Source organism: Gossypium arboreum, chromosome 4 (genome assembly GCF_025698485.1).
Source record: "Gossypium arboreum isolate Shixiya-1 chromosome 4, ASM2569848v2, whole genome shotgun sequence".
Classification (NCBI taxonomy): domain Eukaryota; kingdom Viridiplantae; phylum Streptophyta; class Magnoliopsida; order Malvales; family Malvaceae; genus Gossypium; species Gossypium arboreum.
The window spans coordinates 119512907-119655938 of NC_069073.1; the positions used below are offsets into that span (position 1 = coordinate 119512907).

The window sequence follows — 143032 nt, forward strand, 5'->3', positions numbered from 1 at the left end:
CCTCAATCTATAAATAGAAGGGTAATACGTTTCAATGCACTCAAATTCACTTTCTGTATTAGCAATAATATTCATGCCAATCGAATTAAGAATTTAACAGATGATTTTAATTTTTAATAGAGGAGAACTCTCATGCAATATCTAAAAATTTTCAAAATAAAATGTAATTGTTTCTTAAAAAATAGAAAAGAAATTAACATATAAGAAATAGAATGAAGTTAATTGCATTGGACATTTTCAAAGCTATAGTACAAAACTCAAATTTTAAAAGTTCTAGTCTTAGGAGTTATGAAAAATACAATATCATTAAAATTTAAGAGGGTAATAATGATACATTCATATTTTTTATAAGGGTGAGAGTGAAATTGTTCATGAATTAATTCTGGAATTGATGTCAACTGAAGATTTAAACACAAGTCATTTATCATTCCACCAACATTTGAATAAATTACAATATTGATACTTTGACTTTGAGGACTCAATTTAAAGTTTTTGGATCAATTTAGTATTTGAACAGTAGTTTGAGAACTATGGTGGAGTTATCCTTGGACATTTCTAAGTAGGGTTGTTTAATTGAGAAATTCGATCTTAATCAATATTGTTGGAATTGAATTGGTCTGGCCGATTAAATTGGTTTGATTGGGAATCAGTTGGCATATCGGTGTGAACAAAGAGATAGAACTGATCTTTGAGTGGGTTGCTTGAAACTGTGAACTAAGAAAAAAAATCTATAGTTCAATAAGTTGGATCGATATATAAATTTTTAATTTTCAATTAATTTTTTAATTATTATTGGACCGATGATTGAATTAATTGAATAAAAAAATCAATAGTTTGGTTGGTTTAAATTGTCAATCCAATTTTTAAAACATTGGTTTTAATTAATGATATTTGAATCGGTTCGCATCGGTTCGAAAAATGATATTGAATCAATTGGATAAGGAATCGATGCAGACCGATTAAATCGGCTAAAAAATCGGTTGAACCATTTTTTATTGTTTTGAAATTTTAATCAAATTGATTAAACTAATCGAATCGATCAAACTGATAAACCAATAGTCTTGCCAGTTCGATCACCGGTCCAATTCTGAAAATATTTTTTTTAACCAAAGTTTAACCACCCTAGTTGTAGGCTAGAGGGTGCAAATATTATGCGCCAAGAAAGCCCAATAATCCATAGATTAAAATCCACGCCCATAGTACGGGGTATCGGATTCGGCCTCACAGTTTCAAGTTCCCAAGTGTTAATTAATTACTCTTTGATTTTTGTTGAAACTTTGAAACTACCTTTCCGTAGTTTATCAATGGCGATGATACGGTAAACCGCTTTATTTTTTTTATTTTTGTTTTTGTTTTTTCTCCTTTGGTTTTAACAACTTAGAAACAAAAAACCTTAACTTTCTCAATTCGCTACTCAGTACTCATTCAGTTCTTCAAGAAAGGTAATTTTTTTTCTTACGTAATTACTAGTTTGCCTCCTTTTTCTCGAGAACCAAACAGAAAATATCTCTAGGCAGATGTCTGTTGTCTTAGTAAAGAAGCTTGATTTTTCGTAATTGCATGACGAAAATATATTGTAAAATTCTGTTGTTTTTCGCGGTTTCCTCTGTTTCGCTTCATTTTTTTTTTAGTTTGGCCATTTGAAGTTAAAAAGAAAAAGAACGAGAAATTCCTTTAAATTTTGTTTAATTCTTGATAATTTTATATGTTTGTGTTATTTCATCAAATTTGATTGTTTTTGTAACTTACTCTTATGTTGCTTAGCTGAAATTTTGTTTTGAAATAATTATCTAATTTTTTCAATGTAATTTTCAGGTTGGATAGGCTCTAAAACTGATAATTCTGGGCAATGGCACTGACAAGTTTGAAAGTTCCTACAATTTCTAGTGGATTGACAAATAGAAAGAGGGAATGGAACAAGATAAATAGGTCAACGGGTTCTAATTCTTTATTAAACCAATCTGAAATATGTAAATTTAGGAAGGAATTAGGCTACATAGATGGTGTGCGAAGCTGCCACCTATCTGCAGCACATAGGAATTCATTGTTGTCACCATTAGTGGCACATAGGAATCCCCGTTTTCCGGTGTTTCAAAATCAGTTAAGCTCTGATTTCGGTGTGGAAGATGTCAAGGAGACACTCACGTTGAATGAAAAAGATGATGCTGCCCTGTTAAGCTCAAGTTCAACTGAAAATGTTAATGTCCGGTAAGATTTTTATGACCTATTGTTTACTTATTTCATAGTTATTTGTTATTAAAGTTGTATGATATCTATCTATATACATACAGACTTATATGTATACCTGTTCTTCCTTTAGATGGTTTGTAGTTTTGATGTGGGTTGGTTTGTGTAATAACTATGAAAATTGGAGTGATTGATTTCTGTAATACAATGTTTTCTTCCCTCTATAGCAGAATGGTAAAATAGAACTTTAAGCAATAGTTGAAAAGACGTAGTTGACTTTGTAAGATAATGTATCATTCATTATGTCATATTATTAAATTAAAAAAGTTTGAATACCACGATGCTCAGTAACTGCTTCATTCTCTGCCTCGTTATTTACAATTGGGCTTCCATTTTACCAATTGTTATGTGCTAATATGAACTTTAAAATTTCCATATGCAGTGAGGTGAAAGTGAAGTCTGTGGATGTCAAGAGGGAACTTATTATGCTTTCTCTGCCTGCGATTGCTGGACAAGCTATTGATCCCTTTGCACAACTGATGGAGACGGCATACATTGGAAGATTGAGTATGAGCTAATTTTAATTTTAGTTTGTTCCATTGCTTTACTTGCTAAAATAATTATATTTTCCTTTGTTTGATTATTTGATGCTAACAATGTTCGTTCTTTGGTAATAGACTAAAAATTTAGTTGGAGTTTCTTTTGTTGTGATTTCTTTGTTAATCTTTTAATACAGTTACAGTTCTCTGAAGGATAAGGTTCTCTATAACCACGGGTGTATTACTCTTATCTGTGCTGCAAATTGCACACACTGCTCCGTCAAAAATTAATTTTGTTACCAAATTCCAATTTCCAAATAAATAAATTTGTATGCTTATGCTGATTTAATGTGGTTTCAAGTAATTGGAATTTTGAAAATTGATAGAACCTGCTTCTAAAGTACAAAATTTCAGGCTTCAAAATTTTGAAATCAACGGTTTATATATTTATTGCGATATTTGTTCTGTTGTTGGCGCAGGTTCTGTGGCATTGGCTTCTGCAGGTGTTTCCGTATCAATATTTAATGTAGTATCGAAGTTGTTCAATATTCCTCTCTTTAGCGTTGCAACTTCCTTTGTTGCTGAAGACATCTCAAGGAATGCAATTGAAAATTTGTCAGCAGGTGAATTTTTGGTGATAGGTGTCGCATGCTGGTTTTGGTTAATCTTGTCTCTAGTTTATGGTACCAGACTTATGTAGATGATTGAAAATTTTGACTTGATCTTTGACTATTTGAATTCTCATTTTCTAGGGAGTACTAATGGTAAGATTCCCGATAGGGTAGCTGAAAGAAAGCAATTATCCTCAGTGTCTACTGCTTTACTTCTAGCAATTTTGATTGGAATCTTTGAGGCATTGGCATTGTCTCTTGGCTCTGGATTATTTCTTAAGTTGATGGGAGTACCCTCAGTAAGTTTAGGTTTATTTTAAATTTATTTTGCTTTATCTTTTAGTCATCCTTCTCCTGATCCTTCTTTGTTGAAATACTGCTAGTTATTGATGTGGAAGCTTCTTTTCTGGTTTTCCTCCTCTTAACAGACATCAGATATGCATGTTCCGGCAAAACATTTTCTTTCACTTAGAGCTCTTGGGGCTCCTGCTGTGGTAGTCTCTTTGGCTCTTCAAGGAATTTTCCGTGGGTTCAAAGATACACAGACTCCTGTTTTTTGCTTAGGTAAGTATTTTGTTTGACATTGAAGGGCGGTGCATGGAATGAGCTATGTTTGTGTCCACATTTTGTTGAATGGATACCATAGAATGCATGGATTGTAATTTATGTGTACAAACTTTGTTTACCATTTAGCTGCAGAATGAAATTTTGATAGCAAGCTGCTGCATAGACCTTCAATAGTCAGTAACATTTAAGTGTGTAAAATTCATTTACATTTTAAGTGATGATCTACAAACCTGACGCGAGGATGCAAAACTATAGGTGTAATAGTTTTTGAAATTAGCCCTTTTCTTCTTTTTTTGGTTCTTTTTTCATTCTCTGAGTGTTGTTGGAAGGAGTAGATCAGAACCTAACATGCATTCATTTGCAACTACACTTTTATCCCTCGGAATAAAGCCACTTCTGGTCTATATCATTTTAAACTGGTTACGGTCTATGTCTCTTGTGTATTTAACTATTCTGGTTGGCCCAATCTTGAACGTGCATCTTGGAATTGCTTGCTCCCCCCCCCCCAACCCCCGCGGCAATAAAAAAGGTATCAGCTTACTGTGGAGATTGAAGCACTATTAGTGGTATAAAAGAAGGGCGGAGTTTGATATCTATAAAGCACATAGAAGTTCTTTGTTACTTCTGTTTTCCAGTAATTAATGGTTAATGTGTTAGGTTCACTTTTTCAATATCTCTCTTCTTTAATTGACTAATTAATGTGGTTGTTTCAAATGCAGGTGTTGGTAATTTATCATCCATATTGTTTTTCCCCTTATTTATGTATGGCCTTCGAATGGGTGTGACGGGGGCAGCTCTCTCCACTGTTTTATCTCAGTAAGCATGTCTGCTTCAGGAATTAATTTCCTTCCCTTAAATGATTTGTTTCCATGGAAATTACACTACAACATTTTCTTGTACCAGGTACATTGTTGCCTTTCTGATGATCAGGTATTTAAACAACAAAGTTGTATTACTGCCCCCAAAGATGGGGGCATTGCAATTTGGTAGCTACATAAAATCTGGTAATTTTTTTCACTAGCTTCGAGAAAAAAGGTTGTGTTATGTGGAGAACAATTTCGTTATTATGGATTTAGCCTTCCATTTTATAATCCTTTCTCTTGTTCTGATGTCTAGACATTTATGTTCTTGGATGGATATAGATTTTTATGACATTTTTTCTTACAAAAAATGGTTTTTACAGGTGGCTTTCTTATTGGACGAACTCTTTCAGTGCTAATAACAATGACACTGGGGACTTCTATGGCTGCTCGTCAAGGTTCACTGCCTATGGCTGCGCATCAGATATGCATGCAAGTATGGCTGGCTGTATCTCTTCTAACAGATGCACTTGCAACATCTGCTCAGGTACATAATTCTCCTTGGAGTCTCTTTTTAAGTTATTATAATTTAACCAAAACAATCATTGAGATCAGAGAGAGAGAGCATAAATAGATGGCAAACAAGATCCCCTAAAATTCAGCTCCTTGGTAATAGTTACAAACACGTGCTCATAAAGACTGTAAATCGTTATTTTGCATGTGAAGACATTCTAAGCTGGCCTAGAATCATGAGGAATAAGGCTGCCCTTCTTTCTAACATTCTTTGTTTTTAGGCAATGATTGCAAGTTACCTATCTGAAGGCGAACTAAAGACTGTGAAGGAAATTGCAAACTTTGTGTTGAAGGCAAGCATTACTGGATGTTCCTAAAATTGTCATCACCTATCATTATATTGATATCTGGCTATTGATATAGCGGTGACTAACTTGATGCTCATGGCTTTACAGATAGGGTTTGTCACAGGTGTTTTGTTGGCTGCAATCCTAGGTGTATCCTTTGGTTATTTAGTCCCCTTGTTTACCCAAGATGCTGAGGTTCTGGGAATTGTTAAAACTGGAGTGCTGGTAAGTATTCAAACCAACATCCAGTAAGCTCCTTCCTTTCTTTTGCTTTTACGTTTATGGTGTCCTTGGATAATTATAACGGTTTCTTCTAAAAATTATCATAGTTCGTTAGTGCTAGTCAACCTATAAATGCTTTAGCATTTATATTTGATGGTCTTCATTATGGTGTCTCGGACTTCCCTTATGCAGCTTGTTCTATGGTAAGATGCCTATTGGAAATTTTTGTGTCCTTAATTTTAGATATAAAACTGAACATGTTGCCTCTTGTAACATATACTTTATGTAATCTCCAGATGTTATTGAGTGCTGTCTCTTCTGCATTTTTGCTCTTTGCTCCAAAAGTTCTCGGTCTTCAAGGGGTTTGGTTGGGCCTAACTCTCTTTATGGCTCTGCGAATGACAGCAGGATTTGTCAGGTAAAATTTTGAAACACAAATTTGTATGTCATGAGTTATGTTCATTTCTCCAAGCTCAAATCCAAAGACTTAAGGAGCATTGCCAAATTCAAATTTTTGTACCAGTGTATTCTTTAATATTTATGCATCTTTGTTTATTTGTTTGTTTTCACAGAATACTATCAAAAACTGGGCCTTGGTGGTTCCTTCACAGTGACTTGGAGAGAGGTGAGTTTAGTGTATGTTCATAGAAACCAATGTTCTAAGGTTGTCATTGTTTGAACTGCTTTTGTTCTGCTTTTGCTGATGCATAAATGGAAAAAAGCTAGTCTTTTAAACTGGATAATTTTGGATACGATATGAAAATACAAAATATGAACATTTTGCCGACTTTATCTGTCCAACTAAGTATTTCCAAGCTAAAATGTACAAGATATTATGCAAAATAAATTGTATTGATATTTCTTTTTCTTATTATTACACACAATAAGAGACCCCATCATTCTTACATTGTGCTTCCTTCATACATGGTTTGAGCATCTTGTAGCTAAACCGAAACCCATTTATTGAAAATAAGGGACAAACCACACAATAAAGATGATGAATTTGGATTGTGTACAATGCAAGGTAAGAACCAGTTTAATTAGAGACATAATCCATGGGGCCATAAGGTTCAAAAAGTTCTGCAAAAAACCCTTTCTTTCTCCTTGGTTTCCATGCCATATCTTTGCACAGTTGATCGTTGTACCATATATGCAAAGCACCAATGCACTTTCTACGATAGTATCCACCCGAGTATTGTTTCAAGTATTCATCCCATTCTTTTATATTTTTTTCCATGTCCTTAATGCTTGGCAGCTTGAACGTGCCGTCAAGAAGCTCTGCTACCCATCTGCATCTCATCTCCGAGGTAAATATATTTGAAATACTCTCTGAGTATCCGATTACTGCTAGTTTTGGTATCCTTGGTTGAATGCATTCCCTGCTCAAACAACACCACTCCATTTATATCTAGAAAATCTGTGTATCTCGTGTTGTGTTTGTGTTATTTGACCGTGTTTGTGTTTTTGTTATTTGACCGTGTTTAAAGGGTTTCGTATTTTATATTGTGTAGTCCCATCAATTCTGACCCAAACCTGAAAGTCTAACCTGATCAACTCGAACCCAACCAAACCTGATTTGACTATAAAAAATCAACAACCTGAACTTATCCAGTTTGGTTGACCCAAACCCAAACTGACTCAAACTGAAACAACATGAAACCAAAATGTCCCGAACTAGAAGTGACTTGAACCTATAATGATCCAAGTCAAAAAACCTCAGCCTCAAAACCCATATGATCTGAACCCTAAATTGACCCAAACCCAGAACTGAAATGACTCGAAATTTTTGAAACCTGAATTGATTCAATCTTAGACTGAAAACCAACCTGACTCACCAACCTGTCAAGTAATATCGTGTTTATTGTAGATAAACTGACCTGTAGAGTGGAAGGGCTGCATCAGGGGATCCAGTAATGTAGTCTTGGAAGGTTTGAGACATAAAAATGTGTTTGAGCATTTTTTCACCCTTGAATCCAGTGGCCAAGATGACGAGGTCCGCTTCTATCGGTGAAGTCTCGCCTTCGACCAAAACGCCATTGTTGCAGAAACTAAAGCTTGGGGCCATTTTCAATTTGATTTCTCCGTTTTCAACCTTGTCATAGAATTTTTCAGGGACAGTTGAGATCAAACATGAGCTGATTTCTTTGAGGAAGCTATGTGTTGGGACCATCCCATGTTTTTCCAAACGAAGCTTCTTTTTAATATCACTTTCAACAAATTTTGAATATGCATATCTCTGTCAAATAAGAATTAAAAGAAATCAGAAAAAAGAAATATGAAACTAAAATGAAATGGTATTGTTATTTGGTTAAAAACTGTGAGTGACGGATATGGATATGTAGGTACCAGCGGTGCGAGAATTGTGGCTAAGAGAGAAAGGAGAAGCCCTTCACCAGGCTTATGAACCATAAGCTCTGAGAAACGGCTAAGGTACATGTGTGCAAGTGAAAATCCCCATGGAAGATAGTCAGGGACATTCCAGTGAGCTCTATGTATAAAACTGTGCATGGATTTTCCTTTCCTGCAAATCCATTGGAATTGAAAAGAAATTTATTTGCATTGAATATGGTCAGAAATTTTATTTGCATATGATTTTTTTTTCTATATTCTTCATGTCCGTTTTACGGTCTATATTTGAGGTTCGTAGCTGTTATTTTCAATATCATTTTTAAAGTTTGAACTTAAATCCTTTTGGGATTGCAATATGTTTTCTAAAGTACATGCAATATGAATCTTAAATATGACACGAATATAGTGTCATGAGAATTTAAAAAAAATTCAAACTCAAATTTGAATCTGAATAAATAACCAAATATAGCCTAATTTAAAAACCCAAATGATCGATAGATCAAACCTAAAATATTCAAAAATTTTAAAATTTAATTTAGCTCATTTTTCTATTTATCCGATTTAAAAACAACTGATATACTCTATTGATTAGATAAATACTTACACTCAGGTCTATTCCTGTTAACATAACTTATCAATTGGTCAAAAGCAAAACATTTCCATGGTTTAATGCCAGAAAGAAGCATGAATTTCCAACAGTTAATTAAAATTATGTTTACCATTAGCAGCAGAACACTCCATTACAATGTCGAGTGCGGATTTTTGAAACCCAACAACAATGACTCGTTTGCCTTTGACGAACTCAGCAGCCTGTTTATGATCCATGGCAGCATATTCCATTGAATGTATTACCTTACCGTCAAATGCTTCCGGGCCTTTTTTCGGGGGAAATTCTGGGATGTTTGGCAAACCACTGAATCTCCCCACACAAACGATTACAAAGTCCACATTGTAAATCTGCAATAAAATTTCATTCTGCTCTTTATTCAAACAGATGGGATACCATTTTCTAAAGCCGTTACTGTTGATCATAAGAACAAAGGTAAAATTATGGTTTTGGTCTCTCAAATTTTGAGTTTAATCCGTGTATTTGATACAGTTTGATTTGTTTAATCTTATAATATCACTAGTTAGTTTAAATAGTTAATACTGTTAATTACTCGTACTAAAATGATGCTAATATGAAAGTTTTTCGACTGGCATGAAATTTTTTTTGGTATGAGAAAGATTGTTTTAAAGTTTAAATTTTTTTTGGAAGACGTAATTAAAATTTTTAAAAATTATGGAGGATCTAATTAAAATCTTCTAAAATTTTGGAAAGCTTAATGAGAATTTCCAAAAATTTTGGAGGTCTAATTCAAATTTTCAAAAAATTTAGGAGCTAATTAAAATTTTAAAAAAATTAACAAAAAATTTCCAAAATTTTAGAGGGGCAAGACTCTCTTTGGCTTTTATGATGTTCCTTCATTGAGTCTTAAGTTCAAATCTTATAAAAATGGAGAGCTTATTTTTCATTTAGACATTCAACCCGACTCAACTCTGAATTTAATTGGACCCAACGTGATTATCGAATATAAAAATTATTACAAAAATAAAAAATAAAAATCAAATTACGTCAAATTAAACTACCAAAAGCAAAATTTCACACATACCTCAGTTGAAAGAGTTACCAAATCTTCAACAACAACCTTCCATTTCCCTTTAGACCCAAAAGGCTCACCATTACCACCCCATAAACTCCAAGCTTGGATCTCTTCATCATTAGGACCTTCAAATTCAATACCAACAACTTTGGTATTGAATTTGATATGCTTAACCAAATCAAAATGCTTTGCATACTCATTAACATAATCAAATACCTTCTGTCCGTCCGGAAAATCTTCCGAGACCGACTCCGGCCATGGGAAATCGGAGAATTGATAAACTGGTTTAGGTGTTTGGAGCTTTGTGGTCTCCACGGTTTTGGTCCAAACACCTCCCACAGTGCTTTGGGACTCAAAAACTATTGGATAAAAACCCTTTGACAATGTGTATTTGCAAGCAAGAAGGCCACTTATGCCAGCTCCAATAATGGCCACCTTTCTGTCCATTGCTATCTTTATTTGATATATGTTCATGTGTGTTTTGCCTCTATATATAGATGTCTCTTCTATGAGAGTAGTTTATAAATCATTCTTATTATAACATTTCTGATTGAGTTGGTGCAACAACTTAATCGAGTAGCGATGGAGTCAGAAATTTTTTTTGGGCAGAATTAAATTGTATATTTTTACGATAATAAAAATACAATTTCACCATTTAAATAGTTTATATCTTTATAATTTTTAAAGGATTAAATCATATTTTTATCATTTTTGGAGGGTCAAAATACAATATTATCATAACTAATTTAAAATTTTATAAATTATAAAGGGCCTAAATGAAAAAAAAAATCATTTTAGCGGGATCGGACCCTTGCCGGCTCCCTAGCTTCGCCGCCACTATAATTGAGTACTAACTTAGTTGAAAAAAAATTATATATATACTTTTTCTAAACGATAATTAATATTATTGTGATGGTACTTTTATCATTTTACACTTTTATATAATTTTAAATAAGACAATTAAAAATCACGTATTCTAACATTAAACATGTACTTAATAAGATTTATATACAAATTATTCACCACTCCACTTATACTTATTATTGAATAAATCTTAAAAGATTTTTTTACATAAAGTTTTCTCTTTCATCCGCATCGTGGATGTGACATAATATAGTTTATTTATTTAAGAGTTTAATTGAGTTAGTATCACCCATTAATCTGATTTTAACTCAATTGTAAAATTATTAAAACCTATTATTTTTATAAAACAACAAATATTATTAAAGATATTTGTGTCTTTTATATTTTATACAAAATGTAGAAAAATACATAGGCGCGATTTGATTTAAACCCACAACATCATAGTTTTCACTATCTCGTAATTATTATTTCAACTAGACTTGTTCATGGGTCGGGTTACTTCTCTTGGTTCAAAGGTCCACTCAAAATTTAGGAGGGTTTGGGTAAAAAAATTAAGCCCGTTTAAAATATAGGTTGGACTCGGGTTTGAACATTCAAAGCTCGAGCCCGATCGTCTGTTTTAAGTTTGTAATACTTTATATTATGTTATTTTTATATATAATGTAATTTATAACACATAAACGTATACTAAATATAATACTACCCTAATATAAACATTAAGATAATGTTAAGATGATTAAATAAAATTTTCAATAAATAAAAAGTATATAAAAGTATTTTAAATTAAAATAATATAAATATTCTTAAAAATTTTAAAAATAATATGGGCGAGCCTAAAATGAGCTTGAGTGTGTCTTTTGCAAATATGAATGGGCTTTGATAAAATTTTAAGCTCATATTTCAAGTGGGACTAATTTTAACAAATGGAAAACAGAGAAAAACAACGTTAAAGGAAATGGAGAAGAGAGAAAAATAGAGGGAAAAGTAGAAGAGAATGAAAAATAAAGAAAAAAAAAGGACAGTTAAAAGAATATAAAATAAAAATAAATAAATTGCTCAAAACGAAAAAAATATAGGGACCAATTGTAGAATTTAATCTAAAATTTCAGTTTGAAATGATGATTTAACGTGTCATGTCAAGTTATCGTTACACCATTAATGAAAATTAACGGCTGAGTGACCAAAATGTTACAACGTAATAATGTAAGTGACTAAAACGTAACCTGAGATAAACAAAAGTGATTATTTTAATAGTTTACCTTTTTTTTAATCAAGCTTATAAGTTTCTTAACAAAATAAGCTATAAAAAGACAAATAATAATCTAACTGACCTCATAATTTTTTTAATCAATCTTTAATTATATTTTATATATATATAATACTTAGAGCTATACATGACTCGTCCCGATTGATGTGACTAAGTTTAATTTATGGTATACACAATTTTTTAGAATAATATAAACAGTTGCTTTGACTTGGTTTAAATTTATAATAAAATAAATGTATTAGCTGTCAAGGATTTGTAATAATTTAAATAGATTTAATAAATAATGGTTAATTTTTTTATATAAAATACTATAAAATTGATATGAAAATTATTTTAAAAGGATTATTGTTGACGTATTTCGCCTGTCAATATTCAATAAGTGTCCATTTTAAATTTTATAATGAAAAATATTTCAAAAATAATTTGACTCATGGCTGGCCATAATCAAATATATTATCTTCTTAATTTTTTAAAAGAATAAAATCTCCTTGAAAATGGGATCTCAATTATCATGCTATAACAAAGCTGGAACTTCCGGCGTTTTCTCTTCTTTTGTAATTGTTAGGAAAAGTTGAAAAGATCTGAAGTAAAATATTATATTGAAAAAAAAGTTGGTAAATGAAAAATTTGAGTCAAACTTTGAATTGCACGATCAAAATATTTATAGAATAAAATATAAAGTTAATGAGTTATAAAATAAAATATTATTTAGAAATTTATGGGTTGTAATGTTTATTTTACGATTTATATTTAAGATTTGTGATTGTCTTTTTTAATAATATTGTCCTTAAAATTTTAACTTGTGTTTCCCTTGAAAATATGGGTCGGGCTCGAGCTTGAACATTCAAGGCTCAAGCTCAGCCTTACCCGACTCATTTTATAATACTTTATAGGGTAAACAAAAAAATAGTCACTTTTGTTTTGTCTCATATTACATTTAATTCTATCGATAAGTTCTATTACCTCCTAATAACGGTCTTACGTGACAGTCCAAATAGATTTTAAATGTCAACTTAGATGTCTTACGTGGTAGTAATATTAACAAATATATTAAGTTATATAAATTTGAAAATTCAATAAATGAAAATTATATAAAATTAAATACAACTATTAGGAAAAATAATACAAGGAAGCTTAAGTTAAATATTTACAAATATTATCGGATTTAAGTAAAACTTAATGGATTTAAGTAAAACTTAAGATTCATATTTCAAGTCATGTTAAACTAAACTAAATTTGTATGATTTTAATGTCTATATAAATCTAATTCAAACTCAACCCAATCTAACTCATAAGCACTTCTTACTGATATAGAAATTGGTGGAGATTACAAATGATTCACACTGTAATGGTATTGAGAACCACTAGTGAGATTTTTACGAGTTTGGAGAGCTCTATGAAAGATTGGGTAGAGTTTTAGTATATGTCTTGAAGTCCTTTAGTCCCATAATGGAGATAGAGCTTAACATGGATCCCTTCTAATGATGCCTATTGCAAAGGGTGATGATAGGTAAAATATAAAGAAAGTCCTTGTACTAATGTCATGGGAAACAGTTCAAAGCCTGTGACCATCGCACCAAATACATCCGATGGAGGTCTATTGTATAGTTTAGGATCATTTGGCCCACAAGAACTGGCCCGATTCAGGAAGTTATTTAAGAAGCTTGTCAGATTGGAGCTTGGTTGGCACAATAATGAAGATATGGCAACTTAGGCTAATTTGGTAACTAATCTTAGAAGATTAAGGGAATAATATATTGTAAAGATTAGATTAAATTTGATATGACATATCTTGTAAATCCCTAAAATCAAGGGATATGGTTAATCTTGTCCGTCGATGTAAATGTATCTTGACCGTCTGTTTTGGAGGAGCTCAACTATAAATAGAGAGACTCCCCCTCATTTATACTCGCTCCATTCATTGTTTCATTATTCTTTGTGAATAAGAGAATATTGAGAGCATTTACTCAAACACTTTGTGTGCGCTCTTTCTATTGTTCATTTATAGCTTCTTTTGGCTGGCTAACTTAGGCGAGTTTGGACGAACGGATCGCCTAAGGCCGCATAGATTGCGAGACGAAAGATATAGCCTCGTGACATTAGGAGTTAGATTATATTTTGCCCATTTATTCAAAAATGGACAAATTAGTCGCTGTAAGTTAAATCAAAGATCAAATAGGTCTTTTTTATTAAAAATTTCATCCATTTGTACTATTAAAACCATCGTAATTGACGAAATAACCAAATACGATGCCATATGTATCTTATGCTGATATACAAGTACTAATTTCAAATAATAGAAATAGATGAAAATTTTAACAGAATGATCAATTTACTCTTTGATCTAACATACGGGGATTAATTTGTCCATTTTTTAAGTAAAGGAGGCAAAATGCAATCCGACTCCTATTACAAGGACTTCAACCTTGGATAAATTAAAAAAAAATCCAATTCAACTTAATATTTAAATTTAATTATAGAATATATATTAATATAAAATTATTTTAAATGTTGTTTTTAATCTAATTATGGATTTATAAAATACTATGACTAATAACAAGACTTGTTTTTATTAAAACATAATAAAGTTATTTATTTATTTTATTCTTCCTAATTTGCTGATAATTAAGCTTGATATAGATAAAAGACATTGACTAATTTTACCCATGCATGCATGCATTTCATCCTTCAAACAAGGGCCATAGTCGAAAACTGCCGGATGGCTAAACAGCACCGCCTCGACATCCACCGTACTTATCTTCTTCCCCCCAGAAACAATCAAATCAAGTTTCCGATCCTTTAACTTCAATGTTCCCATCGGGATGTCTCACAGCAATATCGCCGGTATGAAACCAACCACCCATGAACGCCGCTTCGGTCTTCTCTGGGTCCTTATAATACCCTTTCGTCACGGTGTTGCCTCTAAACATCACTTCACCTAAAGTGAGCCATCAAAGGAAACACTTTCCATTGTCACCGGATCTTTAACATCAACAGCTTCCATTAACATATGGTTCAAACCATGAAGAGCTTTGGTTTTGGCTTGTTGTTGAAGGGACAAAGAGCCATATTCAGGCCGCCATGGATACACAGTTCCAGGTCCTAACATTTCCGACATCCCATACGAGTGAGTAAGAATTAACCCAAGCTCTTCGATCTTTAAAACCACCTGTGGCAGTGGTGGAGCACCGCCGGTCATTATATTAACCTTGAATGGAAGTGGGTTCTGGTTCGCATTAGCGATTAAGCTAAGAACGGGCGTTGCACCACCGAGGTTGGTGACGTTGTATTCAACAATGGCGTCGAATATGAACTTGGCGTCGTATGTTCTAAGGCAAATGTTAGTGCCACCGAGTGAGGCGGTTGACCAAGTGAAACACCACCCATTACAGTGGTACATCGGGACTGTCCATAAATAAATCGGCATGGCTTTCATTTCGGTTGCTAAGTAAGCTCCTCTATGACTATGAACCACTGCTTTTGGTTCCCCCGTCGTGCCTGAAGTAAACACAATGGAAATCGGATCAAATTCACCCTGTGGCCTTAAAATCTCAAACCCAGAATTGTTTTCCACGTTGAGAAGCGAATCATAAGTTTTGTAACCCAAAAACTGATTATCATCGGCGGCTGTTTTAGCATATGGATCAGTCTCTAACATTAAAACGACAAGAGGAAACTCGAAATCGGTGCATGTTTTGACGAGGATCTCGAAGGCTTCAATGACGAGATTGAGGAACTGATTATCGATGAATATGACTTTAGCTTCAATTAGTTTGTATTGTGCAGCTAATGCAGTTGAATCCTGGTGTATGTTCAATGGCGAAAAGACAGCGCCCGCCATTGGAACAGCAAAGTGAAGCTCGTATATCTCTGGGATGTTCGGGAAAAAGGATTGTATGAAATAGTGACGTCACGTCATCTGTACCCCTTTCTAATAGTTTATGTCACATCAGTATTTTATACTGAATTTTAGGATTTTATCCTAAAAAAAATCAAATCCAAATTAAAATACTAAAATTCAGAATAAAATCTTGAAATTTAGGATAAGAATACTGATCTGGCATAAAACTATTGAAAAAGAATACAGATGATGTGGCGTCCGTTCATCAATCCTTTCTCGATGTTCGGACCCAATGCTGCAACCTGTTTAAAAAAGTAAAATTTTGTGATAGGTCCTTGTACTATGTATTTTTTGGATTTAGTCCTCATGGAAAGACTAATACAAGAATTTTATATATAAATTAACAAAAAATGTTGGAAAAAGTAAAAGAAAAACTTGAAACTAGAGCTTACAATATCGCCATTGGAGACATTCATTTGATTAAGGGCAGAGGCAAGTTTGTAGCATGTTTGAAAAGTTTGTTTCCATGTGTATTTCAATGAACCATAAATGATGGAGACTCTTATCACCATACACCATGGAAGCTCTTTCCAGAAAGCTTATGGGAGTGAGCGGTGTATAATTGGCTGAGCATTGAACCAAGTGTTCCATATTTCCCAATCTCTCTTCTTAATCTTTAACTGATACACTTATCGATGTTAATGAAGAATTTGTTGGATAAATATATAGATATATATATATGTGTGTGTTTTGGGGGATGGATTTAATAGTATTAATTATGGTTGATATCAACTTAGAAAGGTGTGGATTTTATATTCCTAAAATAAACATTTTTGTGTGAGATTTTATGCTTTTTCATTAATTGTTTATGATGTTAAAGTTGCCAAATATGGATTCTAATTGGAGGAACATTGTACTTGTTTTTTTCTTCCTTAAATGACAAATGAATCTTGATGGAGTTATTATGTATTAAATTTTGGATTTTTTTTATAGAGTATTAGCTCGATTGAAATTAGTATTGTTGTCAATGTAGAAGTACGTGAGTTTGAGTGCATTAAAGTGTATTATCCTCCTATTTAAGAGGTGAGGAGGGGTTATGGATCAAGGACGGAGCCAAAGGGGAAATGGGGGCCCGACCCCCTAAAATGAAAATTTTCACCTTTAGTCCTTTTATAATTTTAAAATTTTAAATTAGTATATAGTAAAATTACACTTTGCCCCTCAAGAATGAGAAAAATTGATTTATTCATTTAAAATTATAAAAATACATGTTATTAAAATAGTGAAATCTCGTTTTACTATCATAAAATATACAACTTTATTCCACCACCTCAAAATTTTTCTAGCTCATACTGTTATGGATAGTTCTAGGCATTATATAAAAAAGAATGATAATTAAATTAATGTTAAAAACTTTTTATTATAGAAAATTGTTGTATAGAAATTAATATTTTAGCAACTTAATTTTTATGCACCTTTGATAACACACAATAAAATTATTAGAAATAATTATTTTTCTACGAAAAATATGTAGAAAAATATAAAAATGATAAGTAGATAGGAATCTACTTATCACTTAAAAGAGAATAAATTTAATTATTTTATTTTATTCCATGTCATTTAGTATTATATTATATTATATCAAACAATCTAATTGTATTTCATATTTAATTTTAAATAATTTTCCAAATAAATTTTATAACTTAAATTCAACAATTATTTTTTTACTTATTTTTTCAACATTTAATTTTTCAATTTTTCAAATATAATTTTACTATGATTTTTTTAAGCTAAGAACGGGCGTTGCACCACCGAGGTTGGTGACGTTGTATTCAACAATGGCGTCGAATATGAACTTGGCGTCGTATGTTCTAAGGCAAATGTTAGTGCCACCGAGTGAGGCGGTTGACCAAGTGAAACACCACCCATTACAGTGGTACATCGGGACTGTCCATAAATAAATCGGCATGGCTTTCATTTCGGTTGCTAAGTAAGCTCCTCTATGACTATGAACCACTGCTTTTGGTTCCCCCGTCGTGCCTGAAGTAAACACAATGGAAATCGGATCAAATTCACCCTGTGGCCTTAAAATCTCAAACCCAGAATTGTTTTCCACGTTGAGAAGCGAATCATAAGTTTTGTAACCCAAAAACTGATTATCATCGGCGGCTGTTTTAGCATATGGATCAGTCTCTAACATTAAAACGACAAGAGGAAACTCGAAATCGGTGCATGTTTTGACGAGGATCTCGAAGGCTTCAATGACGAGATTGAGGAACTGATTATCGATGAATATGACTTTAGCTTCAATTAGTTTGTATTGTGCAGCTAATGCAGTTGAATCCTGGTGTATGTTCAATGGCGAAAAGACAGCGCCCGCCATTGGAACAGCAAAGTGAAGCTCGTATATCTCTGGGATGTTCGGGAAAAAGGATTGTATGAAATAGTGACGTCACGTCATCTGTACCCCTTTCTAATAGTTTATGTCACATCAGTATTTTATACTGAATTTTAGGATTTTATCCTAAAAAAAATCAAATCCAAATTAAAATACTAAAATTCAGAATAAAATCTTGAAATTTAGGATAAGAATACTGATCTGGCATAAAACTATTGAAAAAGAATACAGATGATGTGGCGTCACTGTTTCATACAATCCTTTCTCGATGTTCGGACCCAATGCTGCAACCTGTTTAAAAAAAGTAAAATTTTGTGATAGGTCCTTGTACTATGTATTTTTTTGGATTTAGTCCCTCATGGAAAGACTAATACAAGAATTTTATATATAAATTAACAAAAAAATGTTGGAAAAAGTAAAAGAAAAACTTGAAACTAGAGCTTACAATATCGCCATTGGAGACATTCATTTGATTAAGGGCAGAGGCAAGTTTGTAGCATGTTTGAAAAGTTTGTTTCCATGTGTATTTCAATGAACCATAAATGATGGAGACTCTTATCACCATACACCATGGAAGCTCTTTCCAGAAAGCTTATGGGAGTGAGCGGTGTATAATTGGCTGAGCATTGAACCAAGTGTTCCATATTTCCCAATCTCTTCTTAATCTTTAACTGATACACTTATCGATGTTAATGAAGAATTTGTTGGATAAATATATAGATATATATATGTGTGTGTTTTGGGGATGGATTTAATAGTATTAATTATGGTTGATATCAACTTAGAAAGGTGTGGATTTTATATTCCTAAAATAAACATTTTGTGTGAGATTTTATGCTTTTCATTAATTGTTTATGATGTTAAAGTTGCCAAATATGGATTCTAATTGGAGGAACATTGTACTTGTTTTTTTCTTCCTTAAATGACAAATGAATCTTGATGGAGTTATTATGTATTAAATTTTGGATTTTTTTATAGAGTATTAGCTCGATTGAAATTAGTATTGTTGTCAATGTAGAAGTACGTGAGTTTGAGTGCATTAAAGTGTATTATCCTCCTATTTAAGAGGTGAGGAGGGGTTATGGATCAAGGACGGAGCCAAAGGGGGGCTGGCAGGGGCCCGACCCCCCTAAAATGAAAATTTTCACCTTTAGTCCTTTTATAATTTTAAAAATTTTAAATTAGTATATAGTAAAATTACACTTTGCCCCTCAAGAATGAGAAAAATTGATTTATTCATTTAAAAATTATAAAAATACATGTTATTAAAATAGTGAAATCTCTTTTTACTATCATAAAAATATACAACTTTATTCCAGCCACCTCAAAAATTTTCTAGCTCATACTGTTATGGATAGTTCTAGGCATTATATAAAAAGAACAGATAATTAAATTAATGTTAAAAACTTTTTATTATAGAAAATTGTTGTATAGAAATTAATATTTTAGCAACTTAATTTTTATGCACCTTTGATAACACACAATAAAAATTATTAGAAATAATTATTTTTCTCTGAAAAATATGTAGAAAATATAAAAATGATAAGTAGATAGGAATCTACTTATCACTTAAAAAGAATAAATTTAATTATTTTATTTTATTCCATGTCATTTAGTATTATATTATATTATATCAAACAATCTAATTGTATTTCATATTTAATTTTAAATAATTTTCCAAATAAATTTTATAACTTAAATTCAACAATTATTTTTTTACTTATTTTTCAACATTTAATTTTTCAATTTTTCAAATATAATTTTACTATGATTTTTTCAGTTTTAATATTTAAAATGAATTTATTACCATTGGTTTTAATTTTTAAGTGCAAATTTTGCGATATCTTGAAAATCTTGCAGAATTTAATGTAGGTTATTGACCTCGTGCCAATTGATTCTGAGTAGCTTTATCGAAATCAAAATCAAATTGTGGAAAGGCTTCTAATCTGGCGAATTGGGCCAATTCCAATTTTGATTTATCAGTGACTTGTTTCATAGCTTTAATTTGAGCCGCTAATCCTACTCTGGAGACGGAAATCTCCACATTAATAGCAGGTCTGATTTCACCATTGAATAGATCGGCGGATAAGAATATTTGTCCATTTGTAATGGAAATCACATTAATAGGAATATACGTCGAAACGTCTCCCGACTGTGTAACACCCCCACGCCTGAAACCGTCACCGGAGTCAAGCTTGAGGTGTTACTAAACTTATCTTACCTTTTAAACAACTCTAAACCACTTATTTTAATTTTCGGAATAAACTGTTTTTCTGCATCATGGTTGCTTAAAAATTCATTTCTCAAGTTTCAAAACTCGAAATTAAGATCTGTAAATTTTTCCTGAAACTAGACTCATATATCTATCTATTAATTTTTTTTCTAGAATTTTTGACTTGGCCAATTAGTACAGTTTATTAGTTAAAGTTTCCCCTTGTTTCAAAACTCGACTGTACTGACCTCTTCTTACTATGAACCATGTTTCTTCCTATACAAAATTCATATGACTAAGCCATTTGTTTCTCTTAAAATTAAACTCAACAAGGATTCTAACTATATAAAGTACACCTTCTAATTAGTTTTGTACAATTTATGGTGAATTTCCAAAGTTGAAATAAGGGATTCAGAAATTGCTCTGACCCTGTTTCACTAAAACTCAGATATCTCATAAAATATAATACCTTTACCTGTTTTGCTTATCCCATAAGAAAATAGACATAATAAGATTTAATTTCATATATTATTCATCTTCAAATTATGTTTCTACAATTTTTAGTGATTTTTCAAAGTTACGTCATTTCTATTACTTGAATCTATTTTTAGGTTACTTTCACATTTTCATAATTTTCATGTGATAATCACCTTTCAATCATACATATTAATAAACATGTAATCATCGGCCATTTTATTAGCTAATCACTAGCAAGTATTTACACATCATTCATTGTTCATATTATACCAAAAGTAGCTAAGTTTCTATACATGCCATACCTAAAACAAAGCGTCTAATTATACCAGTTATTTCTTTGATAGTGTGATCGGCCTCCGGCGTTTCCTTGATCCCAGTGGCTAGATAAGTACTATAAGAAGAAGAAAATAAAGAGATTAAGCACTAGGCTTAGTAAGCACAAGCAAATAAATCACAACATTCAACATAATGGATAATTATGCATAATATCATCTAACATCATAAATTTCTTTACTTCTCAATTTCTATATTCTTCTTTATTCCTTACCTTCTTTCTTACGACCTTTCCTTTTCATAAATATAATCTACTTTTCCTTTGCTGTTAATTCACTGTAATTTAACTTGCCACTGACCCGTTGAACCACTCGGAATACTTAGGATACTAGAATTCGTTCCTGTCTTTCAATATCACGCCAATGCCATGTCTTTGACATGGACTTACATGAATTATTCTGTCTCCAATGCCATATATAATATGGACTTACATGGCTCAATCTTGTCTCCAAAGCCATATTTCTAATATGGACTTACATGGCTCATTTACATTACATCTCAACCAACCAATATCCTAATATTCCTAGGGTTCAACCGGCTTTCTAACACTTTTCTCTGTCACTTCACCTTAAATTCGACTTTAAATGTTTTCATAACATAAATATATAAATGCTAGAAATTGACAATAATAATGTAAAATAAAAGAATATTGCATTTATTTATTGTAACTTACCTTGATACAAAATGTGACTAAACTTTACAATTTAGTCATTTACTTTTCTTTTCCCGATCTACTCCCAATTTCGTTCTTCTTGATCTATAATAGCAAATTTAACTTATTTAATATTCACATTTATTAAACAGTCCGTGACCCAAACTTTGGCAAAATTATATTTTACCCTAAACTTTCACATATTTGCACTTTTGCCCCAAGGCTAAATAAATTAAACTTCATCCTATTTTCTTATGTTTTATGACATGCTGATCATTTTCCCTTCTATGGCAATATCAAAATCACACTCTAACATATACTTATGACTATTGGTATTTTTTAGATTTAAGCCCTTTTACTCGTTTTCACTTAAAACCGAGTAGCATAAATTGTTTAACATAATTTAAAACCTCATATTCTATCATAAAACACCAAAATACACAAATTTCAGCTATGGTATTTTTCCAAATATGAACCTAGGTTGAATTATTGCTAGAATAAGCTTAATCAAATTCTGGGACTCAAGCGTAAAGATCATTAAAAGCAGGGCTTAGAATCACTTACTATGAGGCTTGAAAGTTGAAGAAACCCCAGCTATGGAGAGAAAAAATCGGCAGAAACTAATTGAGAAGATGACCATTTTATGTTATTTTTCCTTTTAATTCATTTAATATCCAAATGACCAATTTGCCCTCCTTACTAAACTTTCAAAATTCCTTCCATGTCCTAATTTTTGTCCATGAACTTAAAATTGGAATTGTTATTTAAACCCTCTAATTAATATTCCAAAGCAATTTCATACTAAAAATTCTAGAATATGAGGTTTTGCAAATTATTGATTTAGTCCCAACCTCAACTTAAGCACATTATGCATAGAATTTCATCACGAAATTTTCACACAATCATGCAATCATACCATGAACCTCAAAATAATAATAAAATAAATTTTTCTACCTCGGTTTATGGTTTCACAACCACTGTTCGTTTAGGCCTATTTTGGGATGTTACATTTCTCCCCCTTTAGGGATTTTTGTCAGAAAATCTTACTGTGAAGAGATTTGAGTCTTGTTTTTTACATAGCCTCTTTGGGTTCCCATGTAGCCTCATCTACCCGTGTTTATTCCATAGTACTTTCACAAGTGCAATACTTTTGTTCTTAATTGCTTTACCTCTCGAGCTAGAATCTTTCTGGGTTCTTCTTTGTAAGACATATATTTGAATCTCAACCTCTATCGAAATCACATGTAGCGGATCTGAGCGATACGACGTAGCATAGAAACATGAAATACATTATGAATCTTCTCTAACTCAATCGGCAAAGCTAACCGATATGCTAATGGTCCGACTCTCTCAATTACTTCAAACGGTCCAATAAAACGTGGACTTAGTTAGCCTTTCTTACCAAATCTGAGAACTTTCTTCCACGGGGATACTTTCAAAAAAACTTTGTCACCAACTTGATACTAAATCTCTTTTCTCTTCAAATCTGCATACGACTTTGTCTGTCTGAAGCTGCTTTTTAGCAATTTCTGATGATTTTTACTTTCTCTTCACAGGTAAAAAAGTTCTCAAATTTTGTAAGAAAGGCAAACTAAGTCCACGTTTTATTGGACCGTTTGAAGTAATTGAGAGAGTCGGACCATTAGCATATCGGTTAGCTTTGCCGATTGAGTTAGAGAAGATTCATAATGTATTTCATGTGTCTATGCTACGTCGTTATCATTCAGATTCGTCACATGTGATTTCTCAGACAGAGGTTGAGATTCAGCTAGACATGACTTACAGTGAAGAACCGGTAAAGATTCTAGCTCGAGAGGTAAAGATATTAAGGAACAAAAGTATTGCACTTGTGAACGCATTTATGGAATAGACACGGGTAAATGAGGCTACATGGGAACCCAAGAGGCTATGCTAAAAACAAGACTCAAATCTCTTCACAGTAAGATTTTCGGACTTAAAATCCCTAAAGGGGGGAGAAATGTAACATCCCAAAATAGGGCCTAAATGTAACAAAGGGTTTAAACCACAACTCGAGGTAGAAAATTTATTTTATTATTATTTTGAGGTTCATGGTATGATTGCATGATTGTGTGAAAATTTCGTGATGAAATTCTATGCATAAAGTGCTTAAGTTGAGGTTAGGGACTAAATCAAATAATTTGCAAAACTTGCATTCTAGAAGTTTTTAGTATGAAATTGCTTTGGAATATTAATTAGGAGGGTTTAAATAACAATTTGACCAATTTTAAGTTCATGGACAAAAATTAGGACATGGAAGGAATTTTTGAAAGTTTAGTAAGGAGGGGCAATTTGGTCATTTGGATATTAAATGAATTAAAAAGGGGAAAATAACACAAAAATGGTCATCTTCTCAATTAGTTTCTGCCGATTTTTGCTGTCCTCCATAGTTTCTTCAACTTTCAAGCCTCATAGTAAGTGATTCTAAGCCCCATTTTTAATGATCTTTACGTTTTTGGAGTCCCGGTAACTTGATTAAGCTTATTCTAGCAATAATTCAACCTAGGGTTCATATTTGGAAAAATACTCATAGATGAAATTTGTATATTTTGGTGTTTTATGATAGAATATGAGGTTTTAAATTATGTTAAACAACTTATGCTACTCGGTTTTAAGTGAAAACGAGTAAAAGGGCTTAAATCGAAAAAAAATACCAATAGTCATAAGTATATGTTAGAGTGTGATTTTAATATTGCCATAAAAGGGAAAAATGATCGTGTCATAAAACATAAGAAAATAGGATGAAGTTTAATTTACGAGCCTTGGGGGAAAAGTGCAAATATGTGAAAGTTTAGGGGTTAAAATATAATTTTGCCAAAGTTTGGGTCACGCACTGTTTTAATAAATGTGAATATTAAATAAGTTAAATTTGCTATTATAGATCAAGAAGAACGAAATTGGAGTAGATCAGGGAAAAGAAAAGTAAAGGACTAAATTGTAAAGTTTAGTCACATTTTGTATCAAGGTAAGTTACAAAGAAATAAATGCAATATTATTTTATTTTACATTATTATTGTCAATTTCAGCATTTATATATTTATGTTATGAAAATATTTAAATTCAATTTAAGGTGAAGTGACAGAGGAAAAGTGTTAGAAAGCCCTGCTGAACCCTAGGAATGTTAGGATATTAGGGTTGACAGATGTAACAAAATGAGCCATGTAAGTCCATATTAGAAATATGGCTTCGAGACAGATTGAGCCATGTAAGTCCATATTATATATGGCATTGGAGACAGAATAGTTCATGTAAGTCAATGTCAAAGACATGGCATTGGCAGGATATTGAAAGACAGAACAACCCTAGTATCCTTAGTATTCCGAGTGGTTCAACGGGTCGATACGAAAGTTAAATTATAGTGAATTAACAGCAAAGGAAAAGTAGATTACATTTATGAAAATGGAAAGGTCAGGTAAGAAAGAAGGTAAGGGAATAAAGAAGAAGATAAAAATTGAGAAGTAAAGAAATTTATGATGTTAGATGATATTATGCATAATTATCCATTATGTTGAATGTTGTGATTTATTTGCTTGTAAGCTTACTAAGCCTAGTGCTTAATCTCTTTATTTTCTTCTTCTTATAGTACTTATCTAGCCACTCAGGGATCGAAGGAAACATTGGAGGCCGATCACACTATCAAAGAAATAACTCGGTATAATTAGACGTTTTGTTTTGGGTATGGCATGTATAGAAACTTAGCTACTATTGGTATAATATGAACAATGAATGATGTGTAAATACTTGCTAGTGATTAGCTAATAAAATGGCCGATGATATACATGTTTATTATTATGTATGATTGAATGGTGATTATCACATGAAAATTATGAAAATGTGAAAGTAACCTAAAAAATGATTCAAGTAATGTAAATGACATAACTTTGAAAATCACTAAAAATTGTAGAAACATAATTTTAAGATGAATAATATATGAAATTAAATATTATTATGTCTATTTTCTTATGGAATAAGAAAAACAGGTAAAGGTATTATATTTTATGAGATATCTGAGTTTTAGTGAAATAGGGTCAGAGCAATTTTTGGATCCTCTATTTCAACTTTGGAAATTCACCATAAATTGTACAAAACTAATTAGAAAGTTTACTTTATATGGATATAATCCTTGTTGAGTATAGTTTTAATAGAAAGAAACGTCTTAGTCATATGAATTTTTTACAGGAAGAAACATGGTTCATAGTAAGAAGAGGTCAGTGCAGTCGAGTTTTGAAATACGGGAAACTTTAACTAATAAACTGTACTAATTGGCCAAGTCAAAAATTCTAGAAAAAAAAATTAATAGATAGATATATGAGTCTAGTTTCAAGAAAAATTTACGGATCTTAATTTTGAGTTTTGAAACTCAAGAAATGAATTTTTAAGCAACCATGACGCAGAAAAACACTTTATTCCGAAAATTAAAATAAGTGGTTTAGAGTTGTTTAAAAGGTAAGATAAGTTTAGTAACACCTCAAGCTTGACTCCGGTGACGGTTTCGGAACAGTTAGTATGAGGAAAAGGTCTAGTTATACATGTCATACTTGTATTTTGATAGTATGACGACTCCTGACGATTTTTAAATATTTTATTTTATAGTAATGGATCCCGGGCGAGCTGGTGATGATGATGTAGAAAGTAATGCGCTCGCTTCTCAGAAGGGCGCCATCCGAGAATAGGCCAAGAATAGTTGATCGGGAGGAGTGACTCGAGAAGCTCTTCCGAGCTTTGAATGATTTGTTTGCCGAGTTCGCTCAGAAGAATCCAAGCAGTTAGACCTCCACCCCCTCATGATTCTCAGGCTACCCATGTAGCTCAAGCTTCCCCAGTCACAGGTACAGTGGTAAGAGAAAAGCCACCAGTTGATAGAATCAGGAAACAAGGGGTAGAAGAGTTCCGAGCAACAAAAGATGATGATGCAGAAAGAGCAGAATTTTGGTTAGAAAATACTATCAGAGTCTTTGATGAATTATCTTGTACACCCGAGGAATGTATGAAATGTGTAGTATCACTTCTTAGAGACTCAGCCTACTACTGGTGGAAGACACTTGTCTCAGTTGTACCGAAAGAGAGGGTCACTTGGGATTTCTTTCATGAAGAATTTCGCAAAAAGTACATCAGTCAGAGGTTTATTGACCAGAAGAGAAAGGAATTCCTAGAATTGAAACAAGGCAATATGACGGTGACCGATTATGAGCGTGAACTTGTCAGGCTTACTAAATATGCTCAAGAATGTGTGTCCACAGAGGCTATCATGTGTAAAAGGTTTGAGGATGGGTTAAATGATGATATCCGACTGTCAGTGGGTGTCCTAGAAATAAAAGAGTTCGTTATTTTAGTTGAGAGAGCCTGTAAGGCAGAGGAGCTATTAAAAAGAAAAGGCAAAGTTGAGAGAGAGACACAAGATACAAAGAAAAGACAGATGAGTAGATCATTTCAGGCTACATCCAAGAGGCCCAAAGAGTTTTCTACCAGATCTAGCTTTTCGGCAGGACAATCTAGTCAGAATAGAGATAGCAGATTTAAGGATCCGAAGGCTCAGACCACCTCGACTACGAGTGTAGGTAATGTCAGACAGGGTAGATCAGGGTGTCCACGGTGTGGTAGACTTCATTATGGTCCTTGTCGAGCAGGCGAAAATGTTTGCTATAAATGTGGTGCTCCAGATCATTTTGTACGAGAATGTCCAGAAGTGGCTAGCCGAGAGGTAACACAGAGTGCTAGGTCCGGAAATGCTCCTACTAGAGGCAAATCACCGAGGCAACCGGAGTAGAGCAAGCAATGAGGTACCTCTAGAGATTCTACTGTGAGACCAGATGTTAGAGCCCTTGCAAGGACTTATGCTATTCGTACACGCGAAGAGGCATCCTCCCCCGATGTGATTACGGGTACATTTTCTCTACATGATATTAATGTAATTGCTCTGATTGATCCGGGTTCGACTCATTCTTATGTTTGTATGAAATTGATGCCTAGTATAAGTATGCCTATAGAATCTACAGAATTTGTGATTAAAGTATCGAATCCATTAGGCAAGCATGTATTAGTAGATAAAGTATGTAGAAATTGTCCTTTAATGATTAGAGGCTAATATTTTTCGGCCGATCTCATGCTATTGCCATTTGATGTGTAACGGCCTAATTTTCAGTGGTGTCGGAAATGGTGATTTGAGATCACTAAATTCGAAAAATAAGATTGAACAAGATAGTAATTTAATATTTATGAGTCAAGTAAGAATTTAGAAGAATTTGTGAAATGGTGAAATTAGTGAATTAAAAGAATTTATTAGGTCAAACGGGTCAAAAATGAGGTATCGAGACCTCAAAGTTGAAAATTGAGCTATAAATATTTTTATAAATATTTATGGAGTGTCATTGAGTTAGTATTAAAGTTTTGTTAGAAAATTTTAACGTTTGGATGGCTAATTAATTAAAAAGGACTAAATTGAAAATAGCGCAAAATTTGTTAAATTGTGAGTAAATAGCTTAAGTATTTAAAAATATGGATTTAAATAGTAATTAGACCCAAAGTTTAATTGCTGGACGGTTTGGGTATGAAATAAGCAAGAAAACAATGTGAACAAGGGGTAAAATTGGAAATAGCATAAAAGTTAATAGTTAAATAATGATGTAATTGAAAAATCTAGACATTTCTTCATATTTTCTCAGCCAAAACGCCATAGAAGGTCTGGAGAAAGCTGGTTTTTTATATTTTTACATCATGTGAGTTTAATTCTTACTTTTCTTAATAATTTTTATGTTTTTATGACTTTTACAATTAGGTCCACTTGTAGAATTCATTAGTTTTTGATTTTATGGGTGAAATTGGAAGTTACCCTGGATGGATAAGGGAATTTTATGATGAATTATTATGAAATTTAAGTTCTAATTTCATATTAAGGTGGTTTTATTAAGTGATTTTGATAGGAAATGATATTTAGGACCTAATTGTGAAAAAGTTGTGAATTGAAGGTTTCTGTTGAAATTAAGAATATAAAAGGTTTTGAAATAGTTTATAATGATAAAATAAAGTGTTAATTGAGAAAAATTAGTTCAATTGATGGGTGAATTGAGCAGGGACTAAATTGTGAAAATCGTAAATTTTGGGGTAAAAGTGCAATTTCGAAATTTGAACAGCATAAATTGTGAAGTGAAATAGAATTGAAATGGATGCTAATGAAGGAATGATTTTATAATTATAGATCAAGAAAACGAATTGAATCGTGGAAAGGAGAAAATTCAAGAATAGTCCCTGAATTTCTACGACTTTTGCAAATTAGTCCAGGTAAGTTCATATGGCAAAGTTCAATGTTTTGATATGAAAATCTTATGATTGTTAAAGTATTTTATTGTTGATGAATACTATCAATTTGCATTAACTAATGAATAATGTGTAACTAAAAGTACAAATTAGTAGGAACAATGGATTTGAGTGCTTCTATTCTGTGACCCTGATGAATTGACGAAAAATATGTGATAAGTGTGCCCATTTAAGACCATAGCTGGGCTTTGGAATCGGTGCAATGTGATAATGTGACTTCGTATAAGACCATAGCTGGGCTATGGCATCGGTATAATGTGATAATGTGATTCCGTATAAAACCATGTCAGGATATGGCTTGGTATGATATGTGAACCGTAAGACCATGGCAAGGCTATGGCTTCGTGTGTGATGCGTAACAATGTGAAAGTCCATAGTTTACTATGGCAATGTGATAATGAAGCACTCAATTCCCTTATTGTTCCTTAAATTGACAATGAAGTAAATGAGAAATGGGCCTAAGGGAGTTAAATTGTGAGTAGCCATATGGAAATTATTCCAATGAGTTATTAATGAAATTGTGATTTGGAGGATGAAATAGTTAAACTAATAGATATAAGATTGTGTACGATATTTGATATGATTTGTGTTTATATGCCTATGAGCTTACTAAGCTTCAATAAGCTTACTTGTGTGTGTTTAATATTTTTATGTAGATTGACTTGAAGTGAAGTGGGTAGATCGGATCAACACAACAGGGCACACTATTCAGATCAATTCTGGTAGTTTTTGTTTTATGTTTAAAGATTTATATGGCATGTATAGAGTTTGAATGAATTGAAGTAAAGATGTTATGAACTAGTTAACAATATTTGTACTAAAACAGTTTTTGGTAAGTAGCAGTAGTTTGACTTTGAAAATTCACCATAAATTGTGGAAATTGAGTTAAGGGCTGGGAAAAAAATGAGATTAAATCCTAATGAGTCTAGTTTCATATAGAGGAAACGGTGCATGCAATTGGATTTTATGTTATGAGATATTTAAATTGTGGTGAGACAGAGTCTGAATGACTTCGAGTTCCCCTGTTCTGATTTTAGAAAATCATTAAAAATTGCACAAAAATAATTATGAGTCATACTGTATATTTATGGATTCCTCATTGGGTCTATTTTTAAGAGAAATAAACGTCATGGTTATTTGAATTTTGTATAGATAGAAATTTGGTTCGTAGTGCACAGGGGTCAAAGTAGCCAAACCCTGAAACAGGGGAGGATTGAACTAATAAACTGTACTAATTGGACCAACCAAAAATTATAAAAAAAAATTGGTAAGTAGATATATGAGTATAAATTCAGGGAAAATTTATGGATTTGGGTTTCGAGTTTTATAACTCAAGATATGAATTATTTAGCAACTATGACGCAGTTGGATAGCTTGTCTGAAAAGTATGATATAAATTATCTAAATTTGGTTAAGTGCTCAAATAAGTTTAGTAGTGCCTTGTGCTCGACTCCGGCAACGGTCTCGAGTAAGGGGCGTTACATGATGAGTTTGATGTGATTCTTGGTATGGATTGGTTGACTACACATGATGTGATAGTGAATTGTGGAAAGAAATTCATTGAGTTGAAGTGTGAAAATGGTGAAATTCTTCGGGTTAATTCAGAAGAGTCAGATAGTTTATTTCCCATAATTTCTGTTATGTCTGCTCAGAAATGTTTGAGAAAAGGGTATGAAGCTTATCTTGCTTTTGTGTTGAACACGAAAGATCCAGAATTGAAAATTGAATCAGTACCTGTGGTATGTGAGTTTCCCGATATGTTTCCGGAAAACTACCAGGTTTGCCTCCTGTTAGAGAAGTTGAGTTTGGTATTGAGTTGATTCCAGGTACCACGCCCATTTCTATTGCTCCTTATAGAATGGCTCCGTTGGAATTGAAAGAATTGAAAGCTCAGTTGCAAGAATTAACAGATAAAGGCTTTGTAAGACCCAGTAGTTCACCATGGGGTGCACCAATGCTATTTGTGAAAAAGAAAGACGGATCGATGAGATTGTGCATAGATTACCGGCAACTTAACAAGGTAACAGTAAAGAACAAGTATCCATTGCCTAGAATTGATGATCTGTTTGATCAATTGAAGGGAGCTACTGTGTTTTCCAAGATAGATTTGAGATCTGGATACTATCAGTTGCGAGTTAAAGAGTCAGATGTCTTGAAGACTGCTTTCCGAACTAGGTATGGTCATTATGAGTTCCTTATGATGCCATTTGGCTTGACTAATGCTCCTGCCATTTTCATGGACTTAATGAACCGAATTTTCAGACCGTACCAATAAATGTAACACCCCCATGGTGAACTACTAGGTCTTACAAAGCCTTTATCTGTTAATTCTTGCAACTGAGCTTTCAATTCTTTCAATTCCAACAGAGCCATTCTATAAGGAGCAATAGAAATAGGCGTGGTACCTGGAATCAACTCAATACCAAACTCAACTTCTCTAACAGGAGGCAAACCTGGTAGTTCTTCCGAAAACATATCGGGAAACTCACATACCACAGGTACTGATTCAATTTTCAATTCTGGATCTTTAGTGTTCAACACAAAAGCAAGATAAGTTTCATACCCTTTTCTCAAACATTTCTGAGTAGACATAACAGAAATTATGGGAAATAAACTATCTGACTCTTCTGAATTAACCCGAAGAATTTCACCATTTTCACACTTCAACTCAATGAATTTCTTTCCACAATTCACTATCACATCATGTATGGTCAACCAATCCATACCAAGAATCACATCAAACTCATCAAATGGCAATAGCATGAGATCGGCCCAAAAACAGTAGCCTCTAATCATTAAAGGACAATTTCTACATACTTTATCTACTAATACATGCTTGCCTAATAGATTCGATACTTTAATCACAAATTCTGTAGATTCTATAGGCATACTTATACTAGGCATCAATTTCATACAAACATAAGAATGAGTCGAACCCGGATCAATCAGAGCAATGACATTAATATCATATAGAGAAAATGTACCTGTAATCACATCGGGGGAGGATGCCTCTTCACGTGCACGAATAGCATAAGTCCTTGCAAGGGCTCTAACATCTGGTCTCACAGCCGAATCTCTAGAGGTACCTCTGTTACTTACTCCTACTCCCGGTTGCCTCGGTGATCTGCCTCTAGTAGGAGCATTTTCGGATCTAGCACTCTGTGTTACCTCTCGGCTAGCCACTTCTGGACATTCTCGTACAAAATGATCTGGAGCACCACATTTATAGCAAACATTTTCACCTGTTCGACAAGGACCATAATGAAGTCTACCACACCATGGACACCCTGATTTACCCTGTCTGACATTACCTACACTCGTAGTCGAGGTGGTCTGAGCTTTCGGATCCTTAAATCTGCTACCTCTATTCTGACTAGATTGCCCTGCCGAAAAGCTAGATCTGGTAGAAAACTATTTGGGCCTCTTGGATGTAGCCTGAAATGATCTACTCATCTGTCTTTTCTTTGTATCTTGTGTCTCTCTCTCAACTTTGCCTTTTCTTTTTAACAGCTCCTCTACCTTACAGGCTCTCTCAACTAAAATAACGAACTCTTTTATTTCTAGGACACCCACTGACAGTCGGATATCATCATTTAACCCATCCTCAAACCTTTTACACATGATAGCCTCTGTGGACACACATTCTTAAGCATATTTACTAAGCCTGACAAATTCACGCTCATAATCGGTCACCGTCATATTGCCTTGTTTCAATTCCAGGAATTCCTTTCTCTTCTGGTCAATAAACCTCTGACTGATGTACTTTTTGCGAAATTCTTCATGAAAGAAATCCCAAGTGACCCTCTCTTTCGGTTCAACTGATACAAGTGTCTTCCACTAGTAGTAGGCTGAGTCTCTAAGAAATGATACTACACATTTCATACATTCCTCGGGTGTACAAGATAATTCATCAAAGACTCTGATAGTATTTTCTAACCAAAATTCTGCTATTTCTGCATCATCATCTTTTGTTGCTCGGAACTCTTCTACCCCTTGTTTCCTGATTCTATCAACTGGTGGCATTTCTCTTACCACTGTACCTGTGACTGGGGAAGCTTGAGCTACATGGGTAGCCTGAGAATCATGAGGGAGTGGAGGTCTAACTGTTGGATTCATACGAACGAACTCGGCAAACAAATCATTCAAAGCTCGGAAGAGAGCTTCTCGAGTCACTCCTCCCTGATCAACTATTACTGGCCTATTCTCAGATGACGCTGCCCCTTCTGCGGGAGCAGACGCATTACTTTCTACATCATCATCACCAGCTCGCCCGGGATCCATTACTATAAAACAAAATATTTAAAAATCGTCAGGAGTCGTCTCACTATCAAAATACAAGTATGGCATGTATAGCTAGACTTTTTCTCACACTAACTATTCCGAGAACTGACTAAACTTGCTCTGATACCAATAAATATAACACCCCCACGCCCGAAACCGTCACCGGAGTCAAGCTTGAGGTGTTACTAAACTTATCTTACCTTTTAAACAACTCTAAACCACTTATTTTAATTTTCGGAATAAACTGTTTTTCTGCATCATGGTTGCTTAAAAATTCATTTCTCTAGTTTCAAAACTCGAAATTAAGATTCGTAAATTTTTCCTGAAACTAGACTTATATATCTATCTACTAATTATTTTTCTAGAATTTTTGACTTGGCCAATTAGTACAGTTTATTAGTTAAAGTTTCCCCTGTTTCAAAACTCAATTGTACTGACCTCTTCTTACTACGAACCATGTTTCTTCCTGTACAAAATTCATATGACTAAGAAGTTTGTTTCTATTAAACCTAGACTCAACAAGGATTATAACCATATAAAGTACACCTTCTAATTAGTTTTTTACAATTTATGGTGAATTTCCAAAGTTGAAATAGGGGATCCAGAAATCACTCTAACCCTGTTTCACTAAAACTCAGATATCTCATAAAATATAATACCTTTACCTGTTTTGCTTATCCCATAAGAAAATAGACATAATAAGATTTAATTTCACATATTCATCTTCAAACTATGTTTCTACAATTTTAGTGATTTTTCAAAGTTACGTTATTTCATTACTTGAATCATTTTTAGGTTACTTTCACATTTTCATAATTTTCATGTGATAATCACCATTCAATCATACATATTAATAAACATGTATATCATCGGCCATTTTATTAGCTAATCACTAGCAAGTATTTACACATCATTCATTGTTCATATTATACCAATAGTAGCTAAGTTTCTATACATGCCATACCCAAAACAAAACGCCTAATTATACCGAGTTATTTCTTTGATAGTGTGATCGGCCTCCGACGCTTCCTTCGATCCCGAGTGGCTAGATAAGTACTATAAGAAGAAGAAAATAAAGCGATTAAGCACTAGGCTTAGTAAGCTTACAAGCAAATAAATCACAACATTCAACATAATGGATAATTATGCATAATATCATCTAACATCATAAATTTCTTTACTTCTCAATTTCTATATTCTTCTTTATTCCCTTACCTTCTTTCTTACCCGACCTTTCCTTTTCATAAATATAATCTACTTTTCCTTTGCTGTTAATTCACTGTAATTTAACTCGCATCGACCCATTGAACCACTCGGAATACTAAGGATACTAGGGTCGCTCTCGTCTTTCAATATCCTGCTAATGCCTTGTCTTTGACATGGACTTACATGAATTATTCCTGTCTCCAATGCCATATATAATATGGACTTACATGGCTCAATCCTGTCTCCAAAGCCATATTTCTAATATGGACTTACATGGCTCATTTCTGTTCTGTCCTGTCAACCCTAATATCCTAATATTCCTAGGGTTCAACCGGGGCTTTCTAACACTTTTCCTCTGTCACTTCACCTTAAATTCGACTTTAAATGTTTTCATAACATAAATATATAAATGCTAGAAATTGACAATAATAATGTAAAATAAAAGAATATTGCATTTATTTATTGTAACTTACCTTGATACAAAATGTGACTAAACTTTACAATTTAGTCATTTACTTTTTCTTTTCCCCGATCTACTCCCGAATTTCGTTCTTCTTGATCTATAATAGCAAATTTAACTTATTTAATATTCACATTTATTAAACAGTCCGTGACTCAAACTTTGGCAAAATTATATTTTTACCCCTAAACTTTCACATATTTGCACTTTTGCCCCAAGGCTCGTAAATTAAACTTCATCCTATTTTCTTATGTTTTATGACATGCTGATCATTTTCCCCTTCTATGGCAATATCAAAATCACACTCTAACATATACTTATGACTATTGGTATTTTTTTCCGATTTAAGCCCTTTTACTCGTTTTCACTTAAAACCGAGTAGCATAAATTGTTTAACATAATTTAAAACCTCATATTCTATCATAAAACACCAAAATACACAAATTTCAGCTATGGGTATTTTTCCAAATATGAACCCTAGGTTGAATTATTGCTAGAATAAGCTTAATCAAGTTACCGGGACTCCAAAAACGTAAAGATCATTAAAAACGGGGCTTAGAATCACTTACTATGAGGCTTGAAAGTTGAAGAAACCCCAGCTATGGAGGAGAGCAAAAATCGGCAGAAACTAATTGAGAAGATGACCATTTTGTGTTATTTTTCCTTTTAATTCATTTAATATCCAAATGACCAATTTGCCCTCCTTACTAAACTTTCAAAATTCCTTCCATGTCCTAATTTTTGTCCATGAACTTAAAATTGGTCAAATTTTATTTAAACCCTCCTAATTAATATTCCAAAGCAATTTCATACAAAAACTTCTAGAATGCAAGTTTTGCAAATTATTCGATTTAGTCCCTAACCTCAACTTAAGCACTTTATGCGTAGAATTTCATCACGAAATTTTCACAAAATCATGCAATCATACCATGAACCTCAAAATAATAATAAAATAAATTTTTCTACCTCGAATTTGTGGTTTCAGAACTACTATTCCGTTTAGGCCCTATTTTGGGATGTTACTGATGGGTCTCAACTATTGATAAAGCGACCATACTTCCTTCACCTTATTAAGAACTTGATTTAGCGGCTATTTCTAAAAGGCGCGAACAAGCTTCAGGACTCGGCGGTCTTCATATCTCATAAAATATAATACCTTTACTGTTTTGCTTATCCCATAAGAAAATAGACATAATAAGATTTAATTTCACATATTCATCTTCAAACTATGTTTCTACAATTTTAGTGATTTTTCAAAGTTACGTTATTTACATTACTTGAATCTTTTTAGGTTACTTTCACATTTTCATAATTTTCATGTGATAATCACCATTCAATCATACATATTAATAAACATGTATATCATCGGCCATTTTATTAGCTAATCACTAGCAAGTATTTACACATCATTCATTGTTCATATTATACCAATAGTAGCTAAGTTTCTATACATGCCATACCCAAAACAAAACGTCTAATTATACCGAGTTATTTCTTTGATAGTGTGATCGGCCTCCGACGTTTCCTTGATCCCGAGTGGCTAGATAAGTACTATAAGAAGAAGAAAATAAAGCGATTAAGCACTAGGCTTAGTAAGCTTACAAGCAAATAAATCACAACATTCAACATAATGGATAATTATGCATAATATCATCTAACATCATAAATTTCTTTACTTCTCAATTTCTATATTCTTCTTTATTCCCTTACCTTCTTTCTTACCTGACCTTTCCTTTTTCATAAATATAATCTACTTTTCCTTTGCTGTTAATTCACTGTAATTTAACTCGTACCCTGACCCATTGAACCACTCGGAATACTAAGGATACTAGGGTCGTTCCTGTCTTTCAATATCCTGCTAATGCCTTGTCTTTGACATGGACTTACATGAATTATTCCTGTCTCCAATGCCATATATAATATGGACTTACATGGCTCAATCCTGTCTCCAAAGCCATATTTCTAATATGGACTTACATGGCTCATTTACATTACGTCTGTCAACCCTAATATCCTAATATTCCTAGGGTTCAACCGGCTTTCTAACACTTTTCCTCTGTCACTTCACCTTAAATTCGACTTTAAATGTTTTCATAACATAAATATATAAATGCTAGAAATTGACAATAATAATGTAAAATAAAAGAATATTGCATTTATTTATTGTAACTTACCTTGATACAAAATGTGACTAAACTTTACAATTTAGTCATTTACTTTTCTTTTCCCGATCTACTCCCGAATTTCGTTCTTCTTGATCTATAATAGCAAATTTAACTTATTTAATATTCACATTTATTAAACAGTCCGTGACTCAAACTTTGGCAAAATTATATTTTTACCCCTAAACTTTCACATATTTGCACTTTTGCCCCAAGGCTCGTAAATTAAACTTCATCCTATTTTCTTATGTTTTATGACATGCTGATCATTTTCCCCTTCTATGGCAATATCAAAATCACACTCTAACATATACTTATGACTATTGGTATTTTTTTCCGATTTAAGCCCTTTTACTCGTTTTCACTTAAAACCGAGTAGCATAAATTGTTTAACATAATTTAAAACCTCATATTCTATCATAAAACACCAAAATACACAAATTTCAGCTATGGGTATTTTTCCAAATATGAACCCTAGGTTGAATTATTGCTAGAATAAGCTTAATCAAGTTTAGGGACTCCAAAAGCGTAAAGATCATTAAAAGCGGGCTTAGAATCACTTACTATGAGGCTTGAAAGTTGAAGAAACCCCAGCTATGGAGGAGAGCAAAAATCGGCAGAAACTAATTGAGAAGATGACCATTTTTGTGTTATTTTTCCCTTTTTAATTCATTTAATATCCAAATGACCAATTTGCCCCTCCTTACTAAACTTTCAAAAATTCCTTCCATGTCCTAATTTTTGTCCATGAACTTAAAATTGGTCAAATTTTATTTAAACCCTCCTAATTAATATTCCAAAGCAATTTCATACAAAAAACTTCTAGAATGCAAGTTTTGCAAATTATTCGATTTAGTCCCTAACCTCAACTTAAGCACTTTATGCGTAGAATTTCATCACGAAATTTTCACAAAATCATGCAATCATACCATGAACCTCAAAATAATAATAAAATAAATTTTTCTACCTCGAATTTGTGGTTTCGTAACTACTATTCCGTTTAGGCCCTATTTTGGGATGTTACAGACTGGGTCTCAACTATTGATAAAGCAGCCATACTTCCTTCACCTTATTAAGAACTTGATTTAGCGGCTATTTCTAAAAGGCGCGAACAAGCTTCAGGACTCGGCGGTCTTCATAATAGAAAAGACATTTGGCAATAAGCCTATGCTTGCTTGGAAAGATCATCATAAATTATTAAGGTGTGTCGTTCACGATACATTAATTATTCAGCTAAAGCAGCACCTTATTTATCTATTTATTTTTTTGAACAATTTTATTATATGTTCTGATCATATTTGCTCTTTTTAATATAAAATCTAGAGCTACTCATAAGATAATAATAATATAATACATTTTAGCGCACTCAAATCCACGTCCTTTTGTATTGACAATAATGTCCATACCAATCGAGATAATACTCAATCCAACATTTATCTATTTATTTTTAAATTAATGCATATTAAGTTTAAAACTAATTGTGGGTAAAACTTTTATGTATGTAGTTTTTAAATAATATAATTTTTTTTAATTTTGTTTGTTTAATTAGCTATTGAAAGACTCAATTAACCAATAAAATGGTGTTAATTAGATAAGAATTATTTATCACTTAGGTAGAGTTTGGTATGATGGAAAGTGGAACGTTTAGTTTGTCGAATTTTATTTACTTTCCTTAGAACCTAACACTCCCTTAGGAGTTATTTTTCCATAAACATGACAATGTGATTCTCATGATAAAAAGTGAGAAAGTTACTTTCCCATGTAAATTAAAAAATTAAAAAGAAATATTAAGATAAAATTAATCGTATTTTATATTGGGCTCTTCCAAGCTACAAATTTATATGAAATAGCACCTTAATTAGTTAATAAATTATTGATAACATCAATTACAAACTATTAATGCATTTATTAAAATATCATATATTCTCTGTTAAAATACATGCACTAACGCTACTAGCAAGTGGTTGAAAGAAGCGGTCATGGATTTCTTTGTCGGGCAGTTGGAATGAATTCAAATCTTGAAGTATTCGTTGTTAGAAGTGTTTTACTTAAATATTACTTTTCTCAAACATTGATTTCGGACAAAAAGTTATTATTGTTGGAAGATTTTTACCTAAATGCCACTTAGATACTACTGATGATACATTTATTTATTTAAGAAAAACATTGATATTTTACCAAGCTTCTTAAAAATTGAACACGAATGATACCAAATTAGAAGTGTTTATAAGTTGAGTTGAATCGAATCGAAGTTCAGTTCAAAATAAAATTACCTCGAGCTCGAGTTAAGCCTGCCCAAACTTGTTTTATCATTCAAAAATAATAAAATATTTTTTATTTGAATTTAATTATAAAAATTAGATTATGGCATAATCATGATGTAGGTGAAAGCGTTTATGTAATAGATTTATTAGAAATTGACATAAAAATTAAATGTAGATTTGGTTAAAATAGTAAAGTTGAGAGAGCGAACATTAAGGTGACTTAAGTTCAAATCTTACCATATCTATACTATTTATCAAGTGTTTTATTGAGTTTGTGTCACCCACAATCGGATCACCAATTCAATTAGGAAAATTACGAAAATATCATTCCATAATTAAAATGAGTTAGGATTTGAACCCAAGTGAATTGGATTAGTAAAATTTTTAATTTACCACTTAATTGAAGCTTTATTTTAATTTTTTTATATACATTTCAGTTTTTATTATGCACACTTATTACCTCCATCAATTATATATATTAATATATTTAATTAATTCTAAACAGTGAAATGAATTGAGTTAAACTGGGACGAGCTATCTCTCAAACCCGTAAATACTACCTTAAATCTTAAACCAGTGTTAATATATCATTTCCCTATCAATAACGCAGTAATTTCACGACAAGTAATCTCTCTTCCTTGCTCTAAAAGGAAAGTCAATCTACAACGTAATGAAAGATTGATATGTAAATCCAGGCCAAGAGGCCAAAGACAAGATTTTATTCCCACCGATCATAGAACTCTTAATGGGTTGAATTATCCTCTAACCATAAAGGTTTGACTCGAATTTTGAGAGGTTTTGAAAATAAATATTAGATTCAAAAAATAGATTTAAATAAAATATTAGATTTATTTAAAATACGGGTTAGACTCGAGTTTATAAATTTAAGGTTCTAGTTTGGCTCGGCCCATTTTCTATTTTTTTAATTTATTGAAAGAGAATTTTTAATATATTATAAGATGTTATTTTTATATATTATGTAATTTATAAAACAAAAATTAAACCTATAGTAATATATAATATTATAAATATTAAAAAATGTTTAAGATGTCTATATATAATATTTTAATAAATAAAAATGTATGTGAATATTAAATTAAAAATAATATAAATAATTTTAAAAATTTTAAATGTGCAGGCTTAATATGGACTTGGGTTAGCCATTTACAAATATGCGTTGATTTGGATAAAATTTTAAACCTATATTTCAGGCTTAGCCGGGTTAAGACAAGCATAAAATTTATTAAGATCATCCTTAAACTCAATCTGGCTCACGAACATCTCTACTGTCCTAAACTCTCTCGTATGTAGTGTGAACTTTCAATGTTGAGACAAAATAGAATGGATTCTAATAGCTTCATCTCTCAATGCTATGTCTCTGCAACTTGATTCCAATTTGTTTTTCGACTGCATCGAGTATGGTTTTGCAGGATTTGCAAGGGATCACCATGGCTGAAAACCAGGATCAAATATCTGTTTCAGGAGCGAAGTTAGAAATCTTTTTAGAGCGAACGAGATTAAATTATATATTTTTAAGAGAGTTAAAATGTAATTTCACCCTTAATTGGCTTATATCTTTGCGATTTTAAAAAAGGACTAAATCAAATTTCTAACACTTTTATAAGAGGTAAACTATAATTTTACCATATATTAACTTATAATTTTATGGATTCTAAGAGATCCAAAGCAGAAATATCTCATTTTAGGAGGGTGATGGCCACTTTCCACTATCCACCCCCTCTCCCTTCGCTCCTGATTTGCTTCGAGAAAGAAATGATATTAACCTCAGATTAGGCTCGACATCGACATGATATCTATGATTATGTGAATATTGTTTACCTTTTTTATTTACCCTACACAAAACCTCATATGTGACAATTCCACCTTAGTTTGAGTAACATATCATTAGAATAACACTTTCACCACCTTGTGGCCTTTTGAATGGATCTGTTTTTCTTACATTTCCCACATTTCTTGATTCCGTCTATAAATTTGCTTCCTTTTTGGGCCCTTTTCCAGTTGCAACTGTAGGCATCCTATTCCTCTCCTTTTGCACTTTGCCTTTGATGCTAGATCCTATTATTTTGTAATATTTGGATAGTTATCGAGTAGAGTCGATTCAAGTAGTAATAAATTTGATGTTTTTTGAGTAAAATTTTGAGTTCAAACATTATAGACGAAAAGGTAATATTAAAAAGGTATTATCTTTCGTTTAGATGTTTAATCTAACTTGATTAAATTAAATTTAGTGAATTTTATGTTTGTCCAGATTCGATTTACACTCATTTATATTATTTTTAATATATATTTTTAATTTAATATTCTTAAATGATTTTTTAAAATTTTACATTTAGTCAACTTAATATATTCTTCCATGTTTACGTAGTATTGTATTATTATATATTTAATTTAATTTAATATAAATTACAAAATATATAAAAATAAAATAAAAATAAATTACAAGAGTATAAATCGAGCTAGGTCAAATTTGGGCCAGGCTAGGCTCAGGTTTAAATATTGAAGTCTAAGCTTAATTCATATTTTAAACGGGTCTAATTATTTGCACAAACTAATTTTTCAGGCATCGTACTTTTGTCCAAATTATATCATATTTTGGACGGACCTTCAGTTAGATAATCATATGATAAATGGGTCTAGCATGTTCTTGTTAATGATGTGTGTGGTAGTGATTTGCTCTTGCTAGTGATGATGTGTAATGATTTTTAAACCAAACAGATGGTCGAACTGATTAGGTCATCGATTTATCGATCCGATCGGTTTAATTAAAAATCATTAAAGATCTCAATAAAATAAAATAAAATAATCCAGTTTAACCACTGATTCAACCGATTTGTACCGCTTCTCAATCTAATCAATTCAAAATCATTCTCTAAACCAATATCCGATGAATCTAATCCGGTTAAAACATTATGAAATTATAAATAAAAAAAACACACACATCTCATAAAAAAAATGATAGGTGATCAAATCAGTAGTATACTTTATTAGGAAAAAGAACAATTGCATATTATATGCACAATGTATGTCTAGGCAGTGGCGTATCTAGCACTGGCCTACCCCTCTAAAATGTTTTTTTTTATTTAAATTAATAAATATAAAATTGTACTTTACTCCTCTAAATTGATAAAAAATTAATTTATTATTTTAAAAATTATAAAAATATATGCTATTAAAATTATAAAATTATATTTTGTTATCATAAAAATATAATTTAATTTCAACCACTAAAATAATTTTTTTGACTTCTTCCTATGTTTAGGTTCAGTTGCATAATATATATAAACGAGTTATTAAATTAATTAAAAATTTGTAGAATATAAATGCAATGATAAACCTTTTTATTTTCGTGTTCTTAGCATAAAAGAAAAACAAATGAAGCGCCGACATTTTCTGTAGTAGATTTTATTGTTTGTAAAAAATTGGTGTAAAAACATAGAATCTTTAAAATAGAAGGGTCAGTTTGCAAAATTACCATTTCTCTTCCGTTACTTTCTCATCTTGTCGTCAATGGCATTTTCTGGCTGCCATTTTTTTTTTCTTTCTTTTCTCCAACATTAAAATCCTATTTGACTGTCAATAATAACTAAATATTTAAATAAAATCTATATCGGATTGGGTCGGGTCGGATCCAAATTTATGTATGATGTGAGAATATTTTATAATTATTCATATTTGATTTAGTCCGAAATATGAGTTTAAAATTTTGTTCAAGTCCACACATATTTGTAATAATTAACCTAAATTCATTTTATGTTCGTCCATATAAATATACATATTATTTTTAAGGAAGAGGTCTACTCATACCGGTATAAAACTTAAGTGATTTTACATTATTTCGTAATTTTTTTATATGATTAATATTTTAACAATCTAATCATAATATTTCAACTCCATTCATACAGATTATGCACGTCAAGTTTGACATAAATTAAATTTTTCTAACTATTCGTTTTATATAAAAAAACTTTCAATCGTTAAATATATATTAATATAGACAATGTTTTATATTGATATGATAAAATATCAAATCGACTAAAATTTTACATAATATTTTAATAAATTCAACGATTGAATTGTTAAAATATTAATTGCATAAAATGATATCAAAAAGTGTATAACTACTTAAAGTTTATGCCGGTCAATTCGATTTGATAATAAAAAATCAATAAATGAAATCAATCCAACTCGAACTATAAACTAAACTAGAAATAAGTTGAACCTCAAACGAACCAAATTCAAAATGACTAAAATAGATATATCGAAGTAACTTAAAACCAAAATTGTTTAATCTAAAAACCTAAAAGAAAAAACCGAATGAGTTGACCCTAAAATGGCTCCAACTCGAAATAACTTAAAAAAATTTAATACATAATTAATTATATCCAAATTAATCAAGTCCAAAACCAACCCCAGCCATTTGAGAAGCAATTGTACATTAGTATTTTGTTTTGGTCATAATTAGACAGCCCACAAAATAAGGGATTTAAAAAAGATAAAATCTTCAAAATAGAAGGGCTACTTTGCAAAATTATAACTTTTGCTCCCTTTACCTTTTCCCCTGCTTGTCGTCAATGGCATTCTCTGCAACGTCTTTTTCTTTCCTTTTCCTCTCTAAAACCCTAATTTGATCTCCAAATACCTTCGAGATCTCCAAGCTTCGTCACCCCAAAATGGCCACGACACGCAGATCCCTTCCTCTTCTGAGAACCCTCATAGCCGGAAAAACCCAAACCCGAAACGTGACGTACATGCCCCGACCCGGAGATGGAGCCCCAAGACCCGTAACGTTAATCCCCGGAGACGGGATCGGACCTTTGGTGACGAACGCGGTGGAACAAGTGATGGAAGCGATGCACGCTCCGGTTTACTTCGAGAAGTACGATGTTCACGGTGACATGAAACGGGTACCACAAGAAGTGTTGGATTCGATAAAGAAGAACAAGGTTTGTTTGAAAGGAGGGTTAAGAACACCCATGGGAGGTGGAGTCAGTTCATTGAATATGCAATTGAGGAAAGAACTGGATCTATACGCTTCATTGGTCAACTGTTGTAACTTACCCGGATTGCCGACCCGCCATGAAAACGTGGATATCGTCGTAATTAGAGAGAACACTGAAGGGGAATACTCGGGTCTTGAACATGAGGTGGTGCCTGGTGTTGTTGAAAGCCTTAAGGTAAGTAAAAACCCAATGTAATTCAATTGTTTTTGTTATGAAAAGTTTATGATTTTGGTATTGGGTAATTTATATTCTTTTTGGGTTGATTTTTGTTAGGTTATAACGAAGTTTTGTTCTGAGCGGATTGCGAAATATGCTTTCGAGTATGCTTATTTGAACAACCGAAAGAAGGTTACTGCTGTTCATAAGGCCAACATTATGAAACTTGCTGATGGATTGTTCTTAGAGTCTTGCCGTGAAGTTGCAACTAAGTATCCAAGTATCAAGTATAATGAAATCATTGTGGACAATTGTTGTATGCAACTCGTTTCGAAGCCCGAGCAATTCGATGTCATGGTATTGAAATTTTATATCCGAACTGGACTAGCTAGCTTTGTATATTAAGGGTGCTGCTTTGCTTGAATGATCTTTCTAGACTAGCTAGCTTACTCTCCTGCGTACTAAACTTGCTTCATAATTGAACTTGCAGCAGAGTCAGGACATCAGGGTGGGATATAATTAGATTGACTGTTGAAGCTCTCAATAACTTTTAGCTTTTAGCAGTTGATCAACTTAGGGTTTATCATGCTATTAACTTTAAAGATCGGTAATCTTCGAGTTAGCAGTTGACCGACTTAGGTTTTATAATGCTACTAACTTCTAAAAATGGGTTGGCTATGTATTCTTGTTGTGGTGATATATATATAATATCTTGAACTAGTTCAATATGAAGATATAAATAGTCATATATTTTGAACTGTTATCAATGTCAACCATAGTTTGTATGATTCAGAAAATGAGATAATATGGTTAACCATATGCTAGGAGAGATTGTTAATTCAGAAATTTCTTTTAATTTTTTTATGTTGCATTTTGATCTATGTTTTTTACCACTGAAGTCTGGTTTTTCTTTAGGTTACCCCTAATCTTTATGGTAATCTGGTTGCAAATACAGCGGCCGGTATTGCTGGAGGCACCGGTGTCATGCCTGGAGGTACCAATCAGTAATCTATGCATTCTTACTGATATTCAGTTCTTAATTATTTTTTTACAGAATTAATAAAATCTGGAAAATCCAGAAACTGTTGCGATTATGCTAGCTTTAATTAAACAATTTTTCTCTCTTACTCGTAGGCAATGTGGGAGCTGAATATGCCGTGTTCGAGCAAGGTGCTTCAGCGGGAAATGTTGGAAAAGAAAAGATAGTAGAGCAAAAGACGGCAAATCCCGTGGCATTGCTTCTCTCCTCTGCCATGATGTTGAGACATCTCCAGTTTCCTTCATTTGCCGATCGACTCGAAAGTGCAGTGAAACGTGTAATCTTAGAGGGCCAGTATCGAACTAAAGATCTCGGTGGGCAAAGCACTACCCAGGAAGTTGTTGATGCTGTTATTGCTAAACTAGATTGATTGCTAGTCTTCTTCTTCACTATGGGTTCTCCACAGTAAGATTTTCTTAAGTTGGTATATCTCATTCTTACATTTTCAGAATAATATTTTTTTTCGAAATACTCGAAAATCGAACTTATAACAAACAACAAACAACTGTTGAGTTGTGAACCTTTTTACATTTTTTGTTTTTGTTATGATTTTGAGGTGAATATAATATTGTTACCTGCCTCTGATATTTTTTCTACAATTTAGTTTCTTATTTTAATTTGTTCATTTATTTTTAATTACATGTGTCCCTAAATATATTTTAATATTTTTTTTATATATTTTCATGTCTATTTTACAGTTCATGTTCGGGATTCGTAGTTGTTCCACTCAATAGTATCGTCTCTAAGATTTGAATCTGGGTCCTCTCTTTGGGAGTGCAATGTATCTAACCATTAAAAAAAACTTGAATCAAAGATAATAACGAGGTAGAATGGATGTTTTTTTTTTTTATCACTTGATCTCGATTAAGTATACTCGATTTTGAAAGAAAAGATTATAACCAATGATGGTAACGAGGTAGATTGGACTATTAATTATTTTCTAGCTATAATATAACCATGTTTGCTTGTATAGATAGCCTCATTAAAAAAACACTTAGATATTCTTTTTAAATGACAACACATTTATTCACAAAATCAACTAATTTAAAATAAAATCAAAAAAATTTTTTTTTGTTAGATTTACGTCTAGGACTGGGCAAATTTTTTTTTTGTCTTATTGCTTGAAACATTTAAAAGAATAAGAATTTATTTGTTTTTGAAGGTTTATTATGAAAATCTGATGAGATTGTTAAAGTTTTTATTACTTGAACGAGATAATTTTGATCACACATAAGGGTGAGATAATTTGATGAGATTGTTTTTGTATCGATGATGTACTTCTATTCTGGGGGATCCTTTACTCAATAAATAGGTTCATTTACATATTGATCGGGCAATTAGTTTGAATATAAGATTTAAATTTGCTGGGGGAGTGATGCGAAATTATCTAGGGGAATAGATTACGGGTTTTAATCACCTTTTAGGGGTGTGCTTAGTTTTTGAACGATATTTTTTTTAACGTATAAAAGTGTTAATTTTTTTAGGATACATATTTTCTTGTCGAACAAATCAATTTAATTATATTTTAAAAAGTATAAACAATTTAACAGTTAACAAAATTAAAAGCAAAAAAAAAATCACACTATATAAAATTAATTATTTCTTTCTAATATGCCAAAAATAAAAACTAATACTATACTAAAATTTCATAAATTCCATTATAATTCCAAAAATAAAAAAAACTTGGCATCAAACACCTTTCTTTTGCCTAAGGAGTCAAGAGGAAAATAATTTTTATTTTTTTTACTCTGTTCTTTTAGTCTCGGCATCAAAATCTTTTCTTTTTCTCGACAGTGTCGACACCTTAGTAGAGGAAGATAATTCCTTAACAAACATACAAATCAAATACAAGAAACTCACTAACCTAATATGTATGGGTATGGGTCAGATCAATTAATTATGTAATGTAGCTTTAAAATTTATATTGAGCCTCTAAGTTTAGTCTTTTAAGGCCCATCATTTATTAATATTTGATTATTATTATTAAAGTTATATAATTAAAATTGAACAATACTTTGTTAATAAAAAGTATAATCTTATGATTTAAGGAGGGTGAATTATATGAAATACAATTTGACCAAGAAAGTGAATATTATAGAAGGTGTACACCAAAATTAAAGAACATAACAATATATATTTCAAAAGTCTAAAAATTTCAAATGGGTGATCGCCCTTGTGCCCTTGGATCTATCCCTAGTCCAAGTCATACCCTTGAGCTAGAAGAGCTAAGAAGTCAGTGGCTCCCCATTCTAATAAGAGAGGAACATATCATTAAAATAAATATTAATGTCAGTTTCTGCAACACAAGACATGAATTATCGACAAGCATTGAAGTCAAAAACTAAAATAGATTGGTGATGGATGTATAAACTTAACTAGAATCAAAACCCAGCACTGTTAAGTCCCTAGCGGGTCTTCAAACTCTTCATTTTGCTAATGACATGAATCATAGTGTATTTGGTCGGGCTAAAACTCAATCCTATTTTTTTTTTTTTTTTTTGCCATCCCTAATTATGGTTATAATTTTGATTTTAAAAATTACCGGATGCAAAAATCTTATCACATTTTAGTATATACACTTATTCGAGACAAAATTGAGCAAACAGGGCCGAATCAGAACAAAGTCGGAGCCCATTTTCGAGACTTAAGTCTACATTTTTTGTGAAACGTGGCAAAATATTATTGGTTTACATGACAAACCTGTTGTTTTGAAAATGTTAAAATATGATGTTAGTCCCTGTAGTTCTCCAAAATTAAAATTTAATTTATATACTTTAATAGTTAAAATTTAATTTTCTTATTTTTTAATTTAAAATTTTAATTCAATCATTATTATTAGTATTTTTCATCAAAATTTATCAACTTAACATGTTTATTTTGGAAAATTTACTCAACGTACTAAGTTGACAGGTTTTGATAGGTAATACTACAAGTCGTCTACTACTACTACTAATAATAATATTGAAATTTTCAGAGACAAAAATAAGAGGACTTAATTTTCAATATTTTAAATACAGGGATTAAATTTATAATTATAAAAAGTATAGGGACTAAAAACATATTTTGACATGTTGAAAAAAAAAAGGAGAAAGGAAATAAACAATATCGCCTCTCACACAAACCCGAACAAAGCTCTGGTCTGTTAGAATCCCCAATTTTCTCCTCTGAAGAAATCCCCTTTTAATTTTTTTACAATTCTTTTTTACAAATTTCTCCGATTCTTTAATTTTTCGATTTTTTTTAAAAATAATTTCGAATCCAAATAAAAATTACAAATTTTAAGGAAAAAAGGGAAAAAAAGTGTTTTTTTTTTTGTTATTTGTTTAATTTTCTAGGGTTTTTTTGATCGATCTGAGAGAGGAAGGAATATGGGTGCGGGAGGCGATTCAAGTGAGTCACGACTCGGTGGAAATGGAGGCGGTGAAGAAGGAGTGACGGTTAATATACGCTGCTCCAACGGTACGAAATTTACGGCGAGGACCAATCTCGAATCCACCGTTGGATCTTTCAAAGCTCTTTTGGCTCAAAATTGCGATATCCCAGCTGATCAGCAACGGTTGATTTATAAAGGGCGAATCCTGAAAGACGACCAAACCCTTCAAAGTTATGGTAAGGTTTAATTGCAAAAAAAAAAAAAAAAAAACCCTCTTTTTGTTTATAAAATTTTTGGGTATTTCTTATTTTGATGGAATTATAAGAAAAATGTTGGAGAACGGTGAAATTTTCTAAAAGACAAAAATGGTTCTGATAATAAGTTTAGAAAGTAAGAGGAAAATGCCTGATTTAGATGGTTGGGTATTTATTTTGTTGAGCTGATTTAAATGGCATGGGTATGATTGTGACACGATTTCTGAAATTTTCACTGTGTTTTAACCCTTTTTTGAAGGTTTGCAAGCTGATCATACCATTCACATGGTTCGTGGTTTCGCCCCATCTTCATCTACACCTCCTCCTTCAGCTACCACAAATGTTGCAACTGATAATACTACGCCAGGGGTTACTCGGGGTATTGGTTCGAATGATGGTGCTGGTCTTGGGGCATCTTTATTCCCTGGACTTAATCCACTTGGTGGTGGTGGCGGCAGCGGTGGTTTTGGTTTGTTTGGATCCGGACTTCCTGAATTTGAACAAGTACAGCAACAACTAACTCAAAATCCCAACATGATGAGGGAAATAATGAATACACCAGCTATTCAAAGTTTGATGAATAACCCGGAGTTGATGCGTAGTTTGATTATGAGCAATCCTCAAATGCGTGAGATTATTGATAGGAATCCGGAGCTTGGACATATACTTAATGATCCTAGCATTCTTCGACAGACATTAGAAGCTGCAAGAAACCCTGAACTCATGCGTGAAATGATGCGAAACACTGATAGGGCTATGAGTAATATTGAAGCCTCTCCTGAGGGATTTAACATGCTTAGGCGCATGTATGAAAATGTTCAAGAGCCGTTTTTGAATGCTACGACTATGGGTGGGAATAATGGAAATAGTCCGGCTACAAACCCATTTGCTGCTTTATTGGGCAATCAAGGTGGTTCTGAAGCTAGAAGTTCACCTATTAACACTTCTACGACTGGTTCTGAAACCGCTCAAGGCCAAACTTCCCCGAATACGAATCCTCTGCCTAATCCTTGGAGCAACACTGCTGGTGGTGGTAAGTATTATGTACTTCATTAAAGCATCTTTTTTTGTCTAGCCATACTCTTTGATCCAATATGTATATTTTTTAACCTAAACCATGATTTCAAACCAAAAAAATGGTACACGAGCAGTTTTTTTAAACCAAACCTTGATTTTAAACTGGATTTTAATCCAAGCTGAACAACTAAAATTTTTAGCTTTTGGCTTTTGGAAAGTGTTTTTCAATGAAATTACTTTTTTATCCCCTATTACTACTTTACAACATCATCTCTAAAATGGACAGTTTATTTTCTTAAAAGCACTTTTTGACAGCAATGGTTAACACTATCAAATTTTCAAAAGTTCTTTTTCACAGCACTTTCCAACCTTAATGATAAATTGGCCGCAAGTAATTTTGATTATGTAGACTTAATAATTGTTCAAAATAAAACATTTTCCCAAGTTTATTCAGTTGTTTTTTTTTTTTGGGGGGGGGGGGTGGTGATTTGATTGAGATTCATGTAATTATAGTTTTGTTTAGAAAAAAACATTAAGCTAAATTGATGTGGTCTGCAATATTTTGCCACTGTATGAAACTAATATTGGCTTAACTAGGATATTGTAAATGTTTAAAATTGGATATTATACCGAGTTTATTCAGTTGTGGGATGAATGATTTGTTCGAGACTCCTCTAATCATTGCGTGTTGTCCATGTTGAATGCTGCATGATTATGAATTAATTTTAGCCTTATGTTCTGTTTTCCTATATAAATGAGTGATTCTTTCATATTAGGAAAAGAAAGATTCAATGGTAAATTAAATCAACGTGTCCTACACTGTTTTGCGACAGTTCAGCGTAAAAGGGGATATAGGTAAAAGTACTATGGAGGCCCCTGTAATAGGAGTCAAATTGTATTTTACCCCTTCTACTAAAAAATGGGCAAATTAATCCCTATACGTTAGATCAATGAGCAAATTGAGCCTTCTATTAAAAATTTCATCCATTTTTACTGTTGAAAACTGGCGCAGATGACAAAATAACTAGACATATAGGTTCCAGTTTTTAATAGTAAAAATGGATGGAATTTTTAATAGAAGGCTCAATTTGCTCATTGATCTAACGTATAGGGATTAATTTGCCCATTTTTTAGTAGAAGGGGCAAAATGTAATCCGATTTCTAGTACAAGGCCTTCCATGGTACTTATACCAGGGAATATAAAGTAAACTAGAGCATCCCAGTTTTTTGTTCACTTTAAATGGAATTTACTGCTCTTGTATCTGTGTTTTGTTGAGCTTTCATGATGAATTACCGTGTGCCGCAAATTGTCAGGGGGTACCCAGACCAATGCTACTGCAAGTCCAAATCCTGCTGGGGATGCCAGGACACCAGGTGTTGGCGGTATGGGAGGCCTCGGACTTCCGGATCTGCCACCCATGTTGAATGGAATGCCAGATGCATCTCAGTTGACCCAGTTATTGCAAAACCCGGCAATTTCTCAGATGATGCAGAGCATAATGTCTAATCCCCAATATATGAATCAGGTATTTTGAGGAAGCACTTCAGTCCAGTGATATTCATTTTCTATTTCCGTTTTGCTAAGAATATGTTTTCACTTTTTTAGATCATGAATCTCAACCCTCAACTACGTGGTATGTTTGATATGAATCCTCAATTGAGAGAAATGATGCAAAACCCTGAAGTACTACGTCAGATGTTTTCCCCCGAGACAATGCAGGTATATTCTACGCCATATGTGTGGATGAATTCTCTCCTGATAAACGCTTACATGACTTATGGTTTTGCATCAATGTATCTTTCTTTATAGGTAAAAGGACCGCTCTGGTCCCTCTCAAAAAAATTGGAGAAATTTAGTCCTTGTCTATTTTGAAAGTTAGCAACTAACAACAAGCAATCACTAAGTTAATGCTTTTCCTCAACTGTATATATTTATTAATATTATAATAACGAATTTAGTCATCAAAGTTTACACATTTTGTCAATTTGGTCTTGATTTAACAAATTTAGCTCTCAACATTTACATATTCTGTCAACTTTTACACAGAATATATAAATATCGAGAGTTAAATTTGTTATTATACCAATCAAATTATGTATAATTGATGGAAAACAATAACACTGTGATTATTTGTTCTTAGTTGCTCACTTTAGAAATTGACAAAGATTAAACTGCAGCTGGTGTGGTCTTATAGGCATGTTAGGGCTACCTCACTGGATAATATCAAAGATTATTTGCTGCTTTTCGAGTACTATTTTGACAGTAAAGTCACCTATGTTCACTTTTCCTTTTATCCTTTTATTACTTGCAGCAAATGCTAGCTTTACAGCAGTCGCTTCTGTCTCTCAATCGGCAGCAGTCAACCCTGTAAGTGATGGAACCTCCGTCTATTAAATTGGTAACAAAAAATCAGAATTGTTTCTAAAGTGACTTGATAGTTGTACCTTCTTAACTTTATTAGATAATTATTGGTACAGATTGGGACTATTTGAGGGATTTTAAAAGAAAAAAAAAAAGAATCAAATTCTCTGATCATCTATGGTAATTTGACCGGAACATGATTACAAAACGAAATCAAACCTGCCTTTAGGACTCATGCTTGGATGATTATCGTTGCATTTTTTAACCACATTTGGCTTTCTTACAGGGACTCAGCACAGACTGGCGGTACTACAGGTATCGAAAAAAAATTCTGGATTTTCTTTATAAAGGGCATGAAGATTACTTCCTCAATCTCTCTACTTTGCTTTGCTACCCTTCCTTTACCAGCTATTCTTTCATATATCTTTTTATTTTTACCCTTCATTGTGTTCAATTTCATTTTCAGCGGCACCGGGAACTGCCAATCTAGACTTGTTGATGAATATGTTTGGCGGTCTGGGCGCTGGTGGCCTTGGTGTCCCCAACCAACCCGATGGTTAGCATTCTTATATCTTTCTCGATACTTTCACTAGATTTGTTACACATTTGGGTCACTAGTAATGTCATGTTCATCGATTCCCAGTTCCCCCGGAAGAACTTTACGCTACACAATTATCACAACTCCAAGAAATGGGTTTCTACGATACACAAGAGAATATCAGAGCATTACGAGCTACTGCCGGAAACGTCCATGCTGCGGTCGAGAGACTTCTGGGAAATTCCGGGCAGTAGTAACTCCTTGAAATTTCATGTTCTTTTTTTTTCTTTTTTAAATTTGACCAAGAAAAACTGTCTCATGTAAGATTAGTTGATTTGGGTTGGTGCCTTAGCAAACCACAGATTTATGTTGCATATACATTGTTGATTCCTTGTTTTTGCCGTGTTTAATAAGCAAGTAAACACGATAAATATATATACCCGAGAACTTGTTGATATTAGGCTTTTTATGCATGCCTACATCGGATTTTTCCATATTTGGCACTTCCTTATGTACATACATTTTGAGTTACTGTTCTCTCTCTTTTGTTTTAAGAACTTTTAGTTACTGAATCTGTTTTTCTTTTAAGAACTTTTAGTTACCGAATCTGATTCAATTCGATTCGAGTTGATATAAAAAAGTCCAAAAAAATTTGAGCTCAAAAGCCTCTTTAAACAAAGCATACACCAGAAAGACAAAGCAAGCCATTTTCAAAAGCACAGAATTTCTATCAAAATTTCACATTATGAAGAAATGAGAAGGTATATTGGTTGTTAAAATATAGATAACAACCACAAAATAAAATATATATTTTCACATGATTTTAAAGAAGAAATCTATCAACGAAACGTTACTAAGCTTCTAGTTTGGATGTAGTTGTTAAGAACGTAAAAACTGCCCAACTCTTTCTATATAGAAAGTAAGAAAAAACAAGAAAAAGCCTTTCAAAAGCCACTTTGAGTTGTTCCTATATACATATACACACCATGTTAGCTTTTTTGGCGCATGCAATGGAGCAAGGTGTTGATAAGCATGTTGATCTACAGGGTTCATCTGCAAAGAGGTTGGTCCCAATGGCTACTTCAATTCATATCTTATATATGTAAACCCAAAATGTTTTTTTTTTTGGATGATTGGCAAAGTCACAGTTGTAACCGGTGGTGCAAGAGGGATTGGAGCTGCCACAGCTAAATTTTTTTGTTGAAAATGGGGTTACGTTGTTATTGCTGATATATTGGACGAACCAGGGACCCTGCTTGCCGACTCCATAGGAGCTTGCTACATTCATTGTGATGTAGCCAAGGAAAGTGAGGTCGAATTAGCTATCCAACTTGCCATCACATGGAAAGGCAAACTAGACATACTGTTTAGCAATGCTGGCATTGGAGGTATTGCAAGCAGCATAACCAGCCTTGACATGGAGCAAGTGAAACATCTGATCTCAATCAATCTACTCGGTAAAGTACATGCAATCAAGCACGCTGAACGAGCCATGTTGATATGCACCACAAAAGGTTCCATCATATTTACGTCGAGTTCCACAGGTATCATTGGAGGGTTAGCGTCTCGCTCTTACTCTTTCTCGAAAGCTGGTATCATCAGACTAATGTGAACAGGGGCATGCAAGTTAGGCGTGCATGGGATTCATGTGAACTGCATTTCTCCTCATGGTGTACCTACAGATATGCTCGTTAGTGGTTATAGAATTTTCAGGGGAATGAAACAACGCCCGAACAATTGAAGACACTAGTCGGTGAAGAAGGGATTTTATTACGTGGGAAAGCTGCAACTGTTGAAGATGTGGCCCAAACCGCAGTGTTCCTCGCCTCAGATGACACAGGATTCATAACAGCGCATAATCTCGTTATTGACGGCGGATAAACTTCTGCTATTAGTTCAGAGTTTCATCTGCAAGTAGTAAAGAATTAGGACAAGAAACAAAATAAACCAAAGACAAACTTACCTGATATGGATTTTGGAGCTTTTATTGCTGAAAACACCTTCAAATCAAACCAAGATAGTTGTACTAAATCGTAAATACTATCAAATATTGAGAATCAATACAGAAAGCAAAGATTATTACTTTAAAGGAAGTCTTTTCATCCAACAAGATACAAACAGCTTAGTCCAACATGGAAGGATGGCATATAATTGAAAACCATGTTGTATGTACAATGTGTGAGCATCAGCTAAAAACAATAAAAGTACCGTAGAAGCTTTTGCACTAAGAGTTAAGTTACATTTTACTCTCTTGTACGTTAAATTAAAACGCAAATTGATGATTCTGTTAAAAAATTCATCAATTTCTACAATTAAGAACTAATCTCTTTATATTAACACATGACAGCCACGTGTAATTATTGTGTTATTTTACAAGGCATACTAATTTTTAATAGTAGAAATAGATGAAATTTTTAACAAAAAAGACCTATTTGCTTTTTGATCTAACGTACAGAGATTAATTTTTCTGTTTTTCGAGAGCAAAATGCAATCTAACTCCTAATACAATGGCCTCCATAATACTTTTACTACTAGAAACTGAATTTAATCCAATAAGATACAAGACAATCGTTTTTCAAAGTGGAAGGATGTCCTAGTATTGAAATGCATGTATTTTTTTTATCTTTAATAACATCTTAGCTTAAGAAGGAACTTCAAGAAGCCTTCTTTTGCTTGTACTTGGCAGCACATAGGGTATATATCAACATGTTTAAGAAGCTGAGACCGGCCAAGAGCCAGAAGAAATAGTCGAGATGACCCTCGTTAAGGTTGTCCGGTATCCAACCAATCTGGCCACCCTTTGTTGTGAAGTAAATTACAAGGGTCAAAATAAAAGAACTCAAGTAGTTGCCCAAAGATGTAGTTAGAAGTGAAAGCGCACTACATAAACTCCGCATGGCATCAGGGGATTGATCATAGAAGAACTCAAGCTGTCCGATAAATGTGCAAACCTCTGCAGCACCCAACAAGAAATATTGAGGTATTTGCCAAAGAATATTAATGGGTACGGCGACTTGTTTATCAACCAAATCTAGCTCTTTTGCGAGCTGCAATCTCTTGATCTCCACCAAAGCTGCGGCTGACATGCATAGGACTGAAATAAAGAGACCAATTCCCATACGTTGCAACTCTGAGAAGCCACGCTCTTTACGTGTGAACTTCCTTGCAATTGGAACAATGATCTTATCATAGATGGGAACCCAAAAAATGACACTGATAACATCAAAAGACGAGAGAGAAGCAGGAGGAATAGTGAAAGAACCGATTTTTGTGTCCATCATCATCCCTTGTTCCACAAACATAGTTGACATTTGGGCATATACAGCAGAGAACACAATTCCAGTAGCCCATATGGGAAACATGCGGATCAAGATTTTCAATTCCTCCACTTGTGTTACAGTGCAAAGCCTCCAAGGGTTTGAGAAGTCCCCACTTTTGGTTTCGGCATCAGTGACTATGGCAGCTTTATCTAGGCACCTACAACAAGATGCTCTCAATTTAACCATCTTTCTATACATAAATATGCATGGGTAAACACTAGTGTGTCTAATGAAATAACTACATAGTTACACGTGATGTGCCACGTGTACATCATGTTGAAGTACAAGGATCAATTTTACTAAAACGGATGGAAAAGAAGGACCTGGCTCCTAGTACAAGGACCTCTATGGTACTTTTACCCAATTCCTTGTACTACATTAATTTTGTCTGAAGTGATAAAGAATTCTCAATTTCATAGGCTTTCACACAAATGAGACAGAGAGATCGATCATTCAAAACTTACAGAATTAATTAAGAAAACTTACTTCAACTCTTCACTGTGCTCCAGTTTCCGACTTCCTTCTATGGCAGAGTGGTTGTCACCAGTTTCATATAGGAGACTACTATCTTCAGGAACCTTGAGGTTCCGGTTATGAAATGCTGCAACCAAAACCTGGCACATTCTTGTAATAGGGCTTCCTCCAGGTCTTTGAAATCTATAAAGAGATGTACCTGAGAAAAAACTTCCAATTGCAAGGCCCATAAATAATGCTGGAATGCCAAATCCGAGACCCCATCCAGCATTGTCTTGAATCCACACTATAAGACTGCTTGAGATCAAAGCGCCAATGTTGATGGAAAAATAGAACCAATTGAAAAAGGACCCTTTCTTCACCCTTTCTTTGGGATCAGTATCATCAAACTGATCGGCCCCAAAAGATGAAACACATGGTTTGATTCCACCCGTCCCTAATGCAATCAGATAAAGCCCAAAGAAAAATACAACATACTGAGCTGGAGTAGCTGAGGGACAAATAGAACCCACACATTCAGCAGGTTTCAGTGCAGGAATTGATGCCGAGAGTGTTAATGTACACATTCCCTATGTCAAATACTAAATGTGTTACTCAATGCATCAAAAAGCGAAATCAAACCGTATAATTAACTTGCTCACTTTGCCTTAATATAAGTACTAGAATTCATTAGTTAATAATATGATTAAAATGATGACAAATTGACGTCCTCACGCCTCACATAGCCAAATATGTTATTACTCTATGAAACCTTCTTTAAATCTTCGAAAAGGAGTCAAAGTGTTTACTCTATGATTTAAACACAAAAGATACTCACTAAAATTACTCGCAACAAAAGAGGAGAACCATGCATGGATTTATATCGCATGTGAAGGACCATGTAAAGAAAATCAGGGGTTAAAAGTACCATGAAAACCCTTGTGCTAGGAGTTGAATTACATTTTGTCCTCTCTACTTAATAAAGGGACAAATAGTTCCTAAACCCTATATGTTAACATGAGGTACACGTGGCATGTCATATTTCACTATTTGGTTATTCTGTCAGTCATGCTAGTTTTTAACAATAGGAATAAATGAAATTTTTAACAGAAATAACTACTTTGATTTTTTTTCTAATGTACAAGGACTAAATTACCTATTTTTTAGTAGAGGGGGAAAAATGCAATTTGACACCTAGTATAGGGGCCTCAATATTATTTTTATCAAAATCAGGGTTAATAGTATAATGAAAACAAACAACAGCCAAAGACTCTACTGGAGTTGAATGCAAGATCAACTTCATGATAAGTACTTAAAAAAACTAATTAAAGCATAAAACAATAACATCTAAAGCAAAAAAAAAAAAAAGTAGTTAGAGTAAATTATATTACAATGAAGTAGATAGTGGAGAAAGCAGCAATTGTCCAATATCTTCCCCAATATGCATCTGCTAAAACAGCTCCAATGAGAGGTGTAACGTAACAAGTTCCCTGCCAAGTAGTCACATTCCTTGCAGCTGATGCATTTCCTTCATGTAGTTTCTTGGTCAAGTAACTTACGAGATTAGTTGCTATCCCATAATAAGCCAATCTCTCACAACATTCATTACCTATAATTCCATATAAGAAAATTGCAGAAATAAGAAAAGCTTTACTCGAATAAAAGCAAAACTCATTTAAATGAAGAGAAAATAGATAAATTTATAATAATTCACCCAAAATGAATGGGCATGCTTTCCAATTTCCAGTATTTTGCTTCAAAACAGGATTCCCATTAAAGTCAACAGAGCCATCCCCAGTGTAAAGCCCACTGTTTTCAGCCTAGAAATACAAAATATTTAAACATTAAATAACATAACCTCCAAGATAAAGATTTTTAACAAGAAAAAACAACAAACCCAGAATTTTTTCAGTGTTAAAAGGTGTCCTTGAACAAATGATCAAAATCTTATGACCACCAAAAATAAAAGATCAAAGGGGGAAAATTACCCGATCAAGTTCAGCTTCCAACAGCGATCTCTCTTCATCGACAGATCCCATGATTGTATTGCAATTGAACCAATCAAAGACTACAGATTCAAAATCCCCATATTATAAGGCAAAGAAATATTATAATTGGTGATGAAAACGCTGGGTATTATTTATTTATTAGGCTTATAAAATCATATACGACTTTACCTTGTTTGATACTTAATGTCAAGCGTCCTTTGGAAATTGGAATTTTATTTTATTTTTTGGTAAAAAGAAAAAGACATAAAACAACCATTATCTTTATCTTCTTGTAATAAATCTATTAGGAAATTGGAATCTTTGAACAAAAGAAAAAACATAGAAAAAGAAAGAACTTTTGGAATCTTTTAGCTTAGTTGATTAGAGCACTGGAATGTTAGGGGGAATCCTGGCACGTTTCCCTATCTATTATAAGGCAGCAAATAGACCTCATCCTAAGTCCGACGTTTAAATTTGAAAGCCCATTTAAGCAGAAATATAAATGATTTGGATAAAAAAAAAAGTAAAAATTATTTTTTAAATAGACCGAATTTGTCTAGATTTTTTTCACTATTATTTTATTGTCATTTTCTATTATACTATTACTATTTTACTGTTATTATTTAGATATTGCCTAATTTTTATTTTATTATTAATTTTGTTATTATTTTAAAAATTTTGCTTATTAAGTTATAATTATTTTAGAGTTATTTAAGTATAATTTTTTAATGTATTTTCAATTTCTTGAAATATTTATTTTAATATTTTTAGTATATTTGATGTATTATATTTTTTAAAAATATTTTTATATAAAATATAATATTAAAAATGTTAATATGGGGTGGGCTAGGCTCAAGTTAGCTTTTTTTTTATATGAGTCAAGCTCGAGTAGAATTATAGGCCCATTTTTCGAGTCAAGCCAAACCGACCCTAAAAAATTGGTCCAAAATTTTGTATCGGCCCAACCCATTATTAGGTCTAGTGGTAAAGATTTTTAATTCACATATAGGTGTTTAAAGGTCGGGTCGAGTTTAATGGACTTAACCATAATATTAATATATTTTATATTTATCTCAATTCATTTAACAAAAATTTGGACCTAAAATTTTATTTAAACCCATTGTAAATGATTAATCCAAACCTATTTTAGGCCTGCACATATTTAAAATTTTTAAAATATTTATTTATATTATTTCAATTTAATATTTAATAATAATATTTTTATATTTTAAAATTTTATATATAATCATCTTAATTTTTTAATGTTTACATTATAGTATTATTATATATTACAATAGATTTAATTTTTATGTGTTAAAATTATATAATATATACAAATAATGTAATACATCAATCTTCAATACATGAAATACGTATGATATTAAAATAAAAATTAAATTAAATTTTAAGTTAATCGAAATTTAAACACATAAATATGTCGATTAAAAATATTAGATTAATACATTAATCCTAAATTATTGCCAAGTTAATTTGTGATATGAAATCATTCAACACCATTGTTAATATATACATCTAATGGAAGTAATAAAGTTTGTATAATAAAATTAAAATGTATGAAAATATCAAAATAAAAAGAGTAAATTAGTTCTTTTCTATTCAAAGTTCTATCTATTTATATTGTTAAAAACTAATGTAGTGACGGAATAAACAAACAGTTAAATTTAGTATGCCATGTGTAGCTCGTGTTAATATATAGAAACTAATTTTAAAAAATAAAAAATAGATAAAATTTTAACAAAAAGATTAATTTACTTTTTAATCTAATATATATATATATATATATATAAAATTAATTTACTTATTTTTAAATAAAAATACAAAATATAATTTACCTATAATATTAAAACTTCCACGATACTTTTACAATCACGAAAACAAGTAAGTCAAAGCATTTTAAATACTTTTCTTGCTCTCTTTTCATTTGATCTTTCAGAATATTTCTTAGAACTGGTTAAATTAGTTGTACAAATCTTTGCTTTTAGAGAATGAACAAATTAAACCCACATAAAATCAATTCAAGTGTATATATATGTGTGAACAAATCAAAGCATCCAACCACAAGAATTTCCTTTCACATAAACCCTAATTAGTTAATTAAAGAAAGTTTGGAACAGTACCTTGATCTTTTGAACTTGCTTGAGATCCCGCTTAAGCTCCTTCTATTGCTTAGATTTTTGAAGCTCAAAGCTGTAAAGCATAAACAGAGAAATTCGAAACTGATTTTAATTTATTTTGAAACTGAGAAAGCATAAACAGAAATTTAGAGCTGAGAATATACAATAAAAAAAAAAAGAAGCTTAAATCTTTCGTAAATAGCAAAAAGAAAGTAATAATTGAAAATAATTAAATAGAGATGGGCGTTGAAGTCACCTCCGGCTGAGCGAAGGAGATGAGATTGGATGTTTGAATTGTGAATATAGTTGCTCGTAGAACTGATTATGGGCGGTCAGGTAGGATTTGGGTCGAATTAATGTAAAATTTTAGATTTATTTTTAAATTTATGTTTGACTTAATTTAATTTGAAATTGAATTTAAAATTTTGTTTAAATTCAAATTTGATTAAAATGTTAAATTCAAACTCTAATTGTCTATTAATTTTTTTAATTATTTTGTTCTATAATTTTTTAAAACACAATGCACCAAATACATTTAAAACATTAAAATAAAATGTTTTTCAATAAATTAAAACTACATTAAAAAATAATTATACCTAAATAATTCTAATATAGTTGCAACTTAGTAAGTAAATGCCTTTAAAATAATTTTGTATCCAAATAATAAGAACAACAACAAAATGGCAATAAAACAATTGATTCGGGTCGGGTCAAGCTGACTCGAGCTAAAAAATTCCTACTTGAGACCCATTCCATTTAACAAATTAACCTTATTTTTGTCTAAACTCATTTTTCGAACCTATATTTTTACCTAAATCCTCCCATTTTTCGCGCAGGCCAGGCTGGTGACCTGATGCATGATTAGGTCTAGTTGCCTGTGTTAGAGATCAAATTAATTTTTGGGTAAATTACACAAGAAGTCACTTAATTATGGTGATTTTTTTTTGGTCACTCAACTATTAAAAATTTTAAAATTAATCTCTCAACTAATTAGATTTGTCTATTTTAGTTCTTTTCCGTTTAGTTCTGTTAAATGTTTGATTGAATAATGAGGTAGCAATTGAAATTGTATACTAACAAATATAATACATTGTCTCAATCTAGTTATAATTTTAAAAATATACTCTCAATAATTACACTTATATCAATTATTTTTATTTTAAAACCTTGAAAATTTTAAAAATATAAAATTAAAACTTTTAAAATTAAAACAAATATTTTAAAAATATGAAAATTTTAAAATTTAATGTTATCTAAACTAGACCAAATCAATTAAAGTAAAAATGAATTAAAGCAATTTAATAAAAAGTAAATAATTAATTAATTCGCGAACCAATATGAACTAATTCAACTTAAAACTAGCAAATAGATGAGCTCAAATGAACTCACGTCGAGCTTACTTTAAACTTGAATTTTTTCAGAATTGAACTATTAGTGTATTCTAATATTTAGATTCTTTAAGACAACTTTTAAAAATAATTTAAAAGCTTTGGCATACATATTTCAGTTTACAAGATAACATTTTGCTTTCCAAGACACTTTTTTTTAAATATTCTTTCGAAACCTTTTAACTTTACAAAAATTCATTTTAATTTTCTATATAAATTTTATTTTTTAATCCTTAAACTTATATTACTTATCAAATCATCTCAAAATGAATGAAAAATTTAATATTTACTAAATTTAAATTTTGAAGTGACATAACATCTACATGAATATTACGTCAACAAATTTAACATATATTAATTTTTCATTTATTTTGAGATGATTCGACATATAAGACGATTATAAGGGCTAAAAGAGACGAAAAATTGAATGAAAGATTAAAATGGTATTTTTTAATTGAAGAGCCAAATAAATCATAACACCTATTTTAAAAAAATATTTTCAACTTTAAATTCACAATTTCCATGAAAATAAAATCTATAAAAAGACAGTGGACTTTTGCTAATAATCATAATTTTTAGTAATAAAAGAATTAATTCATCACTTTTATAACACTGGTAATTGTTTTCATTTTTGTTGAATGATTGTCTCTGCTTAAAATGACTATCTGGTATATCTATTTACCAATAGAAAAATAGAAGCAAAATGGTATGTACATACATTCTTTATTATCAGTTCATCTTGATAAAAGTACTATGTTAGGTCTTTGTACTAAGAATTAGAATGCATTTTATTCCATCTATTCAAAAAATAGATAAATTAGTTCATATAGGTTAGATCAAAAAGCAAATTGATCCTTTGTTTTAAAATTTTTATCTATTTGTACTGTAAAAAACTAGCGTGACTGACGGAATAACTAGACAATAATGGTGACGTGTATCTCATGTTGTCGTACAAAGACAAGTTTTTAATGATAGACGGACAAAATTTTTACAGAAAGACCGGTTTACTCTTTGATCTAACGTTTTGTAAACTAATTTACCCAATTTTTTGAATAGTAACTCAAAAGTACAATGTACAAATCCCTACATCAGAGACTAACACGGAGTTTGAATCTCCATCCATTGTAGTAATACATTCCTAATAAATTAGCAGTTTAGGATTAAGAACAAGGGTGAGGAGGTTACCAGACCCTGAAATTAACACAATTCCTTGTACGCTGGCTGCAAAAGAAAAAAGAAAGTGTTTTCATATTTTCTCTTTTTCTGTTTAATCTGTCGTTGCAGTCATGGTAAGATGGCATAATGAATATGAAATATTCAAGAGCTTTACCGATAAACTCGAGCATCAATGAGAGAACATCAGGACATCAGCATGTAAGAACCCTGCATCACTGATATAGAGCTTTACCAATAAACTCGAGCATTCAGCTTGGTAAATTGCTATCCATCTGCAGAAATATGAAAACAAGGTGCAATTTGGTATTCATTTCACAAGCACAGACAATTTACGGATATTAACCAGCACATCATGACCTACTGCGCATCATTTGCCCGCATTCCTGACTTCTGAAGGTGGTGAAATTAAAATGAATATTTTGCATGAGTGCGCTGCCTAGCAAATCCTTCGTGAATGACAAATTAATCCTTGTTTAATCATTAGTAACCTATAAACTCATCTCCAGACAAATGGGAATTTAACGACCGACTTCACCAGTAATCAAGAAACTCAGTTTTCTCGGTCTGCAAACTTGGTATGCTTCCTTGACCCCAGCCTTTCTGTACCCGCTTAAGGGTTTTCAAAGCAATTCCACTGCCATCATCTCTGTAAAAGAACATAAAATAGAAGCTATGTCAAGTACACCAAACAGTATACAGAGAACCATATACTACTACACCAATAGAAAAGAACGTGATGGGTAACTAGGCAAAGACAATATTAAAAATATATCACATATAGGGGTCCAGGATACCAAAGGCTTTACTGGCAGTGTCATGACATAACATATGTGATTTTATTAGATAATGGTTCTTTAATACTTTTTTGAGGGAAGACTACAGTTCACTACTGTCTATATTTGGCAATTATCATTTAGCATCAAACAGAATTACTACTTTAGCCATACCTGTGTACTATTGTTTGCCAGTCATCTCCACCATACTTCGTTTCTTTTCTATGGATCAATTCCTTTGGTTTTCGAGATATCTTATTCTCCACTCTACCATCTGAAGCCATCTCCAACATCTTCTCTGCAAGTTCATCAGCCTCATGCTTGTTTCCTCTTTTACCCAAGTCATCAACCACAGGCATGAATGATGCAGGGTCAAATTTGTATCCTTTGATAATCAACTTGTGCAAAATACCACTAGCTTCCTCTAACTTCCCATCTTTACAAAGTTTTTCAATGAGATCCTTATAAAGGAAGTTTCCCAGATGAAAAGATCTATCTAATGCAGCTTCAAAGATCACTTTAGCTTCTGAAAGTTGCCCACCAGAAAGCAACTCATTGAACATTAAACTATAAAAAGCTTCCTTGTGACCACATATACTAAGACCAATCTCGAATAACTCCTTCGCTACTCCAAAATCACTTGCCTTGCAGAAAGCTTCTATTAACATCCTGAAGGTAGAAATATTAGGATTTATACCCATTTGCAGCATGTCATCCAAGATAGAAGTAGTGTCCTGGATTTTCCCATTTTTGCAAAGAGACTGAATAATATTATTGTATATGCAAACATTAGGAGTAATCCCTCTTTCTCTCATCTCATCGACAAGTCCATAAATTTCAAATATTTGATTTTTACTTCCTAAGACAAGTATCAGTGAATTATAAGTCTGTATGCTCTTATTACATCCTTTTTTCTCCATGTCCTTGAGAACTCGAAATGCAGATGAAATCTTTCCTTCTTTACAGAAAATATGGATGAAAGTATCAAAAATAACCGCATCAGGTTGCAAGTTTTTACCCATCATCTCTCTGAATTTCTTTTTAGCTTCATCTATCTTTCCGGCTTTGCATAGAGCACTAATTATGATCGAATATGTAACTAAGTCAGGAATACATCTCATGCTACGGCTAACATCATCAACTAGGCCAATAAATGAGTTCCCAAGGTTACCTAGAGCAGCACTTCCATGTGTCCACATCTCATGTGCAATTTCCATAGCTTTGTCCAATTTCCCACTTTTACACAAACCATCAATTACAATATTGCAGGTCACAGTATCCACACCATAGCCTTTTTCATTCATCTTTTGCAATAACTCTTCTGCCTCCAATATTTTACCCTCTTTCCATAGGCTATGCAGCAAAATATTACAAGTATAAGTATTAGGGACACAACCATTTCTCATCATCTCATTTAGAATAGCATTTGCTTCAGATAACTTCCCTTTACGACAGTAGCCGTGCAGTAATGTGCTATAAGTTACTGTATCAGGGGAAAGACCACTCCTTACAATAAAACCCATCACCATTCTCGCATCAGAAAGCATCCCATTCTTGCATAGACCATCCATCACAATGTTATAAGAGTAAATATTAGGTTCTACACCTTTATCTACCATATCTTTAAGTACCAACTGAGCCTCTACTAACTTTGCATTTCTTAGCAAACCCAACAACCAAATATTATAACTATCTAAATTCATCAAATCGCCATTTTTCTCCATGGACTCAACTAAGGCCTTTGCTTCCACCAACATCCCTTGCTTACAAAACCCTTCAAGCATTAGATTATAGGTTATAACATTAGGCCGAGGTAGCCCCAATGCTTCATCTATTTGCATATCCCTAAAAATCCTTGATGCTTCAAGAACTTTACCGGCACTACAAAGAGCTGATATTCTAGCATTGAATGTCACAACATCAGGAAATAAACCATCCTCTCTCATTCTTTCCACCAATTTTTCAGCATCACCAGTTTTACCTTCCTTACAAAAACTTGAAATCAATGTATTATACACAACTCTGTTAGGCAAAATCCCAGAACTTCCCATCTCATCCAAAAGCTCCAACCCTTTATTAGCGAGGCCAAACCTACAATACCCACGAACCAAAATCCCAAAACTAAACTCATTCGGCAAGCAACCTTTCTCAGGCATTTTATCAAACAACTCTCGGGCATCCTCCAAATGACCCAAATCACATAACCCACAAATCAAAAGATTAAAAGTATAAGTCTCCGGAGAAACACCAGCGAAGACCATATCTTTATACAACCAAAGCACACAATCTGAACGTCTTTCTTTAATACAACATCCAAAGAGAACATTGTACAAACAGATGGAAGGCGGGTTTTGTGGAAACATTTTTCTTATAGATTGAAACTGGGAAAATGCTTTATCAAAGAAACCCGATTTGGCCAAGAGATTAACAAGTGAAATGAGGGAAGGAAGGGACTTTTCTTGAGGCTGTGAGGATACGAGAAGGAGGTGAAGATGATCGATTTCTGGGAGCATTTTGGAACGAATAAGGATACGAGCAATGGTGGGTACTGATGAAAGAAAACAAGGATTGGATGGTGAAGATTGAATGCGCTTGAAGAGTTGCCATGCAAGCTTTGGGTTTTTGGTGTTTTTGAGGAGTGCTTGGGTAAGCTTCGTTGTTCCCATGTAATGGTTTTTTGATCAACTATTGATTGCTAAACAAAGGGTGAATCCAAGCCGGGTGAATCCAAGCCTTTAGAGGGGCAAGCATTGCTGCATCCCGCCTGCTTCCTCAACCTTGCAATCCTTGTCTCGCTATGTTATCAATATAGCATTTTGAGCTGCTTGTTTGATGAATCAATGCTCGATTGCTGACAGGTGACACCGTTTGAGCTGATACACCAAAACAAGTCACTTTAGTCCAGTTATAAACAAAGTTAAAGCTCTCCAAAGATAAACTAGAACGGTAAATAAGGTGGGTTTGACCCGGATTGATAATCGGTTCAAATGATTCAAAAGAAAAATAAGTTAGAAAAAAAAGATCGGTTTGAATCGGATTTTTAATTCAATTTATGTCCAAATTTCAAAGGTCATTTGATTTAGCCTTTTTGTTCCAGATTATATCCTACCTATGAATGTTCCCTTCCAAAATGTTAATTTAATTTATTTTTTAATATATTTCTTAATGTATATATACTTAAAAATATCAATTTATTTTTTGATATATTAAATTATCTATTTTTAAATATAACTAGTATCTGCCAAGCTACTACCTTTTACTTTAAAGGATAAAGAAAACGCCATTGTTGATCAAAAGGTAACAGCTTGCAATAGTAGAAACAGTATAGATGGAAAAATAATAATAAAAAGATCTGACCTTGATTCTTGATGACTCACAGCCAAGTGATCAAAGGGTACCCCAAACGTGTCATCCCAATCCTCCATTGACTCGACCTGGTTCTGTTCATTTTGGTTATATTCTTTGGTATCATCATCCCACATTCCCAACTTGTTATCCTTAATTCGTGGAATATTATATATATTCCTCTACTTCACCTTCATACGCAACAATAACAGAAGCAAAAAAGAAAAGGGTTCTTTGCTCACTAAGTTTTATTCTTTTATCATTTCATTTGATCGCCAAAAAAGGAAAAGCTTAATCCAAATTGAAGAGGAAAAAAAAAGGGTGCACCATGGATCATGCAGCTGATGCCCATAGAACTGATTTGATGACCATCACTCGCCATGTCCTTAATGAACAAACCAAGTACCCTGAATCTCGTGGTGATTTCACCATCTTGCTCAATCATATTGTTCTTGGCTGTAAATTCGTTTGCTCTTCTGTTAGCAAGGTTCTTACTTCTTACACTTACCTTTTCTCAATGATCATTCCTTCAAATATATGTATTTGACCCCAAAATCCTTTTTTCTTTTTTGTGCGTTTATAGGCGGGTCTTGCCAAACTATTTGGACTTGCTGGAGAAACCAATATCCAGGTATGGTTTAAATTGTTTAAAAAGCTTTAAAATCCCATTTTAATGGCTTCCCTATTGATCTATATTGTATTATAAAATTTGGGTTTATTTTGTTTTTGTTTTTCAATGTTTCAGGGTGAAGAACAAAAGAAATTGGATGTGCTTTCTAATGAAGTTTTTGTTAAGGCTTTGATTAGCAGTGGAAGAACAGTAAATAATGCCTGAAAACCATTTGTTTAAATGCTTGATTGAATAAAAATTAGTGCTTGATTTTTCTGTATTAAACATTTTTATGTAGTGCCTCCTGGTTTCTGAGGAAGATGAAGAAGCTATATTTGTGGATCAATCAAAGCGTGGAAAGTATATATTCAATCCGACATGAATATGTTCAATTCTTTTTTGAAAATTTTCTATATACTTGAAAGATCATATTCATTCACTATATTTATCCATGTATGAACTCTAGGCTAACTTATCATGCCAAAATTTTGTGGTGTTTTATTCAGATACATTGTTGTTTTTGATCCATTGGATGGATCCTCAAACATTGATTGTGGTGTTTCCATAGGAACTGTATGGCCTCCTTATACACCACTCTCAAGCTTGTTCTTTTGCGGTAAAAGTACGTAAAAGTCTTTGTACTAAGTTTGATTGCATTTTACCCCTCTACTAAAAAAAAGGGCAAATTAGTCCCTATACAAAATCAAAGAGCAAACAGGCCCATGTTTTTTTAGTAAAGGGGGTAAAATGCAATCTAACCCTTAGTACAGGGTCTCCATGATACTTTTACCTTCTTTTGCTTAATGAAACTGGTTTATGAATGGTAACATGCATGTTTTCCCTCTTGTAATTTAGATATTTGGGATTTATATGGTGAAACATAAAGACAATCCCACCATTGATGATGTATTACAACCTGGAAATAATCTCGTAGCAGCCGGTTATTGTATGTACGGAAGCTCCTGCACGGTTAGAAAACAGTCTCTCATCACCATTTATCAGCATTTGTAGAAACTTGAATCGGTTTTGCTTTTTGATGATTGAAGCCTAAAGGAAGTGTTGTTTTCTTTTGATTTTGCAGTTAGTGCTAAGTACTGGGAGCGGCGTTAACGGTTTCACTCTCGATCCATCTCTAGGGGAGTTCATATTAACTCATCCCGATATCAAGGTATTAATACTTACTCCATTGATCAAGTTGTCATGATGTTATAGTTACATTACCTGTTTGCTTTGGAGCAGATACCTAAGAAAGGAAAGATTTATTCAGTAAATGAAGGAAATGCCAAAAATTGGGATGAACCAACTCGAAAGTTTGTTGAAAAATGCAAGTTCCCTACAGACGGTTCACCCCCAAAGTCCCTTAGGTACATTGGAAGGTATTTACTATTAGCTACGCTATTCGAACTCAAATATGAGCATCAGATATGATCATATTCTTATATTATATCCGGATACTGGTCAAATACGAGTGCTAGACACGAAAAAAAAAACTAACAAGTTACTTTCAACTAATGACATTACACTTTTGCAGCATGGTTGCAGATGTTCACCGAACATTGCTTTATGGTGGTATCTTTTTATACCCTGCAGATAAGAAAAGTCCTAATGGGAAGCTACGGTAAAGTATTGTTTCAAAAGCTTCATTTTTTCATTACAACTTCATACAAATAAATCGAGCTTTCGTGTTTCGAATATAGTGTTCTTTACGAAGTTTTCCCTATGTCATACCTAATGGAACAAGCTGGAGGTCAAGCTTTTACTGGAAAGCAAAGGGTAATGTGATATCAACTCACTATTCTTTGTTCTCATATATACATACATATATTTACATATGTTGTTGATCTTTGATGGAGTTGCAGGCCCTCGATTTAGTTCCGGGGAAGATACATGAACGATCTCCGGTTTTCCTTGGTAGCTATGATGACGTTGAAGAAATTAAAGCACTCTATGCTGCTGCTGATGCTGCAAAATAGGAAGAAGAAAATGCTGCATAAACTTGTAGACTTTGTATCAGTCTTTTTAAGCTTTTTAACATGTGGTTCCTTAAAGAGTACTAATAATTTAATCCCTGTACTATTGAAGAATCAAATATGACCAAATTAAAATAAAATAAATATTTATTATTTAAAAAACATAGTTTTATATATAAAAAATCAATAAATAGCAGACAAATAAACTAACTACATAATATTTCGACCATATCTCGAGTGAGCAATAGAAGAAAGTATTAGCACCTCTCTTGGAATCTCCTCAAAAAGTCTTCAATCTTTGGTTTGTTACCAAAGCCATTTTAGCCAGTCAGTAGTTTTGTTATATTCTCTAGGAAGATGTTTAATTATCCAAGATCTTACCTTTCCCAACAAGTGATGAATTCATTTAATGAAGGCAAAGTTCGAACTTATCGGAGAAGAATTCTGAATAGTTTTGACTGCCTCCACATTATCATATTAAATTTTCACACCATCATAGCTCCTATTTTGGATGAGGGTCAAACCATCAATATACTCCATAATTTAACATCAAAGATTGAACATTTGCCCAAGTTCCTATTATACCCCATAATCTACTCTCCATTTCTATTCCTTATGACCCCGAAAAAATATAATTTTCAAGACATTTTTATACAACAAATATTAACATTTACAATTTAAACTTTAACTAAATTGATTCATTTAATAATAAATAGACTAAATTAATTATTCCCTATTATACAAGGACCTTCCATGTATGTTAACCCTCGTATTTGCAGCCCAAATCATATATACAGGTGTGGCATGATTTAACCGGGTCGGACCTGACCCAACCATGCCAAATTGGACGCATGTAGTAGCACAACTGCAAATTCGCAAAAAAATAATTAAGAAAAAAGGAGTTTTGGAGCCAAAATATAAAACTTTCTTTGTTAAGGAAAAAAAAAAAAACAAACCTTTATGAATATGACGAAATGGGTTTTTACTTTTGTGCCAGATAAGTCTCTTTTTTAGCTAATATTATTGCTTTAGAACTTGCTTTTTTGCATTTGAAAATAATCCCAAAAAAAAATGAATGAAATTGAGGGTTATATTTGATTTCTACAATGTTGCATGCAATTTAGGTGTTTAATTGTTTTCTGATTTTCTGAATCTTTGTGCTTGATTTCACTTTAATTGCTGTATCCACTCAAAAGGTTCTGCTTTTAATTTACCATCTATATTAGCAGAATTTCCTTTTCTGGTTTTAAAAGGTTTAAAAATCTTGAAATTTTCTTTTTGTTTGGTAAACTATGGAGGGAAATCCAGTATTAGATGATAATTTGATTCAAGGTGATGGCTCATTTCAGGTTCATGAAGGGTTAAACCCACAATTTTACCAATTTCAAGATGTTATGAAAGAAATTGGAAAATCTTGTGATGATAATTGGAATACTTTTGATGAAGAAGGTGGTGGTGGTGGTTGTGATGGATGTTATGGTGGTGGTTGTAAGGGGAAAGGCGAGTTCTTGTGGCGCCGAGTGAAATGGACGGTGCAAATGGTTAAGCTGTTGATCAATGCTGTTTGTTATATCGACGAAGATGCATCTTCTGATTGTCAAGGTGGTGTTAAGAGAAAACCGTCTATGTCGCATAAGATAGGGAAATGGAGATGTGTTTCGAAACTTATGGTTAAAAGGGGTTATCGTGTATCGCCTCAACAATGCGAGGACAAGTTCAATGATTTGAATAAAAGATACAAGAGACTCAATGATGTGCTTGGCAAAGGTACTTCTTGCAAGGTTGTGGAGAAGCCGGAGCTTTTGGATGTAATGGACGTATCGGATAAGGTAAAAGAGGAAGTGAAGAAGATTTTGAGTTCGAAAAATTTGTTTTACAAGGAGATGTGTTTGTACCATACCAGGAATAGATTGTATCTTCCTCAATATCCCAAGTTGCAATGCTCCTTGCAGTTGAGGCAATACAATGGGGATGATGAGTTCGAGAAAGAACTGCACGATGCTGAACCGGATGATGTGTTTCGTCAGGGAAACGACGTGAGTTTGAACGGTATGGAGTATGGCAAAAGCAGCGCCTATGGATTGCAAGAGCAATGGATGGCATTCCGTTTACTCGAGCTGCAAAAGCAGAAGTTACAAATTCAGGTACAAAAGCTTGAGCTTGAAAAGAAACGGTTTAAGTGGCGAAGGACAAATTGGAACCAGGACAAGGATTTAGATAAGATGAGGCTGGAAAATGACTGCATGAAGCTTGCAAATGAGCGTTTGGCATTCAAGTTAGTAACAAGGAAATGAGTAGTTTCTGAAACTGAGTACGTGTTGTGATTCGGGTACTTCTTGGAATTGTATTTTAAGTTTAGTGTAACGAAAGACTTACTAGGTTTGTTTACGGTTGTCAATATCGTCACCTCATGTTTTCTTAAATGATACGTTATGGTATTTTGTTTCATCTGTTTTCAGGCTATTGTTACGAATTTTGAACATAAACCTGTTGTGAGCTGTGTTTTCTGTGTTTTCTGTGTTACCTGTATGTTTTGTAAGCATTAATGAACCGACAAGTGGCACTTAGATATTGTGTTTATGTTAAAACCGAAGCTACATGTGCCCAAGTTGCCTTTCGGCCGTTTCAGTTTTATCGTCCGTTTTCACTAATTCCCAAGCATTCACATATTGCACCAACTGCACTTTAAATCTGAATTATTATCTGTCGTTGCTGTTTGCACATCGCAGTTTTGTAAAGACAGAGCAAAAGGTCAGATGGAGGAAATGGCCGTTTTTGCTCCATGCAACAGATAAGTCCCATTTGGCTATTTGAGTTTGTTATATTCATTTTCTTTCTTGTTCACAAATTTATGATTTGGCTCTCGTTTGGATCTACTTTCGTGAAATCAAGTGTTGTTTCTTCCAATCGGTCTTAGAAATTAGACGGACTTTGGCTGTAAAGTATTGCTTTGCTTAAGCTTTTACTGATAAATCTCCTTCTAGTTACTGCTATCCATGGAAAGAAAATCATTCTATGGGACTTCTTGAGCTTGGTGCTAAACCGAGAATGACATTTAACTGCTTATATCTGTTATTGTGCTCCAATGGCATCTAGATACTAACTAAGCACACGGATTGTATCCCGACAAGCTTATTTTTTCTTGGAAACAATGGAAGGTAAACCATCAGCAGGTGGTAACATGCTGCAGGAATGGGAATACGGTTGTCTAGGCCTACAAGGATCGATACAGCCTCAAAACGAACAACAGCCATGCATGTCCAGACTTCCTTCTGCTTTTGGTTCAGTTGAAAACGAGAGACAGGAAATCATTGTTATTGAGGATGATGTGACAAATTATCCCAATCAATGCATGCTCGAGCACAATGAAGCTGGTAAGAATGAGGACGGGTCGCCATGGCAACGCATGAAATGGACCGGAAAAATGGTGAAGCTTTTGATTACTATTCTTTCTTACATCGGAGAGGATCCTTCCACCGATTGTGCAGGTAATCAGATAAAAGTTTCTTCTCTTTTGAGGAAACTTGGGAAATGGAAGTGTGTTTCGAAGGTGATGCTCGAACGAGGTTACATCGTCTCTCCACAACAATGTGAGGACAAGTTTAATAATTTGAACAAAACATATAGGAGATTAAATGATTTACTAGGGAGAGGCACTTCTTGCAAGGTTGTTGAGAACCCGAAGCTTTTGGATATAATAAACGTATCGGAGAAAGGGAAAGAAGATGTACGAAAACTTTTGATGTCAAAACATTTGTTTTTCGAAGAGATGTGCTCGTATCATAATGGCAATCGATTGTATCTACCTCATGATCCTGATTTGTTGCAGTCTTTGTTGTTTATTCTAAAGAACGTAGATGATTACGAGCTACTTGACTCGAACCAACCCGTGCCTGATAAAAAAGCTGGTGTCACAGCTAAGGATAATGAGGATTTTGCAGAGTTCTCAGCAAAGTGGTTAGAGCTGATTAGCGAAAACGGTATTGCCCCATCGGGTTCTAACCAAACTTTAAATGCTGAAGGTGATGCAACCGAGTACAATGGGGCAAATTCCGGGTTTTCTGCGGAGATCTCAACAATGTGGTTCAAGCCTATGAGCAATAACGAAGTTGTAGGTCCCACGAGTTCTTTGAAACCGTCATGTTTCAACCAAATTCCGGACACTGAAGACAATGAAGCAGATGGATCACAATGGATGACACGCCGGGCATATCAACTAGAGAAGCAAAAGCTACGGCTGAAGTCCAAGGTGCTCGATTTAGAGAAACAGCGGTTGAAGTGGAGGTGTCGAAGCTGGAAACAGGACATGGAACTGGAAAAGATGAGACTGGTAAACAAGTGTTTGAAACATGGAAATGAATGCATTGCATTGCAACTTAAGGGTAAAAAGATTGGATCTTGAAAGGGTTTTAAGTATATCGAAGTTGGTTCTTCTTCTTTTTTTTTTTTTTAATCAATGGCTGCTGTTTCTAATAGTTTCAAACATTATCTATTGTTTTTTTTTAATGATAATGTATAAAATCACCTCTTGAATCTTTGGATATGCATGTCAATTTCCATTGCCATGGATTCAGGTTTTTGGTTTATCAACTTTCCATATACTATTGATTTTATTCTAAAAATTGACAAAATTGTATATTCGTTATCATTATAAATTTATAAGATTTTGATCTAAATCTTGGTAAAAGTACCATTGAGTCTCTTATACTAGAAGTTAGTTGCATTTTGTTCTTTTTACTCAAAAAATTAATAAATTAGTTCTTGTATGTTAGATCGAAGAACAAACCGGTCTTTTCGGTTAAAAATTCCATCTATTCCTATTGTTACACTAGCGTGGTTGAACCAAGAATGTTTTATAAAACTCTTGGACCCTCGAATTTAGAGTATCTTACTTTCACGCAATTCACAGGGTTCAACAAGCAATCAATATCTTACGATCAATGGTGTAGTACTATTTGTAGCAGCGGTCTTTATATATTGTATTAACAATTGAAATATGGTTGAAAGAAAAAAATCTCTATTTGACAAGACTTCTTCCTATACCTATGAATTCCATTGGACCTAGAAATGATACATTGGAAGAATCTTTTGGGCCTTCTCAATAGGTTGATTGTTTCGCTTCTGTATCTTCCAAAAAGAAAAAAGATCTCTGAGAACTGTTTCTTGAATCCGAAAGAGAGTACTTGGGTTCTCTCAATAACTATACATGACGTGCCACGTGCACTTTATGCTGATATACAATAATCAATTTTTAATAGTAAAGAATGAATCGAAATTTTACTCTTTCATTTAACTTATAAGAATTAATTTGTTCATTTTAGTAGAGAGAACAAAATAATTTAGTTAATGTTTTAAATTATTATAAACTAGAATATTTGAATTAATAAAATGTTTAATAAATAATTAGTTTATTAAAATAACATTGACATATTAATAATATTAAAAATGTTTTAGTAAATAATAAATTACATAGTATTTAACAATTCATAAAAAATAGTAAATTATTAATAAGACCATAATTATGTATTTCATCTTTAAAATGTCAAAATTGCTTAAATTATTAATAAAAGTTTATACATTTACAAATTTCATCATTACTCTAAGTTTAAAATTATATCAATTTTTCGTTTAACTAAAAAAATATTACATCATTAAAACAAGATTGTATACCCTTTTGAAATAAAGTTATTAGTTCAAATATTTTGATAATTAACAATTAATAAATAAATATAAAAGAAAATATTGATTGTAAATTTCATAATTACAAATATTAATAATAGTAAGATAATAATGCATCATAATTAATATTAGTAGTAAATAATTGGTTAATTTTTTATCATTAAACAATTGATTAATTAGTAGTATATGATTGATAATATAACACCTTAGGCAAATCCCACATCAGCAAAGTACGGGAGAGACCTGGGTTATATAAGAGGCTTTTTGGGGTGTATAGGTGCTTCCAAGAGCAAAGTCGTGAGGGCTATGTGTACTCAAAATAGATAGTATCCTATTGAGTTGGGTATTGGTTATGATATTTTTTGGAGCAATTGTCACGTATTTAGGATTTTTGCCTCACAATCTGTGCGGCCTTAGGCAGTTTCTTGCTCCAATAATGCCTAAGTTAAAAATTCCTCCTCGAAAACCCAACTCAAACGAAAGTAACTTGAAGCCAAAAAAGATGAACGAAGAACAAAACAAGAATAAGTCAAAGAAAAATAAGAGGGAGGAGGCCTCTATTTATAGTTGAGCCTCCCCAAATCTAAAGATACAGATCAAGTACAGCAACGGCTACGATTAACGGGTATCGACAAATCAAATCTCTAAGATATGAAAACATAAACTGGATTAGATGTGAGCCTCCCCAAATCTTACAGTATAGATCAAGTACATCAACATTTACGATTAAAGGATATCTACAAATCAAATCTTTAAAATATAAAAACATAAACCGGATTAAATATTGGTTATGACAGATAATAAAAATATATTTTCTTATCATCTCATTTAACTTCCGTAATTAAATTTATATGAAAAGAAAATTTTAAAAAGCCTAACTTATTTTTCAATGATTCCAAGATAAAAATAGATTGTGAATTTGGCAACCAATGGCTTTCCTTAACTCATTCTACACCACTCAAAGATCCCAAAACCAAACCTTATAAAAGCCACTCAATGTAACCCTAATAATCTCATCACAATAAACTCCATTTCCTTCCATTTTGGCTTCCTCTATCATCTTCTTCTTCTTCTTTCAACCTTTCTCCTGCATATATATAAAAAAATCCCAAGAAAGAGAAAGGTAAAAGAACAAGAAATCGATAATGGGTGCTTGTGCTACTAAACCAAAGGTTTTGAAAGATGAAAACTCACAGGCCACCGTCCCCGCACCAGAACCGATCAAGGAAGAATCCGTTCAGCCGGTTGAAACAAAAGACGAACCGGTGGTCGTGAAGGAAGCTGATGAAACCAAGCCGAATTCTCTTGGTTCATTGCTTGATAATGTAATATCTTAACACTCTAATATATCATACATGAAAGGCTTCCCATTAACATACATTTTTTCTTTGTACAGGAAGAAAAGAGCAATGAAACTAAGGTGGAGACAATAACTCTTGAAGAACCAAAGATTAAAGAAGAAGCCGCCATTGTCGAGGCGCCAAAGAAAGTGGAAGAAGCCATTGTTGAGGCTCCAAAGGAGGCCCCAAAGAAAGAAGAAGTCATTGTTGAGGCTCCAAAGGAGGCCCCAAAGAAAGAAGAAGTCATTGTTGAGGCAAAAACAATGGTTGAAGCTGACAAGCAAAAGAAAAAGGAAGAAGAAGAAGAAGATGATGAGATTATTGTTTTGGCTGAAAAGAAAAGTGAAGGAGCTAAGAAAGAAGAACCCATTGTAAAAGAAGTGAAAACTGAGGCACCCATTGTTTGATCATAGGGAAATGTAAGGGAAAGTTTATATATATATGTATGTGAGAACTAAGGATAAAGAAGAAAAACAGGAGGAGGAAGAAGCAAAGGAAACTAGCAACATATGTAATCATAAACCCACAATATTTTATGTTGTTTGATTTTATGTTTATTTGGGAAATGGAGGGAAAATGTGTTTATTTTTTGAATTTTTTAACTTAATTTAATTTTTTTAGATTACTTAAAATTAAATATCTTTTATAAAAGAATTAAGAAAAACACATTGAAAATAATATGAAAACAAAATAAGCAAAACAATTGAATTTGAAAATGTTTAAATCTAATTAACTAATAAAAAAAATCATAAGCAAAAATTGAAAATGAATTTTTTTGAAATTAACAACCAAAATTTACGAAAAAAACATTTAGCAACAAAAAAATTAAAAATTAATAAATTTAACAATTATAGCTCAATGAGGACCTAAAAGTTTAAAATTTTAAAAGTTTAAATACTATAAATAACCAAATTAAAGTATAGAAATTAAATCCACAACTTTTTCAAATTATAGGGACTAATTGCAAAAACCTTATAAAAATTATATATATAAAGAGACAGAGGAGGAATCCACTTACACCTGGTTTTACATTTTCCGTAACTTTTAATTTTTAATTTATGTCAAACTTGTCATGCATAATCTATATAAATAAAATAGAAAATATGACGTTAATTATTAAAATATTAATTATATAAAACCACTTAAATTTTACACCGTCTAAGTGGATCCCTGCTATATATATTTCTATAAATATTCTTGCAAATAAGGAAAATTTGCTTGGTTGGTATAATTTTTATTGTGCAAGTGTACATGCTTTAATATGGAAAATTTTAAATTTTATTAACTTTAATTAAAACAATCCTAAATGTTAATTTTTTAATTTATCAAATATTTAAATTAATTTTAATTACTTATATTATAAATTTTATAATTGATTTTATGAATAATCAAGTAAATTCTAAATATTATTTTAAATCTAAAATAGTATCATTTTATTATATTATATACTTTTACGTCTACACCATTGTTATAATTCTACTAATTAAAATTCAATTAGTTTTAATCTTCGATCTTCGATACTAACTATCACATTGACTTAGATTTAAACAATGTTCTTCTACTTATCAAAAGATATCAATCCACTATATCAATTGTCGAATTGTCAATTAAAACTTACTAGCTAGTTTAGTGATCATTTTGTAACTTTTTAAAGTTAAATGTCCGAAATGCAAACTTACTGTTAATTTAGTAACATTAGGTGTAGTTTACCCAAAATATTTATAATAAAATATCACATTTACTAATTAAAAATATTTTCTACATTATTTGAAAATATATATATATATATATATTACCATTTATTTTTGCATGAGAATCCCCAAGAGAGAACATAAATATACTGGATATCTTTTTAGTTTATCTGATAAGTTTATTAACAACTCCTACGCCTAAGACCCGTTCTACTTTTGGATTCTTTGGAAGTTAGAGAAAATTACTATCTTTTTATTTTAATTTAATTAATTTAATTTTTCTTCAAAAATTAATGATTATTAAATCATTAAATAACAATAATTATATGTTATAATTTACATTTGGAAAAAAGAGAAAAGCATTTACACAGATTCCTGGGTTTTTAATTTTTCAATTTTGGGTTCTCTTCTAGCTTAGGATTAAGCGAAGAAAACAAGAAAAAACCAACAAAGATTTCTAGTTTTTTTTTTTCTTTGTTTGGTTTTCATATTTTTGAGGTTTTATACATAAAAATGGGTCGAATTGAGAATATTTTTCATAGTATAAAGCCGCCATTGTTAATGGTATTGGTACAGATCATATTTGCTGGTGTTAATGTAATGTATAAGTTGGCTGCTGATGATGGGATGAGTTTAAGGCTTATTGTAGTTTATAGATTCATGTTCGCCACTGTTATCATGGTTCCGCTTGCTCTTATTTTTGAAAGGTTAAAGCTTAATCTTTTTTTGTTTCAATTGTTCTTTTATCAGTTGTTTTTTTTTTATTTGTGTTCTTTTTTTACAGGAAGAGCTTGAAGAAAATTAATAGAAAAGTACTGCTTCAAGCGTTTCTTTGTGGGTTATTCGGGTATGTATAACTTAAATTTATTTGTGTATATATGTATATATACAAAAATCTGTGGCTAATTGTAAAGATATTTAACAGAGGATCATTGGGTCAAAACTTGTACTTGCAAAGCTTGGTGCATACATCTGCAACATTTGTTGCAGCCATGATCAACCTTGCTCCAGCCTTTACTTTTATTTTGGCCATTTGTTTCAAGTACACTTCTTAACCCTTTGTTGATTTTGATTTTTTGTCTGTTGGATACTTCCAATGGATGTGGTATTGAGTTCTAGGTGTTTATGTTGGATTTTATCACTAGTTTTTGTTCTGACTCTGTTGAGAGTTCTAGTGGATTCAGTGACACTGTGAAAAGCTCGAGGAGTTGACAGGCAGCAGGAGCACCCTCACCCACTAAGGGCGTTGGTGAGTGAAAATTTGTGGATCGCCATTACCTCCTCGAACTCTCAATAGAATCACAAAATTCAGAGATAAAATCGAATATAAACGTGGAACCCAATTCCAGCTGTCTCTAAATTTTTGCTATTTTTAACATGTATTGAAACAAAGTTAATTATGATAACAGGATGGAGAAACTGGCAATAAGAACAAATGCAGGGAAAGCCAAAGTGTGTGGGACATTAATAGGAATAGGTGGAGCAATGGTATTCACATTTTACAAAGGTATAGACATAAACATCTGGTCAACAAATGTAAACCTTTTAAAGCATCATCATCATCATCAACAAGTAGGTCCTGGACCTTCATATCATGGCACTGGTCACTTCATTATCGGTGCTTTTTTCGGTCTTTTGAGTTGCATTTCTTTCTCTTTGTGGTTGATCAATCAGGTAAAACTTGGGTTCTTTTCCTTTTCCTATTCCATCAATTTCACTCTACTTACATGGTCTTTTTTTGTACTTAATTTTTGAACTTTGTTAGGCTAAAATGAGTGTGGGGTTCCCTTACTTGTATTCAAGCACTGCTTTGATGTGTTTGATGGGATCAATACAAGGAGCTTTGTATGCAGTTTGTACTGTGAGGGATTGGAATCAATGGAAGCTTGGGTGGAATGTTAGGCTTTCAGCTGTTGCTTTTGTGGTATGTTAATGGCTACATGTTGGGTTTTTCTTTTGGGGGAGAATTGAACATGTTGACATTGTTTTTTTGCTTATGTTTCAGGGAATTATGGGGTCTGCTTTGTTGGTGTTTTTGGTATCATGGGCTGTTAGGTTGAAGGGACCATTGTATGCAGCTATATTCAATCCATTGGGGCTTGTGTTTGTTGCTATTGTGGGATCTTTGTTACTTGATGAAAAGCTGCATTTAGGAAGGTATATTATGTCATATTTGCTTTACTATTTTATTATATTCTTATAGCACTAACATGGTAATTATAATATGGATATAGAAACAATGGTGGCAAAATGAGACCGAATCTCCAAAGATCAAAATTTAAAACTTGAAAAGATTTAATATACTAAATTTTAAAGAAAACAAACTCAAGCTTACAACAAATTGAATACGAAAAAGAAAACTCCAGATTAGTACCTGAAACGTAGATAATAATAAATAATAATAAAAACCCGAAACTCAAAATCAAAATTTAAGTTGAGATTAGCTTAGATATGAATTGAATTTAATTAAAATAGTTCAAATCTTTATCTAAACTCTAAAACATTTAGAACATGTAAAACTCAATTATGCATTGAGATTGACTCAAATTTGAATTACACCGAAAACAATCCAAACTTGAAAATATGACTTAAAAAATGCAAAGGTATTATTGAATATAACGATTAGAACTTAAAACTCAAATAGAAAATCCTAAACTTAAAACTCAAAATAAAAAAATACCCTAAAATTGACTCAAATTCGAGTTGAATTCAAAGAAATTTAAACTCAATAAGGGTTGAACTCAAATATATCTTAAGATTGACTTAAACTCCAGCTAAACTCAAGACAGTTTGAACTTGAAAAGGATTGAACCATACAAAAAAAAACTTAAATCCAAAAACAGCCGAAATTAAAACAATTAGATCTCAAAATTACAGGATCTAAACCCGAATTAAGTTTACAAAACAGTTACACCCAAACTTTGAACTTGAAAAACTCAAACTGGAAAACCTCCAAAATTATAAAACAAATAAAACCCAAAATTACATGATATAAACTTAAATCAAATTGTTATCTTTATACCTATATATACACAACACTCAGACTTAAACTTTGAACTACACAAAAACTCAAACTTAAAACAATTAAAAACCAAGATTAAATGATCTAAACCCGAATCAAATTCTACCTTTATACTTGCCCAACACTAACACTCAAACTCTCAACTATAAAAACATTCAAACCAGAAAACACCCAAATTTAAAACAACTGAATCCCAAAATTACATGATCTAAATCCGAATCAAATTGCTATCTTTATACCTATACAACACTCACATCCAAACTCGAATAACTTAGCTGCAAATGGTGTTTTAGTTTCTAATTGTTTCTCTTTTTTCCTGGGAAATCAACAGTATCATAGGGGGATTAATGATAGTATGTGGAGTATATGTGGTACTATGGGGCAAAGCCAAAGAGATGAAGCAAAAAACACAGTTAGTACCAGTACCAACAGTTGATGAAGAATCAAATGAAATAGAAGAAGATAAACAAAGTGAAAATAAAGAAACTGATGAAGAACAAGAGCATGAAGGAACTGAAACTCCACCTGTAATAATTTTAGCTTAAAATTGTCTTTTTTTCCCCCTCAAAACTAGAAAAAAAAAGAAAGAAATTTGGCCATTCGCAGCAACTTACAGTTTACTGCCAGATATATTTGTTGCATAAGACACTGTTTTGAAAGCTCATCTTTGGTGATTTATTACCTGTAATTCAAAGGCCAATTTGTACACCTGATATGATATTAGATCATTTATTATATATTATTATAGCTATGTAGCAGCAATATATAGCTAGCAATTTATATGTTGTTTTTATGAGTAGAATTATCCAATGAAAGGGTTTTCTTTGTGTTGTGTGCATTAACCTATGAGAGCTTGCCATAATCATCATCTCATCTCTTAAAATGGTTCTGATGGTTGAATTTAATATATATTTTAATTTAATATAATTATTTGAAAATTGTTATTAATTTATTATGTGTAAGTGGTGGATCTAAATTTTTTTTGGTAAAAATATTTAATATCTATGAGCAATTTGATTCTTTTTAAAAAATTAGAGTAATGTAATCTTTCAATTTTGAAAATAAATAACTAATTAAGGATAATTAATCATGGTTTTGTTAATTATATATAATTTTGATTGATATAATAATAAATTTAGTGCTTAATGTTTATATATATATATTGTGTTGTTAGACAAAATATGTAAATGTTATGAGCTAAATTTGTTAAATCAAGACCAAATTGATAGAATATGTAAATATTTTTGGGTTAAATTTGTTAAACAATACCAATTTGACACAATGTGTAAAATTTTGAGGACTAAATTTGTCATTACACCAATAGAATATAGGGTAAACTACCTAGTTGGTCACTTAACTTTTAGGGGGCTCTTATTTTGGGCCATTGCAATTTTGACACTCAACTATAAGGTGCTTTCATTTTAGTTACCCAATCGTTAAATCTCTAACGATGGTTAACTATGCAAACTAAATTATGTTCTCACTTTCATTTTGGTTACCAAAAATATATCTTTTTTTAAAGTATTGATCATGGTAAAAAAAACTAAGGATTAAGTAAAAAAAGGGTAGAAACTAAAATATTGTATTACAAATTTATCAAATTGTACTTGTTTATCACATTGCTGACTATTTTAAATTTCTTTTTTTTTCAATACTGAAATTTTAAGTTCACAAATGGAAAACGTAGCACCTCAGGTGGATTACTATGACGCTTGTTGTACTGATTGCGCTCAAAGTAACAGTAAGTTCAAAAAAAGAAGAGCCTTTTTCAATTTCTTTTTCATTTCTTTGTGGTGGTTTGATCTTGGATGTTGGTCTTATGGTTATGGTGTTTTTGTTTTTGGATATTGGATGTTGATCTTAATATTGTCTATATTAAGATGTGTTTAACGATTGAAAGTTATTTACATAAACTGAATAGTTAAAATTTTTAATTTATGTCAAACTTATCATACATGATCTATATAAATAAAATATAAAATATGATGTTAATTATTAAAATATTAATTATATAAAAATCACTTAAATTTTACACTGTCTAAGTGGATCTCTCCTATATATATTTCTATAAATATTCTTGTAAATAAGGAAAATTTGCTTGGTTGGTATAATTTTTATTAATATTGAAATTTTTAAATTTATTAACTTTAATTAAAACAATCCTAAATGTTATTTTTTTAAAATTTATAAAAGTTATAATTAATTTTAATTACATATATTATAAATTTTATAATTGATTTTATGAATAACCTAGTAAATTCTAAATATTATTTTAAATCTAAAATAGTATCATTTTATTATATTGTATACTTTTACATTTACACCGTTGTTATAATTCTACGAATCAAAATTCAATCAGTTTTCTTCTTCGATCTTCGATACTAACTATCACATTTACTTAGATCTAAAGTATGTTTTTTACTTATCGAGAGGTATCGATCCACTATATCAATTGTCGTATTGTCATTTAAACTTACTAACCAATTTAGTGATTATTTTGTAACTTTTTAAAGTTGAATATTCGAAACGCAAACTTACTGTTAGTTTAGTGACATTAGGTGTAGTGTACCCTATATATTTATAATAAAATATCACATTTACTAATTAAAAAATATTTTCTACATTATTTGAAAAAATATATATATTACCAGCATGAGAATCCTTAAGAGAGAACCTAAGTATACTGGATTTCTGTTTATTTTATCTGATCAGTTCATTCACAACTCCTAAGCCTAAGTCCCCGTCTACTTTTGGATTCTTTGGAGGTTAGGGAAAATTACTATCTTTTTTTGGGTTCTCCTTTAGCAAATGATTAAGCGGTGAAAACAAGAAAAAACCAAGATTTCTGGTTTTTTTTTCTTTGTTTGGTTTTCATATTATTGAGGTTTTATACATAAAATGGGTCGAATTGCGTATATTTTTCATAGTATAAAGCCGCCATTGTTAATTGGTATTGGTACAGATCATATTTGCTGGTATTAATGTAATGTATAAGTTGGCTGCTAATGATGGGATGAGTTTAAGGGTTATTGTGGTTTATAGATTCATGTTCGCCACTGTTATCATGGTTCCGCTTGCTCTTATTTTTGAAAGGTTAAAGCTTAATCTTTTTTGGTTTCAGTTGTTCTTTTATTAGTTATTTTTTTTATTTGTGTTTTTTTTTTACAGGAAGAGCTTGAAGAAAATTAATAGAAAAGTACTGCTTCAAGCGTTTCTTTGTGGATTATTTGGGTATGTTTAACCCAAATTTATATGTATATATATGTATATATACAAAAATCTGTTTGTTTTAAGCTAATTTGAAAGGTATTTTACAGAGGATCATTGGTTCAAAACTTGTACCTGCAAAGCTTGGTGCATACATCAGCAACATTTGTTGCAGCCATGATCAACCTTGCTCCAGCCTTTACTTTTATTTTGGCCATTTGTTTCAAGTACACTTTTTAACCCTTGGTTGATTTTGATTTTTTGTTTCCGTTGGATACTTTAATGGGTGTGGTATTGGGTTACTGGTGTTTATGTTGAATTTTATCTCAGTTTTTGTTCTGGCTCTGTTGAGAGTTCTAGTGGATTCAGTGACTCTGTTAAGAGCTCGAGGAGTTGACAGGCAGGAGCACCCTCATCCGCTAAGGGCGTTAGTGAGTAAAAATTTGTGGACCGCCATTACCTCCTCGAACTCTCAATAAAATCACAAAACCCAGAGATAAAATCGAATATAAACGTGGAACCCAATTCCCATTGTCTCTAAATTTTTTTCATTTTTTACATGTATTGAAACAAAATTAATTATGATAACAGGATGGAGAAACTGGCAATAAGAACAAATGCAGGGAAAGCCAAAGTGTGTGGGACATTAATGGGAATAGGTGGAGCAATGGTATTCACATTTTACAAAGGTATAGACATAAACATCTGGTCAACAAATGTAAACCTTTTAAAGCATCATCATCATCAACAAGTAGGTCCTGGACCTTCATATCATGGCACTGGTCACTTCATTATTGGTGCTTTATTTGGTCTTTTGAGTTGCGTTTCTTTCTCTTTGTGGTTGATCAATCAGGTAAAACTTGGGTTCTTTTCCTTTTCCTAATTCCATCAATTTCACTCTACTTACATGGTCTTTTTTTGTACTTAACTTTTGAACTTTGTTAGGCTAAAATGAGTGTGGGGTTCCCTTACTTGTATTCAAGCACTGCTTTGATGTGTTTGATGGGATCAATACAAGGAACTTTGTATGCAGTTTGTACTGTGAGGGATTGGAATCAATGGAAGCTTGGGTGGAATATTAGGCTTTTAACTGTTGCTTTTGTGGTATGTTAATGGCTACATGTTGGGTTTTTCTTTTTTTTGGGGGGAGGGGGGGATTGAACGTGTTGACATTGTTTCCTTGGTTATGTTGCAGGGAATTATAGGATCTGCTTTGTTCGTGTTCTTGGTATCATGGGCTGTTAGGTTGAAGGGACCATTGTATGCAGCTATATTCAATCCATTGGGGCTTGTGCTTGTTGCTATTGTGGGATCTTTGTTACTCGATGGAACGCTGTATTTAGGAAGGTATATTATGTCATATTTACTTTACTATTTTATTATATTCTTATAGCACTAACATAGTAATTATAATATGGATCTAGATACAATGGTGGCAAAATGAGACCGAATCTCGAAAGATAAAAACTTTAAACTTGAAAAGATTTAATATACTAAATTTGAAAGAAAAAAAATCAAGCTTATAATAATTTGAATACGAAAAAGAAAACTCTAAATTAGAACTCAATTCTGCCTTGAGATTGACTCGAATTTGAATTAATTCCAAAACAATTCAAACTTGAAAATATGACTTAAAAAATGTGAAGGTATTATTGAACATATCGATTAGAACTTAAAACCCAAATAGAAAACCCTAAACTTAAAAACTCAAAATAAAAAAAAATACCCTAAAATTGACTCAAATCCGAGTTGAATTCAAAGAAATTCAAACCTCAAAATTTAAACTAAAAAAGGGATGAATTTAGATGTATCTTAAGATTGACTTGAACTCCAGCTAAACTTAAGACAATTTGAACTTGAAAAGAACTTAACCATAAAAAAAACTTAAATCTGAAAACACCTAAACCTAAACAATTAGATCCCAAAATTACACGATCTAAACCCGAATTAAGTTTACATAATAGTTATACCCAAATTGTGAACTTAAAAAAACTCAAACTCAAAAACCTCCAAAATCATAAAACAACTAAAACCCAAAATTACATGATCTAAACTTGAATCAAGTTGTTATCTTTATACCTACACAGAACATTCAGACTTAAACTTTAAACTACAAAAAAACTCAAACTCGAAAATACTCAAACTTAAAACAATTAAAACCCAAGATTAAATGATCTAAACCCGAATCAAATTTTACCTTTATACTTACCCAACACTAACACTCAAACTCTCAACTATAAAAACATTCAAACCAGAAAACACCCAAATTTAAAACAACTAAATCCCAAAATTACATGATCTAAACCCGAATCAAATTGCTATCTTTATACCTACACAACACTCACATCCAAACTCGAATAACTTAGCTGCAAATGGTGTTTTAGTTTCTAATTGTTTCTCTTTTTTCCTGGGAATTCAACAGTATCATAGGGGGATTAATGATAGTATGTGGAGTATATGTGGTGCTATGGGGCAAAGCCAAAGAGATGAAGCAAAAAACACAGTTAGTACCAGTACCAACAGTTGATGAAGAATCAATTAACGAAATAGAAGAAGATAAACAAAGTGAAAATAAAGAAACTGATGAAGAACAAGAGCATAAAGGAACTGAAACTCCACCTGTAATAATTTTAGCTTAAAATTTTATCTTTTTTCCCTTCAAAACTAGGAAAAAAAAATTTGGCCATTAGCAGCAACTTACAGTTTGCTGCCAGATATATTTGTTGCACAAGACACTGTTTTGAAAGCTCATCTTTGGTGATTTATTACCTGTAATTCAAAGCCCAATTTGTACACCTGATATTAGATCATTTATTATATATTATTATGGCTATGTAGCAGCAATTTATAGCTAGCAATTTATATGTTGTTTTTATGAGTAGAATTATCCAATGAAAGGGTTTTCTTTGTGTTGTGTGCATGAACCTATGAGAGCTTGCCATAATCATCATCTCATCTCTTAAAATGGTTTTGATGGTTGAATTTAACATATATTTTAATTTAATATAATTATTTAAAAATTGTTATTAATTTATTATGTGTAAGTGGTGGATTTAATTTTTTTATTTTAGTAAAAATATTTAATATCTATGAGCAAATTGATTCTTCTTAAAAAATTAGAACGATTTAATCTTTCAATTTTGAAAATAGACAACTAATTAAGGACAATTAATCATGGTTTTCCGTTAATTATATATAATTTTGATTGGTATAATAATAAATTTAGTGCTTAATGTTTATATATATTTTGTGTTGTTAGACGAATATGTAAATGTTATGAGCTAAATTTGTTAAATCAAGACGAAATTGATAGAATATGTAAATGTTTGCGGGTTAAATTTGTTAAACAATACCAATTTGACACAATGTGTAAAATTTTGATGACTAAATTTGTTATTATACTAATAGAAATATAGGGTAAACTACCTAGTTGGTCACTTAACTTTTAGGGGGCTTTTATTTTGGGCCCTCGCAATTTTTTCAATTTAAAATAGTTAGCAATGTGATAAATAAGTACAATTTGACAATTTAAAATTCAAGTTCAAACTGTCTTGAGTTTAGCTGGAGTTCAAGTCAATCTTAAGATATATCTAAATTTAACCCTTTTTTAATTTAAATTTTGAGGTTTGAATTTATTTGAATTCAACTCGGAGTGAGTCAATTTTAGGGTTTTTTTTTTATTTTTTGTTTTTAAGTTTAGGGTTTTCTATTTGGGTTTTAAGTTCTAATCGATATGTTCAATAATACCTTCACATTTTTAAGTCATATTTTCAAGTTTGAATTGTTTTGGGTTTAATTCAAATTCGAGTCAATCTTAAGGCAGAATTGAGTATTCCAAGTTCTAATATGGAGTTTTCTTTTTTGTATTCAAATTGTTATAAGCTTGATTTTTTTTCTTTCAAATTTAGTATATTAAATCTTTTCAAGTTCAAAGTTTTTATCTTTCGAGATTTGGTCTCATTTTGCCACCATTGTATCTATCCATATTATAATTACTATGTTAGTGCTATAAGAATATAATAAAATAGTAAAGCAAATATGACATAATATACCTTCCTAAATGCAGCTTTTCATCGAGTAACAAAGATCCCACAAAAGCAACAAGCACAAGCCCCAATGGATTAAATATAGCTACATACAATGGTCCCTTCAACCTAACAGTCCATGATACTAAGAACATGAACAAAGCAGATCCCATAATTCCCTGCAAACATAACCAAAAAAACAATGTCAACATGTTCAATTTCCCCCCCCAAAAGAAAAACCCAACATGTAGCCATTAACATACCACAAAAGCAACAGTTAAAAGCCTAACATTCCACCCAAGCTTCCATTGATTCCAATCCCTCAGAGTACAAACTGCATACAAAGCTCCTTGTATTGATCCCATCAAACACATCAAAGCAGTGCTTGAATACAAGTACGGAAACCCCACACTCATTTTAGCCTAACAAAGTTCAAAAGTTAAGTACAAAAAAAGACCATGTAAGTAGAGTGAAATTGAAGGAAAAGAACCCAAGTTTTACCTGATTGATCAACCACAAAGAGAAAGAAACGCAACTCAAAAGACCAAAAAAAGCACCGATAATGAAGTGACCAGTGCCATGATATGAAGGTCCATGACCTACTTGTTGATGATGATGATGCTTTAAAAGGTTTACATTTGTTGACCAGATGTTTATGTCTATACCTTTGTAAAATGTGAATACCATTGCTCCACCTATTCCTATTAATGTCCCACACACTTTGGCTTTCCCTGCATTTGTTCTTATTGCCGGTTTCTCCATCCTGTTATCATAATTAACTTTGTTTCAATACATGTAAAAAATGACAAAAATTTAGAGACAATTGGAATTGGGTTCCACGTTCATTTAGAGACGAGTTCGAGGAGGTAACGGTGGTCCACAAATTTTCACTCATCAACGCCCTTAGTAAATGAACAAGCAAATGAATAAAATAAAAGGAATAATGAATAAATAAACAAGTAAATAAATAAATGAATAAATAAAAGAATTAAAATAAAAAGGGCTTAATTGTAACTTAAATGAAATTAAAGGGACAAATTGAATAAAATAAATAACAAAGGGACTAAAATGTAACGCACGAAAACAAGCGAGGGCCAAAGCAGGAAATAACCCAATCCTCTGGACACTCGTCCATTCTCTTAGCAAGCCAGGGACTAAATTGAAACGTGCGAAACATTCAGTGGCCAAATTTATAAAAACAAAAATAGTAAAAAAAAGACTAAACTAAAACATGCTGCAAAAGTGGAAGGGCTAATCGCACAAATACACCAAAAGTTGAAAACACGCGGGTCTTCTGGAGCGGGTCGGGTCAGCGCACGGGTCAAGAGTGAAACGACATCGTTTTGGGGCTATTGAAGCCAGCCCTAAAACAACGTCGTTTTAAGGGTCTATTTAAACATCTTTGAGCTTGAACTCAAACATCCTTAAGCTCAGTTTTGTTATATTATATAAAAAATAAATCTATAATAATATATAATATTATAATATAAATATTAAAAATGTTAAGTTATTATATATACAATTTTGACAAATGAAAAAAGTTATTAAAAATAATATAAATAATTTTCAAAAATATAAAAATAATATAAGTGGATCTACAATGAATTTAGACAAAATTTTAGATTTATATTTTAAAACGAATTGAGTTTGTGCAAGCATAAAATCATACTTACGCTTAGTCCATAGACATCTCTAATACCTCATTTGGTTAGTAGTGTAATAATATAGGAAAAAACTTATTTATTACATATGCCTTACAATATTTGAATATAAAATAAAGAATAGTTAATATAAATTTAAGCTTAGAATTAGAAAATTGAGTAAAATTCTTGTAAAAATAATACCTCGAAATAAGCAAAAAATTTCCTTTATTTCACTAAAATAAATTATAAAAGTGACTAAATATTACAATTAAAATAATTTATTGTTAACTTATATACTAAATCATGTATAAAAATAATACAACCACCAAAAGTATTGTTAGGTGGGTCTCATTTAATCTTACATAGAACGGAATTAGTAATTTGAACCTAGTGAGATAAAAACCTTTTTTATTTAAATATTAGCAAACTAATAATATTTGTCTTAAATTAATCAAATCCGCTGTAGTCTAGGTGGTTAGGATATTCGGCTCTCACTCGAGAGACTTGAGCTCAAGTCCCGGCATCGGGATCTATTTTTTCATTTTTAACTTTGAACCGTTTTTGACTTTTTGGAGTCCTTTGGGCTTTATCTGCTCTATTTGTCGATGTTTTATGTTTAAATTGCATCAGTAATCACTCAACCATTAGTGAATTTCTTTTTTGGTCTCCTAACATAAAATGTTACAAAACGGTACCCAACTATTAGAATATTTCTTTTATTCTTAACTTTAGATCAATTTTTTACTTTTTGAGCCCGTTAGGCTTTATTTGGTCTCTTTGTTGATGTTTCCATTTTTTTTGGGAAAACTACATTAGTAGTCACTCAACTACTAGTGATTTTTTTTTGTCACCCAACATAAAATGTTACAAAATGATCACCCAACTCTTAGTAGATTTTTTTTAGGTCATTCAACTATAAAAAGTTACAAAATGGTCACCCAACTATTCAATTTTGTCTTTTTTGGTCACTGGGTGGCTAACAATGACAGCATTTAAAATTGGCATAATAGCAACTTTAACCCTCAACATTTATACATTGTGTAATTTGGTATTTTTTGTAATTTTGCTTATCTTTGATATCCTTTCACCTAAAAAAAAAATTTATCAGTTAAATTTGATTAGAAATATATAAAAATGGAAATGTTGAAATACCCAAGATAATGATTTCCATATATTTCTCATTCTTTTAAAATTAACTGTAGCACCCCAAACCCGACCCAGACGTTAAGGCCGGATCCGGCATGCCACATCAAAAACGTTAAAAAAAAATTCCATTCTAAGTCCAGAAAATCGTACTTGATGTTCAAAAGATTAATTCATTAAGGGTTAAAGTGAATGGAAGCTGTGCACCGGTAGGAAACCGAAAAAAGGTGGTGAGTCCATCTGATTGCTAAGTACCAAGCTCCTTCGGATCCAATCCTAGACATGCATACTACCAACGCCACACCTTAACGTCATGGATATTTCTAGGAAAACCGATTTGATTAAGTCATTTTAGGAAAAGTGATTAATTTTGGAAAATACTTTTATTGCGGAAGCTTTGCTTGTTGTCGTGTTATTTTGAAATCAATTGTTGTTTTTGAAAACGCTACTAAAGCTATCCAATTTCAACAGTTAAAATAAGTATTACCTATCTTAGTAATACATATTAAAACCATCAAAATAATTAAGTGGCCTTATTACATTTAAAAGCCTAAAAACTTCAAACGTAAATAAAGGATGTCCAGTTCACGGAAGAAAATCAAACTTTGAGCGGGTGGCCACTCCAATTCCCTCACGACTCCAAGCCCACTATGGTTGGGGATTTCTGCGTGGATGAAAATAAAAGGGTGAGTTTGAGGAAACTCGGTGTGTAAGGAAAACCCATTCAAAGCCCAAGTCACTCAAGCCTATTGGCCTAAGCCCATTCAGTGTGATGGTACTGGGCGAGCCCTTTCAGATTACAATAAACGGGCCTTAGCCCTTATTCAGATAATGATTATGGCCCATAGGCCCATTTCAAAATACATGCAACATCAAGTAAACATATGCAAGCCCATTTGGGAGACTACTCAACCCACCAACCACTACACTCCACCCGTACCAGCCATACACTCCATGTGGGGAATAGCTCAACCCACCCAAATTTAACACTCCACGATTCTTGACCTTGCTCTTTCGATTAACGAGAATTGAGGCAAAGCCTCCGATCGTGGACAAGCCACTTTCAGATACTTCCTCCGTCAATATCCCAATCTCATGCATCAGATGATAACAACATGGCATGCGATAAATAACAACGATCAAACATGCATTTAAGTCAATTTAACCCTAGGGGTATTTCGGTAATTTATCTCCTAAGGGTAAAACTGTAAATTTTCCACTTTTAAAGGTATTTCAATAATTATCTATTTTAGAGTTTTTCATGCATATTCCTACCTTTCACGTACTACAGAATCACGTACCGAGGGTTCTTACCGAATTGGGCCCGTTGGGCCATCATTTCAAATTTTGGCCCATTAAGCCCAAAAATATCGAGGGCACAGAAATCATACACTTTGCAGTCCAAATTTTGCAGCTTACCAAAAACATTAATCGATTTACCTCACGAGCATTCGCACACTCGCAAATCTACAAAATACCGATTTTCGGCATTTCGGCATTTCGGCTTTTCGGCTTTTGCCGATCTAGACTAAGAAAGAGGGTGTTAGTTACACACCTGTTTGCGACGATATGTTGACGAGATCCACACACGAACAGCCTACAATTGGATTACTAACACGTTAATCTAACTATTCAAATACAAACTACATATTAACCCCTTACAATATTCGGCCAACCACACCTACAGATCATAGTAAGCTTATAAGAAATCAGTAAGCAACTCATTAACAATTTTTTGTTAATGTTTACCACATAATCATAATTTCACTGCAAGCTGTCTTCCTGAGTAACAGTCACTAAATCATTTATAACTGGAGCTACGAAACTCCAAATTAAGTTCCGTTAATTTTCCTGAAAATAGACTCATATATCTTCTATCCATAAAATTTTCAGAATTTTTGGTTTAGCCAATCAATACCAGAATTTTCTCAAAGTTTCCTATGTTTCACTGTTTGACTAATCTGACCACCCTTCATTACGAATCAAATTTCTCATTGTAAAGAATTCGAAATATGTTCTTGTTTATTTCATTAGAAACTAGACTCAATAAGCTTTAATTACATAATTTATTCAGCTTCTAATTCTTCTCCCACAATTTATGGTGATTTTCCAAAGTCACGTTACTGCTGCTGTTCCAAGCAGATTTATTACCAAATCACTCTTTCACACATACCTTGCATGCATGTTATTTGAACATGTATATCACCAATCAATCATCACATATCTATGATTTTACTTAAGTATAATCTCCATTTCATCATTTTAAAGCACAACATGTTAGCTGATTTTTCCCTTTAACATCTAAGGCACATGCATGCTCATTTGTTTGGCTCAACTTCACTTATCTTCCATTTTTCATCAAAAGAACATGAAACAACAACCATTTCCTTCATTTTAATTCATGACTAAATGCTCACAACACAACTAAAAATCAAAATGTACTTCAAGAGTTAAGGTAGAATCAAGAAGAACTCATGAACCTCAAAATAGAAGCAAGGTACCAAGAACTTACCTTCAATTTTCCTCCTCCTAATGACCGAATACTCAAGAGCTTTCTCCTCTCCTTTCTCTTCTCTAACTTTCAGCTATGATGAACAAAGATGGACAAAACTTTGTTCTTTTCACCCCTTTTTATTTTAATAAAACTTCATATTTCATCCATTTAATTCTTTAATACAAAAGACATGAAATTCTTATCATGAAACATTTACCTAACTCATTATCATGAAACATTTACCTAACCCATTATCATGGAACATTTACCTAACCTATTATCATGAAACATTTACCTAACCTATTATCATGAAACATTTACCTAACCTATTATCAATTTGTATCAATTTGTACCATAAATTATGGATATCAAGTGTACATTTTGTCTACAACAACATGATGGCTAGCCACTTCATGTAAAATGGGAGGTTTGTCATGCAAATCCTCCTATTTTTGCACTCCTATTTATTTGGTCACTTCAATTTAGCCTATAGCATTTTCAAACATTTTCACATAGGTCCTATTTCATAATTTCACTCACAAATGACAAAATCAAAGCATGAAATTTTGTCAACATTCACTGAAATTCGAAAATTGGGGCATTACAACTCTACCCTCCTTAAAGAAATTTCGTCCTCGAAATTTACCTAATCAAACAGATGGGTATCTTTGTTGCATCGTCTCTTCGGCTCCCAAGTAGCTTCTTCACTCCCATGATTACGCCACATTACTTTTACCAACGGAACCGACTTCCTTTTAGAACTTTAACCTCTCGATCTAAAATGTGTATGGGTTCTTCCTCAAAGGTCAAATCAGTCCTTACTTCAATCTCCTCCTTGGCACAACATGTGAGGGATCCGATCGATATCGTCTTAACATAGACACATGAAAAACGTCATGGATTCTGTCTAACTCTGGTGGTAACTCTAACTGATACGCTACTGGCCCTACCCGCTTAAGAACTCGATAAGGCCCTATAAACCGCGGACTCAATTTGCCTTTCTTGCCGAATCTCAAGATCTTCTTCCAAGGTGAAACCTTTAAGAAAACCATATCCCCAACCGCGAACTCTATCTCTTTGCGCTTTAGGTCCGCATACGACTTATCACCTCATCGATGCCTCTTTAATCGATCTCTTATCAACTTAACCTTACTTTCAGTATCTACCACCAACTCCGGTCCAAGCACTTGTCGTTCACCCAACTCTGTCCAACACGTAGGCGTACGACATCTCCGCCCATAAAGTGCCTCATATGGAGCCATCTGAATACTTGCTTGGTAGCTGTTATTGTATGCAAACTCCGCCAATGGCAAGTAGTCCTCCCAACTCTCACGAAAATCGATGATACAACCCCTTAACATATCCTCCAAAATCTGAATAACCTCTCCATTGTCCATCGTGCGTGGGTGAAAGGCGATCTTGAAATCCAAACGTGTACCCAATGCCTCCTGCAACTTCTTCCGAAGCGAGATGTAAACCTAGGGTCTCGATTGGAAATAATCGACAACGGCACTCCATGTAGTCGTACTATCTCTCGCCACATACAACCTAGCCAACTTTTGCGGGGAGTAATCAATCGAACCGGTATGAAATGGGCGATTTTGTTAACCTATCCACCACTACCCACACGAATCTTTCTTGGTGGGTGTCAAAGGTAGCCCACTCACAAAGTCCATAGTGACTCTCTCCCACTTCCACAATGGAATTTTCACGGTTGCAGATAATCCGTAAGAAATTGATGTTCACTTTCACTTGCGGCATGTTAGACATTTCCCACGAACTCCGTTACTTCTCGTTTAAGCCAGTGCCACCGAAGCAGTTCTGCAAGTCGTGATACAACTTATTCCCTCCGGGATGCATGGCACAAAGTCCTCCATGAGCTTCCTTCAATATTGACTGTCTCAAGTCGAGTCCTTGAACACAAATTCTTCCTCGGAAGCATAAAACTCCTTCAAGATTCGGTCCAAAATCCTCATTCTCACCCTTCTCAACTTGTCAAACCGAAGAATCAACGAGTTATCCTTCAACTGCTTTTTCTTTAATTTGTTCGGTCCAAATAGGCCTCACTTGCAATTACGCTATGAGACTTCCATCATCAAACAGACTCAAGCGTGCAAACAAGGCTCTCAAATCGAAACAACCCTTCGACTCAACGCGATCACCACCACGTTAGCCTTACAGGTGCTACTCAATCGAGCAGTCGTAATCCTTAAGCAACTCTACCCATCTTCGTTGCCTAAGGTTTAACTCCTTCCGAGTTAACAGATACTTTAGGCTCTTATGGTGCGTGTATATGATACACTTTTCTCCATATAAGTAATGTCTCCAGATTTTCAACGCGAAGATCACCATTGCTAGCTCTAAGTCGTGCGTAGGGTAGTTCACTTCATGAGACTTAAGGCGTCGGGAAGCATAGCGACCACCTTACCCTCTTGCATCAAGACACATCCTAACCCCACATGTGACGATCATTGTACACAGTGAAGTCCTTCCAGACTCGGTTGAATCAACACCGGTGCTTCATCAATACCTTTTCAAATGGTCAAAAGCTTTTCTCGACTCTCGGTCGGAAAAATGCTACCCCTTTCCGTAATGATTTACGTCAATGGTGCAAAGAATCGAGAAAATCCTTCTACAAACCTTCGGTAATAGCACGCCAAACCCGAAAACTCAATTTCCGATCATCGATTTTGGTGGCTTCCATCCCGAATCGCCTCAATTTTTCGAGGATCCACTCTAATTCCTTCAGCAGAAACCACATGACCTAGAAAAGCCACTTCTCACAACCGAATTCACACTTACTAAACTTTACATACGGTTCCTCTCTCAAGACTTGCAAGACAATACGTAGATGCTCATCATGTTTCTCCTCGGTTTCGAGTATACCGAATATCATCGATGAAAACTACCACGAATCGGTCCAAGTAAGGTTGGAACACTCGATTCATTAGATCCATGAAAGCGGCGGTGCGTTCGTCAACCCAAGCGGCATAACGAAACTCGTAATGACCATATCGAGTCACGAATGTTGTCTTATGAATATCCACTTCCTTTACCCTTAAGCGATGGTATCCGGATCGAAGGTCAATCTTGAAAAATACCGAAGCTCCTCTAAGTTGGTCAAATAAATCATCAATCCTTGGCGGAGGTATTTGTTCTTTATCGTCGGTTTGTTCAATGGCGTAATCGATGCACATGCGCATTGTCCCGTCCTTTTCTTCACAAATAGCACGGTGCTCCCCATGGAGATACGCTTGGCCTAATGAAGCCCCTATCCAACAACTCTTGAATTTGAGCCTTTAACTCCACTAACTCCTTTGGTGCCATTCTATACGGTGAGATGGACACAGGCGCCGTTCCAGGCAACAAATCTATTCCAAACTCAACTTCTCGGTTTGGAGGTAATCCTGGAAGCTCCTCCGGAAAAACATCTTGGAACTCCTTTACGGTCTTAACCATATCCACTGTCTATCCCTCCTCTTCTGACTGACTTACAAATGCCAAATAGACCTCACAACCTTTCCGAATCCACTTTTCGGCTCTTAATGCCGACACCACATTGGACAAATAATCCCTTCGCTCACCTATCACCATAACCTCCTCATCCTTTGTGGTCCTTAACACCATTCGTTTAGCGGCACAATCCAGAGTCGCGTTATGCTTAACAAGCCAGTCCATTCCCAAAATGAGATCAAACTCTCGACAGTAACTCCATCGATCTCCAGGGAAAATCTTACCTTGAGTTTCTAAGGGTACATCCCTATACAGTTTGTCTACCCTAACCGAGTGACCCAAAGGACTTAGTACAGATACCCCACTCAAAATCTCCTCAGAGTGCACACCCAACGACCCAGATATGGCACATGCAACATAGGAATGAGTAGATCCAACATCCACCAAGACAGTATACGGCATGCTAAAAATAAAAAACGTACCAGTTATGACGTCAGGTGAGTCACCCTCCTCACGGCGACGAGCAGCATATACCAAAGCTGGCTGACAAGCCTCAGTGTTAATAGTACCCTTGCCAGGTGCCCCACGTCCATGGCCATTGCCACCGCGACCTCGGCCATGACCTCTCAACGGAGACGGTCCACCTCACGCTATTTGCACGGGTTGCACAGCCCTTTATTCAACCACTTGAGCCTGAGCTGGCCTCTTAGGACAATCCCTGATCTTATGTTCCTTTGATCCACAACGAAGACAAGCCCCAGAACGTTTCCAACATTCCCCCAGATGCATTCTACCATAATCTCCACAAGCTTGTGGTCTAACAATATTCACCGGAACCACTCGAACTGGTTCTTCCATCCTAGCTCTCTTAACATTCTGGTTTGCAGCACCGGTTGGTCCAACATCTCTCCGAACCGATTTCGATCCTCATCATAGTTCCTTCGTTCACTTGCTTCACCTCTTGGCTATCTTAGCCTTTTCTACCAGTCAGCAAAATCGCGCTCTCTTTGCGGAGCTATGAGCACCCTTAGCTCATCCACGAGGCCATCCTCAAAGCGAACATCTGCGCTCGTACTCGGTAGAGACAATACCATTAGCATACCGGCTTAATCGCAGAAACTCTGCCTCATATTCAGCAACGGTCTTACCACCCTGTGTCAGGTTCAGGAATTCCTTCCTTCGCGCATCCACATAGCTAGCTCAGACATACTTCGCCTTGAAGGATCGCTTAAATAACTCCGTGTTACCCTCTCGGTGGGTACCTCTCTCACGATGATCCACCACCGTCGCCTCATCCCGTAGTAAGGATACTGCTCCTTTTAACTTTTGCTCTACTAAGCAGTCCAAGTCATCCATAATCCGCTCCGTGGCTTCCAGCCAGTACTCAGCCACATTTGGGGCTACTCCAGATACACCCCTAAAAACTTCCGCTCCGTTGGTCCGGAGTCACTTAGAAATGGACCCCCTATTCATGGGCCCGATATTAGCTCCAGCCACCCTTTCCAAAACTCTTAACATGGCCTGGGACAGAGCGCCATCCCCCGCGGCCCGATCATACGGCCCATTCTCATCCACCGGTGGTGGTCGTGCTACTCCAGTGGGTATGTGTTCAGAAGACGAAGATCCGGCTTGAGTACTACCTCGGCCTCGACCACGGCCTCGACCACGGCCTCGACCACGGCCTCTTCCCCGAGTAGCTCTCGTACTCATATCGATTTATCTGATTACAAATTTTATGCAGTTAGTTTACTATTTCCACTGTTTATTATAGAAGATCTTATGAACAGATAAGGTTTTAGGGTTGTTCTCGCGTAACCATAATTTAGCTACTGTCTCAGTTTCCTAGGGCTTAGTTTACCCTACAGTCTCAGTTTTGTAGCCTTTACGCTACATTATCTATAGTACTATCTCTAAGGTTTAGTACTAACTACTGATGCGATTCAAATATATAAAAGCAGAATAGTACTTGACCTTGGTCTTGGGGATTCAGTGTGCCACCTCATCAGTTTTCAGATAAACTCAAAAGATTTAGACTTTTTGAAATCCATTTTCCAAACATTTGTTTTAAAAAAAACAAGTTTGGAGATTATCTCCTTTAAATAGGAAATTTTCAAAAGTCAGATTTTTCCAAAAATACCCTTTTTTTTGGCATAAAGTTTTGAAAACCCTTTTTGGACCCGATCCACAGCCGAGTTGTTGTAACCTAGGCTCTAATACCACTAAATGTAGCACCCCAAACCCGACCCAGACGTTAAGGCCGGATCGGCATGTAACACTCCTAACCCGTATCCATTGCCGTAAGCAGGTTTGAGTATTACTACCATTTGAGATCACTAAAAAATTTAAATACTTACCGATTCAATGCATCATATAAATAAATATATTACCATTCAATCAACAGTTTGACAGTTGTATAAGCATCAAACAGCAACATTGTTAGTATACTTGCACATATCTCATATAAATTCAACACTGATATATCTATTTTCTCGACATATTGCACTTGAGTTTAATAATAGTCTCAATTACATAATTTCCTTGTATCAACATATCAAAGATAATCATATATGTACATGTCATGAAACATATCATGCTCTTACCATTTCTTCATAAGCATATATCATTCATTTCATTATATCAATATTTCATGCTCCATCATTTCCATATATTTTATGAATATTTATTAGGTAATAGCTTATATCAAACTTAACATAAATTATATTTCATGTACTTATACTTATTTCGTTTATCTATCTTCATAATTATTTCATATAACCATTAGTCATCGATACATATTACTTGAATATCAATTGTTCAATGATGCTAGGCGTCTTCCATCCACGGTCTTATTTATCTTTGACATGATGCCATAGTGTCTTTCAACTATGGTCTTCTTGATTTTCTGTCATGTTGCCATGGTATCTTTCAACCATGGTCTTGTTCATTTCATATCACGTTGCCATGGTATCTTTCAACTATGGTCTTACACATTTCATATCGAGTTGCCATGGTATCTTTCAACCATGGTCTTACACATTTTATATCGAGTTGCCATGGTATCTTTCAACCATGGTCTTACACATTTTATATCAGTTGCCATGGTATCTTTCAACCATGGTCTTACACTCGAGTTTCCATGGTATCTTTCAACCATGGTCTTACACTCAGTTGCCATGGTATCTTTCAACCATGGTCTTACACATTTCATATCGAGAGCACACTCCATGAACCTCATCCTTGCAGCGGGATTACCGGTCGAGCTAAATCCTCGCAATATAAACTCATAGAGTATTGTCGGGATTACCGGTCGAGCTAAATCCCTGCAGCGACAATTACTCTAATGAGCTTGGATCTGAATTACCATCGAGCTAAATTCAGACCCTAATTCGGATTACCCGTCGGGCTAAATCCATTTTACACATATTCTTCGGAGGGCTATATCGGGATAGGATCACCCGTCCGAGCTAGATCCTTTTTACCGTCAATTCCTTTTCGAGATCCATCAATTTTCCTTTCATTCAACCGGATTTCTTCCCATTTTATCAAATATATCAATGTTTTATAAATTTTCATACAATGAACATTCAAATCATATTCACATCAATAACATACAATCTCAAGCATTTGAGAATATAATTCAAGTTACGAACTTACCTCATTGATTGCTCGTGTTTATTATTTCATTATTCGATATATTTTCTTTTCCATGATCAAGTCTCGTATTTGTGTCGTCGGATCTTTATAAATAAATTTGATCATCATTTTCATTCATTTCATATTCTAATACATTTAATTAATGCTCTAGGCAAAATTACCATTTTGCCCCTAAACTTTAATTAATGACGATTTCATCCTTAGGGACGGAAAGTAAAATTCTTGCAATTTAATCCTTATTTCCAACTATTATTCTCATATATATTGATAACAGTCCATGAATTCTATAAAATATCAAAATTTTCCATAATTTCAACACTTTTCAATTTAATCCCTAAAACATGTTTTCCCCCGATCTTGAACTAAATTGATAATTTCGTTAAATTTTTGTAATTTAAATAATAAAATAATCTATTTCATGCAATTTAGTCATTTCGACATTTTACAAAATTGCCCATAAAATTTTACTTTTATTCAATTTAGTCCCTGAGCCTAAAACATGCAAATTAGCCATGCTAGATGAATATTCATACATATTTTCCTCCTCCTCCTCTCCATTCCACATCCTTAATTTATATAACATACAACAAGTAACATTATCAATAATTTCACTATTTACTTATATGTACATTCAAAACTGTCCATTTGCGTTATAGTCACTAAATTATTTATATATTAAGCTACAGAACTCGAAATTAAGATCCGTTAATTTTTCCTGAAACTAGACTCACATGTATTCTTATCATAAAATTTTTAGAATTTTGGTTTAGCCAATTAGTACAGTTTATTCATTAAAGTCACCCCTGTTCTGCTGTCTGACAGTTCTGACCCTTCTTCACTAAAAATTAGTTATCTCCTTTTACATAATTCAAATGATGTTCTAGTTTGTTTCTAATAAAACTATACTCATTCAGGATTCTATAAATATAAATTTAAGCCTCTAATTATTTTTCTTCATTTTTTTATTATTTTTCAAAGTCTGAACAGGGGAACCCAAATTCATTCTGACCTTGTCTCACAAAATTCATTATATATCAAAATTTACAAATTCATTGTTTACACTGTTTCTTCTATGAGAAACTAGACTCATTAAGATTTAATTCCATATTTTTTTCATCTTTTAATTCAATTTATAAAATTTATGGTGATTTTTCAAAGTTAGACTACTGCTGCTGTCCATAACTGTTTTAGTGCAAGATATTAATTACCATGTTATAACACCCTTATTTTCTTTTTCTACACCATTTCTCATCACTTTCTCTTATTTTCTCTTCACTAACATATCAAGAACATAGGACCTTATGTAATAAAACTCTACTATAACATTATTTCCATGATTTATCAACAATAACAAACTTAAAAACATATTGAAATCTTGATGTACTTACCTTATTCTCTTGATATCAATCTTTAACTTGATTTTCTCTCTCCTCCAGCTTCTATTTCTTGAATCCAACTTGATATTCTAACTCCCCATGTTCTCCTTAACAATTTTCTCTCTTGGTAGCTATGGAAATTCATTTGATTTTTGGGTGAAAATGGTGAATTTTTGGTAAAAGGACCAAATTGTAAAGAAAGTAAAACTTTCTTTCTTCCTCTCTTTCTCTCACGTTAGTTTGCATGGAAAGGAAAGATGATGAAAATTCTTCATCTTTCTTTCCTTATATACTAAATAAATAATAATAAAATAATATTAAATATCTCATAAAATATTAATAAAATAATATTTATCTAATTAATTAATTTAAAATATCATTAACATAATCATTACATTCTAGAATTCTCTCTCTTACTAATTGACCATTTTGCCCTTCATGATCTTTTAGAATTCCATCCTTGAGTCATCATTTAATTTGGTAAAATTGCAATTTAGTCCCTCATAGTTCTTCACTTATTCAATTTGGTCCTAATTCATCCATTTTCCTTAGTTTCTAGATCATTCTACCCTTAAAATATTTACACTATTGGTCCTTCAACTTTTCATATTTACACTTTAACCCTTTAAGTCTTGAGTATTTACTCTTAGGCAACAAAACTTTTCTAACTTTTACAATTTAGTCCTTTCTCGATTCAAGATATCATAATTTACTTCCCAATGTTGCCATAACTCAAAACTTCCCTTTTATCACTTTATTTCCTTATTTTATTATATCAAGGATAATATATTCTTGTAAAGATTTTCGAGGTATTACAAACATGCCACATCAAAAACGTTAAAAAAATTCCATTCTAAGTCCGGAAAATCGTACTTGATGTTCAAAAGATTAATTCATTAAGGGTTAAAGTGAATGGAAGCATGCACCGGTAGGAAACCGAAAAGAGGTGGTGAGTCCATCGGACCGCTTAAGTACCAAGCTCCTTCGGATCCAATCCTAGACATGCATACTACCAACGCCACACCTTAACGTCATGGATATTTCTAGGAAAACCGTTTTGATTAAGTCATTTTAGGAAAAGTGATTAATTTTGGAAAATACTTTTATTGCGGAAGCTTTGCTTGTTGTCGTGTTATTTTGAAATCAATTGTTGTTTTTGAAAAGCGCGCCTAAAGCTATCCAATTTCAACAGTTAAAATAAGTATTACCTATCTTAGTAATACATATTAAAACCATCAAAAATAATTAAGTGGCCTTATTACATTTAAAAGCCTAAAAACTTCAAACGTAAATAAAAGGATGTCCAGTTCACGGAAGAAAATCAAACTTTGAGCGGTGGCCACTCAATTCCCTCACGACTCCAAGCCCACTATGGTTGGGGATTTCTGCGTGGATGAAAATAAAAGGGGTGAGTTTGGGAAACTCGGTGTAAGGAAAACCCATTCAAAGCCCAAGTCAGCTCAAGCCTATTGGCCTAAGCCCATTCAGTAATGATGGTCTGGGCGAGCCCTTTTCAGATTACAATAAAGCGGGCCTTAGCCCTTATTCAGATAACAATATGGCCCATAGGCCCATTTCAAAATACATGCAACATCGGTAAACATATGCAAGCCCATTTGGGAGACTACTCAACCCACCAACCACTACACTCCCACCGTACCAGCCATACACTCCATGTGGGAATAGCTCAACCCACCCATTTAACACTCCACGATTGCTTGACCTTCTTTGCTCGATTAACGATAAATTGAGGCAAAGCCTCCGATCGTGGACAAGCCACTTTCAGTACTTCCTCCGTCAATATCCCAATCTCATGCATCAGATGATAACAACATGGCATGCGATAAATAACAACGATCAAACATGCATTTAAGTCAATTTAACCTAGGGGTATTTGGTAATTTATCTCCTAAGGGTAAAGCGTAAATTTTCCACTTTTAAAGGTATTTCAATAATTATCTATTTTAGAGTTTTTCATGCATATTCCTACCTTTCACGTACTACGAATCACGTCGAGGGTTCTTACGAATTGGGCCGTTGGGCCATCATTTCAAATTTTGGCCCATTAAGCCCAAAAATATCGAGGCACGTAAATCATACACTTTGCAGTCCAAATTTTGCAGCTTACCAAAAACATTAATCGATTTACCTCACGAGCATTCGCACACTCAAATCTACAAAATACCGATTTTCGGCATTTCGGCATTTTCTTCGGCTTTTGCCGATCTAGACTAAGAAAGAGGGTGTTAGTTACACACATTTGCTGACGATATGTTGACGAGATCCACACACGAACAGCCTACAATTGGATTACTAACACGTTAATCTAACTATTCAAATACAAACTACATATTAACCCCTTACAATATTCGCCAACCACACCTACAGATCATAGTAAGCTTATAAGAAATCGGTAAGCAACTCATTAACAATTTTTGTTAATGTTTACCACATAATCATAATTTCACTGCAAGCTGTCTTCCTGAGTAACAGTCACTAAATCATTTATAACTGGAGCTACGAAACTCCAAATTAAGTTCCGTTAATTTTCCCTGAAAATAGACTCATATATCTTCTATCCATAAAATTTTCAGAATTTTTGGTTTAGCCAATCAATACCAGAATTTTCTCAAAGTTTCCTATGTTTCACTGTTTGACTAATCTGACCACCCTTCATTACGAATCAAATTTCTCATTGTACAGAATTCAAAATATGTTCTTGTTTATTTCATTAGAAACTAGACTCAATAAGCTTTAATTACATAATTTATTCAGCTTCTAATTCTTCTCCCACAATTTATGGTGATTTTCCAAAGTCACGTTACTGCTGCTGTTCCAAGCAGATTTATTACCAAATCACTCTTTCACACATACCTTGCATGCATGTTATTTGAACATGTATATCACCAATCAATCATCATATATCTATGATTTTACTTAAGTATAATCTCCATTTCATCATTTTAAAGCACAACATGTTAGCTGATTTTTCCCTTTAACATCTAAGGCACATGCATGCTCATTTGTTTGGCTCAACTTCACTTATCTTCCATTTTTCATCAAAAGAACATGAAACAACAACCATTTCCTTCATTTTAATTCATGACTAAATGCTCACAACACAACTAAAAATCAAAATATACTTCAAGAGTTAAGGTAGAATCAAGAAGAACTCATGAACCTCAAAATAGAAGCAAGGTACCAAGAACTTACCTTCAATTTTCCTCCTCCTAATGACCGAATACTCAAGAGCTTTCTCCTCTCCTTTCTCTTCTCTAACTTTCAGCTATGATGAACAAAGATGGACAAAACTTTGTTCTTTTCACCCCTTTTTATTTTAATAAAACTTCATATTTCATCCATTTAATTCTTTAATACAAAAGACATGAAATTCTTATCATGAAACATTTACCTAACTCATTATCATGAAACATTTACCTAACCCATTATCATGGAACATTTACCTAACCTATTATCATGAAACATTTACCTACCCTATTATCATGAAACATTTACCTAACCTATTATCAATTTGTATCAATTTGTACCATAAATTATGGATATCAAGTGTACATTTTGTCTACAACAACATGATGGCTAGCCACTTCATGTAAAATGGGAGGTTTGTCATGCAAATCCTCCTATTTTTGCACTCCTATTTATTTGGTCACTTCAATTTAGCCTATAGCATTTTCAAACATTTTCACATAGGTCCTATTTCATAATTTCACTCACAAATGACAAAATCAAAGCATGAAATTTTGTCAACATTCACAGAATTCCCGAAAATTGGGGCATTACATTAACTCTTAATGTAAAAAGAAGAAGAAGAAGAAGAAGAAGCAAAACTGCAAAAAAAAAAAATCAAATTACACAATATGTAAATGTTGAGGGTTAATTTTTTAGTATCAAGACTAGATTGACATAATTTATAAATGTTGAGGGTTAAAGATGCTACTATGCCAACTTTAAAAGCTACCACCGACCAGTTGGCTACTAAAAAAACAAATTTGAACGGTTGGTGACCATTTTGTAACTTTTCATAGTTGGGTGACCAAAAAAGAAACTTACTAATAATTGGGTGACTACTAGTGTAATTTACACTTTTAAAAAAAAACTTTGGACTTTTAGAAAAATAAATATTAAATATTAAATTCAAAAAAAAAATCAACTAAGCCCCTATATTAAATTCACACCCAATTAAGTCCCTATCTTTAACTAAAAAAATCAATTAGATACGGTTTTGTCCCATTTTTAAATATTTTTATGTTTTCGGAGTCGTGGTAACTCGATTTAGCTATCCCGTACCTTCGTTTTCAAAACTATTAAAGTTTGTGAATTTTTCCATTGTTGATAAAAAGTGTATTTTGATAATTGATGATAGAAAATGCATCCTTGTTGTTAGATAAACAACATTTGTAAAGTGATTTTTGATAAAAATGCCGATTAAGGACTAAGTTGAGAAATGTGTTAAATTGTGTGATAAAGGTGTGAATATGTGAATTATGTGGGCTGCTGTAAGTAAGATAAATATTCGGCTAGGCTTGGGTTGGGATAAAATTGAATGAATTTTATTTTTTGAGCCTAGGGACTAATTTGTAAATAAGTGAAAGTTTAGGGGTAAAATTGTAAATTTTCCAAAGTATTATTTTTGGGTCAATTTGAATATTGTGAGTAATAAATAAGCTATATTTGAAATGTTAGATCAAGAAAATCAAGATTCCGACTTAAATCGAAAATGTACGTGGTTAAGGACAAAAAGGGAATAATTAGTTGTTTTTGCATTCGAGGTAATTTCTTGTGATAATAATAATGCAATATCTTATTTGAATTGAAATGATTAATTATTATTATATAGTTTGTATGATTTGTTACGGATATACTCGACGAGAAATAGACAAACGAGTTGTATAATAAAATTGGTACGACAATAATGTTATTGTGATTTGTGATTGAAATCTGAATTGATATGATGATTTGGATGCGCTGAATTATATGTTTGTCGTACATAGGTGTTATGCTTCACGAAATTATATTGTATGCTATGCATATTCAATGACCTAAAACATATGTCTATGATGTTTGATGACATTGTATTGAATGGTAACTTAGTGTTAAAGAGTGATATTACATGGAATATACATGACGAGATTTGATGTGGTAAAACTTTTGGATGAACTTTAGGAATAGATTGGATATCCATGCCATGATACTAGGGTTATGTGTGAGCCAGTGTAAGACCATGTTTAGAACATGGTGTCGAAACCATTTTTTTTGAAAAAACGTAGGAATCGACCTTGGTTTTGAAAATGAAAATGAAAACGCAAACGGGAGTCGCCACCAATCCTTTTTCGTTTAGGTGTGATCGGATCACCTAGAAATTTGGTCATTTTAATAAAACTTTTTGATTTACTAAAACAACGATTTTGGTCTACGAAATTTGAGAAAACGAGTTCGGGAGTCGGTTACGTACGAGGAAGGATTAGCACCCTCGTAATGCCCAAAATTGGTACCTAATTGATTAATTAATGTCTTAATGTTGAAATTTAAAAACTCAAAAAGAATTTAGAATACGATCCCTCTTTTTATTAATGTTAATCTTTGTAAAGATGTTTAGATAAATCGGAGCAGATGTTAAAGACCATCTTGTCTCGAAGTAATAAAATACCACATCCAGTACATTAGGACACAACATTTTAAAACCTCGAGAATAAGCTTGTCTTTTGATTTTCAAAACTTATGCATTTTAATTTTAAAAGGTTATTTGATCGTTCGGTCAAATGATAAAAATTTCAAACACGAAATATTGCCTTATTTTTTTGAAGAAAAATGCGGACGGATTTTTTAAAGGGATGTTTGATTATTTGGATAAACAGAAAATCGAAACCCAGCACATTAGGGCACGATTTCCCGAATTCCCAAACATCAACCATCACTTTTGTTTTAAAGCTTAGAAAATGCAGACTAAATTTAAAAGGGAAACTTGATTATTTAAACAAACGAAAGATCGAAACCCAACATATTAGGGCACGATCCCTCGAATTTCTAAACATCAAACATTGCCTTTGTTTTATAAAATCGACTCAGAATACATGAATTTGACTTGAAATAAAATGGAATCGTTGATTTTGGATCACTAAGTTGGAGATTGCAATGCGACAATTATGAATGGAAGGCGAAATTATAAACATGGAACAATATAAATGGATCAAATACTATACAAATGAGTGACAATAATATAAAAATACAAACGAACGAATTATAATATACACAATGACAATAATCACATAACATATGTCACTTAAATACCAGCATTAATAATCAAAAGAATGAAATAAACAACATGAAACCTTTTAAAATAAATAATGAGACGATTTTAAATACATGATACATAAAAACAAGTTTAAAATAGATATTATAAAGAACAATTTAAAGGGAATAATATAATACTGATTAATACACAAAATAATTTAAAAATGAAACTTAAAATGAATAGTATATATAACAATAAAAAACATAGAATATCTAAAATAAATAATATGTGAAAAACAAATTTAAAAATATATAATATATAAAAAGTATATAAAACAATGTGATATAAGTAATATATATGAAATCTTAAGGTGAATAATGATAAAAGGTTTACAATAAATAATAAAAGAATTTAAAATTGTTTACATATAAAATAGTATAATAGAATAACATATAAAAACTTAAAATAGATAGTATATAAGATGGTTTAACATAAATAACGTATAAAATATTTAGAATAAATCGTATGAAAGAGAAATTTAAAATAAAATAATGTATAAAAACCGTTTAAATAATATATATATATATATATATATATATATATATAAATAATCCAAAGTAAATAATATATAAAAGTTCAAAGTATATAAATAACTTCAAAATAAATAAGATATAATAGTTTGAAATAAATAATATAAGAACCTAAAATGAATAATAATAACAGTTTTTTAAAAAAAAGATAAATAAATCAACTAAACAGACCAAGGATTAAGTTGAAATAGAATTAAAACTCAAGGCAAAAATTGTAAATAATGAAAAGAAGGTCATCAAGGACCGAAATGAATCACGCTGATACGGTGAGGGACTGGCTAGGAAATATTCCCAACTCTTGTGCGCATCATCTCAGTAGGGACTCAAATGTAATTGGAAGAAAATTTTGTGGTCAAATTTATAAAAACTAAATAAAATGAATAAAGGGGCCAAATCGCAAAGCGCACAGAGGTGGAGGGACCTCGCACATAAATATCCCAATGATGGGAAACGCGCGGGTCCTCCATTGGGTACTGGTCGGGTTGCGCCTGGGCATATATAAACCCACAATTTTTTTTTTTTAAATTCATTTCACCCCATTAAAAAAAATAGAAAAGAGAGCCTTTGCTCTCTCCCTCTCCTTTGTCTCCGGCGAAGGATTCTCATGCCCACCCTGCATTGCCGTTACGTTGCGAAAGGGCTTCCTTAGCCCCGTTTTGAGGCATGCTCAAAGGCCATGCCTTCTCCACCCCAGAAAATCAAAAGAGAGGTCCCCCCTCTCCTCGGTTCGACTTTGGCGATTGGAGAAGAGATCTCCGGCGACACGATTCGGGTAAGTTCCTTTTCCTTTCCTTTTTTATTTATTTCAAGCCTTTTTTGTTAAAAAGTTTTGTACAATAAATAAAACAAAAACAAATAGAAAAGTCGAAAATCAAAACCAAAAAAAAGAAAAAAAAGAAGAGCAAACACCTTTTAAACTTGTCTTCTGCTTTTGATTTCTGAAAATACGTTTGATACAATGTTTTTCCCCTCTTCTGTATTTCTGAAAATCCCCCCTAAAATACAATCGGTTCCCCTTTTCTCTTATCACCGAAAAAAATGGCAAATACTATATTTTTTGCTTTGCTGTTGTCTGTCTTTTCTTGCTTGTTGCTTTGGTTTTGCAGGTGTCAGAGGGTTTGGTGGTACGGGCGATGGGAGGGGGCACCGAGCCTTGGGCGTTGGAGGCGCTGACCAGGCACGTGGGGAGCGGCGCATACTGCTGCTAGGTTTTTTTGTTTCTGCTATTTTTTATGGTTATGGGCTTGTAAAATTTTAGGCTAGGGTAGTGTTTGGTTTGATTTAGGCTTGTTGTTATTAAAGCCCGGTCAAATTTGGGCATTTACAGCTGCCCCTCTTTGCTCGTTGTTGTGTAACGAGAATAAAGCAAAGACTTTAAAAAGGGCCAAATTTGCCGGGTCTTGTAGAATCTTGACCTCTTTGGTGCTTCTCTTCTTCAAGTAGCCTTGTTCTAACCCACTGCCACTTCGGTGAGATAATATTTGCGACATGTTAAATTTGATCCATCCTACAGCAACTTCAAAGGTATAGGACTTGTAACTCGTTGCTTTGACCTGTTCCACTGCAACTTCAGGGAAATAAGGTTTGAGGCTTTAATCTGTTCTTCTTGCAATTATAGCTTGATCTGCTCCATTGCAACTTCAAGGAGATAAAATCTGCTATCGTCAGTCTGTTTCACTGCAACTTCAGGGAGATAAGACTTGTGACTTCCACCTACTCCACTTCAACTTGAGGGAGATAAGGTTTGTTTTGATCTGCTCTACTGCAACGTTTTCGATCTGTTCCGCTACAACTTCAGGGAGACAAGATCTGCAATCTTCAGCCTACTCCACTACTGCTTAGGGAGATAAGATAGTGGCTTAAATCTATTTCACTGCAACTTCAGGAAGACAAGATTCGCCGTCTTCGATCCGCTCCATTGCAACTTCAGGGAGACAAGATCTACAATCTTTAGCCTACTCTACTACAACTTAGAGAGATAGGATGGCGGCTTAAATCTGCTTCACTGCAACTTCAGAAAGATAAGATTCGTCGCCTTCGATCTGCTCTGCTGCAACTTTAGGGAGACAAGATCTACAATCTTTAGTCTACTCCACTACAACTTAGGGAGATAGGATGGTGGCTTAAATTTGCTTCACTGCAACTTCAGGAAGACAAGATTCGCCGTCTTCGATCTGCTCCACTGCAACTTCAGGGAGGCAAGATCTACAATCTTTAGCCTACTCTACTACAACTTAGGGAGATAGGATGGTGGCTTAAATCTGCTTCACTGCAACTTCAGGAAAACAAGATTCACCATCTTTGATCCGCTCCACTGCAACTTCAGGGAGACAAGACCTACAATCTTTAGCCTACTCCACTACTGCTTAGAGAGATAGGATAGTGGCTTAAATCTGCTTCACTGCAACTTCAGGAAGACAAGATTCGCCGTCTTTGATCCACTCCACTGCAACTTCAAGGAGACAAGACCTACAATATTTAGCCTATTCCACTACTGCTTAGAGAGATAGGATGGTGGCGGCTTAAATCTACTTCATTGCAACTTTAGGAAGACAAGATTCGCCGTCTTTGATCTGCTCCACTACAACTTCAGGTAGGCAAGATCTGCAATCTTCAATCTGCTCCACTGCAACTTCAGGGAGACAAGATCTACAATCTTCAACCTACTCCACTACAAGATCTGTAGAATTGGTTTCATGTATCTATTATTAGGATGCTATGATCAAAATGAATCAAATGCTCCTAACTAGATGTGATGCTTATGTCAAATAATTAGGATACTATGATCGAAATGAATCAAATGCTCCTAACTAGATGTGCTATGAATGATATATGAATTCAGAAATGAAAATGATCCATTTTTTAAAAGGCTTAAGGTATCATTGCTCGTTGTTCATCAGGACATTATCACTGACGTATTACGCGGCCATATTGTTTGGCTGGTATTCTTAACAGAAAAGTCAAAGAAATAATTATATTTTGCTTAGCAAGCTTGCTCCTCTATAATTTCAGAGTCCCTTCCACAGTACCTTCTGGAGACATAAAGTTTGTACCTCCCACTGCAACTTTAGAGGAATTAGGTTCACTATCTATCTTGCTGTAACTTGGAGGTATAAGATTTGTATCATTTTCAATCAATTTGATCTATTACACCATTCCCTGGGTGTAATGACCAGCTGTATATGTTCGATATTTGTATGAATGCAGAGTATCGTTTTTCTTTTCTCGAGAATGATCCCCTTTTACACTTAGGTTGACATTGCTCGTTATTTGTCGAGGTTGTATCACCGACGAAATATCTTGCCTCTTCATTCAACTAATACCTTTGACAGAAAATTCGAAGAGATAGTCGCAATTTAGACTCCTCTTTCTCAAACATTTTCAACCCTTAGGCTTGGTGAGTTCTAAATAATGGTCCTGTTTCAAGTTCCTATACTGTTTAGAAGCTTCCAGAGTAATACGCAAAACTTCTTTTGTGAAAGTATTATTGGTCCACTAATCGTTATTTCAATGCAAAATGCTTGAAAAAAATCAAAACAATGGACAAGAAGGAAATTGATTAGGAGCGTAGCTCGAAATAAATAAATAAACCAAAGATTACAAATGCAATAAGAAGGCAATTAACTCAACATGAATAAGTTAATCAAAGATAGTAATGCAATAAGAAGAAAGTTTATTGGGACGTATCTTGAAAAGAATAAGGTAATCAAAGATAACAAATTCAAAATTGGTAAAATGGAAACTAGGTGCCCAGATATTGCAGCTTGAGCTTCTTTGTACCAACTTCTTGAGGACCTTTCTGAGCTCAATATGTGTTTATAGGATCCGGAGTACTTTGTCGATGCCCCAAGACGTAACATATTTCTTTATTGTTAATTCAAGCATAGCAAAACTGCTGTATGCCCCACTTTAATCCAAATTTGAGCCGCCCTTTTCAGGTTTTCAACTCGAATCCCCTTTGATATCGAGGAGCCCTTTGCGGGTTTTCACCTTGGCCTCTCACTTTCTAGGTGAAATACTTCTTGACGAAATTCGAATTCACCGACTTGGGCAAATCTTTGCCATCTATTTTGGTCAGTGTTAATGCTCTTCCAAAACAGGCCTTCTTTACTACATAAGGTACTTCTCAGTTTGGCATCTATTTTTTCTGAAGTCCTTTTGTATAGGAAGGATCTTTTTCAATATCAAATTCCCCTTGTAGAATTCTCTAGGATGAACCTCTTCATCATAAGCTCACATCGTTCATTGGACTATAACAGATGGCTTTCAACCTTTTTTCTTCAAATTCAACTAATCATATCAGGATTAGATCCGTTTTACCTTATCCAACTTCAGCTCTGACAAGACTCAGAGACAAGGAATCTCTTCTTCAAAACCGTTTTTAACCCATAGACTAATGAAATATGCTGCCCCGGTGAAGGTCTTGGCCAACGTTCATTGAGCATAGAGGGTAAATAGTAACTTCTTTATGCCAATCTTTACAGGTCTTAGTCGCCTTTCACTATGGCCTTTGTTTTGTTATTTTTATTCTTATACATTTTGGCTACCTCTATTGTATTGTTTATTTTTAAGGTGATGTGGCGTCTGTTCTTCGAACAAATTGCGAACTTCTAACTTTGTGCAGTTGGATACGATCTTTTTGGGTACATGATCTCTTTTTTTTGGTTGACTGTCAACTTTGTAATATTGGTATATGAAGCGACTTTTACCCTCTTGGCGAAGTAATTGATGCCTACAAGAAGCTTTCGACGAGATCAACCCAATAACCTTCATGCCCCACGTAGAGAAAGTCGAAAGAATGAAGGGGCATATAAATTTTCTCTCCATAAATTTGACATTTACATACTGATGCAATCCCTTTCTATGGTGGACCAACAGAACCTAAATCTCATGATTAGCCTGGCCATCATAAAACCATTAGCATATGTCATTCAAAAACCTTGCAACTAACATCTTAGTAGCCAGGCATATCTTGATACGATCGTGCAAAAAATCTTTAAATTCTTAAAAATGACTCAATAACGTCTCACCTTGTCTTTGTGGTGATGCAGACTCCAATGTTTGCCTCTTTCTTTTGTCCTAGGCTTACTGTCCACTGACCTTTTGTAAGGTAGGTTCTGTTTTCATCTTATTCTACCATCCTTAACAAATCAAGAGATATGTTACGATCTCTGTCATCTTCCAAGTCCTGAGATCCCTCAAGACACATATCTCACTCAAAAGGAGATTCTAGGTCAGTAGCAACGTCGCTCATGTCATTGGTACCTGGGGACCTATTGAAGACAGATGCCAAAGAATAAATGATTCTAAGGATGATTATTTGTATGGTATGATCATGAATGAAAATATTCGAAAGATTGTCCAAAAAATAAAAGAATCTAAGAATAATTGTTTGTACGGTATGAAATTGAAATAATAAAAGAATATTTACTCAAAATGATAACAAACACGCATTTTATTGAAATAAAGATTTTGGATATAAGCCTATTTCACAAAAGGATTCTTATTGCTTCTAGGCATAAAGCAACAAGTGTGTTTTGAATATTACTCTAGATTAGCTCTAAAAATAAAGGGATCTTCTCAATAGTCCCATTGTTCAAAACACTCCCAAGTATACAAAGGTTTGAAATCTTTTATTCCCTAGTTCCCTGTTCGGATATGTCATTCAGATTCCCTAATATTCCTTCCAGGCTTTTGACTTGTTCAAAGCATTGCAACTCTTTTGCCCTCATTTTCAAATCGCATTTACTGCATTGTCGGAGCGATTTGGTTCTGAGGAATCGTCAAACTTCACAACTCCTATTTCAATGAACCTTTCGACCAACTTTTTGAATGTAGTGCAGTTTTCGATTGAGTGTCCCGCTATTCCCGCATGATACTCGCATTGAGCATTCTCATTATACCATTTTGGGAACAGAGGTCGTACAGGTTCTGAGTAGAACGGAGACACTACATGTACATCAAAGATATTCTGATACAACTCCTTATATGACATTGGGATGGGTGTAAACCGGAGTCTTTCTATTTTTAGCCTCGAGTTAGATTCCTACCTTGAAGAGCCTTGATGATTAGTGGTAACAGTCCTTAGCTGGCCTGTGTTGACCAATTTGGGATACCCTTTGCTCATATTATTCACTTCATTTTCATTTCTCTTTGGGGTTAACCTCTGGGCGCTTTCTCCTGTGTCTATCTTCCCGCTCCTGATTGCATTTTCAATCATCTCGCCGGACATTACTATATCTGAGAAGCTCATGGTAGCGTTTCCCAACATATAGGTAATGAATAGGGCTTTCAGAGTGTTGACGAAAAGCATCGTAGTTTCTTTATTGCCTAAAGTTCTCACTTCGCCTCTTTTCCATATTTTGCAGTGTGATTTTTTCGGGCGCCATGTCTGTCACGTGGCCATATTGCTTTATGAAAGCCTGTGCCAAGTCCTTCCATGAATGAATTTTGGCACGGCTCAGTTGGTTGTACCATTTGGCAGCTGACCCAATCAGACTATCTTGAAAGCAATGAATTAACAGTTGATTGTTATCAACGTAACCTGCCATTCTTCGGCAGAACATCGTGATGTGAGTTTCAGGACAACTAGTCCCATTATGTTTTTCAAATTCTGGAGTCTTGAATTTCGGCGGGAGTACTAAATCTGGGACCAAGCTGAGATATTTGGCGTCAACCCCGCGATGGTAATCAGCATTCTCTATCGCTCTAAGTTTTTCTTCCAACCATTTGTATCGATCTTCGAGTTGTCTTGGCAGTTCAACCTTTGCTTTTTCTATTCATGCCATTTCTTCTAGATTAGGAACTTCATGATTGGTTGGACTGTTCCTTGGATTGGAACCTGAGCCCGTCGGGTAGTTTATGGGTGCCGAGGTACCCGCCTGATGTTGTCGTAATCTGATAGCAATAGGTATATATTGCGGACATGTATGATCATTTATCGGAGTGAAGCCCAGAGGGCACAGAGGCTCCTCATTGTCTTCCCCAGCATTGATCATGGAGTTTTTTTCCTTTTTCTAGTCCCTTAGTCAGTAGTTGGGACAACTGATTCATCATATTCCTTTGGGACTCTCGCATTTGGTCCCTCATATCTTACTGGATCTTCTCTAGTTACTCTTGCATTTGCAGTTGTAACTGGTCTTACATCTCTTTTTGAAGTTGTTCTAGTCTTTCTAATCTTTGATCCATATCTTTTATCCTTTTCCTTGTACCTTAAAGGTGCCTAGTCACTTGACTTTTTTTGGTTCCCAGGTTAACTGAAATAATTTTACCTAATTAGGGTTCTTTTAGGGAAAGTCTAATGCAAATAATGCAATGCAAATGCAAATGCATGGAATGAATGCAAAAGAAAGAGAGGCGTCGATTCTGAATTCAATTTCATTAGAACAACTTTTCTAGAAAACAAATTCCTTTACATAAAACGGATTACATATACGGCCTTTCTCTTCTATTCCAAGCGAAGACACCTATCTTCCTCTTCACATCAGGATGTTATGGTCGAGTCTTGCGAATTTTCTAAAAGACGTTCCCATGAACTCCTTTTTGCTTGATCCAGGCTACGACTCGTTGTTCACTTATCCCCGCGATATTTGTCAGCTTCTTTAAGAAAGTCAAGACGTGACGGCTCTCGAATAATCTTTGTCGATTTTAATCCTCAGGCAATGAAGCAAAGTCGTGTATTTCTTCATGGGCTATCAGCCTTTTTTCATCGTGTTTACTTGGACCATATTTAGACAATCGCGTTATAATCCACTTTATCAAGAAATTCATTTTCTTATGACAAACTGTTCTATTTAGCAATCAAATATGAATCAACACCTCCTTTCTATGATGATGTAATGCAATGCAGTTATAAACAAAACAAAAACAAAACACGTTAGTACAGGAGAAATAAATAACAAATAAAGCACCTATTTGGGTGACCACTAAGGGTTCGGAGTGGCTCTACCTTGGGTAAGCTCCTAGGTCTCTCAAAATGTGGCTCGGTTCTAGAGTAAGGGTACCCGAACCAGCAGATTCCTCGATCCTCACCCATTATAGGCTCATTGGATAGAGTTTGGTTCAGGGGAATACATTTCCCTAAGACTATGCGGAGATGAAAATCTCACGAACTCATAGGTATGGATGTATCCCAGAAGCAATCCACTAGCCTATGCAGAGGTGAAAACCTCACGAAAACATAGCTTCTCACTCCCACTTAAAAGGTGTGACCACAGCGGTCATGCACTGCAATGTGCGAGGATATATGCATAAGAAAAACTCGAAGCAATAAAGAAAATAGGAAAAATAATGAAAATCGTAAGAAAAACGAATGAAATGCAATGAAGGGATCATAAGTTTAAAACGAGTTTTCAATTTTTGACAAAGGACAAAAATCAATAAATTTATGGCTCGACTCTCAAATTCCCTAGCGGAGTCGGCAAGCTGTCGAAACTATTTTTTTTGAAAAAACATGGGAATCGACTTTGGTTTTGAAAATGAAAACGAAAATGCAAACGGGAGTCACCACCAATCCTTTTTTGTTTAGGTGTGATCGGATCACCTAGAAATTTGGTCATTTTAATAAAACTTTTTGATTTACTAAAATAATAATTTTGGTCTACGAAATTTGAGAAAACGAGTTCGGGAGTCGGTTACGTACAAGGAAGGATTAGCACCCTCGTAATGCTCAAATTGGTACCTAATTGATTAATTAATGTCTTAATGTCGAAATTTAAAAACTCAAAAAGAATTTAGAATACGATCCCTCTTTTTATTAATGTTAATTTTTGCAAAGATGTTTAGATAAATCGGAGCAGATGTTAAAGACCATCTTGTCTTGAAGTAATAAAATACCACATCCAGTACGTTAGGACACAACATTTTAAAACCTCGAGAAAAAGCTTGTCTTTTGATTTTCAAAACTTATGCATTTTAATTTTAAAAGGTTATTCGGTCGTTCGGTCAAACGATAGATCGAAACCCAGCAATTTCTCGAAAATTCCAAGCACGAAATATTGCCTTATTTTTTTGAAGAAAAATGCGGATGGATTTTTTAAAGGGATGTTTGATTATTTGGATAAACAGAAAATCGAAACCCAGCACATTAGGCACGATTTCCCGAATTCCCAAACATCAACCATCACTTTTGTTTTAAAGCTTAGAAAATGCAGACGAAATTTAAAAGGGAAACTTGATTATTTAAACAAACGAAAGATCGAAACCCAACACGTTAGGGCACGATCCCTCGAATTTCTAAATATCAAACATCGCCTTTGTTTTATAAAATCGACTCAAAGTACATGAATTTGACTTGAAATAAAATGGAATCATTGATTTTGGATCACTAAGTTGGAGATTACAATGCGACAATTATGAATGGAAGGCGAAATTATAAACATGGAATAATATACATGGATCAAATACTATACAAATGAGTGACAATAATATGAAAATACAAATGAACGAATTATAATATACACAATGACAATAATCACATAACATGTCACTTAAATACCAGCATTAATAATCAAAAGAATGAAATAAACAACATGAAACCTTTTAAAATAAATAATGAGACGATTTTAAATACATGATACATAAAAACAAGTTTAAAATAGATATTATAAAGAACAATTTAAAGGGAATAATATAATCTGATTAATACACAAAATAATTTAAAAATGCAACTTAAAATGAATAGTATATATAACAATAAAAAAATAGAATATCTAAAATAAATAATATGTGAAAAAAATTTAAAAATATATAATATATAAAAGTATATAAAACAATTTGATATAAGTAATATATATGAAATCTTAAGGTGAATAATGATGAAAGGTTTACAATAAATAATAAAAGAATTTAAAATCGTTTACATATAAAATAGTATAATGAATAACATATAAAAACTTAAAATAGATAGTATATAAGATGGTTTAACATAAATAACGTATAAAATATTTAGAATAAATAGTATGAAAAGAGAAATTTGAAATAAAATAATGTATAAAAACCGTTTAAATAATATATATATAAATAATCCAAAGTAAATAATATATAAAAGTTCAAAGTATATAAATAATTTCAAAATAAATAAGATATAATAGTTTGAAATAAATAATATAAGAACCTAAAATGAATAATAATAACAGTTTTTTAAAAAAAAAAGATTCTCCTACCACGAGTTCTTGAACTATGCCTGTATCATGTCTTCGTCAGTTTTCTTATATATATATATATTTTTCTATTTCCAATTCATGATGAGGCAAAGCTTGTTATTTGTTTGACAGGAAAGTATTGCGGCAAAATTTTTGGACAGGCTTGTGAAATAGAGTGAGAGCGGCAAAATTTTTGGACAGGCTTGTGAAATTGTTAGTAGAAGGTAGGTATTATTTAAATTTCGTTGTTTGATTTTAGGTGCTTTATAGTTTTTTAAGCTTTCATGTTAGTTGAAGAATCAGTTTGTGCAGGGACCACTTTGTGAAAGGCATAGATTTCAGGTTTGGTCTCTGCTTTAGGTGTTTTAAAATTCATAGAGGAAACGTTTAGTACTATGAAAAACCATTGGTTAGTACTACAAATTGGTTAAATGCTTCCTTTAGATTAATAGTAACAGTGCCTTTTGTGTTTAGGTGGAGAAAATGTGCACACATATCTTGTGATCCAAATGAAAACATTGAAACGGATATAAGCAAAGATACCCAAAAAAAAAAAGATAGAATGAGAATGACTTAAAAAAAAAAGAATTAAAGTTGAGAATGACTTAAAAAAAAAAGAATTAAAGTTGATGCAATCATATATAAATTGGGAGAAAGGATGCTTTAATGAATTTGGTCATAAGCATGGTTTAGATGTTTTCTGTTGAAAAACGATTTTTAGTATCTGGAAAAAAAGGAAATGAAATTTAAGTGTGGGACAAGAGTATGCTTTAACAGAGGGTGAATGGAATGAAAAGATTCATGTAGTTGGCTCAAGAGTTTTGCTTTTAAGATCTTTAGGATTCTTGAATGTGTAAGGCCCTAAGGTCAATGCTAAATAGAAACTTAAGCAAGCTTGACCGGTACTTTTTGGTTATCAGGATACTCTGCTGCAGGTTTCAATTAGATGGCCAGTTACTTTTCCATTTGTTAATTGAACAGTCATGCTTCCTTAATTAAACTTTAACCTTAAAGAGACTTAATATTAAATAGATTCCATATTAGTTCTTCCTCTTGGAGCATTCTCAACAACCAACCTGATAGATGCATTTTAGTTTGTTTGGCCAATTAGTGATTACCGCCCATAATTACTGCACTTGGCAGTTGCAATATCACTGTAATCTGTTGTACAGCCCTTAACCAATATGATGTTTTGTTGCATGAACCTATGAGAGCTTGCGATAATCATCATCTCATCTCTTAAAATGGTTTTGATGGTTGAATTCAACATATATTTTAATTTAATATAATTATTTAAAATTGTTATTAATTTATTATGTGTAAGTGGTGGATTTAATTTCTTTTTATTTTAGTAAAAATATTTAAAATCTACAAGCAAATTGATTCTTTTAAAAAATTAGAACAATTTAATCTTTCAATTTTGAAAATAAACAACTAATTAAGGACATTTAATCATGGTTTTTCGTTAATTATATATAATTTTGATTGGTATAATAATAAATTTAGTGCTTAATGTTTATATATATTTTGTGTTGTTAGACAAAATATGTAAATATTCTGAGCTAAATTTGTTAAATCAAGACCAAATTGATAGAATATGTAAATGTTTATGGGTTAAATTTGTTAAACAATACCAATTTGACACAATGTGTAAAATTTTGAGGACTAAATTTGTTATTATACCAATAGAAATATAGGGTAAACTACATAGTTGGTCACTTAACTTTTAGGGGTTTTTTTCTTGGGCCCTCGCAATTTTGTCACTCAACTTTAAGGCGCTTTCATTTTAGTTACCCAATCGTTAAATCTCTAACAGCGATTAACTATACAAACTAATTTATGTTCTCACTTTCATTTTGGTCACCAAAAAAATATCTTTTTTTAAAGTATTGATTGTGGTAAAAAAACAAACTAAGGATTAAGTAAAAAAAGGTAGAAACTAAAATATTATATTAAAAATTGTCAAATTGTACTTGTTTATCACATTACTGAATATTTTAAATTTCTTTTTTTTCAATATTGAAATTTTAAGTTCACAAATGGAAAACGTAGCACCACAGGTGGATTGCTACGACGCTTGTAGTACTGGTTGCATTCAAAGTAACAGTAACCTTTTTCAACTTCTTTTTCATTTTTTGTGGTGGTTTGATCTTGGATGTTGGTCTTTTGGTTATGGTGTTTTTGATTTCGGATCTTGGATGTTGATCTTAATATTGTCTATATTAAGATGCATTTAACGGTTGAAAGTTATTTACATAAACTGAATAGTTAGAAATTTTTAATTTATGTCAAACTTGTCATACATGATCTACATAAATTATGAAATATAAAATATAATGTTAATTATTAAAATATTAATTATATAAAACCACTTAGATTTTACACCGTCTAAGTGGATCCCCGCTATATGTATTTCTATAAATATTCTTGCAAATAAGGAAAATTTGCTTGGTTGATATAATTTTTATTAATATGGAAATTTTAAATTTTATTAACTTTAATTAAAACAATTTTAAATGTTGTTTTTTTCTAATTTATAAAATTTATAATTAATTTTAATTACATATATTAAAAATTTATAATTGATTTTATGAATAACGAAGTAAATTCTAAATATTATTTTAAATCTAAAATAGTATCATTTTATTATATTGTATACTTTTACATTTACACCAATGTTATAATTCTACTGAATCAAAACTCAATTAGTTTTCATCTTCGATCTTCGATACTAACTATCACATTGACTTAGATCTAAAGCATGTTCTCCTACTTATCGAGAGGTGTCGATCCACCATACCAATCGTCAAATTGTCACTTAAAACTTACTAGCCAGTTTAGTGATCATTTTGTAACCTTTTAAAGTTGAATGTCTGAAATGCAAACTTACTGTTAGTTTAGTGACATTAGGCGTAGTTTACCCTATATATTTATAATAAAATATCACATTTACTAATTAAAAAATATTTTCTACATTATTTGAAAATATATATATTACCGGCACGAGAATCCCCAAGATTCCCCTTCTACTTTTGGATTCTTTGGACGATAGAGAAAATTACTATCTTTTGGATTTATACACATTCTTGGGTTTTTAACTTTTCAATTTTGGGTTCTTCTCTAGCAAAGAATTAAGTGGAGAAGCCAACAAAGATTTCTGGGTTTTTTTTCTTTGTTGGGTTTTCATATTATTGAGGTTTTATACATAAAATGGGTCGAATTGAGAATATTTTTCATCGTATAAAGCCGTCATTGTTAATGGTATTGGTACAGATCATATTTTCTAGTATTAATGTAATGTATAAGTTGGCTGCTAATGATGGGATGAGTTTAAGGATTATTGTGGTTTATACATTGATGTTCGCCACTGTTATCATGGTTCCGCTTGCTCTTATTTTTGAAAGGTTAAAGCTTAATCTTTTTTGGTTTCAGTTGTTCTTTTATCAGTTGTTTTTATTATTATTTGTGTTTTGTTTTTTACTAGAAGAGCTTGAAGAAAATTAACAGAAAAGTACTGCTTCAAACATTTCTTTGTGGATTATTTGTGTCGAAACCATTTTCTTTTAGATTGGAAAAAACGGAAATCGACTTTTAAAGCAAAATGTGGAGTCGCCACCAATCTTTTTGTTTAGGTGTGATTGGCTCACCTACTAGAACATTTTTTTTCATTCAAATCAATTTTAGTCCACGTAAATTTAAAAATAGGTTCGGGAGTCGATTGCGTATGAGGAAGGGTTAACACCCTCACTACGCCCAAAAACTGGTACCAGATTGATTAAATGTTGTCCTTATGTCTAGGGTTTTTAAAAAAATTTGAAATATAGTTCCTTTTAAAGCATTTGAGTGGTTCAAGCTGGTCGTCAAAGTTCTATCGTTTCAAAGGTATACAGCATCACATCCAGCACGATTGGACGTGATTCTTCATTCCTTTCAAAACTCGATTGATTTTTGACTTCCAAAAGCTTTTAGGTTAAAAATTACAAAAGGGTGTCCAGATATTTAGTCCGACGAAAAATCGAAACCCAACACGGTAGGGCACGATTTCCACAAAAAATAATTGATTTTAAAGAGTTGAAAATTATAAAGCAATATATAGCTAGCAATTTATATGTTGTTTTTATGAGTAGAATTATCCAATGAAAGGGTTTTCTTTGTGTTGTGTGTAGAGATGTGCATGGGCCGGGCTAAAAGCTATTAAAATACCACAAAAGCAATAGCTAAAAGCCTAACATTGCACCCAAGCTTCCATCGATTCCAATCCTTCGCAGTACAAACTGCATACAAAGCTCATTGTATTGATCCCATCAAACACATCAAAGTAGTGCTTGAATACAAGTAAGGAACCCCACACTCATTTTAGCCTAACAGAGTTCAAAAGTTAAGTACGAAAAAAGACCATGTAAGTAAAGTGAAATTGAAGAAATAGGAAAAGGAAAAGAACCCAAGTTTTACTTGATTGATCAACCACAAAGAGAAAGAAACGCAACTGAAAAGACCAAAAAAAGCACCAATAGTGAAGTGACCAGTGCCATGATATGAAGGCCCATGACCTACTTGTTGATGATGATGATGCTTTAAAAGGTTTACATTTGTTGACCAGATTAGATGTTTATGTCTATACCTTTGTAAAATGTGAATACCATTGCTCCGCCTATTCCTATTAATGTCCCACACATTTTGGCTTTCCTTGCATTTGTTCTTATTGCCAGTTTCTCCATCCTGTTATCATAATTAACTTTGTTTCAATACATGTAAAAAATGGAAAAAATTTAGAGACAATTGGAATTGGGTTCCACGTTTATATTCGATTTTATCTCTGGGTTTTGTGATTCTACTGAGAGTTCGAGGAGGTAACGGCAGTCCACAAAATTTCACTCACCAACGCCCTTAGTGGGTGAGGCTGCTTCTGCTGCCAGTCAACTCCTCGAGCTCTTAGCAGAGTCACTGAATCCACTAAAACTCTCAATAGAGTCAAAACAAAAACTAGAGATAAAATCTAACATAAACACCAGGAACTCAATAACACACCCTTTGAAGTATCCAACGGACACAAAAAATCAAAATCAACCAAGGGTTAAGAAGTGTACTTGAAACAAATGGCCAAAATAAAAGTAAAGGCTGGAGCAAGGTTGACCATGGCTGCAACAAATGTTGCAGATGTATGCACCAAGCTTTGCAGGTACAAGTTTTGAACCAATTATCCTCTGTAAAATACCTTTACAATTAGCTTAAAACAAACAATTTTTTGTATATATAAATATATATACATATAAATTTAAGTTAAACATACCCAAATAATCCACAAAGAAACGCTTGAAGCAGTAGTTTTCTATTTATTTTCTTCAAGCTCTTCCAGTAAAAAACAAAACACAAATAATAATAATAAAAACAACTGATAAAAGAACAACTGAAACCAAAAAAGATTAAGCTTTAACCTTTCAAAAATAAGAGCAAGTGGAACCATGATAACAGTGGCAAACATGAATCTATAAACCACAATAACCCTTAAACTCATACCATCATTAGCAGCCAACTTATACATTACATTAATACCAGCAAATATGATCTGTACCAATACTATTAACAATGACGGCTTTATACGATGAAAAATATTCTCCATTCGACCCATTTTATGTATAAAACCTCAATAATATGAAAACCCAACAAAGAAAAAAAACCCAGAAATCTTTGTTGGTTTCTCCACTTAATCCTTTTCTAGAGGAGACCCCAAAATTGAAAAGTTAAAAACCCAGGAATGTGTATAAATCCAAAGATAGTAATTTTCTCTATCGCCCAAAGAATCCAAAAGTAGAAGGAGAATCTTGGGGATTCTCGTGCTGGTAATATATATATTTTCAAATAATGTAGAAATATTTTTTAATTAGTAAATGTGGTATTTTATTATAAATATATAGGGTAAACTACACCTAATGCCACTAAACTAACGGTAAGTTTGCGTTTCAGACATTCAACTTTAAAAAGTTACAAAATGATCACTAAACTGGCTAGTAAGTTTTAAGTGACAATTTGACGATTGATATGATGGATCGATACCTCTCGATAAGTAGAAGAACATACTTTAGATCTAAGTCAATGTGATAGTTAGTATCGAAGATCGAAGATGAAAACTGATTGAACTTTGATTCGTAAAATTATAACAATGGTGTAAATGTAAAAGTATACAATATAATAAAATGATACTATTTTAGATTTCGTATTAAAAACAAGTTACCTCAGTGAAGTCGTCGTCTGATAGTTTGCGAACAGGAATATCTTTTACCATGTTAGAAACTTGCAAGAGAATCGTAAAATTCATGTTTTCCTTCATTGAAGTGTCCTTTATACCTACAAATTCTACAATTCTCTTACAAGTTTCTAACACGGTAAAAGATATTCCTGTTTGCAAACTATCAGACGATGACTTCACTGAGGTAACTTGTTTTGAATACGTTTCGGTATTCGTCCCTCTTCTTTTCGAAAAAGAATTACAGAGTTTTAATAGTTGTCAGGTCAGAATTAACTTGAGTAACAACTTCCTTATCCGTGAAAACTATATAAAATATCGGTTTTTCTAGTTAAGCCAAATTTCATGTTCAATCGTACGAGACTTAACTGTGTACTACTGTTTGCAGGAAGAAATCGAGGATTTAAATCGGTGAATGAGAACTCGCATGCTTGAAAGGCCGACCGTCGTAAGCTCTTTAAGTTAATTTAGGAATTTACATAGGATTTACAATTTATTTACATTTCTTCATATACTGTGCCGTATCGAAGCAGCCTTTTAAACATTGATGATAATTAAGGTGAATTATGATAACATCATCGATTTATAAAGTTGTGGCATCTTTTACTGGAAAAAATTAAATGTCTGCCATGGAAACTTATCGGTCTATTACCGTTACCATGTTTCCTTTAGAAGTGAAAGCATTTTTTCATGCACTATTACTAACCCAAATGCCTTGTTGGACCAGCTGGATCTTGAGCAGAAAGCTAGAAACTTACACGAGGATATAACGAAACATGTACGTATTCTGAATTCGATATTGTTGGAAAGCATAATGCAATGCATTTTAAATGGATCTTAAATATGTTGATTAAGAATAATGTGCCAGTGGATTACGAAAGAGTTGGCTTTATTACAAAGCCAGATCAATCGGGCGAACTAGAAATGATGGAAGAGAGAATATCCTTTTGATAAAATTATACAAGTTTATAGTACTAAGATATATACGAAACTCTCGATAATTAATCGAGTATTTCCGTAGGTAACAACAACAATGTGTTTGATTCACATCATCCATTTGTTATACAATTTTTAGTGCCAAAATTTGACAAAATACAAGTTTGTTATATGCATTTATGTGCTACAATTTCTTTTCCATCGAAAAACCGAAAGTAGTATGCATATCTTGAGAAGAAGAGAATATGAACCCTTAACCTGTTTTTACTCTCTCCGAGTACATGTATAAAATGCAATTGCTTCGGAAACCTTCAGAATAATCACGCCTAATTCATGAGGTTCCAGAAGTTGTTGCAGAGCCTGAACCTGCCTCCACGGACTCACCGAGAGAATATAGAGAAGAGCATAAAGCATCACTTGAACCAATAGCCACAAGATCAGTTTCTAAAATTTGAAAATGCAGTTCGAAGAAAAATGTTATCCCTTGTTACTGGAATGATGGAATGAATGCTGCAGGTATGGTATGATATGCATATGATTTAGTTCCATTTACTGTGTTCTCTAATCACAAAATTAACTGATTCCACTAGTGCATCCCGTTATCTATTAGTCAAATGAAGATCTCAACATTTTTGGAGTCTCGAGGTGATGAAATGATCCTTCTTTGCATGAATTCTTGCCCTCCAAGAGGACAGCTGATATTGGAGGGAAACCATTTCCCTGAGTTTCAGTTAAAATGCATCTAGAAAATCATTTAGCTTAACTGAATAAAAAGTATTTGGTGTCCCTATTCCAAAAAGAAAGCAACAAGACCTGAAGAAGCTGATTATTTTTAGGAACCAAAACTCTCAACAAGTAAGCTCTAGCTGTCCCGGGCCATCCGTTCTTCACTTATCACCCCAAGAAGAATCAAATCAACATAAACACAGTGAGATGGGGGAAAAATTACCTCCGCCCGTTGATATCATTGAGCATTCAAAGTTGTTAAACGCAAATTCGAGGTGATCCAATTAAGTGACGATGAAGCGAGCGTGCTAGTCTGCTTGAGCCATAAAACATTACAGGATCATGATTGTTCTATATAGTATTGCATTGGTCCTAAAGGTAACACCAAGGGACCGTACTCGATGAAAGTACTTAAACAATGGAGCGAATCAAGCTCGAGGTGTTATGAGCTTCAAAACTTTGAGCCGTAATCGTAACTCATAACAGCTCGAGCTTGATTAGCTCTATTTTTAAGTATTTTAAGTCGATGCGGTCCTTGGTGTTACCTTGAGGACCAATGCAATACCATATAGAACAATCATGATAAATGCATATAACAAACTTGTATTTTGTCAAATTTTGGCACTAAAATGTGTATAACAAATGGATAATGTGAATCAAACACATTGTTGTTGTTACTTACTTAAATACTCGATTAATTATCGAGAGTTTCGTATATATATCTTAGTACTATAAACTTGTATAACTTTATCAAAAGGATATTCTCTCCTCCATCCTTTCTCGCTCATTCGATTGATCCGCTTCGTAATAAAGCCAACTCTTTCGTAATCCAACGTCACATTATTCTTAATCAACATATTTAAGATCCATTTAAAATGCATTGCATTATGTGTTCCAACAATATCGAATTCGTAATACGACATGTTTCGTTATATCCTCGTAAGCTTCTAGCTCGCTCAAGATCCACCGTCCAACAAGGCATTCATAAGTTAGTAATAGGCATGAAAAATGCTTTCACTCTAAAGGAAACATGGTAACGGTAATAGACCGATAAGTTTCATGGCGTATATTTAATTTTGTCCAAGAAAAGATGCCACAACTTTATAAATCGATGATGTTATCATAATTCACCTTAATTATCATCAATGTTTAAAAGGTCGCTTCGATATGGCACAAGATATGAAGAAATGTAAATAAATTTTAAATCTTATGTAAATTCCTAAATTAGCTTAAAGAGCTACTTACGGTTGGCCTTTCAAGCATGCGAAGTTATCATTCACCGATTTAAACCTCGATTTCTTCCTCGCAAACAATAGTACATGTTAAATCTCGCACGATTGAACATGAAATTTGGCTTAACTAGAAAAATCGATATTTTATATAGTTTTCACTTGATAAGAAAGTTGTTACTCAGTTAATTCGACCGACAACTACTAAAACTCAGAATTTTTTTTGAAAAGAAGATGGACTTAATACCAAACGTATTAAAACAAGTTACCTCGGTGAAGTCATCGTCTGATAGTTTGCAAACAGGAATATCTTTTACCATGTTAGAAACTATTAGGAAATGAAAACAGTTACTGCAGTTAGCAATTAGTATCAGTTAGCAGTCAGTCAGTTAGCTGTTAGTTAGTTGTTAACCTTGAGTAGTATAAATACACTGAGCTGTGTATTCTTTGATTCATCTGATAATATATGCTTGTCTTCAACTCTCTATTCTTCTATTATGGTATCTGAGCCTTGATTTTTTTTTCCTTTTCTTTCTTCTCTCCTTTCTAATGGCCACAGATGCTGGTTCAGGTAATGATGGTGATAATCATCACTCGGTCTATACAACTACACCTGTTGTTGGTTCCTCTTCTGATCTTGGGTGTGGTTTTTTGAACAAAGTACAGTCATTTCCCAAGCATGGTACTGTAAAGCTAGGGCAGCACAATTTTCTTTTATGGAAGCAACAAGTCTTGTTGATTCTTGAGGGGTATGGACTACTTGATTTTGTTCTTAGAACTGTCTCTGTCTCTCCGCAATCTCATGTTGATAGTAATGGCGATATTGTGCCAAATCCTGCCTTCTTGGTTCACAAGCAGCAAGATAAGCTGCTGGCTTCTTGGCTGTTATCCACGATCTGTGACGAGATTTTAGTGTATCTTACTAATGCTCATTCAAGCTTTGATGTCTGGAACACGGTTATGCGAAGGTTTGCTACCAAGTCCACTATGGTTGTTTCCATGTTAAGGCATTCCTTGTATTCTCAAAAGAAAGGGCACCTTATTATTAAAGAATATTTGGCCAAAATAAAAGGTTTGTGTGACACCTTGGTGGTTACTGGTAATCCCATTTCTGAACAAAAGCAAACCAATATTATTCTTGCTGGATTTCCCATAGAGTATGAATCGATTCCTGAAGCAGAAAAGCGATGTGTTTTCCACATTTAAGTCTTGGAAAATTATGATTGAAAAACAGACGGAAAAGCAGATAAAATACCTCCGTCATGCACAATGGCTTAGAGTTACATTACGATGAGTTTAATAGATTGTGCAAGTCGAAGGATCATGAGACACTTGACGATTCGTCATACTCCTGACAAAAGCGGCGTTGCGAGCGAATGAACGAACGATCATGGAGAAGGTTCGATGTATGTTGTCAAATGCCAACTTACCAAGTCATTTTGGGCGAAGCGACCTCTCGCATGTTTTTGATCAACCGATCTCCATCCGTTGCCATTGAGAAAAAGACTCCACAAGAGGTATGGTCGGTAATCCCGCTAATTATTACGATTTAAAGATTTTTGGGTGTCTGCGTATGCTCATGTTGATAATGGAAAATTGGAACCGAGATCCATTAAATGCGTTTTCTTGGTTATAAAGCTGGTGTAAAAGGCTATAAGTTATGGTGTCTGAAAATAGAAAAGTTGTGATTAGCAGAGATGTTGTTTTTGATGAAAGCGCTATGCTACCTAACTTATCTCTTAAAGACTCTTCCAATAAAGAAAACCAAAAGCGGTGGAGCATCGATTAATCTGAATCAACTCCTCAAGCCAAGTACAAAAATTGAGAATAGAGTTGCTTCTTCACCGCAATACTCTATCGCCAAAAACAGGACAAGAAGAGAAATTAAACCTCCAAAGAAGTATGCCGAGGTTGATCTAGTTGCTTATGCTTTAAATGTGGCTGAAGATATAGATGCGAATCAAGAGCCATTTAATTATTCGAGGCGATTAGTGTGAAGACTCGAGAAAAGTGGATGTTTGCTATGCAAGAGGAGATGGAATCACTCTACAAAAAGCAGAACATGGGATCTTGTAAAACTTCCTAAAGGTAAAAAGGCATTCGTTGTAAATGGGTGTTTAAAAGAAAGAAGGACTCAGGAGTTGAAGAACCCAGATATAAAGCAAGGCTTGTTGCAAAGGGTTACTGATCAAATTCGAGTGGACTTCATAGATGTGTTCTCTCCGGTTGTTAAGCATAGTTCGATTCGAGCTTTGCTTGGTATTGTGGCCATGCATGATTTGGAGCTTGAGCGGTTAGATGTAAAATCTGCATTTTGCATGGAGAACTTGAGGAAGATATTTACATGCAACAACCAGAGGGTTTTATAGTCTCGAGAAAAAGAGGACTATGTTTGCTTCTTTGAAAAAGTCCCTTTACGGTTTGAAACAGATCACCAAGACGAGTGGTACAAGAGGTTTGATTCCTTTATGACTTCTCATGATTTCAAAAGAAGTAGTTTTGACGGTTGTGTCTACTTTAAGAAAAAGCGTTGATGGTTCTTTTGTGTATCTACTTCTTTATGTTGATGACATGTTGATAGCGACAAAAGATAAAGAGAGATAAGAAAGGTTAAAGCCCAACTAAGTGAAGAATTTGAGATGAAAGATTTAGGACCAGCAAAGAAGATACTTGGTATGGAGATTCTCGAGATAGAAAAGCAAGTAAATTGTACCTAAGTCGGAAGGGTACATTGAGAAAGTTCTTTGCGAGTTCAATATGCAGAGTGCTAAGCTCTGTTAGTACTCCTTTAGCGACCATTTCGGACTTTCATCGGCCTTATCTCCTCAATCGATAATGAGATTGAGTACATGTCACATGTTCCATACTCTAGTGCAAGAGGATCTCTCATGTATGCTATGATTTGTTCACGCCCGATTTATCATATGCGATCGGTGCGCTTAGCGATACATGGCGAATCTCGGTAAAGAACACCGGAAAGCGATTCGATGGATTTTAAGATACTTACGAGGCACTACTAATGTTTGCTTACAGTTTGGAAGAACTAAAGATGGAGTTATAGGGTATGTTGATGCTGATTTTGCTGGAGACCTTGATAGAAGAAGATCTCTCACGAGTTACGTCTTTACAATCGGAGGTTGTGCAATTAGTTGGAAAGCCACTTTGCAAACTACGATCGCTTTGTCTACCAATTGAAAGTGAGTACATGGCGATTCTCGAGGCTTGTAAAGAAGCTATTTGGTTGAAGGGACTATTTAGTGAACTCAATGAAGACCTTCAAATCAAGACGATATTTTGTGACGACAGAGTGCCATCTTTCTTACAAAAGATCAAATGTTTCATGAGAGAACAAAACACATTGATATTCGGTATCATTTTGTTCGTGATATTATTGCTCGTGGTGATATTGTTGTGAGCAAAATTAGCACTCATGAAAATCCTGCAGATATGATGACTAAGTCACTTCCTATAACCAAGTTTGAGCATTGCTTAGACTTGGTTGGTGTTCATTGTTGAAGTTAAACCCTTAAGGGTTTTTGGAAGAGGTGAAGAACTTGTTTATTGAAAGTTCGCGATGAAGAACTTGTTCATTGAGAATTTGTGTCAAGGTGGAGATTGTTAGAATTAAGTGACCCAAATTCTTATTTAAATAAAATACGATGGAAAATAAAATAAAAGTAAAATCCATATAGAACTAGACTTCTTTTATTTTATTTTAGAATAAGGTTTTTAAACCTTATTAAACTCCATCTATTTTATATTGATTAGGATAAGGTGTTTCAATCCTACTAGAATATGGCTTTGCAAGCCTATAAATAGACATAGTCTATTCTTCTTGTATTTGAGTAAAAATTTTTCGACATAGTGAATTTTCTTCTCCTCTGCCCGTGGTTTTTTTCCCGAAAGGGTTTCCACGTAAAATTTATGTGTTCTTTATTTTTATTTATTTTATTCTATTTTATTTTTCACAAGTATGAATCGATTCGTGTTGTGGCTTCAGCAATGCCTGTTTCCCTTGATCTTCTTATTGAAATGCTTGCTGATTGTGAAGCTCGACAACAAAACTCCGTTTCGAGTATGCCTTTGCAAGTTAATGTGGCTCATCAAAGTAGGTCTGATGATAGGAATATTGGTACTAACATGAATATTGGGCAATCTGAACGTGGCTCTCGATCACCTTTTCGAGGTAATAGTTCTCGGTCGTTTCAAGGCAAGGGTCGAGGAAGAAGATTTGCTCACACTAAGCCACAGTGTCAGCTGTGTGGATGAGTTGGTAACATAGTTCAGAAGTGCTACTACAGGTTTGATGAGTCATTTGAGGGAGGGTCTGACCAGCCCATGCAAGTTTATTTTCATCAGTTTAGTGATGTATCCAGCTCATCCTGTGGAGGCTCTCACTGTTGCTCTCATCAAAACTCTGGTTTGCAAGTTTATATGCCTCTACAAAAGAACAAAACCTGAACACAAAAATCTGGTATCCTGATTCTGGGGCCTCCAATCATGTTACTAGTGATTTGGGTAATCTACATGATTCGACAAAGTACACAGGTAACAACAGGCTTTTCATGGGCAATGGTGTGTCTGTGCTAGTGGCTCATATTGGTTCTTCTTCTTTTACAAGTTCTAACAAATTTTTTCATCTGAAACGTTGTTACATGTTCCACAAATCTACAAGAATTTGTTGTCTATTGTTCAATTTGGTAATGATAACCAAGTGTTTTTTGAATTTCATCCCTTTCATTGCTTTGTGAAGGAAATCCAGACAGGGACCATCTTGCTGGGGGGTGCATACATAATGGCTTATATCAGTTTGATTTGTCAGACACTCATAGTTCAAATATTGACTCAGTATCTTCTGCTACTGCTCACATTACTTCCTTGGCGTTACCTACTTCTTCTAATTCAATTTTTGATCTCTAGCATAAACGCCTAGGTCATCCTTGTATTAAAACTGTTATGACAATTCTCCAAAAGTGTGATATTGTTTCGAAACATTATAAAGAAAATTAGGTTTGCTCTGCATGTCAGCTTGGCAAGTCTCGTAAGCTTCTATTCTCTCCCTCCTCAACTGTATACACTGCTCATTTTGAACTTATTGTAGCTGATTTATGGGGTCCTGCTCCCTTGGCGTCTGAAGGATATTTTTATTACATCTCTTTTGTTGATGCTTACACAAGATACACCTAGCTATATCTTATCAAACGAAAATCTGAGGCTTTGGCTAAATTTCTTCATCTGCAGAAATTCGTGGAAGTTCAGTTTGGTTCCAAAAATAAAGCTCTCCAAATAGACTGGGGCGAGGAGTTTCGTTTGTTTCCAAAGTTTCTCTCTCAGCTTGGTATTCATCATCGCTTGTCTTGTCTTCACACATCTGAGTAAAATGGCCTGGTAGAAAGAAAGCACAGGCATTTGGTCGATACTGGTTTGAATCTGCTGGCACAAGCTTATATGCCTATGAGTTTTTGGGCGCATGCCTTCATTAGTGCAACATATTTAGTCAATAGACTTCCAACGCCAGTTCTAGCGGGTAGCTCACCCTATGAAATACTACACAAGGCTGTGCCCGGTTATGAGAGTCTCAAAGTTTTTGGTTGTCGCTGTTATTCCTATCTACGGCCCTTTAACACTCATAAACTCCAGTTTCAGTCTAGACCATATGTTTTTCTTGGATATAGTCCTGTTCACAAGGGATATAAGTGTCTTGATGACAAAATGAGGGTGTTTATTTCTAGGCATGTGGTATTCGATGAGGCGTGTTTTCCTTTTGCAGCTGCTGATAGGTCCGTTGGTGGTTTACCTAGTACTCAGCCTCTTTTACAACATCAACAGTCCTTAGTGCCTGTTGTGGTGGCTTCTAAGGGTTCCCCTCGAGCTGAGTCTTCAAGCTCTCAACAGGTTCCAGGTGGTGTATCAAGGGTAGCTATTGCCTCTTTGACTTAACCTTTTGTGGAATCTCCTAGTCTCCAAGAACGGTGTACTGATACTGTTTCACAACCTTTTGTGGAATCTCCTAGTCTCCAAGAATGGTCTTCTGATGCTATTTCACCAGGAGCTGCTTCCTTCGGTAGTATGTCTACTCCTTCCTTACACTTGGTCAGCTCGCCTGTCAATATCCATCCTATGCGAACCAAGTCCAAGAATGGGATTTTTAAGCCCAAACTTTTCTCTGCTGAGCTTAGTGAGGTAGAACCAACTACAACTGAAGATGCTTTGGCAAGCAAAGAATGGGCTCTAGCAGCTCAACAAGAGTATGAGGCTCTCCTAAAGAATGAAACCTGGGATTTGGTTCCTCTACCTCCAAACAGAAGAGCTGTGGGGTTTAAGTGGATTTTTAAGCTCAAACGACATGCTGATGGTACTATTGCACGCTATAAAAGTCACCTGGTAGTTAAAGGTTACTTACAAGAGGCTGGGATTGATTTCCAAGACACTTTCAGTCCTATTGTGAAGCCAACAAGCATTAGAGTTGTCTTGGCATTGGCTGTTCAATCTGGATGGCAGATTCGCCAGATGGACATCAATAACGCGTTTCTTAATGGTGATCTATCTGAAGACATCTATATGTTTCAACCACCTGTTTTGAGCAAGGTTATGGTAACAAACTGTTAGTGTGCAAGTTAAAGAAGGCTTTGTATGGCCTTAAGTAGGCTCCTAGGGCCTGGTTTTCTAAGCTTTAAGATTTTTTGTTATCTTCACAATTTTCTTTGGCCAAATCTGATGGTTCCCTTTTTATTAAGAAAACTGACAGTGTGATTTTGTATGTCTTGGTGTATGTCGATGACATCATCATCACTGGCACTCATCAGGCTAGTATTGATCAGTTTGTTACTGACTTGAATTCTCGATTTTCTCTGAAGGATTTGGGGCCTCTTAGCTATTTTCTTGGTATTGAGGTGTCTCCTACTTCAAATGGTCTATTTTTAAGTCAGCGTAAATATGTACTCGACTTTCTTCGACGAGTTAAAATGGACTAGGCGAATGGCTCTCCTACTCCCATGATCGCATCCTCTATCTTATCTCAGCACACTGGCTGTGCAATTGACAATGCCTCTGAGTATCGCAGCATTGTAGGCGCCCTGCAGTATGTGGTCATCACCAGACCAGATATCACCTTTGTTGTTAATAAAGTCTGTCATTTCATGCATCAACCGCTTGATCAGCATTTCAAAGCAGTTAAACGCATTCTTCGCTACCTACAGAGTACTTTGGATTATGGTATTCTGTTTTCTGCAGTTCCTTCTTTGGATGTGGTTGGCTATTCTGATGCCAATTGGGGTGCTAATGTTGATGATCGACGCTCAACCTCAGGATTTTGCGTTTTTCTTGGAGGAAATCTTGTTGCTTGAGGTTCGAAGAAGCAGCAGGTAGTCTCTCGATCAACCGCTGAAGTTGAATATCGAGCATTAGCACATGTGGTTACTGAGGTGGTCTGGCTTGAGTCTTTACTGTCTGAACTTCATGTTTCACCTTCTCGAAAGACCTCAGTGTGGTGTGATAACTCTGGCACAGTTGCTGTCTTTACCAGTCTAGTGATGCACTCGAAGTTTAAGCACGTTGAATTAGACTTGTATTTTGTTAGAGAAAAGGTTATTGCTGAAAAGCTTAGCGTGGGACATGTGCCCGTACAGGAGCAAGTTGCTAACATGTTTACAAAGCCTTTATCAGCACCATTGTTTACAAAATTCAGAACATGCCTTAAAGTAGTTCCAAAACTTCTCTCTCAGCAGGTGTCAAGATGATGGGGGCATATTAGGAAATGAAAACAGTTACTGCAGTTAGCAGTTAGTATCAGTTAGCAGTTAGTCAGTTAGCTGTTAGTTAGTTGTTAACCTTGAGTAGTATAAATACAGTGAGCTGTGTATTCTTTGATTCATCCAATAATATACACTTGTCTTCAACTCTCTATTCTTCCATTAGAAACTTGCAAGAGAATCGTAGAATTCGTGTTTTCCTTCATTGAAGTGTCCTTTATACCTACGAAGAAGTAATATGAAGCAGAAGGCTGATCAGTTAAGTTAGAGTAAATTCGAGATATAAATATATGATAATCACATAGCACATTAAAAACGTCAACCGTTGCAGCACCGAGGTAAAGCCGTATCATAAAACGACATTTAAACGATCTTACTATAATTATTTTACTAAATGAATAAATTAGAAAAATCTCGAACTTTGATATATGAATTTCGATTTGATACAACTATGCATATAGAACTTTGGTTGTGGTTCATATATATACATGAAACTTTAATTTTATTCAATTGAATACATTTAAAGGGATAAATATACCAATTTATTTTAATATTAAATATATATAATTATTTGTATTACACTATGTATACTTCAAATAGTGCTATATCAGTAGCTATGTTAGTAATTTTTCAAATTTGAATTGTATTAATATTTCATGTATAAAAGTACACAATCAAAATTTATATATAAAATTGTACATTAAATCAAAATCTATCTGCGGTTTTAAAATTTATCCCTTAATAAAGTTGTAGAAAATATTCCATTCAAACTAGACTTTGTCACTAGTTATTAATAATATAAAATTTATTATAAACTAGAAATTAAGTTTCATTGCTAACTAAAATAATCACCCTTTTGTTAACATTTTCGTTATTAACCACATTGAGCGTTAAAATAAATTGATTAACAAACCAAATAGTGACACATGATAGCTTCTAGTTTAGTCTAATATTTTTCTATAAATATATTAAAATCATAAAAATTTATATCAAATTATAAGAACTAGAAAAATTATCAAAACATATAAAAATTATTAATATTAAAAATATTAAAAAATGAAAATTGATATAAATTTATAAATGTTATAAAATATTATAAACATTATAAAAATATTAAAAATATAAGATATCTAATAAATTCTATTTTTTTTATAAAAATGTATTAAAATTCTATAAAAATCATGAAAATTATAAAAAATTAAAACTATTAATATTGATATAAACTTATAGAAATTATTCAAAATCATAAGAAATTATTAAAAAATCAGCAAGGATATCAGTACGGGAAAAGACATTAGACTGGTTGACTTAGGAACTACACAATTGAAACTGTTTTTTTTTATTTTTAATTCTTTATTTATTTGAACTAGACAAATTGGCAAATCGGTGTCGTGATTAGTTCGACGACCAATCCAATTCTGAAAACCTTGATTAGAATATTTCATTCTGACATATGTTAATAGTTGGATAATGAGATTTTGGTTTAATAAAATTTTTAAAAAATAAATATCGATTCAACTGTCTGGTTTCCAAGTCAACCGATTTAATGGCTTTCCTTGGATTGGTAACCTTGTCGATTTCAAGCTAATTGGTCCAATTCAAGTTGTTATGATTTTTAATTTTTTAAAATTTATATTAATTTTAATTTTAATTTTTACAATTTATTATTATTTTTAAGAATTCTAATACGTTTTTAATTTAGATATTTTAAATAAGTTTTATTGTTTTTATAATTTATTATATTTTTACATTTTATAGTATTTATGATTTTGTTATAATGTTTTTATAATTTTAATAAGTTTATATCATTGTTAATATTTTTAATATTTAATAATTTTATTTTTAATAATTTTATGGGAAAAATATTAGATAAAATCAAAAGCTGCCACATGTCATCATCTAATTAGTTTATCAATTTATTTTAATGGTTAACATAGTCAATGACGAAAACCGTTTACGAAGAGGATGAGCCATAAAAGCTTGGCCAAATATCATGCTCATCCATAGCTGCACATTTTTCTTCATTTGGTGGAAGAAAGAAACATAAAGATGATAATTTTTTTGCATTTATGTCTAACTATACCATTTTTTAACTTAATTACTAATTTACCCTTTTAATTTTTAACTAAATTTCAATAATACCAAACAAATATCTTCCACTAACTTATTAATGGGCTAATTTCCACATAAGGACTTCCACTAAAAAATCTATAGCTATTTAATACCTTTAGCTATTAGAATACAACTTTCGCACTTTACGCTATTTAGTCTTTAAAGCCAAATTAAACACTTCTCATGTATAGTTTTTTCATGAAAATTTTACACAATCATATAAACATATCATAGACGTTATAATAATTATAAAATAATTATTTCTAATTCAGATTTGTGGTCTTGAAACCACTATTCCAACTATGTCCTAATTCGGGATATTACAGAACGTACACTTGATTTGGGGATAAATGTTGGAAGAAATCTGGGGCAGAATTTTGGAGAGAAGAAAGCATGCTATTTTGGGGACAACTTTTAGGCGTGTGGTGTTGAATAGCAATTCAGTGCCCCCACCCCTGAATACCTATTACAATAGCTGAGGGAATATGGGTGTAATAGCAAAGCTGTGGAATCACCTAAACGGTGAACCAAACTTGAGAATTACTGTAGCGCACGGAATAGGGCAGGAATGAAATAGCAATTCCATCCAACCAAACATGCTGTAAATATCTATGAGCAAATTGATTCTTCTTAAAAAAATTAGAACAATTTAATCTTTCAATTTTGAAAATAAACAACTAATTAAGGACAATTAATCATGGTTTTCCGTTAATTATATATAATTTTGATTGGTATAATAATAAATTTAATGCTTAATGTTTATATATATTTTGTGCTGTTAGACAGAATATGTAAATGTTACGAGCTAAATTTGTTAAACAATACCAATTTGACACAATGTGTGAAATTTTGAGGACTAAACTTGTTTATCACATTGCTGACAATTTTGAATTTTAAAAGCCCCCTAAAAGTTAAGTGACCAACTAGGTAGTTTACTCTATATTTCTATTGGTATAATAACAAATTTAGTCCTCAAAATTTTACACATTGTGTCAAACTGATATTGTTTAACAAATTTAACCCACAAATATTTACATATTTAGTTCAAAATGCATTAAGAAGATGATGAGCATGTACCTTTCGCTCTCGGACCTTGATGACGGAGCGTTCGAGTTCGTGTTCAAGTTGATCAAGCTCTTCGAATGGTATAGAACTCATGTCTTCACCAGTGTAGCGTCGCATGCTTAGCTGAAGGCGACGAGTTTCTTTCCTCAACACTGCCAATTCATTGTACAAATGTTCCTATACATATATGAAAATATTCACTAAATACCTTCATGCTGAGGCAGATTGAAGAAGGAAATGCGAGTGATCTTACCCGATTGTCATGCTCAGGAATGCAAGTTCCACTGACCTTCTGTCTTCTGATACCTTTCTATGATGTGCTCCATTCTGTCACATAACATTTAGCCATTAAACAAAGAAAAAATGGAAAATTTTGTCATCTAAGACAGTCCTAGCAAGAAAATTTGCTCAGATGATTTTTAATTTTAATTAAAAAGGCTTTAGAAAGTGTTTGTTTCTCAGTAAAATTCCATTCTTATATTTTCCGAGAAAGATAAGCATGAAAAATTAAGTCGATTAAAAATCTGTAGTGCTATATCTATGATTGAAAGAGTGCAAAATTAAGATGCTTATAAACTCATATTTGGTCAAAATTTATTTAATCTCTATTAAGGATATATTGAAATTTAAAAAAAAATGGACAAAAACAGTAATAATGAAATGGAAGAAAATGAAACCCTTATGATTATAACAAAGAATACTTTTTTTAACCCACCAATTTCCCTTAAATTTTACATTATTTAAGATTCATTAATGTCTAAATCAAATAACACAACACCCTTGATCTGATCAGCTCAAATCAATAGGGATATTCATGCAATTGAAAGCTTTTTGAATTCAAATTGATGATAACAAAGACTGTAACCAGTCAAATTAATGCAGAAGCTAAAGAGATCTGCAGGTCATGAAAATAGAACTTAACAACCCAAAAAAAAAAAACTTAACTTTAGCTTGAAAAAGAAGCCTTGAAATTGAAACCCCAGCTAGTTCATGTTCTTCATTTTTACAAAACATGATCTTGGTCAGTCAAAAAATCAAACTCCCATGCAGGCTTTCAACCAAGATAATCATGGATTCATGAAAATGAAAAGAGAAGAGGAAATAATGAAAAAGACCTGTAACCCTCAGTGCAATACTGGCACATCTTGCCGGTAGTGGAGAAGATGATGAGCCCAATCTGAGCATCACAAAGCACAGACAACTCATGGGTCTTCTTCAATAACCCAGCTCGTCGCTTCGAAAACGTAACTTGCCTAGTCGTCTGGTTCTCAATCCTCTTGATCGGTATCTTTCCACGTCCCATATATAATTATCTCTTTTCTTTGCCTTTATAATCTCTACCTAGTTAAGGAAACTGGGAAACAAAAAAAAAAAAAAAAACATTAAACCACACACAGACACAAAAAAAGTTTCAAAAATGAAGCAGCTGAGCTTAATAAAGAAGTTTTCAAAAATGGGTTGCTATAATATAAGATAAAATGGAAAGTAAAAAGCTTCTGAAACTGAAAATAACAAGTTTTGTTTTTATGTTTATAGTTCATAAAAAGAGGAAGGGATTATTGGATAAAAAAAGAAGAAGATGATGATGATGAGTCTCTGAGTTTATTACCTATTTGCTTTGCTCTCGTAAATCTGCAGCTCTTTTGGCGAAGCTAACGTGTATGAACAAGGAATTTATTCTCTATAAGCTTTGCTATAATTTTGTTTTTATTTTTTAAGTTTTCTAAATGCCCTCAATCTTTTCTCATAAAACTACAAATTTGCACCTATATTTGATACAAATAGATTAGACCTACTCTGATTTTAATTTTGTTTTAGTATTTTTTAGTATTTTTCAATAAATTTTGTGAACTCTTAAGGAAAATCTGATAAATTTTGATGAAAATATTAACTACTCAAATTTTTAAATTGAAAAGAAAAATATAAATATAAAGGTTCAATATTAAATATATAAAAATATAGGGACTAATAGAACATTTTTGTCAAAACATAGTAATTATAATCATAATTTTTTTGAAATGTATGCAAAAAAACAAGGAAATGTTTATTGTAATTATATGAAATCTAATTTTCTAAATAAGTTTAATTTGTGAAGTGCATAATAGCAAATTACTAAGGAACAAATGGCTCCCCAATTAAAATTTTAATTCAACGTAGATTTGAATGCGATAAAACGCATTATCCTTTTATTTATGGGTTAGGGGAGTTATGGGTAGTTTTAGAAATTATTTTAAAGAGAAACTTTGTTTTAGAAAAATGTACAGGTTTAGTGATTAATATTCTCTTTGTATGTGAAAAAATATTTCATGTAGATTAACATATAGATAACTTTCGTGACGCGAAAGGGAGACATATTTCATTTTGATAGGTTAAATATGTATGTATTTTGAAATTATTTTAACAAGGGATGTTATTGCATTTTGTTGGAGTTTATTACTATTTATACTTGGTGTCCTTAATGTTTTATATTTAATCCAACTTTGCCAATTGAAGCCGCAAGTAATTTCGGTGTTTCAGTTACACTTAATTTTATAAGACTCTCTAATTACAATAGTTATTTAAACCCTAATTACAAAATAAAAATAATGGAGTAGGAGGATTGGCATAATGAGTAATTCAATACCAAAAAGCAACCCTTTATTGTGAAAATGTAAGAAAGAAAGACAAAAAGGGGGTGGTGTTGTGGTGTGAGTCTTAAAACACTTCTCTGGTCTCATATCTGTCAAGCAGCCTGAATTTTAGCATAAATAGGAATTCCTTTTACAATTGGTACAAAACTATGCCTTTCTAGAAATGGGAATTCAACAATGGA

At 33.1% G+C, this 143032-nt stretch overlaps 13 protein-coding genes, 3 long non-coding RNA genes and 5 pseudogenes across 30 annotated transcripts; 11 read left to right on the top strand and 10 right to left on the bottom strand.

Annotated features, from left to right (window-relative positions):
* The first annotated feature begins 1182 nt into the window (after positions 1-1182).
* Positions 1183-8373, top strand: LOC108461013 (protein DETOXIFICATION 45, chloroplastic). 11 transcript variants are annotated; one of them, XM_053026591.1, is made up of 17 exons: positions 1183-1318; positions 1419-1442; positions 1816-2208; positions 2630-2754; positions 3206-3349; positions 3479-3636; positions 3766-3901; positions 4624-4720; positions 4808-4908; positions 5088-5251; positions 5499-5570; positions 5673-5789; positions 5894-5989; positions 6083-6204; positions 6359-6411; positions 7042-7093; positions 7654-8373. In XM_053026591.1, the coding sequence occupies exons 3-16, from the start codon at positions 1850-1852 to the stop codon at positions 7044-7046; spliced, it is 1749 nt and encodes a 582-aa protein (XP_052882551.1). In that variant the 5' UTR covers positions 1183-1318; positions 1419-1442; positions 1816-1849; the 3' UTR covers positions 7047-7093; positions 7654-8373. The 11 variants fall into 11 exon arrangements, 6 of the variants coding, with proteins under 6 accessions (XP_052882551.1, XP_017616259.1, XP_017616260.1 ...); XR_008281323.1 differs by having other exon boundaries at positions 6359-7093; positions 8129-8373; XM_017760770.2 differs by having other exon boundaries at positions 1183-1442.
* On the bottom strand, positions 6620-10236 carry LOC108458963 (probable flavin-containing monooxygenase 1; annotated as a pseudogene).
* Positions 10237-14847: 4611 nt separating this feature from the next.
* On the bottom strand, positions 14848-15750 carry LOC128291614 (isovalerate--CoA ligase AAE2-like). The gene has a single exon (XM_053026816.1). The coding sequence runs from the start codon at positions 15748-15750 to the stop codon at positions 14848-14850; it is 903 nt and encodes a 300-aa protein (XP_052882776.1).
* Positions 15751-17524: 1774 nt separating this feature from the next.
* Positions 17525-18792, bottom strand: LOC108458964 (butanoate--CoA ligase AAE1-like; annotated as a pseudogene).
* Positions 18793-29053: 10261 nt separating this feature from the next.
* On the top strand, positions 29054-30025 carry LOC128291709 (uncharacterized). Its single transcript, XR_008281529.1, has 2 exons — positions 29054-29118; positions 29811-30025. It is a non-coding gene; the product is annotated as an uncharacterized LOC128291709 (long non-coding RNA).
* Positions 30026-34283: 4258 nt separating this feature from the next.
* LOC128291698 (uncharacterized) lies at positions 34284-35750 on the bottom strand. Its single transcript, XR_008281518.1, has 3 exons — positions 35671-35750; positions 35115-35201; positions 34284-34491 (listed from the first exon to the last, which is right to left on the bottom strand). It is a non-coding gene; the product is annotated as an uncharacterized LOC128291698 (long non-coding RNA).
* Positions 35751-44064: 8314 nt separating this feature from the next.
* Positions 44065-46342, top strand: LOC108457706 (isocitrate dehydrogenase [NAD] regulatory subunit 1, mitochondrial). The gene is made up of 4 exons (XM_017756787.2): positions 44065-44722; positions 44822-45061; positions 45620-45698; positions 45839-46342. Exons 1-4 carry the CDS (start codon positions 44219-44221, stop codon positions 46111-46113), a joined length of 1098 nt encoding a protein of 365 aa, XP_017612276.1. The 5' UTR covers positions 44065-44218; the 3' UTR covers positions 46114-46342.
* Positions 46343-48797: 2455 nt separating this feature from the next.
* On the top strand, positions 48798-53859 carry LOC108460741 (ubiquitin domain-containing protein DSK2a-like). The gene is made up of 8 exons (XM_017760361.2): positions 48798-49352; positions 49630-50403; positions 51702-51913; positions 51994-52107; positions 52700-52755; positions 53036-53064; positions 53216-53305; positions 53393-53859. The coding sequence occupies exons 1-8, from the start codon at positions 49112-49114 to the stop codon at positions 53539-53541; spliced, it is 1665 nt and encodes a 554-aa protein (XP_017615850.1). The 5' UTR covers positions 48798-49111; the 3' UTR covers positions 53542-53859.
* Positions 53860-54416: 557 nt separating this feature from the next.
* Positions 54417-55216, top strand: LOC108460727 (short-chain dehydrogenase reductase ATA1-like; annotated as a pseudogene).
* A 482-nt stretch (positions 55217-55698) lies between these two features.
* LOC108460726 (protein NRT1/ PTR FAMILY 8.3-like) lies at positions 55699-61575 on the bottom strand. Of its 3 annotated transcripts, XM_017760336.2 has the most exons (7): positions 61440-61575; positions 61187-61256; positions 59049-59128; positions 58775-58880; positions 58452-58669; positions 57094-57650; positions 55699-56764 (listed from the first exon to the last, which is right to left on the bottom strand). In XM_017760336.2, the coding sequence occupies exons 3-7, from the start codon at positions 59097-59099 to the stop codon at positions 55942-55944; spliced, it is 1755 nt and encodes a 584-aa protein (XP_017615825.1). In that variant the 5' UTR covers positions 59100-59128; positions 61187-61256; positions 61440-61575; the 3' UTR covers positions 55699-55941. The 3 variants fall into 3 exon arrangements, with proteins under 3 accessions (XP_017615825.1, XP_017615827.1, XP_052882552.1); XM_017760338.2 differs by lacking the exons at positions 61187-61256; positions 61440-61575 and adding an exon at positions 59238-59508; XM_053026592.1 differs by lacking the exons at positions 61187-61256; positions 61440-61575 and having other exon boundaries at positions 59049-59508.
* Positions 61576-63426: 1851 nt separating this feature from the next.
* LOC108460778 (pentatricopeptide repeat-containing protein At2g17140) lies at positions 63427-68015 on the bottom strand. 3 transcript variants are annotated; one of them, XM_053026594.1, is made up of 5 exons: positions 67878-68015; positions 64695-67393; positions 64109-64393; positions 63902-64019; positions 63427-63792 (listed from the first exon to the last, which is right to left on the bottom strand). In XM_053026594.1, exons 2-3 carry the CDS (start codon positions 67184-67186, stop codon positions 64279-64281), a joined length of 2607 nt encoding a protein of 868 aa, XP_052882554.1. In that variant the 5' UTR covers positions 67187-67393; positions 67878-68015; the 3' UTR covers positions 63427-63792; positions 63902-64019; positions 64109-64278. The 3 variants fall into 3 exon arrangements, with proteins under 3 accessions (XP_052882554.1, XP_052882555.1, XP_017615911.1); XM_053026595.1 differs by lacking the exon at positions 67878-68015 and adding an exon at positions 67630-67791; XM_017760422.2 differs by lacking the exon at positions 67878-68015 and having other exon boundaries at positions 64105-64393; positions 64695-67590.
* A 161-nt stretch (positions 68016-68176) lies between these two features.
* Positions 68177-70607, top strand: LOC108460779 (fructose-1,6-bisphosphatase, cytosolic-like). Its single transcript, XM_017760423.2, has 11 exons — positions 68177-68352; positions 68449-68496; positions 68611-68685; positions 68774-68835; positions 68982-69048; positions 69331-69444; positions 69557-69643; positions 69715-69851; positions 70007-70093; positions 70173-70248; positions 70335-70607. Exons 1-11 carry the CDS (start codon positions 68194-68196, stop codon positions 70446-70448), a joined length of 1026 nt encoding a protein of 341 aa, XP_017615912.1. The 5' UTR covers positions 68177-68193; the 3' UTR covers positions 70449-70607.
* Positions 70608-71317: 710 nt separating this feature from the next.
* Positions 71318-72931, top strand: LOC108458225 (uncharacterized). The gene has a single exon (XM_017757537.2). The coding sequence runs from the start codon at positions 71738-71740 to the stop codon at positions 72737-72739; it is 1002 nt and encodes a 333-aa protein (XP_017613026.1). The 5' UTR covers positions 71318-71737; the 3' UTR covers positions 72740-72931.
* Positions 72932-73596: 665 nt separating this feature from the next.
* Positions 73597-74988, top strand: LOC108458224 (uncharacterized). Its single transcript, XM_017757536.2, has one exon. It carries the CDS (start codon positions 73597-73599, stop codon positions 74845-74847), a length of 1251 nt encoding a protein of 416 aa, XP_017613025.1. The 3' UTR covers positions 74848-74988.
* Positions 74989-77109: 2121 nt separating this feature from the next.
* On the top strand, positions 77110-78058 carry LOC108458965 (uncharacterized). The gene is made up of 2 exons (XM_017758349.2): positions 77110-77449; positions 77521-78058. Exons 1-2 carry the CDS (start codon positions 77270-77272, stop codon positions 77869-77871), a joined length of 531 nt encoding a protein of 176 aa, XP_017613838.1. The 5' UTR covers positions 77110-77269; the 3' UTR covers positions 77872-78058.
* A 1444-nt stretch (positions 78059-79502) lies between these two features.
* On the top strand, positions 79503-82881 carry LOC108458966 (WAT1-related protein At1g25270-like). Its single transcript, XM_017758350.2, has 7 exons — positions 79503-79862; positions 79940-80002; positions 80081-80197; positions 80565-80829; positions 80921-81079; positions 81161-81312; positions 82509-82881. Exons 1-7 carry the CDS (start codon positions 79669-79671, stop codon positions 82720-82722), a joined length of 1164 nt encoding a protein of 387 aa, XP_017613839.1. The 5' UTR covers positions 79503-79668; the 3' UTR covers positions 82723-82881.
* Positions 82882-85075: 2194 nt separating this feature from the next.
* On the top strand, positions 85076-88211 carry LOC108458967 (WAT1-related protein At1g25270-like; annotated as a pseudogene).
* LOC108458968 (WAT1-related protein At1g25270-like) lies at positions 87854-90171 on the bottom strand. Its single transcript, XM_053026817.1, has 4 exons — positions 89911-90171; positions 89673-89831; positions 89437-89588; positions 87854-88153 (listed from the first exon to the last, which is right to left on the bottom strand). The coding sequence occupies exons 1-4, from the start codon at positions 90169-90171 to the stop codon at positions 88150-88152; spliced, it is 576 nt and encodes a 191-aa protein (XP_052882777.1). The 3' UTR covers positions 87854-88149.
* Positions 90172-116338: 26167 nt separating this feature from the next.
* LOC128291615 (uncharacterized) lies at positions 116339-117013 on the bottom strand. The gene is made up of 2 exons (XM_053026818.1): positions 116893-117013; positions 116339-116790 (listed from the first exon to the last, which is right to left on the bottom strand). The coding sequence occupies exons 1-2, from the start codon at positions 117011-117013 to the stop codon at positions 116339-116341; spliced, it is 573 nt and encodes a 190-aa protein (XP_052882778.1).
* Positions 117014-124286: 7273 nt separating this feature from the next.
* On the bottom strand, positions 124287-127368 carry LOC128279293 (uncharacterized). Its single transcript, XR_008281332.1, has 3 exons — positions 125448-127368; positions 125245-125361; positions 124287-124876 (listed from the first exon to the last, which is right to left on the bottom strand). It is a non-coding gene; the product is annotated as an uncharacterized LOC128279293 (long non-coding RNA).
* Positions 127369-137041: 9673 nt separating this feature from the next.
* Positions 137042-141997, bottom strand: LOC108460220 (MADS-box protein FBP24-like; annotated as a pseudogene).
* Between the last annotated feature and the right edge of the window lie 1035 nt (positions 141998-143032).

Bases quoted from the DNA above. Each gene is read 5' to 3' on its own strand.
- LOC108461013 (XM_017760770.2), top strand. From the start codon at position 1,850: ATGGCACTGACAAGTTTGAAAGTTCCTACAATTTCTAGTGGATTGACA. The intron at 3,350-3,478 runs GTGAATTTTTGG...CTCATTTTCTAG, and splicing joins AATTGAAAATTTGTCAGCAG to GGAGTACTAATGGTAAGATT. The intron at 5,252-5,498 runs GTACATAATTCT...CTTTGTTTTTAG, and splicing joins CACTTGCAACATCTGCTCAG to GCAATGATTGCAAGTTACCT.
- LOC128291614 (XM_053026816.1), bottom strand. From the start codon at position 15,750: ATGGCGGGCGCTGTCTTTTCGCCATTGAACATACACCAGGATTCAACT.
- LOC108457706 (XM_017756787.2), top strand. From the start codon at position 44,219: ATGGCCACGACACGCAGATCCCTTCCTCTTCTGAGAACCCTCATAGCC. The intron at 44,723-44,821 runs GTAAGTAAAAAC...GATTTTTGTTAG, and splicing joins GTGTTGTTGAAAGCCTTAAG to GTTATAACGAAGTTTTGTTC. The intron at 45,062-45,619 runs GTATTGAAATTT...GTTTTTCTTTAG, and splicing joins CCGAGCAATTCGATGTCATG to GTTACCCCTAATCTTTATGG.
- LOC108460741 (XM_017760361.2), top strand. From the start codon at position 49,112: ATGGGTGCGGGAGGCGATTCAAGTGAGTCACGACTCGGTGGAAATGGA. The intron at 49,353-49,629 runs GTAAGGTTTAAT...CCTTTTTTGAAG, and splicing joins CCAAACCCTTCAAAGTTATG to GTTTGCAAGCTGATCATACC. The intron at 53,065-53,215 runs GTATCGAAAAAA...TTTCATTTTCAG, and splicing joins ACAGACTGGCGGTACTACAG to CGGCACCGGGAACTGCCAAT.
- LOC108460726 (XM_017760336.2), bottom strand. From the start codon at position 59,099: ATGGGATCTGTCGATGAAGAGAGATCGCTGTTGGAAGCTGAACTTGAT. The intron at 57,651-58,451 runs GTAATATAATTT...TATTTGACATAG, and splicing joins TCTCCACTATCTACTTCATT to GGAATGTGTACATTAACACT. The intron at 56,765-57,093 runs GTAAGTTTTCTT...ATCTTGTTGTAG, and splicing joins GAGCACAGTGAAGAGTTGAA to GTGCCTAGATAAAGCTGCCA.
- LOC108460778 (XM_053026594.1), bottom strand. From the start codon at position 67,186: ATGGGAACAACGAAGCTTACCCAAGCACTCCTCAAAAACACCAAAAAC. The intron at 64,394-64,694 runs GTATGGCTAAAG...GTTCTTTTACAG, and splicing joins TGGCAAACAATAGTACACAG to AGATGATGGCAGTGGAATTG.
- LOC108460779 (XM_017760423.2), top strand. From the start codon at position 68,194: ATGGATCATGCAGCTGATGCCCATAGAACTGATTTGATGACCATCACT. The intron at 68,836-68,981 runs GTATATATTCAA...TGTTTTATTCAG, and splicing joins GATCAATCAAAGCGTGGAAA to ATACATTGTTGTTTTTGATC. The intron at 69,852-70,006 runs GTATTTACTATT...ACACTTTTGCAG, and splicing joins TCCCTTAGGTACATTGGAAG to CATGGTTGCAGATGTTCACC.
- LOC108458225 (XM_017757537.2), top strand. From the start codon at position 71,738: ATGGAGGGAAATCCAGTATTAGATGATAATTTGATTCAAGGTGATGGC.
- LOC108458224 (XM_017757536.2), top strand. From the start codon at position 73,597: ATGGAAGGTAAACCATCAGCAGGTGGTAACATGCTGCAGGAATGGGAA.
- LOC108458965 (XM_017758349.2), top strand. From the start codon at position 77,270: ATGGGTGCTTGTGCTACTAAACCAAAGGTTTTGAAAGATGAAAACTCA. The intron at 77,450-77,520 runs GTAATATCTTAA...TTCTTTGTACAG, and splicing joins TTGGTTCATTGCTTGATAAT to GAAGAAAAGAGCAATGAAAC.
- LOC108458966 (XM_017758350.2), top strand. From the start codon at position 79,669: ATGGGTCGAATTGAGAATATTTTTCATAGTATAAAGCCGCCATTGTTA. The intron at 80,830-80,920 runs GTAAAACTTGGG...GAACTTTGTTAG, and splicing joins CTTTGTGGTTGATCAATCAG to GCTAAAATGAGTGTGGGGTT. The intron at 81,313-82,508 runs GTATATTATGTC...GGAAATCAACAG, and splicing joins GAAAAGCTGCATTTAGGAAG to TATCATAGGGGGATTAATGA.
- LOC108458968 (XM_053026817.1), bottom strand. From the start codon at position 90,171: ATGGAGAAACCGGCAATAAGAACAAATGCAGGGAAAGCCAAAGTGTGT. The intron at 89,832-89,910 runs GTAAAACTTGGG...GAACTTTGTTAG, and splicing joins CTTTGTGGTTGATCAATCAG to GCTAAAATGAGTGTGGGGTT. The intron at 89,589-89,672 runs GTATGTTAATGG...TTATGTTTGCAG, and splicing joins TTTTAACTGTTGCTTTTGTG to GGAATTATGGGATCTGCTTT.
- LOC128291615 (XM_053026818.1), bottom strand. From the start codon at position 117,013: ATGATCAATGCTGGGGAAGACAATGAGGAGCCTCTGTGCCCTCTGGGC. The intron at 116,791-116,892 runs GTACCTCGGCAC...TGGCATGAATAG, and splicing joins ATTACGACAACATCAGGCGG to AAAAAGCAAAGGTTGAACTG.